The following is a 121,896-nucleotide window of genomic DNA, read 5'->3' as shown; positions in this document are numbered from 1 at the left end:
GGGCAACAGCATATATGCATTAGTACTTATGTACAATGGTTTGAAATATCTCTGAATTTACTTTTCCAATAAAGCTATTAGAATAGTGAAAATAATGTAATGCGAATCAGTCAATTAAAAAATTAAATTTCTATTTAAAGCTTATGTTCCAATATAAGATATAATGGCACAAGTTCTTCTAATAGGATTGTTTTCTACAGCTGTATAAAGCCCTGACAAGATTTGAGCATTGTTTTGAATGTGAATCATCTCTGTCTTGGTGTCTCCAATTTACTTCTACTCAGGAATGTGCAAATGATTTTATACAGCACGATGCTAGTACCGCTCTGTACTATAGTATTTTGTTTTGTAAATAAAAACAACAACAAATCCCTAGTCAGAAATAAACTGACAAAATTTACATTCTTCTCTCTTAAAAAAGTAAATAAAATAACATTATTTAAAATGTGAATTAGCTATAAGACATACAATACAATTACATAGATACATATCAATACAGCACATTCAATTTGCCAAAAATTAATGATTACAAAGCCAATATGGATGCTGCCATATATATATATATATATATATGTATGTACAATGATTATAGCATTCATAATTGCACTATACCTACAACCAGTTTTAAATTACAAGGTGTTTTAAGAGGGAGCAAAAAATAGCAACTCTTCTTGTTATCGTTCTTCTGGATTTGAGAGGGTTAAGGATGAAAAACATCTCATTAGTATTTATTGTTAACTTTGGTAATCAACTAATAAGCCATTCTTTTTTCCACCTCCCATCCACTGCTATGTGGCAGCTGTTTTTGTTTTAAGTGCACTCTAGTGCCAGTTGGCATTATAGATAATCCAATCACATCTGAACCCTATAGAGTTTTCTCGCTAGCAATCGTGCACCTGGTCAAAAAACACCTTTCAACCTAAGCTGCAGAATAAAGGCTCATCAATGTATGCTGCACTTTTGTTTTTAAAAAATTGCACATTTAAATTTCAATAATTATTTTCTCACTGCTTCATTTACATTTATAAATCTCTTCTAAAGAACATTGAGAAAGGCTGTTTTGCATGAAAGCCTATCAAATGCCTGTGAATCAATCAACAATCAACGTTATCCAGAAAAGTTCCTGAATGTGATCTCTCAGCAATGACTTCTTGTAATACAACTGAAGGTGCCTTGACATTATTACAGAAAACAAACTCATGTCATAACTGACAAAATGACAGATCTAAACTGTCTTTGAATTACTAGACTACATGCAGGTGCATGGTACACCTCATAGCATATTCACTTACATGTTGGTTTTGGCATTAGAAAATGGTACATTTTCTAAAAAAAGGGAACATGAGCTGAAATTGTGTGTGTTAATCATTTGGCAGTTGATTCTATCAGGTCAGTCCCCAGCCCATCCATTTGGCATTTCAATCAGTATCTTATGTTTCAAGAGCATTGGTTTTATAAAAAGCCAGATTTGGCAACGTGAATTTTGTACAATAAAAATAATTTTTCTACTGTGGAAAAACAACACTTAGAAAAGCTCTAACTTAAGAAAAAACACCCACACAACCGAGAAAAACACTGTTTCAGGCTGTAGTCACTGGAGAAAATGTAGTGTCTATGACTTTTCTATTTGGCATTTGTGAATAAAAGAAGAGAGAAAAAATGGCACATGGCAATTAAAAAGAGGTTCTAACATATTCCATGTACATCCCAGATTCTCTCTTAATTACTTCATTACTGTCTTCTGTGCACCTTTCTTAACTGTAAAACTGTGGTAAAATTTATTATTCTTAGACAGCTGTAATTCTGTTTTGCAATCCCAATATTCTAGTGTCAGAAGTGAAGACAGAATGAAGACACCCATGTAAAGAATTTAAAAATCACAGTATCAATACTTTTTGATCCTTCAAAGAAAGTACATACTGTAAAATTAAAATTACTGATGACTTAAACTGTAATGATAGTGTTTTCCTAACCAAATCACTCAACAGAAAATATTTCACCCAGGAATGCAACTGGGGGAAAAGAAAGGCGATTGTACCTTTTAAAAGATAAGGGAAGTAGGAAAGGAAGGGGAGAGAAAGGTTTAGGGAAAGAAGAAACCAGCTCAATTTTGCTTCAATAGCAAAAAACTGCTATCGTTTGTAAATGTACGACTGAGAATTTGAAACACATTGAGTCACAAGGTTTTGCCTAAAAAATGAGGAAATGTGCTGTGAATGTACTTCAGCATCTTTTGTTTTTCCTCCATACACTTTAAATAAAATCATAATATTAACTACAAACTCTGTGTATATTCACAGAGTCCAGGCCGGCAATAAATTAGTATTATGCAAATTGTTTTCACAGATTATAATACAGTCCCTCTTGTGTATCTTCAATCACGGAAAGTTGATTTTGGAGGAGCCCCCAGGTACAGTTAGACCAGGTTGTACTCCTTCAGGTTTAACTGTAGGATTGTGTCCTTGACAGCAGCAAAGACGAAGCGGATGTTCTCTGTGTCTGTAGCACATGTGAAGTGAGAGTAGATAATTTTGTCACTGTCTGGATTCAGGTCTACGAACATCTTCAGGATGAACTCTCGTGCTGCCTGTGCATCCCGCTGTGGTCCTGTAAGAAGAGAAATTCAGTTTTCTTAAAGTCAATTTCATATTTCTACTTCTTTAAAAGAAAGTAAGAAAGGCTTAATCTGTGATCCTCATATAAGAGAAGATGGGGAAACTTTTACTAATCAATAGTATCATATACTGGCTGCATTCCTTGTGGTAGGAACTATTAAAAATAAAGATGGAAGGAAATTTCAGAAGTTCACAAAGTCAGCTGCTCTTTCACTGCTGACTATCTTATTTTTTCATCAAGATAAATGACCTGTTTTAAAAGAGGTGATTTATAAATGCACAGAATAAAAAATTAAAAAACCTAGTTATATAATGAAATCTTTAAAAAGTTAGTAGAAATGGTCAATGTTCAGTCTAAACCTACTATATTTATATTATACCTCAGTTATTTTAGCACTGCAAAATTTACTAGTTTTATATGAATATTAGTAGGAAGCATAGTGAAATTATATCCTGAACTGGGTCAGACACTGACATTAATAGAACTTAATTTGCTTTACGTGATAATAAAATACATAGCTGCTCTCCAGCTGAAACTGTTGCCTGCAAAAGGCTCATGTTCTAAGCAATCTGCTGTTATCTAAATAATGTATGTTAATGATCTTATCAGATCTGAATTAAAATTGTAACTCTCAGAACGACAGAGTCAATCTAACCAAACTACATTTTCAGCTTAAAAGATCACAGAAGGTAAAGTAATTACATCCAGCCTGGAACAGTGAGGATTCATTCATGTTCACAGCCAAAAGAGCAGTGGAGAAGCAAGAACATAAGCCACATGCTGTTAAATGTTAAATTTAGATGGCAAAGTGGTTCTAAGTAAGAGACTTAGAAAAGAACTATCATATGAGTTAGTAGCTTTCTTGTCCACTGCTCTCCCTAATCAGCAGTTTTCCATGTCCACGAAGATCTATGTAAGTGTTACATCAATATTTTCCTCTTCTTTTCCTCCTAACTACAGCCTCGTTTTGTGCCTGCCCTCTCTCCCTCTCCCAGCCTGTCAGTCAGTTGTCCAGTACTAGCATGCAAAGCATGTCTTCATGTGATATACTGACCTAGGAGCGTGGCTCAGCCTCCCTTTCAAAGCTCTTACTAATGCACTGTGTATCAGAACTCCTTAATTTAATCTGTCCAATTTGCCACCTTGGCCAGTTCTCATCCCTAGGCTACTTTCTCCCTTCTGAAGGTGAGAAAAGCAATCCAGCTGAAAAATACCTATTTCTGGTACCTTCCTCAGATCTCCCACTTCCCACATCCCCAGTGTACTGGGACAGAAGAGGGGACCACATGGCGACCTCTGCAAGCCACAGACCCCACCCTGCCACCAGAAGTATCAAATCAAACTGTAACTTTGTCTCTGGAGTTAAGTCCTGCAAGATCTGCAGAATCAAAAAAAAAAAGATTCTCAAAGACTTGTAGGTCTTCACTCCTGCATCCGTGATAGCCCATAATGTAGTTTCTACAAACTGTTTCAATTGTCCTCCCCCCGCCCCACCTTTTTTTTTTGTTTGTTTGTTTTTTCCTGGACAAGCATTTTACACACATTTTGCCAGCATTTGAGAGGAAGTAAAATAGCAGACAGTAGGATCTACTCACCCTTGGGATGTTGTCTAGGGAACTTGTTACACAAAGTAAATTCAAAAGAACTACTGTATTTCTATTCAACTGCCAGTTCTGTACATTACTATGAAGCTAAATTTACACTGGCTTAATAAATAATATGATCTGATCCTGCACGATTTTTACTGATCTTTTCCTCTTTAACAGAAAATAAAAAGAACATTTTTCCCATTATTACTTTCCATATTTGAACATGAGAGTTTTAATCTTTTTCTCAGCTTCCCAATCAGCTATTCCTTCCTAGTGGGACAAAATCAATTTTCTTTTTAAAAAATAGGAACATTTAGTTCTTTAGACCTCTTATTATATGAGTTTGATTATTCTCTGTTACCAAGGCCACATCCACTCAGTTACCTCAAAATGCTTAGCTTTTCCCCTCATGAGAACTTCCTGTAAGTATAGACTTAGTAGAAACACTTACATAACCCAGATTTTTTTTATGGACAAACATATTAACTTCACGTAATTAATGTAAAATTAAAACACACTTTAAAAAGGTACAATAAAAGGGTGCAAGGGGTGGTTGCTTGTCTCTCTGAGTGTTACAGAGAGCTTATGACACTTCCCCTTAGGTATTCAATCTTACATGAAAGCAAACATCAAAACATCAAAAATAGAGATATGTATATGTACAACTGAGGAATGTGTTTCTATTTAACTGAGGTATTTCAATTTAAACCCTCACCCTACCTTACAAAAAATGACAGAATGTGGTTCACTACTAGTATGACAATATTAATCTAAAAGTCAACAGTTTCCCAGTAAAGGTTCTGCCATCCGACCCACAAGTCATTACAGTAAAAAAAAAAAAAAAGTCTAAAAAATTCCACAAAAGTTCAACTCCCTTTTACAATTTTTTAGTATTTTTTAAAGGAATATACTGAAGGATCTATCTGCCTAGCATGTGGACAAGGCTAGCACAATTTGCCAGTACTACAGTGTAAAAAGAGCATGAGCTCTGATTATACTTACCATCATACTCTGGAAAATAATCAACTAGATGGGAGTACATAATTTTCTCCTCTAGTAGATCTTTTTTATTTAAGAACAGAATAACTGAAGAGTTCTGGAACCACGGATATGTGATAATTGTCCTAAAGAGTGCTTTGCTTTCTTCCATTCGATTCTAGAATAAAAAAGAGAGCAGAATTTTGGTGGTCATGAGATTTAACTTTTTTTAATAAATTCATGCATTTTCACTGCATTTGGCAAAAGGATCCATTTCCTGTTTTGCACTTTCCTACCAACATATAAGATCCAATTAATTAAATTAAAAGCAATAAGCTAGCAGTAAATTAAATATTCAAGCATTTTTCTTTTGCAAATTCATCTAGATAAGCCTAAGTCTTCTTTAAAACACTAGCCATGAACACGGAAGTTGTAACAGGTATACTTGTGAAGTTTGAATATGCACAGCTACAATCATCCAACACACTGGTGGTTATTGAAATGCAAGTGATTAATGGCAGAGACATATACAACAAGACAACCAATTCACTGAACATTATTTATTTTACATGCCTTTCCCAAATTTTGAATACAGAGTTCAGCAATTCCTACATATCTGCATTTCAAGTAAATTTAAAACCTAAGAATATTTTGTCAACATCAAAGGTTTATTACATAGAATTTAAAAAAAAATGCAAATTGTTAATATTGTTTCTAGCATTGCTGCCAGATGAAGAATTGTTTGCACCTGGTGGACTAATACAATGCTTATTGTTCAGAACCCATTAGCCTATAGAACAATGCAATGCTTATTCTGTGGGAGGAAAAACTGGAAAGCAACCAGCCAGCCCAGTTACACTAACTTTTACCAGTGAACCAGGCAGTCAAGTATGACCTTGGGGTTGGCAAACCACCAGGTACCACAGAGACCCTCAGGACAAAAGAACACATGTGCAGAGGGGAGGGACTACATGTCAAGGATTTTGGGGAAATGTTAGCATATGTATATTTATTCTGGGACAATCAATGAATATATGTACAGTATGTAAACAGAAGATGTCCTGTACTTGGCATGCACAATATTTGGAGGAGCTACTCCCTTGTGCATCTGGCTGAATAAAGAATGACTGCTTCTTAATGCTATACTGGGGCTACTGAGTTTTATTTTTACTGATTTTTGGTAACAACGTCATTGGATAAACTTTAACTTCTTAGCTGCTCCTGAAACCACTTTGCGTTATAGCTGAAATACCAGCAGAGCCTACAGTTATTTCTAACACTCTTTTGCCATTGTACAATAATGTTACAATTTGATTAGCTCTGGACTGTTAGGCTGACTTGACCTGGTTAATACAGAGCCAGAGCAAATATGGTTTGAAACACAGTTTAAAACTTACTCCTTTCATTATTGTTTAAAGCTGCAGCCCCCTGAAAAAGACTGTTTCACCACCACATGGGGCTCCATAGAACAAGAACATAAATTCTGCAGATTCTGCTGTTGCTGAGCCATACAACAATCAGTCAGATTTTACCGTAAGTGTATATTTACTTCCATTAATTTGCATTTTAGAGGTAAACATGAATGGGAACTTGAAAAACCCGATACAAACATAAAACGAAAACAAAAAAAGGAAAACAAAAAACAAATAGTAAACTAATTCAATTTTGTAGTAAAAGTTGATGATTTGGTCTGTTAAACCTTATTGCATGTTGCTGTGGTGCATGAAAAGAAATAGCTGAATTTATATATTGATAATGCAGAGTAATAAAACATTTGCTTTCATGCAGTCAGATCTCATGACTCATACTGATCTCAACAGTGTCAGGATTTCACTCTGAAAGGAAAGAAACACTTAACACAGCTGAGCATAAAACCTAACTCCTTGGACTAATTGTTAATAAGATGGTATTTTCTTCTCAACATTCTATATAGACTTCTTCTCTTAACAAGCCCTTAAGAAAACACAATGGGAACTCCCTAGTAGAGTTATATCTGTTATATGGTCCAACTCAAAAAGTTCAGCTCCATGGCACATGTGCAACTCCAGAAATACCTGTTGGCAAGTATTAGTATCTTCTTCACCAGACTAAACAAGGTCAGGTCTCCCACACTGTCTGCACAGGACATTGACTCTGGGCCCTTCACGCTTTTCCCAACAGATCAGGTGGACATTAAGTTATATTTATAAAGACTTTGCTAATTATTTCAAAGGGAAATCAAAGCAAAATGTGTTAAGGACAGTACACTGACATTTTGATATGTTGTCATTTAGATGTGTAGTCTGCAGATGTTTCATAGGAATTGAAAGAGGCCTAGAGATTTTCAAGTAAATTTTATCTGCCTGTATAAAGAAACACAGGTCTCTAGTTTGCCATAACAGGTTAAAATGCTATAATGGTTTCATTATTTTATTTTACTATGATTGATTGTTTAAGAAAAAAAGTGATTAATTTTTGACTAATCAATCTCTGCCTAACTTTCTATCTTTCATCTCTGTTTATCCAATTACTAAGGGCAATTCAACTTTTACAGATGTCACAGCAAATAAAATCAATTTTTATGCTACAGTTAATTCCTCCAACAACACTGCTTATTATCCTCTAAAATTTGTCTCAAACTGATTTGTTTCTAATGGTAGCTCACTCCTTTTTGCATGTTCACTCTTTTGCTTCATTAAATATACATGCCATAATATTTTTAATCAGTTTGATTAATCACAAGATGATATGGTTGATCGACTGTTCTGAAAACAATTTTTCTTTAACAGGATGCACTATTTTTTGTGCAAAAAATAGTTTCATGTTACAGTATTGCTGCAGATAGAAACTTGAACAAGTAACGTAGAGAAATGTGCAGACAGGTCTGGCTCAAGGCTTTCTCAGCAGCTGATGGCCAATGTCAGCAGTGAAGCCAACCTACAACAGCAACCCCTGTTCAACAGCAGCAACAGCTCATCATAGCCTGCCTGGCTTGGCACATGGAAAATGAGCTGCAGGATTACTGTCTTCACCGCCCCTAAAGATCTGCTGGACAATGTCCCTGCTCAGCTTTTGTCTCTAGTCAATCCCAAATTAAATAAAAACATATCGATATCATCAGCTGTTCCTTTATGTTTCTTGTTAGGATATAGTTAGATGCCAGTGTAAGATTCTCCATCATTCATACAATCTGACAGAGTTGCCACTCCAATGTAAAAACATTATTATGAAACAAAGTAAGAAACACAGCAGACATACTCCAATAATGAATTTGTTAACCATAAACAGGTTACATAATCTTGGACAAAGTTATCCTAGTATTTGAATAAATATCAAGAAAAAACACTGTATTTACTAATGAATCACATGACTGTCAAATTTTATGACTAGAAACATATTTTTATGAAACAAAAATAACATGGCATTTCTTTCTATCATGTATATCATTTTATAAAAAAGATTTTATGCTGTAAAGTTTTTGTATAACATTAAACATTAACATAAATACAAGCAGAAGTATAAGCCATGTTTTCCCACATTTTTATCCAAATAGAAACTTACTCTTCCTTAAGTTTTAATCCATTAAAAAGGAGTATACTTCCTTCCCATTTTATTTTTATATGTACACTTTCAATTTTCCTATTAAAATGATGGAACTCTAGTTTGGATGTAAACACTGAAATTCTCTTTGCTATCTGATGCTCTGGAAAAATGCAATTACTCCTGCAATTAGAAATAACAAAATTGAGATAATTTATAAGCACTCAACTGTCAGATCCTGAAGAATACCTGCAAGAGTGCTAAAAACAGCATTTAAGAGCTGTATCAGCAGATACCAAGCTAAGGGAAAGCAGCATTTCCCAGCTAACAAACAGTGCTTTGACAGAAAACACTTGGTAAAATATTAATCTAAAACAACAGAGAAGCACTAGGGGAGTTTCACCCATTATTGTCTTAATGATTATCTAGAGTGGCATCTAGTGGGCATACTGTAACTCACACACACGGAACGAAAAATGTATTAGTTACTTTTATCTTTAAAAAATTGCTGGCAATTTAAGCAGTGTCTGTTTAAAAAAATCAGAATTTCACGGATTCTGAGGAACTACATTTTGTTGGAATGCAGTAAAAGAAAAGGTGGCAAGGAGGTAAACACACATTTTTCGGTGAACAACTTGCTCTGCGTATGTAGCTTGTGTATGCTGGCCAAAATGCTTATTTGAGTCAGAGGCCATTCAGAGATGATAACTGTAGAAAATGAGACACTGATGCAAGAGAGCTTCAGAAAAAGAAGAGGTTAATATTTCAGAAGGTTAGTGTCACTGTAGTGGATTCTATTATTTTGGTTGACAAAACCTTTTATTATGAATGTTTTTTATGTACAACTCTATATTAACTCGGAATGTCTCCATTATCCAACTAAGACTTACAGCAATTATTTTCATAGAAGCAATGTCAAGCTGTACAGAAAGATCTACAGTGTATTTCTTGGCTAAAAATTTAATGAAGCTGCTACGTAAAAGCTGGGAAATAGTACAGGAAATGAGGGAGCAGGAGGTAAGTGCTGAGTCTTCCACTAGTAAAGAAGTACCATATCAAAATAGGAAGTGCTTTGCATTTTTGCCACCAGTATGAAGTATAACCTTGTAGCTCTACTGCTGTAACTAGTTATCTAAATAAAAACGGTAATGGCTGTACAAGTATTTTGATGAGTAACACAAATGCAGTCAGAGGTCATTTCAAACAGAGCTCAGGAATAATTCCTTTATTTTGTTCACTGTCTTCAATCTTTCTGTAAACTACTAGCCTGAAGAAAACAGCTTCTGGCAGAGGACTTAGAAGACATCTCCGTAGATAAGAACTGTATTTTTAAACCACCTGGAAGAAGAGCTCTCAACTCTGCCACAAACTCAATTTGCAGCACTGCACTTGAAAATACATGGCAATTTTATGTACCCAGCAGAGACATAGATGAAGCAAATGACAGCTGAAATCGTCAAAATAACATGTTCAACAACCATCAAAAAACAAAAATACTGTCCAAAAAAAAGGCCTATAGAGTAGTCATAAAGCATGGTTCAAGTATTGCTGTCAAGTATTTTTTAAATGCAAAAATGGCTCTTAAATTATTTTTCATGAGAAAACATGACAGCCAGATTTGGCTATTTTTTAATATCTACAGGTATTTGAGAAAAATGAGTGAAAATACCATAAAATCATATCATCCCGGAAAAAAGCTCTTTTCTGGAGAAAGGTTCGCCCCCAAAAAAGTGGCAGTCACATCTTTGCCAGTAGCAAATTTACAAGCAGCATTTCTGGCAGTCTCTGTATGCTGGTTCATTATTATCCAACCCACGATTTCCATTAAGAACCACCTACTTCAATCAAAGAGAGAGAGGTTCTGACTCTTCCAAATGCAAATCTTTCCCAGTACTCATAGTTTACATTCAAAAGGGTCTTTATCCACAAGCCAGAAAGAAATATGCATTTGTGTGGACAGGTATGAACAGCTATAATATATCCAGTAAGGAGGTTTGGCACAGGTAGTTAATGTGCTATTTTCCCAAGTTTCCAAATAAACAATCAGTTCTGGAGATTTGATTTCCCATGGGAAAAAATAAACAAATAAGTAAGAAGACTATTTGAGGATTTTAGTTCTAACTGGGAGTTTGTATTATCCCTCTGCCATATGCTCAATTGTTCTGAATTGTTGGCCGCTGATTAAAAACCAGCCAACTGAAGCATTACATTTATTTATGATGCAGAAAGACACAAGTCCTCTGATCTCAGAATTGTTTTCCTTCAGCCTTCATGCTAAGCCATGTATGACTAACCTGTGAATAAGGAACACAGTGCTGGAAGAGAAGTGGAAGCATGCTCAGATGTGAACAGCATGAGAGTTCTGATGAAAAAATGAAATACGTTGTTAAGATAATTGCCTCTTTGAAGAGTAAACATACTCTGTACAGCCTCATGCCATTTCTTATTTTTGCCTACCTCAAAACAAAGTGTGACTGGAACACTGTACCAATTTGTCACCTGTTAATGTATTACACAAATGAACACTACACAAGCTCCGTCTAGGCTCATCTGTTTTCAAGATGTACTTTGGATTCAAAATGTAAGCATGTATGCCTGCATCTCCATACCTGTATAAACACAAATGAGCTAACAGTAAAAATACCTATCCTGGGTTTCATGTAATTATTTTAATGTAATTTTAATAAATTAATTTTAACTGGAGTGTTTTTTAACAAACCAAGCAACATTGATCCTTTCTCTGTGAAGCAAACTACAAACAACAAAATTTTCCATCGAGCAAAAGAACACTGCCTTTATTCAGTTACTTGAACCACAAAACATTGCAGAAAACCACTCTACAAAGTTCGTTCAGTTTCAATTTGTAGTTGAGGCTGAGATACTGAAGCCCTAAATTTCTTAATATCCTGTTCTGATTTCATCTTATAAAATTGCAAGACAGCTCTTCAGTGTAAATTAAGTATTGTGAAGGTAACTACATTAATGCAGAGACCCACTGTCGAATAAAGTCAGGTTCTTCAGTGGTCTTAAAGAAGCTATGGAAAAACTTTATGACATGACTACAAAGATGCTCCCCAAGGAAACAAAGAAAAAACCCTCCTTTCACATGTCATACAACGTTTTTTTTCTAGAATCAAAGAAGAAATTACATTGGAGTGGATCTTTACACAGAAGTCATCAGGTACAACTCCTCGCTCCCAGCAGGAGAAACTTTGGCATTGTATAATTTCACTCATGGCTGTGTTCAGTCAAGCTTTGAACATCTCTCTTCAGGATGGAGATCCTACCTCCCTAAACAAACAATTCTGCTTTCAGCCCTCATACAAGAACACCAAGTCAAAAACAGTTTTATTGACGCCGCAGTATTTACAGACTATTAAGTCACTTTAATGATCCCCTGTTGGTAATGTTTTGGACAAAACATTTTTAAGAGCAGCTTTCTTCCTGGAGTATTTAGGTCCATGCTGCTTCCATAAGAGACTCAAGTCAGATGGTCTCTTCTTCCTTTCATCTATCATGTTCCAGAGATACAGATGTTCTAGGTTGTCTGAGACCCCTTGAATTCCTGAAAGATATGTGCAATGGCTATTGGAAATGTTGCTCCAGCCACCTCCAGACCTACTGGGTCTGTTCACATCTCAATTACAAAATTATGCCTTCTTACTGCTAGTGCCATGTAAACATCTGGTACTGGTAAATGAACCCACTATTTTACATTTCAGAAATAGAAGTCTGTAAATTAAGAATAAAAAGCTGTAAGACAACGGTATGCTGAACACAGAATAAGAGAGCATAAAGTTACAGCAGCAGAATTCTCAACCAGTGTAAGGAGCAGTTTTCACAGCTGACTGCTACACCACTGTATGTAACACTGCAGAGCAATGGAGCAAGTTTAGACAAGTTTCTGAGGAACTCCTTCAGTTCAGAGTGAAGATAATTGTACCTCATGCAAAAATGTATGCATCTAATCTATCTATGTTAGAATATTTCAAAAGGGACTGATCAAGACTGGAATAAAAAAGATTCAATCTGGTTATCATACCAGGTTAGATGATGCACGTCCTTAAAGCAGACAACCATATTGCAAGGAAGTGAAGGTCAGTAAACAAAAGATGGAGAAATCATCTTTATGGCATCTTTTTTTTAATGTGTATTGACCAATATGGCACTTGCCAAGCTCTCAGAAGAGACAGATCCTAGAAAACACCTTAATATGTGCGAAAGCAGAACAGGCAGGAAGTAACGGCAGTACTAGACACAGGCTTGAAGGCACAGAATCATAGAATGGTTTAGGTTGGAAAAGACCTCTAGGATAATGTGTCCAGGATTTCTAAAGCCAAAAAATCAATTTTCCTATTATTGTAAAATCTCAGAATTCTTAAGCCATTCCTGCCTGCTTCATACATTACAATCCTTTCCCACAAGAATGAGCAGATGGTACTTTCAATAAACTTTAATGAAAATTGAGTGACAGTTTGATGATAAAAGGGAAGAGAAGGTGTTCCTGTTTTAAGAGAAATTCCATGGCATTATAATGTTAAAATTACCAATTTTGGCTGCAGCTAAATCAAATGTAATTTCTTAAAACACAGTACAAACTCATAAAAGGGCTTTCAAACAACAGGTTTTTTTAAAAGGTACAGTACTCTACTTAATAACAATCTCCTCTTACCAAGGAGGCTCACAATTTACCTCCAAATCCTGTAAGAATAAAAACATATGCATAATCACCACAGAGCTATACAAACTATATGAAATCCTATATACCTTAAGACTTTTAGTGTACCAATAAATATGTACAAGCTTCAATAAACACTGTTCACTATTTTGCTGTTTCTAAGTACTTAACTAGCTGTGCAAAGATAATGAAAAACACTTTTTAATAGAACTTCATTTTACAGATATACTATTATGTCTCTAGATCTTCCATAACTGCAAGTGGTTATGGTTCTCTTAAAAAACTGGAACTCATTTTGCAAATTAGTGCACTGAGATGATATGCTGAAAGGAGCTACCTCTAACACATATTAAAATGCAGCATATCCTGGAAATCTAGGGGAAAAAAAACTTTATTTAAAAAAAAAAGTTGCTTTTGAACATAAGAAAAAGTTATAAACTGTGCCATATGATAAAACAGCCCATTTCTCCAAATTTGGTGGCATAATTCAGAGCCAGAGCATGACCCACAAGACATAATATATCATAAATCCATTTAACAGAGAGATGACTCCTTCATTTTTTATCTCACCTCTAATCCTACTGGAGTTTTCTGAAAAACTGAAAAGGTCAAACATCTAACAATTTAATTTATAACATGTTGTCCTTTTTCACATCACATCAGACTGATGGAATATTTACTTAATTTACAGTACTATTAATGTAATTAGTATATTATGTCCTCTGGTTCAAATTTTGTCCTCATTTTCAGCAATGAACATAGACGGACTTTCTATTTAATAAGGGCAGAATTTGGAACAGTTAGCTATCTCTCCTTTGCATTTATTAGAAGTACTTAATGACTGTACATCAACTGGAATTTTTGCAGGATGTGTTAAAATATACCATCCTTACTGACTCTTCCTGTTTTGTATTTATGCACCAGAATCAAGTATGTACAATCCAGACGCACACTTAAAAGATATGCCATTGGGTCTGAGTATCTCCTGTTAGAGAAATAATAAGCTAAAATACAGCTGAACAGTCAAGCATGCTTATTTTCAGGACTGAAGCTCCCAACTTTTCAGATATTTGTCATGGGAGTGCAATTTCACAGATGATTTAGAAGGCATCCTGCACATGTCTCTGATTAACAGGCAGTCTGAACTCTGGTCTTATTTTCTGTGTATGTCCCCTTATACAAGTTATATTTCTCAGAACTTTTAACTCTTAACTCCTTCAAGAGCATGAAAATAGAAACAGTTCCCACCTCTACATCACATATATCCAGCAAGAAACACTAACAAAGACTCCCAACTAAGTGTAACCTCATCTGATTTATAATCCAAATGTATTTCTCTTGAATAAGGTAAACAAGGAAAGAAACAGATTTACAACTGACCATCCATCAAGAACTACATTTTGAAATAAAAATTAAGAGTCTTTATTTTCTAATGAGGAAGGTCATATAACCACCATCAGCCCAAACAGAAAATAGTACTTTTTACAGATTTCTATTTACTCATGAAAATTATATTAATGAAAAACTGTATTAACTGAAAAGGATGACACAAATGATTAAACACTACACTTTTCTTTGTAAAAATGTACTACAGGAAATAAGAGCTCAGGCAATATGCAGTGGACTAATTAAGAAAAGAAAGTAGGCCACCTTACAAAAATCATAGTTTAATCAGGCCACGAAAGCAACGAAAAGGAAATAGCAGAACACTGTAAATTGTCAAGTCAGATATTTTAATTTCAATATGAGGCACACAGACCAAGGAATGATTAGATTCTATCCTAGTATCACACTCATGGCATACATCATAAGAAAGTAAAGCATTTACACACACTCCCTTCACTTTGGTGCTAAAATTTCAATACTGTTCCACAATTTGAAGATAAGTATGAAAAGCATCTCTTGGCTGGTTACCAAAGTCTTCATGTTAAATCACTGTCTCCCCTCCTGAGGTTCTCACACCTCACTGAAGAACAAAGAAATCTTTGCAGGTTGAATTTCTTAATTCAAGGTGTCAACAAACACATTTAAAGCCATATTTCTGCCACACCCACATTCATACAAACTGTGTTTTGCTTCATGTGGAATAAACAGACACATTCTTCCATTAATTCTGGAACTGCAATGTTTAGAGATACAGGGGAGAGAAAAAGAAGGGAAGAAGGCAGGGTCCTGGCATACCAACAAAATCTAGGCAGACAGGCTACACATTTGCTGAAAGCCAAAACTTAAGCTGCCCAGATTGGTGCTCAGCTCTAAGAGTGGATCCTTTCCAGCTAAGAGTAACACAGACTTAAGTGTGCTGGAAAGCCTTCTAGGCTATGTATGTATGACTTCAGAATAAAAACTGGTTTGAATTAAAGTCATTAATACATTTTAAACTAAAAGTCAAAAGGGTTCAGAAGTTTTCCTCTGTTGTTAAAAAGAAACATAAATAGTTCAGTAGTGAGGTGTAAAAACCACCTACAAGAAGGTTTTGACTTCCATGAAGCTTATTTTGATAGTTAGAATAGTATTTGAAAATTATCATAAGTAATTTTTCTTTATGCAATTTCCAATAAATTTTGCTTTGATTTGTACAATTAAAATGCTTAGTATTTTGTGTGTTGACTTTGTGGCTACAAAAGAAAAATGCAAACAGAAAAAGACAGAATCAGACATTTCCAGTTTTACTTGAAACCAAGCAAGTCTGACATTCTCTTTTTTAACTACAGGTATCTAGCTTCCAAGAGATGAAGCTGGTGCAGACTACATCATAATTTCTGGAAATTCAGCTTTGAATGACACAGATAATTATACAATTAATGTAACAATAATCTGTTTTATGAAAACACTACAAATATAAAAGTTTCCAGAGCTCCAAGGCTTTTAAAAAAAATTAATCCTAAAGAAAATCCAACATACAAAATGTGATTGTCTGTCCAGGGACACATGTTTTACTTTACGTCAACCACTGTCTTAAACAGTGCAACTTGTATGCAGCCATGAAGATATTGTCAAATGTTCTCCTTTTTCCATCTAGCTTTTAAAGTATGTGCTGAAAGATTGGCACAGGACAGTGCAAATGAGTAAAATTCATAAAAGTTTGATGAGTAACAAAAAGAGCCCTCAGGAGAGACAAAATACCCTCAACATTAAAAAATCGTCCTTAGTCTTCACTCATATCTGCATTCAAAATAATTAATAGTGTGCTTTGAACCCTCGGCCCACCCACTTGCTTACTTTTCTTGTTTTTTTGAAATAAAAACACAATATACACCTTGGGCTTTAAGTCAAAGGAATGGAGTTTACTCCCCAGGGTCTGTTCCTTAGGAATCTAAAAATATTTTCTTTATTTACAGCATCTATTATTGTACCTCTGCTTATAACAGTAACTGAACAAACATTCCTCTGTATTTAACTGTATTCCTTGTCAACACAAAATAGTCACTTCTTTGAATCCTTAATGGAGTGGATCAGCTTAGCCCTACTTGAGGACTGAACCCCTCCTCCCCTTTGACCCCTAAAGTGCTTCTCACTCCTCTGGGTGTCACTTGTGCACGATTGCTTGTACACGCATTTTGAAAACACCTGGGACTGGATTGGTGAAACTTTTTTTTTTAACCCATGGATTTTGCTGACAATTGCTTACCTCATTATCTGACTCCACAAGCACTTGATCATATTCACTAAGAGCTACTAGGAACATGATAGATGTGACATTTTCAAAGCAATGTATCCATTTTCTTCTTTCTGATCGCTGGCCTCCTACATCCACCATTCTGCAAAATTAACAACTACATCAATTCCATGAACACCTTAACAGATAAACACCCAACCACAAACACAACAAAATTCAAGGATTTAGTTAAAAATACAGTTTGGTTTGGTTTCCTTAATGATTTTTTTTCCACTGATATTTAACAGAGTCTGTTTTAAGCAGATAGTTAATCATGCTTGCTTTAAGTCTGATGGGTTTTCTGTATTTGAACTATTGTGAGTCTCAAACCCTTCAGAGTTATGAGATATAAAAGTCTCATGAGCAATGATTTGGCAATGTATGCCCCATGTATTCAGCAACAGACACAAACAAAAATGATGGTGGACCACCTTTTCCCCACACACATATCAGAATCAAAATCCACAACTTGTTAAAGCCGCCCCATTTTAAGTAGAAAAATAGAAAACAGTATGTATCTACTAAATCAAAAATCATGTTTGTGTTTCAGTGAAAACACAGGTGTCTAACTCATAATTACAGTTCCATAGTTTTTTTTTAAACAACTGTACTTGCACTAAAGTAGTGTGATAGCTCTCTAAAAATCAAATGCACAAATGGTAACCTTTTATTCCATAATTTACATGAATAACAAAGACATACAGACGTATTTTCGAATCATTATGCATAGTGAAACTTCCATGTATGTTATTGGAAAGATGAATTGCAGATTTTCTATCAGTAAAAACCACTCTCAGAAATAACAAACCTAATTGCCTTTGCTCTTTCTGACATCTTTAACACGAGCTCCTAAATATATGTGGACAATTAAATGAAGATAAATTGACCAAGCTCAAATTTTAGAAACAGAATAATTGCTTTTTATGTACTTTAAACCAATATCTTTACTTGGCATTGCTAATGAAAAAGGAAACAAAAGAAACCAAGCAAGTGTGTGCAAAACCCTTTTTTCCTACCTGAAAATGACGCTTTGTAAGTCGAATGGATATTCAATGATCCCTGTTGTTGGGACTCGAACTCTGAGTACGTCCTGCTGGGTTGGCAGATAGGTGGAATCTGCTATGCGGTCCAAGTCATTAAGATAGCTATAAACAGGGAGAAACAACAGGAATGCTAGACAGTGACACCATCATCCCACCAAGGAAAAGAGAAGGGAAAACTTGGGAAGGAAATGGGCTGTGGGGTAGGGAGTAGTACAACAGAGGGAAAAAAAAAAAGCATTATCGGCAGAAAAGAGGGGACAAAATATAAAAATGTACTCCATCCCCATTTACACAGGTTCAAGCTAATTCCACAAGAAAGGTAGTATAACTATTATGGGATTTTTTTCCCATACAACTTTGCTTGGCTTTCACGTGTAAATTCACCAAAGCTGTCAATTACATAATTCTAGGAAATTTAGAGACACAGTATTACACAAAGTGTGAAAAATACAAAGTTCCTTGGAACAGGTAATATATTTCTTGATATTCAGTCTGTAGTGACTACATACACACACCTAGATAAACTAACATGAACCTTCCAAAGAACAATGGACTGCAATAGAATAGATAGCAATCTACAGCAGTCTGGTGTTACTGATTGGTAATAGATCATTACCAGTTATAAAATGACAGAAGGATAAAGAGCGCTGTTTTGAGACTAAATTAAAAATGGAAAAGCCCAACCACTGGCAATTACAACACTCTCCAGATCTTGTTACCAGAAGGCAGCACAAACTAATTAGAGTGATCTCTGGCACCTGAAGTCCTGCATTCACACTGAAATTGCTGATTAGGCTGATAAACCTGCAGTACTTGAAACACACTCCAGCTGCCCTGCAAATAACCTAAAATTGCTATTAAAGATTCGGTAACTACGACATAGAACTATTCTGCTTATTGGTTAATGGTGAATTTCAACCATAAAGCACCAGTGTACTGAAGGTTTTAATTAGCTGTCACAAAAAACATCCTCCAAAGAAAGAAGGTACCCATGTGTGTGTCCAGGAGCTGGACGTCTCATGAAGTCAGTGCACCAGGAAGCTTATGCTCTCCCCACAGTGGCAGAAAGACTGCTGCAGGAAACCAAGTTCTTTGACATTTGGGTCGTTCACAGCAGAAAAATAATCTACAGTTAGCCACTGAGAAGACAAACTAATGTCGGGATCTCCTCATTCATTCTAGGGGATGAGAACAATAGTCTTGTAATTTATTAAATTATGATGAAGTGTCACCAACTTCTGAACACGTTCTATTCCCTGCAGAAATTACTGAAGACACTCTTTTAAAATAAACTCACACATAAATAATCTGACTTTTTCTGGATGCTCTGAATTACGTTTTAATAAAATAGTGAGAAGTTATCCTGAGCAATGACAGAAACAAAAAAGTTTAATTTCTACCTTACAGTAAAAATATATAAGAATTTGTTAGCTTTGGGGAAGAGCCAAATTATTACTGGCTAAATTATAAAATTATCAAATTTCCTTCACTACGACTTTATTAATGCAGGAGCAATTCAATAGTAAATACCAATGTGAGAAGGACATATTGAACAGTGTATCTCAGGTAAGCCAGAAGGTACTAGTGTGAAAATATTTTCTGAGAATGCCAATTGCATTCTGGCAGTAAGAAAAGGCTTCAGAGTCTGAGCACTGGATCTGCCCTCAGGGTGTTTTTACACAAAAAGCAGCAGGAACAAGCTCGTCATCAATTTGTTGACAGAAAAGGAAAAAATAACCAAAAAAAAGTGAATGAAATTCATAACTATTACTGTAAGAAAAGACAGACCTTGAACTAGATTTTTATTCTCTCCTATCCACAGAAGAATTAGTTTTATTTTGTGATGAAATTTTGGAAGATAAAGAGGCATTGCCAGTCATTACATGCTACAGTGGTATTCATAAGAGCGAGAGAATTTTAACTGAACAAATTGAGAAGTGCCCCATTTACACAATTGTCTTGTTGCATTCCTTTGGCAAGCTTTTGCTGCAGTCTCCAAGGTGAGCCTGGTTACTGCACCTCTGCACAGTGGACATGTTACTAAGGTATCTGGCAATGCACATCTGGCTGATTTAGTATGGTGATAGAGCAAAGCGATAGATATTATTAAATTGTTACATCTCATTTGTGTTTCTAGAAACCAATAAACGAGGAGATGACGCCTTATGGGGGTTTTTGGTCCGAAGTTTCCAAAACATTACTTTATCCTTAAAAAATACTTACCTTTTCCTTGTCCTCATCCTTTATGCTCAAGTTCTGCTCACTCAGTAACCAGATTCAGGTCACTACCTTTTCACTCTTTTCACCTGCAGCCCCCTACAGAGCCTACAAGGTCCACAGAAGAGTCCTTATGTATGCTTATGGAGTCTTACTTAAATCCCTGGATTTCTTCACTTAACAGATTAAAGACTGTTGGGCCCTCTAAGAACTGTCCTGAATTATACATTCAAACCCAGAATCAAGGAATTAATGTCAAAACCAGCAGAAGTATCTAATAGAAAAAAAAATCAGAAGGATGCACCAAAAAGAAAATCTTTTTGACAATCATAAACATAATTTACAGGCTAACAAAAGCCATTTAGAATACATCCTCCTTTTTTTTTTTTTTGTTTTCCAGTAATATTTAGCCCCAACCACTTCTTCTTCTACCTTAAAACTTAATAAATGAATGTATTATTGCATCAATTTATTTAAATAAAAATACCCCAGGTTTTGTTGTACAACTTGAAGTCTTTTATCATTGCAATTTTAATGCTTTGACCATACAGCAAATTGCCAATGAAATTCTTCCTAGATAGAAAAAAAATGGTTTTAATTTTGATTTGTGGTTTTTCTGTTTGGTGCTGGGTTTTTTTGTTTGTTTGTTTTTGTTGTTGTTGCCATTTTTTTGTTTGGTTTTGTTTTTATTGGAGTTTCTTTACATTTTAGTTTAACAGACATTTCTGCTGAAAAATTACTTGTGCTGGAATTCAGACTGAAATCAAATTTTGCTCTCTTGCTCTGAAGCAAAGGAACAGGTATTTTCTGCTACTGACAGTTCTGCAGACAATTACAGTTCCGGTTACCCCATGAAGATACGTAACTTTGTGTTCTGCTATCAACTTCAGGGGCATTAAGCATGTTTCTGAAAATCAAACTGAAAGCTCTGCCAGCAGCAGCAACACAGAGTTGCCTTCGAGATATTGTAAATTCACTAAAAATGCTGCAAGTTTCTTTTAAAATTTACATAACCTCTAAAATTAAGTAAGAATTTTTTAAAAACTCTATTTTCTTTAAGAACATCTGTCATTGGGATTGACATCAGGGTCTTTCCATTTTACGCACTGTTTTATATCAATTTCTGAAGACTTTTGATATATGACAGACATAAAATGTCTTTTCAGTCAGGTGCAAGCTTCCTAAAATACCAATGAGTGCAAATCAACACACATAAGCTCAATACATTATCATAACTTGTATATTAATTACAAAACATTACATTACATCTCTACATCTATGGTACCACACAGACAAACCCCATGGCATTTTCTCCTTATGAAGAAAAAGAATGGATTTTTGCATTGCATTAAAAGGGTTGGGGTGACAGTCTCATTTATCTGAACAACTAGTTGTTGAGCTAAGTCACTATTTCAAAATGCTGAGGGAATATGTAAGTAAATGCAGCTGACTACATAAAAACAAAAGACAACTACAATAAAATTAATATTTAAAGACATACGAGCAGCACACGCATTTTTCACACACTACTATTCTAACTGTTCCTGTAACATTGAAAATTTATTATTTGGCTTACCACAGCTTTACTGTCACAATAAAGACTTACACTTTCAAATCTTCCTTGTGCCAAAAGAATTGCATATTTAAGACTTTTTTTGCCCTTATGAAATCTGGGGTTTAAAGAAATCCCCTGATTACTATGGAAGTGCAGCATTGCACACATATGTTTTAAACATCCTACAATTTATTAAACTAGTAATTTATTTATTCTTAAATTACTTTATTAGGCGGCAACTTTAAATTAAAACGTCAAAAGTGCTAGCTAATGCCAACTGTCTTCTGCTTTCTACTCTGTTGGTTCCAGACCACTCCAGCTGCTCCTCTGACCATCCCCAGCTGCCAGCTCTTTCACTTGTGCAATTGCATGATAACATGTTTCCATCAAAATTATTTGGAACAGTGAAGAAACACTACTGAAATTGTTCCAATTATGGTTTATTTGATGGATATGTCCTGGGATGTGGCAAGTCCATAAACTCCAGCAGGAAAGCAGTGTGGAGTTATTTCCTCCACTGGCTTATCTGCAACCAGAAGAGAACTTGTGTAGCCATGCTATGCGAAATGTGCTGGGTTTTGAATGCAGATGGATGAGAAGTAAATGAAAATGAAGATGTTTATGGGCTCTTGTACGTATCTACTTACTAGTAAACTCAGAGTGGTTCTAAAGCACTTAGCTAATGCAGCCCTAACTATACTGCCTTCTGGCGCAAACAAATCCTATACACAAACAAAAAATTTAAACACCTAAGAGATATGCACAGTGTGTTTTAGGGGGGATGCCCAACTCAAAGTGAATTAACAAATACTGCAATCAGTCTTACCAACGCACCTAACTCTCCAATGTGTAGTACAACTGGGCTACACATGCACTCTTGAAAACAAACCACAAGACTTGACATAGCTACAAGCTTACCCAAAAGGAGAGTAGCCAATAATTGACCAGACCAGGTATTTTTTGTTTATTAGCTTCAAATTTTAAAGTCATAATAACAATATGGGTGTTGGAAACACCCTGGAAGCCATCTTGAGGGTTAGTCCAGCTGTGAGTAACCACCAGCATTACCACAGGAAATTAGGTTGTACAGGTCGTGTACTAGCAACAGTGCAAGACATTTAGGTCTCAGCGACATTGTACTCAAGTGCTCATTTTCACCATCTACTAAAAAATCTAAGAGTCACACTGTAGCTATATGGCCCCTCATCCAAACAGTATCTACTCAGTTAGGCATTACAGAAAGGAAAGAAAATGGAAAATACATGGTTTCTGAGTATATTTATAATACAGACCAAGTTTCAAAAGTTAATTATATCTGCAATTAGTTTTAATAAAAATGAATTTTAGTGGCTGCTGAGGTAATTTTCCAGGGGGTTGCTACAGTGACAGGCAGAAGGTGCATTACTGAGGCAATGAGTATGTAATGAGCTGCTGGCAGTGGACCTCCCTTGACGTCAGGACAAGTTACCAGCATCTAGCAACACGCCTGTGATCTCCACGCTGACCAGAAGCAGAGGAAGACTTCGTTTCCCAGTCAGCACCAAGAGCAAAGTAATTATTTTTAATGCAATCTTTATGCAAAGTAATTATTTTTACATCACCTATGACAAGGTCCAAGCCTGCAGCCACCTGCAGGGAAGCTGCCAGGCTATGGAAGTGCTAACAGTGCCCTTGAAAGAAAGCACTTGTCAAAGGTATTGTCGGTCCACATTTCCAAATAAGCAGCAGGAGTAGGATTATGGGAGTAGCCTGACTCTGTACTTTCTTACATGTATCTCCCATATAGAAATCAAGCAAGGAAGTGAGACTCCTAAGCTTAATAAGCAGACCACAGCTATTTTAATCAGTAAAGTTCTTTAATAAATTGAGTATGACTCCAGTCACCATGAACAGGTAGCTTAATACTGAGCTTTATTTTCCTAGGGCTACATCACCTCATGAAGACAGACCACCAAAACTTACTTGAATTTAACTTCAGAAATTAAGATCTTGGAGCACTTTCAATATGAGGCAGACACTCAGACACTTCAATGAAAACACCCTCCTCCACCTATGAGCTACTACTTCCCAGCATCTTTGAGGTCAGATTTTTCCAAGTAATCAGATAATAAAGAAGCATTTTCTAAGGAACAAATCCATAGGATGTATTTCTGTAATATTAAACTATGTTCAGTGTACAGCCTAATTGATCAGGTGCAGGCAGTAGGGCATGGGCAGACAAAGGTAGAAAGCGTTCAATCAATTTCTAACATCATTTCCTTTCTGAGGTTAAAAATGAGACTAGTCTGCTCAGCAGTACTAAACTCAGCAGGCAAAACTGATGTAGCAAAGTGCTGAATTAATACTCACTAGCACACTATCAAACCCTGTGCTTAGGAGTCTGAGAGACACTTTTAGCACAGAAATCTCTGGAGAGCAGAATGCCTCTGAAACACACTGCTGAGGAGAAAGGATTTGACTGGCACCATACCAGAAACACTATGTTACAAATCTCTAAATAAAACCAAACGTGTGGAGATAGAAGTAATTATTGACACTGATAGAAAGATCAGTATAAAACCAGTGAAGATGATTTGTTATCATCCAGCCAGCCAATACATCTCTACAGAAAGAATAAGAGTATAGGGAATAGGGAATGGACAAAACTCAAGATTAAGTTTACAAATTCTGTTATTTAACATAAAAGTTTGTTGGTGATTTCAGTGTAACCACAGCTGTAAAAGCAAGCCTTAGCAGCAACATTTCACAAATGCTTTCTCACTGCACTCAATAACAACACAGATTTTGTTATGATAGTAACCATAAACATTTACACCTTTTCAATCCCAAAGTTCTGAGGTTTAATGCAAAAGAAGTCTTTTCCTCAAGATTAAAATAGCTCATGGATATGACCCTCTCCAAATGCTCTGTTTCAAACACAGACAATGGCAGTGCAAGAGAAACTAGAAACCTAAAACAAAGTCTATGACTAAGGATAATTAGACAAGATACTTTGTAAGATTTGATGTGTCTCTGTCCCTTGGAGCCTAGCTATTGTGGAGTGAGGTGGGGATATACTCCACACTATTGCTGGGGTTTTGGGTATGGTTTTCAGATGGGGTTGGAGTTTTTTAGTTGTTCTGCAAAACTTTGAGCCCGTTGATGAGGCCACTCTCCTAAAAAACCCTAGCACTAATTTTGACCACTTGCTGAAAAACAAAAGCCTTTACTTTCTGTATCTTTAAGAAAACATGCAGCTGGCTTGACTTTCAACAGCACATATGCAAAATGCTAAAGCTGCTGTAGCAGGATTTTTCCTGCCTCACAGAGCTGCCAGAATAATTGACACAAGTGCCCTCTGTGCTAAAAGGCACCAGTCCAGTAAATGAAATCAATTTTCAGTGTGTAAAACTAAATGTAAACAAGTACTAGCTCTGTTCTCAGAACTTCTGTAGAGGTTTGCATTTCTAAGACTCTACACCATTAATAAAAAGTTGAGGTAAATTGTCAATTTCCAGAACTATCTCATTTTAATCTATAGTAAATACAATAAAGCTAAGATCAAAGTGAGGTAGGAAGAAGACTACACAGCATTATTTTTATCCATTTCCACCTAAATCCTACCTACCTGTCTTCCTCAACTTCCTACATCACTAAAAGCCAACCTTAGGAAAGGCTAAAAAAGACAAGTCACCAAATAAATGCTCATGCAAATTTTTCTTTTTAGGAAATGTGGTATAAAAATTATACAGTCATTAAGAGCATGTTTGGTACTGCATGAAAAAAGCATCCTGAAAGAAATACACACTGTATACTGCTTTACACAGTCCCACTTCCCTTTCTGAATTTCCCTAGTTCTGTTCCATAACCTCCAGTTTTTCCTATGGGAGGCAGTACTTTGGTAGGCATGTCCCATCTTTCCTCAGGCATTGCTTTTATTTTTGGGACTACATCTAAGGTGTAAGAGAGGATTAGCATGGTTCTACTACTAGTACTTGATCTTTGAATTTCAGACTCTCATTTTTGTTTGCTATTTCTACCTTACTCTAAACCCTAAACCTTACATAAAGCTGTGTAAACTGTGAATACATAAAAGCAGAATCTATGATTCTATGACATAAATTGCCCTCAAGTATAGTTTTAGGACATTTGGGTACATTTTTACAATGAAGGTAAGCAAGAACTAATTAACAGTTTATTAAATAATAATGTACTTATGCATCTTTTAAATTATGACTACATGGTTTTGTCACTGCAATCTAATGACTGCTACACAGATATCCCAGATAGCTGTTCAGAATTTGCTATCCGTTCAGAATTTGCTGTCCATTCAGCTGCACAGCAGGTCCCAATTTTGGACAGCCCCTTCTGAAGGACCCATCATAGTCTAAGAGTGCCCTACACCTTTATGAAATAAAAAAATTATTGCTAAATGCAATGCCAAGAAATGGAGTAAACTGCCTTAGTAAAAACTTAAGATTCATAGGCTGATCTTGCCCTGTGTGTACCTTCTAACATATTGTATTTAACAGGTGCTAATTCCACTGAAATTTACCTGTTTCAGAAGAGTAACACAGAAGGAAGATACTTTTAACCAACAGGTATAAATGAATTGTTTAGCTGAAGTTTTGAAATACTTCAAACTCAAATGGAGTACTGTCATAGAAAAATTACTAGATGACCAAAGCCTTACAATTCCTGCAACAGTTTTACAAAAGGTGTACTTTACTGAGCAGGTGTACTTTACATCACCAGGTTTCACCTCTTTCTTTTCTGTTAAAAATGAGTGATATGCTGTAAATGACCTCAGATTCACACCCTTGAACTCTTATTACATAGTAAAATACGGGATTCTGCATTTCTGTACTAACTGTCCAACAACATCAGCTCACAGCATATGAAAAGTTGTGCAACTGCAGAAACCGAGCTGTTAAAGGTAACAGCAAATGCAGAAACAAAGCCTAAAAGACTATACATGTATAAGAATGCCACAGCATGCATGACTAATGAAGCAGTACATTACATAATAACAAAATGTGCTATAGATATCCACTGGCATGGCTAACACACTAATGGGAAAATTATATTTAATTATCTGAAGGGTTAGAAAATATAGCCATTGAAGGGAAACTAAACAGATACACTCAGCGCTTGTGCAGCAACTAGAAAGTCCTCGGTTGGAGGAACACAGTGGCCAAATATTTCAATTTCATGTGGCCAGAGAAAGACGAAATTAAAAATCTGAGCCAAGCAATGCTCTGGGACACCTTCTAGGTCTTAACACTTTCTGTATTTTGTTCGTGAATGGTACGCCCTTAGTGTCATACTGGCAAAAAATGGTGATGAATCTTCAAATATTCCGATTGCAAGCCAAATTCTCTAACACAGAAGACTATTGCCTCTCCTTTCCTTAGGCTTTGAAAAAGTATATACAATCAAACTGTTGACTGGTAACCTTTTTACATTTGGATTAAGATCTAGGCACCTGGTGAAGCATATTCTGAACAATCTCCTCTCACACAGCTACTACTAAAGGAAATTCTCCATGTTATTACTTTACATCTGTCTTACACTGAGGCAGCATCTTAAAGGGAAGTAATTTTATGGTAATTAAGTGGCTAAGTCACCTGATAATGCGCATGGAAAGCAAGTAACCTCTATATACCTCATGTGCTCTTGGATCTGCTACAGAGAAGTCTAAAAGTTGATTTTAAAACAATATGAACATCCAAACCTTGGAGCATCCAGTGGTCAGTAGAGAATAGAATGTTCTTGTTAAGCCTCTGAGAAGTTCAAATCAACTCTCATAATGCAGGGAATTTTCTTTCTTAGACACTACCCCATCCCTTCTAGTAAACATACACTGGCTGTATTCTTCCAGAGTACAAGCAGTGGGCATGAAAACATCAAAAATTAAGGTAACAATGACAAAGAATGACAAAATAGGTCAAAAGATGGCAGGAAGCGAAAGTAGTATGATATACAGGACATACTAGAAACCTGAAACATAACTTAGAAACATTAAAATATCAGGAAGAAGACTGTGTAGTAAGAGAATAATTTAGGCTATGAAAGACCTCAAACATCGAGTCCAACACTTATCAATCACCACCTCGTCACTTAGATCACAGCACTAAGTCCAACATCCAGTTACTTCTTGAACCAGTCTAAGGATGGTGACGCCACTATTTCTGTGAGCAGTCTGTTTCAATGCCTAACAACTCTTTCCAAGAAGAAATTGTTCTTGATGCTCAGAAAAATGAACCTCAGCTGGTGCAACTTGAGGCTCTGTCCTCTTGTTCTATCTCTTGTTACCTGGAAAAGTGTCTGACCCCCAGCTGGCTACCCCCTTCTTTCAAGGCAGTTGTAGAGAGTGTTAACTTTACACCTGAGCCCTCTTTACTCCAGGCTAAAGACCCCCAGCTCCTTCAGCTGCTCCTCAACAGGACGTGTGCTCCAGACCCTTCCTCAGTTCTGTTCCCATTCTCTGGACATGCTCCAGCCCCTCAGTATCTGCTCTGCAGTAAGGGGGCCACAACTGGGCACGGAATTTGAGGGTGGCCTCAGCAGGGCTGAATGGAGCAGGACAAACCCTTCCACATTTTCTGATATAAGAAATATCTGATGTGGTCCTGCTAACCACACTATTTCTGATTCGAGCCAGGATCCCGCTGGCCTTCTCAGCCACAAGCTGTCCCATGTTCAGCTGCTGTCAACCAGCACCCTGAGGTCATCTTCTGCTGGGCAGCTTTCCAGCTACTCTGCCCCTGCCTGTATCACTGCCTTGGCCTGCTGTGACCCAAGGGCAGGACTCAGCACTTAGCCTTGTTGAAGACTGATGGCAGAAAAAGGCAATATAGGCAGCAGACTGAAAATACTACTACTACAACTACTATTACTACTACTACTGTAAAAACAAAGTGGAAAACTACTGAGAAGATGAGACTTGTGCAAGGGATGAACAAAGAACACATGTGACATTGACACATAGGCTTGCCAAACATTTGCACATATGCTTACAAGAGAGCTGGTGGACAACAAACAATTTGATTCATACATCAAGTCAGCAGACAATGAGCATCAAGGGCTTGTTTCTGCCTTACTACTTTGTAAATCCCAGTAGTAACTTGTAAGCAATTTGTTTCCTTGCTTTGTGACAGGGATACAATGCTAATAAATTTGTTTGGGTGTTTTACTGATAAACACACACGCTCCATTTTTGAAAGAATGTTTATTTTGTGTCTGCTTTTTTTTTTTTTTTGTGTACTTACATACCTGGAAAAAACTCTTACTTGCAAGCATAAGTATACATAGAGGCTTTTCTAAAGACTCATATAAAGTAATTAACAAGTCTAATTTAAAAGATTTTGCAGAAATCCATAGTATGAACTATAATAATGTCTCCAAATCTGCAAAAACTCATGGCAAACTGCAAAAAGTGCTGAGCTTGAGCAATAACCAATCAACTAGCACATGTACCGTTTGCAAGACAATGTACTAGGAAATTTTTTTAATAGCTACTTAATGATTATTCCCTATTATTCTTAATGTTACTCAAAAGATCCACTATGGTGACAATTTAATTAAAAGTAGGTCAAAACTATGGTATTCAGCACAATCTGATCTGAAGCAGCATCAGATCATTATTTCCTACTTAGGAGAGTAATTCTATTTTTAGCCTCTAAGGTAGAGCACACAAAATACATACATTTATTTCAACTTTAAAACCAGTATCTCATCTGTTGTGGAAACAAAGTTAGGACCTACAAATATAAGAAATTCAAAATATGAGAAGAACTCTGCTTCATCTTCTACTTAACTTTGCCAGTCATTTCAGTACAGAAACAATGTGAAAATATATTTTTAGTAGCGTGTGTCTAATATTTTCTTTTCACTGTTTATGCAAATTTTTCTTTTTATGTAATATTATATTTGTTTCCTTGCCACCTAAAACCAAAACACAGGATGGTATGTTTGGGAACAGTGAGAATCTAAACAATACAAGAGAGATGCCATTGTGCTTTGTATCCTCTACACGAAAATACATGTGCAAAAATGATGGGTTGGGAAGGTAACCAGGACAGAGAACTGCACAGGACAACAGAAACCCTATGCATAGGGCAAAGGGAAGTCATGGCTTGGTGATAATATTGTCATGAATCTGAGGAGACTTATGCATCCATAGGTCTTCAACTGCCTAAATTCTACCAGCAAAATCCTAGTGAGTTTGTCTTCACTAAGTTCCTCATAAAGTGCTGTACTAGATAAGGATGCTCAGATTACTGTGCAGATAAATGTCATTCTACACCTGTCATGTCTAATGTCCTGCTACAATGAGCTTAGTGGAAGTTGCATGGTGCACTTTCTTAAGTAAGATCCTTCCATTCTGGTCCACATGCCAAATGGAGACTGGAATTAAATCCCTGGAATCTTTTTTTTTCATAGCTAAGACAAAAATAAATGTAGAACCCATGGATGCTTTTGCCATGGCTTTTATAGCAGACTATGCTGTGTTTCATAGCACTGGTCAACATCAAAAGGCTGTTTCTTTAACAGCAGATGAGAAATTTCACCTGAGCTGTATCTTACATCACTAAACAGTAACTAAGATTCATGGAATAAACCTTCAGGCAGACATCAGATTCCAATGACAAATGACACTGATTTTTAATCAGATTCCAGTTCCAAGAAATTAAAGGCATAACATTTCAGACATTTTTTAGTCACATAGGCATTTTTATTATTGTTGATCTAGAACAAAAAATTTAACATTAAGTGCTTTCCTGATGTCTTTCTGGCAGCCATGTTCTTTGAAGTTTAGACTTTGTTTCCATAATAGAAAGGCAGTTCACTATAAAACAAATCCCTTTGTTTAGTACTGTTTACCTCACCACTAAGACTATAAATGTCAGGGAGGGAAAACGGAAAATCTGAAAAATAGGAGTTCTTGGACATTTCTATTCTTATAAATTGTATGGAAGTCAACTTTGATTGCACTTCCCAGTACTCAATAGTCACACTACATGAAATTATTTTTGCCCATCTTGCATTTGTGATTGTATGTTGGAAGAGAGTAGGTTGAATACGTTTAACAAACCCCCCCCCCCCGAAATTAATCATTCCTAATTAGAATGTTAATTTAAGACTTTGGAATGATCACAGACTGTCATTTCGTGAAGCAAGCGCAGATATAATCCTAAAATAGATGTATGCCACTCCTTAAGTGAATTTAGTACGTGTATATTCAGCTATGTTTGTGCTGCATATGCATAGAAGCATGTACACTGACATACAGTACAATAAGGTAAAAAGTAAAAATTACTTTGTTAGAAACAGAAAGTTATATATAGTTGTTCATCACTACGATGTACTTACTATTTAGTTGAATCTGATAACTGATATTCCCGTCGTCTATCGTAACACTCCTGAATTCCAGGGTCATTCCATAAGCTTCTTATTGCATCTACATACGGGTTCTCAAAACTTGACACCTTCTCTACATCAACTTCTCGAACTAATAGTGCATGAACCTAATTCAAAACAAACAAAACAGTAAAATTTACCTCATTTTCTATGTTGGCAGACAGCTCATATACAATGAACAAGATCAATAATTCTTCACATTAGTCATATCACCAACATGTATGTTCAATTTGAAAAAAAAAAGTATCATGAAGATGCAAATGCAAAAAGATGTGAAGATGCAAAAAGGAGGTAACCTTTAAATTAATATGACAGAGAGTGAAGTTGCTTTCAGGAAAATTGTACCTTTTTAGACTTCTTTCTTTTGGGACACCAATAATTGTTACTAAAACATTGTAACAAAGAAAAAATAAAAATGACAGACTAAACTGAAGGATTCTGTAACTACCCCCAATTTCAAACTGGGCATTAAGATCTGCTAGTTCAACTCAATTGTTCCACAACCAAAATCTAGATGGTGTAGGTGACTGTTCAGTTCAATACACTTTTGACAACAGCAGACAACATTTTCCATGGCCTTCTGGCAATATAACAATTTCCCCTTTATTTACCAGAAATCTTGTAAATACTTATTCATTCTTTTTGGAAAGCCATGTCTCATACATTTAGGATCTTCTTTATGGGTTTCTACAAGAATTTAAAACAAGATTCCAGAATAAGAAAACTGGAATTTTTGAGAATGTTAATCATGACATCTCCACTTGAGGAGATATTGAAATAGCAACCATGTCTTCTCCTTCTTTATTCCTCTCAGAAAACTATGGGTAGGGTTAAAAACTGATCTTGAGCTTCAACCAGTTTTATGCTGGTTTTCCAGACAATTCTTTTTGCCACAATCCATTATATACTTACAAATGTGGTTTTTTTCATCTAGGCTTCATGATCTCAGTCTTCTACTTATTATCTTTGTTCTCTCTAATTTTTATAGTAACGGGAAAATGATGTAATTACCAAGTTACTAGAAGACACCTGATCCTACAGAACCTACTTCAAAAGAGCCGAGAAAGTTCTAGCAATTCAGCACTATTATTAAGAAAAAGCTTCATACTTTCTCTTTTATTTGGTTTGAAGGACTTGGTTTGGAGGTGGCTAGATTTGCACAAGACCAGTCGACATTTCACAGCTGTGAGTTGACATTTCACTACATTTCAGTACTTGCTTTCTTTGGCTATTCATGTGCATTTAAATTAAACTAGGTTTTACCAAAATGCTCAATATTTTTTTTCTGAACTACCACAATGGTTATGACAACAATAGCAGTTAGCTGAGTAAACTGAGTAAATAAAAACGTTTAATGACAAAAATGTATTTCACTTTTATAGGTATAGGAGGAACTAAATCAGTCATCTTTGTTTGGGCTTTTTTTTGGAAATCAGTGTAAGTCTTCTGAATGAAACGTTAGCCAAACCTCTGAGGCAAAACTTCATCAGCCAAAAAGCTTCTGTCTTCTGTAGCCTTTGTATGAAGCAAAAATGCCCAGAGATCCACCCAAATCATTATAAGTCAGAAGACTGGTCTGTCATCTCTCCTGGACAATTCATGATCCCATTGAAAATGAAACCAAAAAGCAGAGCACAGTTTCCAAATGCCCGATTTGTAATAAACATGCCATGAAAGCCTCTTCATAAACATGCTACAGGAAAAGCCACAAGACCTTTCTTCTCTTCACTTTGCTATTTTATTTGTATGTTCGTCTCCTCTGAAAAGCAGGTACCACCTAAGGACCAGAGCAGATAACCATCCCAGAAAGACGATGCTGCTGCAAGCTACTGTAGTCCTGTGACTGAACTGAATTATGAACCAGAAACTGCTATCAAGCCTGAAATTTCTCTAATAAAAACTCTGCAACAGGATTTCAGACGTAGCTGACAGACAGATAAACAAAACCACCAATCGAACAGGAGAAATTAAGAAATAGATCATCTGCTTGCTGCCAAATGTCTGCCAATGGTGGTCTTCTTGTGGGACTCCCCCAAACCTGAATTAGTTTTAATGAACTGACGGACTATAAAAGCAAAGAGCAGTGAAGAACTACTTAAATGTTTCCTTATATATTTTATTTTCATTGCTAAAAACCATTCACTGCATAACTTTGTTTGAGATCAGGTCACCAGACAAAGTAGGTAAAAGAGAACATTATTGACACAGCTGGAATGGAAAACGTAATAAAATAAATACAATAATATCACTTTCCTTAAGCAATGTCTTTGTATTCTGGATCATGCTATATGATACAAAAAATATGAATGAAAGCTAAAGTTTCAATTTCACATATGAAGCAAGTTCAAATTTTCATATTTAGTGAGTTCATTTCCAAGAATAATATGTGCAAAATTATAACATCCAAAAAATTTATGGAAAATCTCAGAAAAGTGATTTGAAGTAGCTTCTGATCCAAAATGTTTATAATTTAACAGATAACTAAACACTTCCCTGCCTATTCTACCATGCGATTTTCTTGTAGTTATAAAGTAGTTTTCTTGTAGTTAATGTTGATGTGACTTTAGGTCTTCATGAATACAAGACCTTTAGGTTCCTGTCTAAAAACCATGCTGTAATTTTCATTAAGAATCACAGAATATCCTGAATTGGAAGGGATCCATGAGGATGATCAAGTCCAACTTCCAGCCTTGTGCAGGACACTCCAACAGTCACACCATGTGACTGAGAGCACTGTCCAAACACTTCTTGAACTCCGTCAGGCTGGTGCTGTGACCCTGGGGAGCTGTTCAGCACCCAGCCACCCTCTGGGTGAAGAACCTTTTCCTGATACCCAGTGTAAAATTCCTGTTGGTGAGTTTCATGATGTTCCCTCAGGTCCTGTCACTAGTCACCACAGAAGTGTCTGCCCCTCCTGCTCTCCTCACAATGAATTTATAACTGCAGTGAGGTCTGTCCTCAGTCTCCTCCAGGCTGAACAGACCTAGCGACTGCAGCCACTCCTCACACAGCTTCCTCTCAAGGCCCTTCACCATCCTCATTGGCCCTCCTTTGGAAACTCTCTAATAGTTTAATACTCTTCTTGTATTCTGGCATCCAAAACTGCACACAGGCCTCGAGGTAAGGCTGTCACAGTGCAGAGCAGAGCAGGACAATCACCATATTCTAAAATGCCAGCTACAGAATGACAATGCCACAGCAACTCTGGACGATCCAAACACTTTCTGGGAGGCTGAATGTAAATGCAACTACAGATGTCTATTGTAACACTTAAAGACTGAGAATGCTGCAGCTGTCAGTCAGTCTGTATGTGCTAGATAGTAATTTACATATAAGGCTGTGAAATCCTCACAAAACCTCTAGAGCAGCATCTTCCTCACTATGGCTCCACTTGCAACACAAACAACTATGAGGGCACAAAGGGAGAAATAAGGGTGTATAATAGCTTCTTTGTTTCTTCATAGTGAAAGGGTTAAATCTCAGTTGGGTGAACTGAAATTCATCAGAATTTCAAAATAACATACACAGAGCCTGTGTAAACTAACCTGTGATGTGGACTCTATGATCACTTTATGGTGTGCCATTACAGGGCTACTCAAACGTTTAAATACTACACAAACATGCAAATGAAAAGTCTATACAACTTGCACTCTAAATATTACACAAGTCTCATGACTTCCCATAATTAAATCGTATTTTAATGACCCTATGACCAAATCGGCTATTTGCAAAACATCTCCAAGAATTAAGGTATGGAATAAGCAGATGTAAACTGTGCAGGTAAACTCTTCCACAAAGGCAAGAAATTGTATGCCATTTCTGAGGAACTTGTCAAAAATCATATATCTCCAGGCTACCTAACATAATTGTAGAATGGTGGGGCATTTTTTCAATTCCATGGAAGTCTTAATTATCCAAGTATTTCCAATGTTTTGTCTGTGCCTGGAATATAAGGCACTTTACCAGGGATATAGCATCATTTCAGATAAACTGGCATTTCGGAGACTTTAGGCTTGAAGTAAATTACAGATATAACTTTGGTTTTAACTTTTTTTCAAAAGCAAAATGAAATGGAAATGTATTCTAATATTTTAAATTATTTTACTACATTTAATTAAAAACATTACAGTAATTTCTAGTCATCTTTTATTCCCTGTGCTGCTCGGATATGAAGAAAAAACAGTTGAAACAAGAAATACCTGTTATTTGAAGAGAGGGAGAACATCTCACTCCCTCTCTCTGCTACACAAGACTAAAACTCCACAGAGATAATGCAATGATCTCCTCAACTGCTGTGACGACACAGGCAAAAGAGAAATTTCACCTTCTGATTTTAAATATTAATTCTCCTTTTATATTTTTCACTGGATCTAGCTGTTCCACCTATAGATATAAACTAAAATATGAAGATTTATTAAACAAAAATGATAGGCTCTTTTATCCTCTTTTAAAAGCTTCATACCTCTAACTCTTCAGGCAGATATCCTCAGGACTTGGCTACTTTCTTTATCAGAAGGTGAGATCATTAAGTACTACAGCTTTTAAACACTATAACTTTGCTTGTTAATGACTGCATTAGGTGTTACACTCTTCAAATACTGGCATGGCTATAAAGCTAAACTGGAAGACGACATCACTCTGCAAAACTGAACAGCAGGTTGCAAAGACCTATCACAAAAAATCATAACTAATATTTACTTTTCTGTGTGTGGCATGTTACATTTGCAATGGATTATAAATTAGGCACTTTCATGCCTCTTTCTGGCACTAAATGTAGCACCTTAGATGAAATTTTCACACACTGCTGCAAAAGTTTTGCAGCTAGTGAATACTTTCCTGATATGTGCTGCAAAAATGTGTCATTTTTGCTGTTGAGGATCCTAGACAGAAACAGCTTTATTCTCTGGAAAACATTTTTGCTTTGTAGAGCTGGGAAAAATTCTATGGCTGACTTTCTGAAATATGTCTGTGGATCAGCCAACTGCCACATCTTTCCACTGCTTTAGTAATTCACCTCTGAAGAGCTGGTTTTGTGTCATTAGGAGACTATGTATTCTGCCCTGAAATAAGTCAAGTCTGCCTAAACATCCTACTTGTTTGTGTTCACTTCTAAAACACTTCAAAAAAAACCCCACACATGCAATTTTATTCTAATTGTAAACAATAGCTTCAATTACAGGATTAACTTATATATATTTAACTGCTTGATTAGGACTGTATGACATTAATACACAAGTTCGACTTGTTTTCCAAGATTTGCTGAATTCCTTTTTAAAAAAACCAGAGCAACAAGTAAAATACAGTCTATGTAAGTAATGACAGATCTAAAATAACTAGCAAAAAGCTGTTTTGCTAAGTTACTACTGGATTTAAAAAGTTGTTGGGGTTGGGTTTCTTTCTTTTTTGCTTATAGAAAGTGCCCACAGCCAAGAGGAGCTGTCCCTGGGCTACTGCTCTGTTTGTGCTTAATACTGCAGTTGTTGGTTTGTTTGCTTTATTATACATATGTTATTCCTAGTATCATATATTTGCCTGAGAGCCCCTTAATTTCAAAATTATAATAATTCATAGAGAGGGGATTTACATTTTCCATTCCAAGGGAGGGTCCTGTCTTCCCTAGCAGACACCTGTCCTTCAAACTGAGACAAAAGTAAACAGTTCCATTTTGTCACTTTTTGACTTGTGTTCCTTCCAAATGTTACTTTTACTGAGAAATTTTCAAAGGTTTTCAGCAGCTGATGAAATTCTGGGATTAACACTTCGGTTCAGATAAATCCTTAAGATTCCCAAGGATACCATGGAATATACCTACTCATGTTCTGACATTTTTAAAAATTAATAGTAGCATTTAAGTTCTAACATTGATAATCTGAAAATAAAACTAAACCAAATATTTTTCTTTTAGACGCAGTCACTAGCAACAAATTACATCCTCAAGTCCTCACAATTAATAACTGACAAGGCCAAATAGGTTTAATTGCTAGAAAAAGGTATTACCTATTTATGAATTTAATTCAAATCTCCAGTGACAGAAACTAACAAAAACCATTTCAGATTTGAACCAGCATAAGCAAGAATTGGCAATAAGCTCTCCTCTCAAAACAGTTTTTGTAGCTAAAGGGAATTATCCAAATTACTGCTCCATCCATAAAAAGATAAAGATAAAAAAATATTTACAAAAACACATTCAAGCACGGAGCTCTAAGCAACCTGGTCTAGTGGAATACGTCCTTGTCCACAGGAGGGGGCTTGAAACTAGATGATCTTTAAAGTCCCTTCCAGGGATTCTATGTATATACAATAATATTTTCAGAAAGATAACAATGCTCTAAGGTTTTTTTTCCCTATTCTTTTTGGGTTTTGGTGTGTTCTTTGCTGTATTTTTTCTCCTGAGGAGAACTCTTAAGCTGAGATCACACCGTTATTGTACTATAATCCTACAAATAGCTACCGTACACACAACACATAACAAAATACTTCTATTTCATAAACAGTTCAGGTTTTTAGACCTTTATAACAGGCTTCACTGTTTTTGAAGAACAGTGCTTGATAAGCCTTGCAAATGGTAAATTTTTCTGCCAAATTTTTGTATAGTGGTTCAGTTGAATTTTTGGAAGAAAATCTGGGAACACGGACATACTGAAACTTTCATTCCATTTGCAAGCAAAATAAATGGCTGTACTTCACAAGCCTCCAAGAATCTGCTACCTCAGTCAATCACAGTACACGACTGAGTGCATTAAAAAAAAATAAAATGGAAGGACAATGTTCCAGTACTAGAATTCTCACTTAAGAAGCGTACCATCAGAACTCCCATGAGCCTCACTCCTCTACTCATTCCTGTGCCTTGGCCCCGCATTACAGACTTTTTTTAAGAGTACAGGCAGTAACAGCCTTGCTTGGTCTCATATATTCTAACACCTCGAAATGAGAAGACGAGCCAGAGGTTGTGGCCAGACAGTTTAGCATCTACTTGCTTACACCAAGAAACTGCAGGAATTGCACTGCATTTCATACTAGAGAAGAACCTATGATGAACCTAGGGCATAGGGAAACGAACAGCAGCTCTTTTTAAGGGAATGTCCTGGTTTTGGCTGGGATAGAGTTAGTTTTCTTCTTAGCAGCAGGTACAGTTTTGGATTTAGTATGACAGTGAAGACACACTGATCTTTTAGTTGCTGTTAAGTATGTTTGGTCTAAGTCAGATTTCCCATGCTCTGTCAGCCAGTAGGTGCACAAGAAACTGGGAGACAGCACAGCCAGGACAGGTGATCTGAGCTATCAAGGGGATATTTCCATACCACAGAATGTCATGGCCAGTATACAAACCAGGAAAAAGTCAGCTGAGGGGCACCAATCACTGCAGGGGAATGGCATCATTCAGCAGGTGCTGAGCAGTTATACTGGGCATGTCTTGTTTCTCTTGGGTTTTGTTCCTTTCTTGCTCTCCTTTTCAGTCCTATTATTCTTATTATGTTTTATTTTGATTCAATTATTAAACTGTTCTTACCTCAGCCCATAAGGTTTAATATTCTTTTTCTGACTCTTCTCCCCACCATGGATGTAGTGATCAAGTGGCTCTGTGGTACTTAGTGCTAGGCTGGGATTAAACTAGGACAAGGACAAACGTAATTGTATCTGTGTTTCAATTCAGGAGAGAAAGTATTATGTGGAAAAATAATCCTCTACACAGTTCATACTAATTAGAATTGTCAGATATGATAAGTTAAAAAAAAAAAAAACACCATATTTTAGTTTAAAAAAGCATTTTTTAGTTTAAAAAAAAGAAAAGCATTTTGCCTCCATATTTTTAAGCCACACTTTTTTATCTTTAAAGGTGCAGAGTGCCCTCTGCTGACTAATACATAACAGCAGAGGCAGTTATTTCAAACTGGTATTTCTAGAAATATCAGAGAACTGGGAGGGTCCCTTTCAAAATAATGAATGATTCCAGCAGGAATTTTCCTCTGTAAAAATTGCAACTAACTTAAATGGTTGCATTTGTGTGCTGTCCAACCAAGAAGATTGTCTTTCTAAACAATTACCTCACTACTTGGAAGTAAACTCTGAAAGTGAGCTTCAGACTTACCCTAGGCATGCAAAGACACATAACACACTATCACCTACTTATTTTGAATGTGTTCATTAATCCCTTGATGTTTAGAGCAATGAGTTGGCAAGACTGAAGTAAGGGGGCAATACGTAATCTCAGATGAAAAGCTGTTGTTTAGAACAGGGTCACATAAGAATGAATTTAGCCCCAAGATGTTAAAGATAGCAACTCAATGTTATTTTCTCTAGAGAAACCACAGACATATTATACCATGGTGATGAGTAACTATTTGAAAAATGCCTTGAGGGAAAACAAAGTTTTATGCCATGTGTGACCTAAAAAAGTGATAGCTTCCTTATAAGTTAGGTACTATCTTCTCCATTCCTAGAAAGAGACTGTATTTGTGCTGGATTGTATCTGATGCCAAGACGAGCTTATTTAAAGGAGGATGGCAAAACACTGCTGACTCCTCTTTCAAGGCTTCAAGGCTTCCAGGCTTCCTCTTTCAAGGTTTCAAGCAAAATACCAGTGTCCTGAAACATGCTGCCAACTTATATCATTAGGAAGGAGGAAGAAAAAGCAATAAAGCACATCTTTCCAATACTGAAAACACAGAAACAAGTTTTCTATTATTAATATCTTGAAAAGCTACACACTTTGCTGCCTGGTGTGTGTAAAATGGATTCATATGTATTTTTCAATTATTAGCTTAGCTTATTAACTATTCAGTATTTATAGGTCACAGTAACCTTTTAAACAACCATTTGGGAAGGCTTATTTATCCATCAAAGCACAATTGGATGAGACTCCCAGGAGAAATAAGGCATGTTCTTTCTAAATGTACCATCAGTCATCACATGAGAGGAAATAGGTTTTTGAAGGGTTATGTTTGCTTCCTTATTAATAACCTACATGGTTTATTTGAAAACCTGTGCTTTCAATAAGAGTGACATCTCTGTGAAGGTAAATAAAAGTGTGGGCTTTTTGAATTAATTTTGATTAAATTGTACTTGGAAGAACCTTGTGGGAGGTGAGTAACACAGAAAAGTCACAAATACAGTCTGTTGAGAAGAACTGCGAGGTTTCTGAATTCAGTCACCTAAGCCTGCTCTTCAATATACTCTGGAGATTCTCCAAGCAACGAGATGAAGATCTACAGGTGAACATAAATCATGAAGTAAACAGTCACATCCAGACAATCACATCACGTCGCCTGGAGTTAACAGGTTCTACTTAGCCACAAATATTTAAATTTATCCTCTTAATTCTGTCCTTTTTTGTTGATTGCTAGTTTCAGAAATGTCCAAGGCAATTTCCCAGAAAATCTTCAAAACAAATTTATCAAGTTAATTTAGCAAAGCTGTTGATGTAGAAAAGACAGGCTGTTTGAATTATATCCTGCTATCCAGAAAGAACATTTATTAATAGGCCTTATCTACCCTGTTCACAAGTATTATCAGAGATGGGCAGCTACTTTGGAAATCAGCATGCAACTACAGCACACACACAAAGAAAACATTTTTCGTAAGAATTACAGCACTAATGCAAATGCTGGTAGTAAGACTGAACTAGATGGTTAACAAAAATAACCTGCAGTTAGTCTTTAGAACAAAATAATTAATTCACCATAAGAAAAAAAATAAAGGATTTTGTTAAAAAGGCTAGCAAAGCACTCTTGCCCTTACTTAGCACCTGATGCTATCATTAAAATTTATTTTCTTCAGTGGGCTTTAAACTCTTTCTCAATATGAAAATAACCCTAATTATTTTTTAGACAGGGTAAATAAGTATTTTGTTTCAGACTTCTGGCATAAAATGAATCACAAATTGGATTAAACATTAATAACATTTAGTTTCCCTGGATAATTATAGTACATTAATTTCATACAATCCCCCACCTACAGAACACATCTCCAACTAGGAACACTTTTGCATTTCTGCAGGTAGGTCAGGACATTATTAATCAAATAAAAGAGAGCATTGCTGGAGGGGAGGAATCAGAAGAAGCTTTATGCTGGTTTTGCAGCCACCCAAGACCTTCTTCAGAAGCTCTGATTGCTGTATCTGCAAAGCACAACAGCCCCACAATCACTCAAATTTGCAATGATGGTCGCTGACCCGACAGCATGCCACAGCCAGCACCCAGCAGTTTGTGCATCTAGGTATGTGACCTCTGATGGCATTCAACAATCTCTGCAACATTACACAGAAAGCAGCAGGAGACTTGTGCAGGACAAAACACTTTTCCGTAATTGCCATCACAAATCCTAACACGGAAATGCTATCAGAGGAGGGTAAAAGTTTAAAAGGCTAGAAAGCTGGAGAATACATGATGAGGACATGGCTCTGCCACTTTCTTTGTATGTTGGTGAGCTTTCCTTCACATTATTATTTTCATGTCATTAATAATTTATATTAAAATGACTGATATAAATGACAGATTTAGTTTAAAAGATCAACACTGAACAGACAGAGAGAGAACACTTAATGATGCATGTTAACTTCACAACTATCCAACATAGCATGGAATGCCCCTTGTGATAAAGTCTGAATTTTATGATCTGAATGCAGTTATATATTGGTTCAGGCATCAAGATAACAAGGTCAAAGGCCTTCTATAGCACTTCTAAGCACTATTCTATAAAAGTATTCTCAATCTGTCGTACCATCAAGACTGGGTTTTAACCAAAATTGACTGGTTGTAGATAATAGCGGATTTACAGTAGCGGAATAATTCACTACACTGGAATGACACTGGTGACATTATTTTTAACTGTATAAAAATCAGTTGATGGAGAGCTAGAAAATTCACAGTACAGTTCTTAGAAAATGATAAACTTTCTCGTATTTGTGTCATGGGGCAAAGGAACCACAGAACTTTTATTTTCCAGAAGATTTCAGTGCTGTTTCCCCTGCATCTTCTTTGTATCAGTGACTTCCTTTTATAGCGTATTTGTTGCTGTAGCTGTTAAACTGCTACATATTGAATTGTTTTAAATTTTAGAATACGGCTTCAAAAACTACAGCAAAAACACCTTAGAAAAAAGATATCAAAATCTGGTGTAAGATTTTTTTCCATGAAGTAATCAGTCCTCTTTCACGAAAAATAGTCTTTTTATTATTTTTCAAAATTCAGCTTTTCACAGTACAGAAAAGACTTCCTTATTTAGGAGACCTATGACAGAGAAAGTTACCAGTATGTCCAGAGGTCTCAGTAATACACTATCAAGAGAAATATTTATCCAAATGTAAATTTGGATCAAGAATCACATTTATCTTTCCTAAAACTAATTACAGAACAGTAAAATCATTCCATTCTATAAAGGTAAAAAGTTAGCATTTTGAGGTCAATAATTCTTTTGCGTTTGGTAGGCCATATTCTCTTCAATTTAAGAAGCAAAAAGCTGGAAGTGTTTCCTCCTGAGGGTCAGCACATGACTCAAGTTTAATGGAGGGAAAAAAATCACATAAAGAACAAAACAGTTTGGACAAGAATAAGAGGCTCTGCCTTGTGCACACTTCTGTCGCTGCTGATCTGCAGAAGCCACCTCAGCCTCCTGCACCACAATATTAAAAGTATTGCATAGTGCTGAGAAGTCCCAAATACTGCCTCGGCTCTGACACTTGGAAAACACATTAGGTGAAGAAAAAATATAACTAGAGTTGTTAAAATGCAGGCTGTTGAGAAGGAAACACAAGTCTAATTAGAATTCAACTCTGACCCAATGAAGACCAAGGATTTGACAAGCAGTGTCATCAAATTGTTTTTATATACATTTGTAGTTGGTGTCTCCATGCTTTTGGAGTTGTATCACTGCCTGTTTTTTTCCCACGTAATTTATTGTCTAACAGGACTCCACAATTCTATCATGCCTCCTTGCAACTCCATTGGTGCAACTGTAAGTAAAGCCTTTAATAAGGTAAAATAAATAAATAAAGTGCTCAGTCATTATCAGCCTTCAAATATACACAACCTTCTTCACCTTTACAACTTACAGGATCAATGGCAACATATTTGTTCTGGCACTAATACTTCCATGTCAAGAAAAAAATGAGAACCTAGAGGATAAAGAAAGGGAATAAACATCAAAATATAGTTTTCCACCTTTTCAGCAGTTTTGCAGCCTCATCTTCTGTCCACTGAAATCTAAAGGCAAATAACTCTTGTAATTCTTACTGAATGAGCACTGCAGAAATCATTATCCCTACAAGAATCTCATAAATTAGGCAAACTCCATCAGGGTTTTACAGAGATCTGTTGTGTTGCTCTCCTTAACCTGTCTTGGATCAGACCATACTGAAAGTCCATAAACCATACATATTTGATGAATGACAATAAGTGGTTTGCACTGCTGTGTTGCCTAATGACAGGTTTTGTATGTTTAAAATGCCTTGCAATCCTTCTGTGAGCATTACTGTGAATTCAGGGGCCTTAACTTAGAGCTAGTCTGCAGCTCCTGAGTGCATTTTCATGTTGCATGTGCCATAAAAAAGCCCACAAGACCAAAATCAACCAACTGATTAAACAAAAAAGCAAACTGAAAATAATGGCAACAAGTAAGAAGAGATGGGAAAGGAAATGACATCTTTAAAGATGGTATCCTGTGGGCAGTGTCAACTCCTACTCTCTTAAAATTATAGGATTGTACTAATAAAAGGAAGACTGTGTACGCTGAAGTCAGGGAAATATTAAAAATACTCCTAGAATATTTAAACTAACGCTGCTATATTGGTCTCCCCCTTTTCATACAGAGATTCAGTGGGTGAGGTAAAGAATTTCTTACTTAATAAGAACACTAGAGAAACATAATTCTACCATATGGCTATAGATTTTTTACTATTATGTTCAAGGTAAAGGCACCACCACATTGCCTTGTTTCATGCTCAATCATCTAAAGCATCTTGTTACAGTTGAAGACAGCTCAGTATTAAATGTTGAAGTGATGTACCAGCAGTACCCACCACACCTACAGAAAAACAACTGTTAAACCTTAGAGACATACCCCCCCCAAAAAACCAGATGATGTAAGTAGTCCTTTTCACCAAGAGCCCTTGTCCATATTAATGCTAGTCTTTCCTCCCAATATGAATAAATAAAGATGTTGAAACAAGCAACAAGCAGAACTCAGAGAAACCAATTTACTCATCCAAGTGTCACAGTGAGAGCCTGTCATGAGCTTGTGATCCATAGACAAATGGCATCAGACAAAGCAGGACACAGCTGCTCCCCCTAAACTCTGTAAAAATGGAGATGCCTAACAGCTTCTAGAGAATAGAAGAAGCTGGGCATGCCCACTTTCATAATTTAATTGTGAATTGCATTTGCAGAATATCAGGGACTGAATTTGACTGTGGACTATATTTGGTAATCCCTAAAGTATGTTGTCTGAGTCAGGCTGCAGAAGAAAAGCTGAAACTGAAGAATCTGGTGAGGTTAATAACCGCAGATAAACCAGGAAGCAGGCTGATAGAAGAAAAGATAATTTATGAATGAAAAGAAATCTCCCTTTTTCCCTTCCTGCTTCCATTGCCTTTAGATCTCATTTCAAAGAAGGCTGACACCAATCCTAAACCCCCAAAAATGACACCATTACAGTTCCCATCTCAACACCTAAACTTTGACAACAATACTGTACATCCTAAATCTTTACTTTTTGTCCTAACCAAATACGTGTAATTAATCCCAAAAAAGAACTTTAAAAGTTGCATGCCACAGAGATGATAAACAGTCCATTCAGCTGATCCTCAAGACAAAAGCATCATCTCTTTGGTTACAGTCATATGCAAATACCACACACATTAATACGACTGCATGAGAAACCAGTAAGTCACTGCGACCTAAAAGAAACTGCAGAAATCTTTTAAACAAAAGTACTACAGGAATGTATTTTACAAAAAGGCAATTCACATCTATACCAATTCTAACAAGTCACTGTGTTAGGTATACTGCAGGTAACAAAATTCTCTGCTCAAGCTACAATATTGTGGTTTGTTCTCCAAATCTAGAACAGACTGATCCTTCTGTGTTTGCATGGATTTTAATTTTTGATTTTCAGGAATCACACACTATTGAAACCACTTACTCTGGACAACATTTCTCTGAATGACCCTATGAATGCTAGGGGTTTTTTGGTATGATCTGTATCATCAGCAAAGCCAGTACTGCAACAGTAACCCTGGAAGAGAAAACAAGGCTTTGGAAGTGCTGAACAGAGACGAACAATACATACATAAGGAGAAGCAGAAGAGCAAAGCTTAATACTGTGAATAAAAGCCAGATACAGCATATGTGCTTCACTACTTTTAAATGATGTGGCTGGAAATAGTTCAAAATTCTTAGCGCAAATGAAAACACGAGCTACATTAAAAACAGTGAATAGAGGAAATAGTGTTTAAAAAGACCTGAGACTGCCATTTCTCAACTCTGCACTAGTTTCTCCAAAAGGCAAAGAGAAAGTAGTTCCAGTGCCTTGAATCAGAACCTAACAGTGAACGGTCTATTGACTTACTGAAAAATGCATATTTATAGACTAAAGAGGGTGAGTAGGAAAAAAACTGAGAAAAAAGAGCCAAGCAAAACCCTTTGACATAAAAATTGTTTTCCTTGGCATCATGTGAAATGGGTGAAAGGGCCTTCTCCATCTTCTAACTAAAATCTATGATTTCACTCTTCTGATCAATACAGAAAAAAAACCCATTGTCTTGAATTAAAACCTGAAATCACACATTCAGAACAGATTGCCTTGCCTGTATCACCCTGAAGATTAATGTCTCAGCTATCACTAACATTACTTAACTGTTAAAAAGAAGACTTTGACATAAAAAACTATGAAGCATATGTAACTGTGTTAATGCAATGGTAAGCCGCTGAGTGAAGACAGACTTCTGGCAACTTTGGAGCCAGATAGTAACCTTCTGAAATCAGAAGCAGACCAACCAGCAAAAGTGAAAGCTGTAGAGGAAAAAACTCACCTAACAAACCACAAACACACTCATGAACTTTTCACTGCATCCTTACCAGTACTGTTCACTTTTTTCACCCAAACCATGCTCCTCTCATTCATTTCCTCAGACAACCTTCCACCAGCAATTACTTCATTTTTATCCCACACTAAGCTCTTAAAACTTAAGAGATATACACAAATAATTGTATACTAATAGCTCTGATTAACAGCTCCGTCTGCAATTTTCAACTCTTGTTTGATGAAGGCCTTGTGGGTAAATGGATAAACTAACCCCCTTTGTGGAAAACACCCACAACAAATAACACATCACTTGTTACTGCACTGCAAAACTAACACTCTTCAATGTTCTGTTGGAGCACAGCTCTGGAGGTAGACATTTATGACTTAACTTCCTTTAAAGACGTTAAACTGTTCTGGGTCCTTTCAGAAAGCTTCTATGGAATCTAGCTTTTATGCTCCTGAACATCAGTTTATCATATTAAAAAGAGAAGATCAACCAAACAAACGAAGAGATACTGTGTAGTGAATCCTACAGGCAAATAACTCCTATAATTCTATATTGAATTCTGTATTGTACATAAAACTGAACATAAAAGCTAGATATTTCAGTTCACTCTTTGGCTGTATGAAAGTTCTTAATGAATCACAAGCTTTACTGGATTCCAAAACTGCATACACTTATCATCCAGTTCTTGAGGAACTGAGTTTAAAATAATTGCTTTGGGTTTTCTCTTTGATATATTATACAGATATATATTTACATCACAACTGTAGCTCCAGATATGTGCTGTTCTAGTTGCAGTTATACTCACTGATTAATTTTAAAATTAATTTAGGCTATTGCTTATGGAACATATTTTGTCTTTTTTAAAAAATCTCTTTGCACGCTTTTAAAAAAATGTCTTTGCACACTTTCCTGAACAGTGAGAAAGACAATACTGGACCCTAATTTTTAATATATCTATTTTAAGAATAAATGATGAGGTTTCTACATTTTTCCTTCCTGCATATGTAAACCCTCAGAAAAACTAAATGAAGTGTAGTCATACTAATACAGTAATTAGTCCCTCATTCAGATCAGGCTGATTACAGAAAAAAACAAACAAAAAGCCAACAGGAAACTGTATTAGAATGAAGACTTGGTTTTTATACAGAACTCCTGCTCATGAGCTCTTGCCCTAGTTTGACCCTTAGTGTGGGACATTTGATATGTTCACAGATGGATGTGTTAATGGAGATTGTTATTATTTTCTCAATTACTTGGCCCAGGAATGAGAGATTGGAAAAGATTTCTGAGTGATTTTTGGTCTCTTGAGAATAAGGTGAGGTACTACAATTTTCAAAGTGCTGGACTTATTTCTCTACAGATCCACATTACAATAAATGTTCATGAAATTGTAGCAAATGAGATAATTTATCACTCATGGGACTGTACATACTACTGAATCAAGATTTTCTGCAAGAAGAATCCACCAGAAAGGAAGAAAGTTTGCAAGTAAAGGTGGCAGATGACACAGATTACCCTTCACTCTGTTTCACTGTGGAAAATCATGAGGAGTGGGTAACCAGGAATAATATCTGGTGTACTACAAGCACCTGCAGCTACCTCCATTGCAGCAATCTTTGCCCACCCAAAGGCAACACAGAAGGAAAGATGCAAAAATGATTGTATGGAACATAAATGAGGTAAACACCAAGAAACTTCTGTGGTGTACATATCCTCAATTTGGATTTACTCATGAGATATCTACTAGAAATGCTGCCTTTTAAAGGCCAACAGCTAAAACGTAGCTTTTTCAGAAATGTAATTGGTCTGCTGACAGATATAAATATTTTACAGCATTTTAATACAGACTGAAATATATTCAAACTGAAACCTATTCAAAATGCATAACCCTTTGCCAAATTTCCTAAGTGTTCTGATTTTTAACATCTATACTACAATAATATCTGAATGAAGACACTTATCACACATCGTTTTCTGTATGCATAATATAAATTCTTTCTAAAGCTGATGGAGGCTAAGACTTGCTGTATATAAATAAATCTCAGTTATTCTGCTTGCAATTCTTTAAGTGAGACATAATGTTATAAGAATATTGCTCCTCTTTCACTAAACAAAGAACGTTATGTATTTTTCCACTTATATTAAAATTTTTGAAAAACTGAAATCTTTAAATGGCAATTAATTGGTTAATTTTATTAAAAGATTACAGCTTAAGTTATAGTTCAATAGAATGGGTTTGATTAGAAGCAAAATATAGTGATTCAAGACAAATTTCCCCCCTTTTTTTTAGCATCAGTATGAGAAACTTAAAACTCTCACTCTTTCTTCCACATGTTATTTATTGAAGAAAATGAAGTAGAAGTGTTCGTAGTCAGGAACTCTAAAAAATTCTGCAACTGAAAGAGGTCCTGCCCCTATATATGCCATATATACCTTTCATGACACATTACACAATAAAGAAAGGAGGTGATTAAGTGAGTTGTTGCTTTCTGTAACAATTCAGCAGTATTTAGATTTGACCACATACCTTACTGAAGTACAACTGAAAAACATCTACTGCTGGATGAGTTGAAGTTTCTCTTGACACTGCTCATTTTTCCAATACTGCTTCTTTTCTTATTAGATAACCCTATTTTGTCAGAATATATTTAAATATTTTCAAGACAGAACATTCTAGCCCTACACCTAAACTGCAAAATGGAGGTTTAAGTCTGGAACCACCTTGCTAGAAAGAAAGTCTTTGGTGGCAAGAGTGACTTCTTTTATCACATTACCAATCACAAGGGACATTGAAGTCACTCTTACGTGGTTTGGATGAAATAAATAGACTAAATATAGTAGTGCTATACTGTTTATATGCATTACAACATCTCTTATGATGGAAACATTAGCACTACATATATTCTAACAATGAAAATAAAATACTAAACAGAAAAATACATTTTTAAATGAAAAGGCTTCTTTTCATTGAGAAGTTGCAAATCTATTGAAACTTGGAATAATCAAAGAAAAATAGTTATCTGCAATTGTTGAACATGGATTGCAACTGGTGTGCATCAGTGTAGATTCACTGAAACCACTGCAGCTCTGCCAGGATTTTCTAATCTTAACCAGCCTCTTACCCAGCACCTTGTATTACATCGTCAATCAAGCACCACCTTTTGATGAATATTACTTCAGGCCAGTAAATAGGAGACGTATCACTGGTTCAAATCCAGAATCTCTTCTGTCAAATGGATTCTAAGTGTTCACAGCCATTCTGGAGATATGAAGTATCTACCATGTATCTGAAGCTAAAAGAGATACTATTACATAAAATGTAAATATTTTCAATTAAGGCAATCTGCTCTGCTATTGACAGCTAGTTTCTGCTGGGTATGAAATATATGCCGAATTAGAGGCTGGTATTCAACACAGTTAATATTTACGTTATTTATGACTAACTTCATGTTAGGTCAAGAAAAAGTATATAATATAATACATAAAAATGGATTCTGGATAACTTCATAAAATGACTAAATTGGAATGTGTAAAAATATAGCTACTCTTAAATTTTAAAAATCCTCTTGGGTGGAATGCTAAGTAGAATACTAAGAAATTTCACAAAAGAGTAACATGACTTCAGCAGAATATGGCATCACAAAGAAAAAACATTTTAGAGACATAAAAATTTAATTTTTTTCAGTGGGAAAACATGAAATATGTAGAAAGGAGCAAAATATAGGAAACTACTTCCTAGTTGTACTAACCTCTTTAAAGTGTAAGGAAATGGGTAAATACAACTGAAATTGTACAACAAAAGTGTATCTGCTTTGTTATAAAATATGGCATCTATTTTTAGAGCTAGAAAATAAGCATAATGTAGGTTTTGCTTCTTATCATTTATCTATAGCAAGAGAAAGTAAAAACGTTGACAAGAGATCACCACTACTTTTGGATCTATAAATTTAGAGGACTACCAGTATAGGCCTCAGAAACAGAAAATCAACAAAATTATATGCTATAAGCAAATAAGGAGAAAATAGTATTTTTAGAAAATAATCTGAAAAGTGAACATGCTATGTCTATATATATTAACTATAATGTGCTTAATACAGCTATAACGACCAGCTAATTTGAACTATAAAGGCTGACATTACTTCAAAACAAGTAAATCCATTCAATTGCACACCAGTCATCCTCTGCAGGGTGCAATTAAGTAGTAAGAATTTAAACCCACTGAAAAAGGCATGAATGGCATCATCTTAAGAAAACACTGCATCCAAAGTCTTTCACACACTTCAAGATCTCCCATATAGAACTCCTTTAAGCATTATTTGTCTCTAAGTTTGTGGGCGAGTGTTATTTCTACAGCCTCATATTTAGTAATATGCATCTTAAAATCACTGGCAGTGGTGTGTCTGTCATACAGTCCCTCAGACAATGATATTTGATCTTCGGTTTTCAGTATCATCAACAGTTGAATTTAAATCAGAATAATTAATTAGGTTATCTAACCTATTTACTATGTATTGTGAGTTATTTCACTAAGAGAACAAGAAATAGCATGCATAGGAGTTTTCTTAGTGCTGGTCTGTTCCAGTTAACATTTTTTCTCTCAAAAGGAAGCAGGAAGGCCCTTCACTACTTCAGAAGAAAAAAATTGGAGATGGATAATGAAAAATTTACAGAACCAAGTTTTCAAACAGACACAGCTTCTCCATAAGCAAGGACAGATATTCTCAATGGGAAGCTAAAGGAAAGAACATTAGTTTGGACTTCTTACAGAACTCCTCTGCACACTTCACAGATTACTCTTTCAGTAGCTTTGTCCTCTTGCATAAGTAATCTAACCCCTTTGAAAAACTCTTAAATAGGAGATACAATTGAAGTGGGAAACATAAACAACCCAAGGAAGTTTCGCTAGTCTCGACTATATACAACAGTATAGAGAAGCTCCGCTAAAAACTCCCATTTAAAGAACAGAACTCCTCCCTATTTTCCTGCAAGCTAGCAAGAAAAATGCTCCCAATGAACAACTTTCTGGCTCCAACCTAAATAATCTGCAAGATCATCAGAAAAGAAAAATAATTTTGAGAGATCAAGTTCTATTTTGTCTTTCAAGTCTGCACGTTCCTGCATGCAGGTCAAGCCTTGACTTAGAGGATGCAACAAATTTGACAGAAGGTTTATGGCTTAAAGAGAAAACAAATAGGCAGTGGGGAGACAGCACTAAAGAGGTGGCTTGAAAAAAACTGCCTGAAAATTTTGAGCACAAAAAGATGCCAATTCTGGCTAGCATGACACAAAATTAGGTGCATCTGACTTCCTTTTTGATTAATCTGTGATTGTTGGGTCTGATGCTCCATCTCTCCCATATCCCTGTCCTCACTCCAATCACCACCTCAGGTCTTCGCCTCCAAACTCATTTGCTAATAACACAAAAGAGTTCCTAGCCTGGACAAGGAGCAGAATGAAACAAAACCCACAAAACACAATCAAAACCAGAAAAGATGCAGAATGGAACAAAGCAAAGAACCACACAAATGCAGCAGTTTCTTTATAATTAAGGCTGAAATAAACTTTCCACTAACTTCACCAACACGAGGTTTCCTTTTAAGTTTTTTACTCACTGTAATCTGACAGACGATTCTTTGGGAGACAGTATGGGTTTGAGAAGAGATGAACTAATTACATTAACATTTATTTTCTTGTAAACATTCAGTGAAGATTTGTAACAACTTAAGAGTTAACGAATTGTCTTTTGTTCTCCTTTGTCAAAAATCATACTCAGCTAGTTTATGAAACCAGAATACAAAACTCCACGTGAAAAACAGGAAAAGAAATAACTAGAATTTTCTAGGATGCCCACGGGCTGCCTTCTAGCCTCTGATCTGTGAGAAAAACAAACTCAGATCCATCCCTCCAGACCCTCCTGTCCAAAAGAGTCAGGTTAATCCATTCAGGATTATCGGGAATGCACTCCTCAAGTACTTTCAGGCATAAAACTCATGTGCATTATGTAAGATTGTGAAGGGAAGATATTTTTTTTCCCCCTGAGGTGCAGTTGCCACATAAATTATGATTCCCAAGGTTCTTGGCAGGGTAGGCGTCCTATGGCTGACATTATATTGCCTCATTAATCCCACAGAGGACCATATGAATCCTATCCATGCCCAGAAAAAAAGGCTCTAAAGGACAAAATGTAGTCACATGTGAACTGAAAATAAATGAAAGGTGAAACAAAGCAAAGTGTAACCATGAAGCATTAGGGACTTTCAGGAAGCAGGCAAGCAGGAAGGCATCTGGAGCAGAAGGATAAATGGGACTGTTTTGGGAGTTACAAGGTAAGTCCCAAACTGTTCTCATCATCAATGAGAATGTTTGTTTAACAAAATTTCTTAATAAATTAGGAGAAAGGAGCTTTGATGTATGAAAACACAAGAAGCCCTTTAAAATATCACTTTTTCCTAATACCTAAAAATTATCTAAAGGAAGAAATATCTAGGGTGTAAGGGTTTTTTTTCTGAACAACAGAGGACTTGGGAATACTAATCCCTTCTTCTGTATGTTAAAAATATGCTCCAGAAAGAGCGATGATGAAATATGATACAATGGACCTACTGCCCTAAGTAAGGACAGAAAACACAAAGATATCTTTATTTCATCAAGATTCTGAAATCAGACAGATTATCTGAGAAAAAGTAAGTTTGCTTATCTGATCCTACAGCAGATCACTCAGAACAGAGAATCTAACCAGGAAAAACGAGGTTATCTAAATGTTCTCACTAAGTAGTTATCAAAACTGCCAAACAGACCCATTTCCCCAGGCCTGTGAAGTTATAGAAGTATTGCTGATCCACTGCAAGTCCTCAAAAGCAAAAGTAACTGGAAGTATTAGTGGTCAGATATGTCTACAGCACAGCTATAAAAACATGTTCAGCACCATGTCACCATTTTGTAATTGCTGCTACAGAATTAGCTCACTTTCAGGAAAAAATGTGTACATTTTGAATTGTACTAGTGATGTTAATTTTTTTTAATATAAGGGGAATCATGTTCTATCATGTGACATCCTGACCAATGTTCTGTTTACTGAGAAAGCAATACCAAAACAAGAAATAACAGAACCAGTTTCCCTATTTATGGCTACTTCTGTAAGTACTCAAAACTTAATTGAAGCTCAGCAAAAAGCAGCATGTGTGCAAATGTACTGAAGTCACATAAATAGGACAGGATTCAATGGCATAAATATTGCTACTTTTGGTTTCCTGCATTACATTTCTTGGCTGAACATGGTCTGCTGTTGAAACTGCAAGTGTTTGCTGTTTCTTTACTATCAAATTTAGATTCTGCAGAAGAGATAAAATCTATTTGTTTTTTTTTCCTGCTCCAAGCAATGACCATTTAAAGCAATGTTTCATTTCTAATTATTTTCAAAATTTGATTCAAATACTTCCCCTATTTTCACATTCATGATAAAAACTGTCTGATGTTGCACTTGGAAATACGTAGCAATTTCAACAGTTATATTCAGTAACTGAAAATAAATTAAGTCAAAGTGAAAAAAGAGATTACAAAGAATATGACTCCTTTGGTGTTTGTTGTATTGAATTGCATCACAATTTCAGAAACATGGAAAAATTGCTACACAACTTAGTGCTTATCACAGTTTCTAGATGTCTATAGCACACATTAGTCTTTCTGAACAGTAAAAAATTAGGCAATCCTATGAAGACTTTCTTTTTACATTTCCAGTTATTTGTTACTTGTTATTCCTGCTGAAGGCAGACACTAAACCTGCATAGTTAAATATGACAGCACAAAAAAAAAGCTTATATAGCATATGAGGTATGATCTAAACAACTTCTGAACACTGGAAAACTGTACATTTTACAATCCTAAAATTAACAGTGAGATTTAATTTAATAGTGGAAGAATAACACCAGGTATAAATTAAATTAAATTAAAGCCCTCATATGGAATGGCAGAAAGGCTAAACTGAATCTAAACTAAGCTAAACTGGTTTTGATGGGCTGTGGGTAGGGAAGAAAATCTAAAGCAATTGATTGATTTTGGTAATTCAGCATATGAAATAGAATAGAGGAACTTGTTAGAAGAACATAGTTTGGAATAATCTAATTCTGGCAGCAGGTGCCAAATTATTTTCTTAACGGAATCCTTCCTTACTGTGGAAGTATATCTTTGGCCATCAATAGAAAAATGAGAGAAAAATGTCTTGATTCCAAAACTATGTACAGATTAACAATTCTTGCTTTAAAGTCTCTAGAAACACCAGGAGTCTGCTGCCAACAGAAGAGAAATATGCAGTAGAGACACCTTGACAGGTCAAAAGCATAACATTAAAGGTCTTCAGAATAACTAGGAGACCCCGGCTGCTGAAACAAAACAAACAAACAAAACACATCCCCTAAAGAGAAAACCGAACAAGAACCCCCACCAAAAAAAAAAAGAGAGGAAAAGAAAAAAAAAACCAAACCAAACCAAACAAAAAACAATCAACCAGCCTCCCCCAAGAACCACACCAGAATCAAATACATTTTGAACCAAAGCTGAGAACTACATTCTGCACCTGCTATTAACATTTTTATTCTCATTCTGAGAAGACTACCAGTAATAAATGGCATGATCATATGTTGCTATACAATTAATAACCACATTTTTCCAGTCTCTACTTTTCTCCTGTATGATTCTTTCCCTTCCATTCTTTTACATATTTTCCATTGCTCCAAGTATTTTCTTCAAAGATCTTGCAAGGCTCTGCCCTAAGAGTTTGTCTTAAACCCCATATTGCCTATAAACACTCCAGCTTCCAAAAGTTTGTCCTGGGGACAAGAAATGGAGGACAACTTCTAGTGACACCCGTGTATAAAGTTACAGTACTGTACAGCACAAGCAAAAAAAACTCCTATGAGATTTCTAGTAACACCCTTCAGTCTCTTTTTCTGTTCTCAAGCAGCATTTCAAAACAGAGCAATACACACTACACTTATTTTCGTAAGACTGAATTGGAGGAGTGAGTTCAGTGCAAACAGCCACTGAATTGTGCAGGGGTTAACAAATTTTGAACTTTTCTCCCAAAGGTTATGCTTTTATTAACATGAACTAATGGGTTTTTTCTCCTCTTATTTCCTGAACATTTACCAGTAAGTTCCTAAGCACTACTAATAATAATGGATGCCCTAATATACGACGATTTTGGTATGAAATTTTCCTGTGTAGCCAACATAGCTTTTTACATCAACTAGAATCTGGTTCTTTATTTTATTATTGCCTTTCTTATACAGCATATGGTGCTGAACACTTTCTCTAAGCTTTTAACTGATATCATCTGGGATGTTAGATTTTTTAAAATTTAATAGTGAAATGAGTTAACATAAACTTATTTTAGCACAGATTAGGGTTAGCATGCTTTATCCAGTTTGTTCATTGCTTTGATCAAAAAGCAATTAAAGCAGCACCGAAAAAGAAATTCCCACAGAAATGTTTATCAAAACATATATAATCACTGACATTGAGCTTAAAACCAGTTTTTCAAATAGTTTGGGACCTTTTCTTTAACAACTGCAGTATGACATTCTCTTTTAAAAATGCACATGAATCTCTGTACTAATAAAGCCAAACATCATAAATCAAAGAGCACTATTAATCAGTTAGTAGAAAAAGATAATCAAAGGACAGAACAGTTCTCCAGATCCACTGAGACAAACCCTACCCTAGTAAGAGATTACATGACAAGCCATCTCATTACAAACACAGCTATGTTACTATAGCCTAACAACTGCCTGGTCACCTGTATGGAACATTTTCTGACCTCTGCCTGTTTGCCATGACTCATGTTGTTGTCAAGCTAGGAGGTAAAAAAACAAAACTGCAGCAGTGAAGCCCTTCAGTGCTGTGTCACACCTGATGCTCACATAGCTCACTGCCTTCTCTTTAGGGCCTCTCACATCAGCATCACAAATACCACAGTCCAGATTCAAAATACTGCTTCTGATTTATACAGGGTTCCCCATTCTCACTGAAATGAGAAGAACCTGGTATCTAAAGGTTTATTTGAATCTAAAACTCAGCACATGTAGAGCTTATAGAAAGGCAGATAGAGTTTATGAACTACGGAGGTAACTGACAAAGCATCTGCCTACTGTGTTTATAGTGAAAGTATGAAGAAGCAAAGCAGTTTCATTGACACTAGCAACACATTAGGCAGACACAGGTGCACTGACTTGATCAGTTCGAAAAGTAATTCAATCAGAGGAACAATGAAATGGCCCCTGCCCCCAAACCCTGAAGGCCACTGTATCTCACAATTTATATAACTACTCATGTAGCAAGGTGAAAACCTGCTTGCTTTAAAGCAACTATCAGCCACTTTTCCTTGATATGCTTGTTTTGTTTCAGTTTTCAAGCCTATTTCATTAATATCTTAAGCTCTGAGTATTACTGCTTTGCTTGTCTTCTCTTTTGTATTTACAGAGACAACGAGCATGACTCACATGCATATTAGAACAGTGCTGTCTTCCTGAGTTACTGGCCAGAAAGCTAAGTTTCTTGTGTTGCTGCTCATAATTTCAACACCAATAGAAAGCACTAACAAGTTTTCTATCAGCCTCATCATTATCACCATTATTATTTTCAGCATCAGAGACACCATTAAAATACTATGCTAATTTTATTCTGCTGCAAGTGCTTAAGGGAAGTTATGACATGCACAACTGTTGTTCTTCTAGACTTGAGTTCCCAAGGAGGAGGAAAACCTACAATGCAGCCTGATTCATTTACCAAGGGAAACATACACACAGAGGCTTTCATAAATAAAAGCTTCCTTCTACCTTGAGCAGGAGCTACAATGTCATCACCTTGTTATCAGTGCAATGCAAAAGGGAGCTCCAGAAATTCCAATGTAGGACCTTTAAGATACATAACAAATAACTAAGAGAATACTACCTTCCCTTCCCCAGCAGATATTCAGTGCGTGTTACCAAGATTTTAAAACAAATAATATTGCAAATTGTAGATTTGTGTTTGGTTGGTTATGTGAGGAGTTTTTGTGGGTTTTTCTCTTTTTTTTAATAATCATGATTTTGTTTAATTCTGGTACATTATGTTTAGTTTCCTTAGTAAGTGGAGTGAAAAGTCTCCAAAGGAAAGAGTCAAATGAACTGACAGATGAATAAGTATGACATGGTATTTATACTAACGACCAAAAAATGTGTGACTTTGCCAGTTAACCAGCAAATTCCTCCATTTACTTCAGCTACTGCCTCAGGAGCAACAAAAGAAAAACCCTCAAACACAACAATATACTGAAATGAAAAAATTTACTCATCATTATAGGATTTACTTCAATCCAGGTCTACAATAAATATTTGTTTCACAGTCAGGAGAGGGAAAAGTAATGAACAAAGCAGGTTGAAAAGAACTAGACAGTGACTCATCAACAACACAACTAACTCTGCATTAAGTAACATCATCTGTTCCTAGTTTGCTTGCCATCAAGCATCTAAACCGAAACCCAAGGAGTTGTGTGTTGCTCCTGGGTAGTGTATTTCTGGAGAAGGATTGCCATAAAGAGTCGCTGTCTATACAGACTGAAAACACCTTTATCCCATTAGTAAGCATCTAATTTTTCGTTTTTTCCTAGCCCCTAATTAAAAAGGAAACAGTATTTCAGCACTTAGATCTTCAGAAGAGGTCTAATATGAATTAGTTCAGGCAGTATGATTTGAGGTGTAATTTTTTTCACCTCCCCCACAGATAGCAGAGCTAAGGGGAAAGAGTGACTATGGCAGCACAAGGACCATGCCACAGATTTATATGATTAAGGAAGAACAGTATTAAATATACCAAGTAAAAAACCCCAAAAAACCACAGAATATTCCACTGACAAAAACAATAGTAACTGAATTTCAGTCACTTACTATTGCAATCTTTCTCTGGATCTTTTCCCATGTTTTTCATTTCAGTAAGGTATTCAGTAATATTAACATTTATTCGTCAGTGTCTTAAAGAAAAGCCTCAGAAAAAAGGAAAACTGTATCTTACAAAACCTGTGTTCATTCTGCTCACCAAATGACCTACTGAAGCACAGTCTAAAGGTTAATTTTAACCGGGTCCTATATAATAAATACAAAGCATAGAAATAAACCTGCAATTCTCTTGAGCAGAAATTTTATTACTGGCAGCACTCTGCATATCACATATTGTAACTTAGCCTTTACACCAAATATAGGAACGATGCAGTATTTCCCTAAGACGGAATCCCGTAAGTCCCACACTTTGGGAGAGGTAGGCAGTCAGCTGGAGACATGCCTTTTGACATTTCAAATACACTGAGCCAAATTATGAAACCTTTGTTCATTTTTATGAAGCCTTTAATGAATAATCTGGTATTAGTCTGAGCAAGAACTTATCACCATGATTAAGAGGACAACCACTGGACTCGTCACAATTAATGGCAAGTTATAAATACCATTGGATAAGATAAAGAAAAATACTTATGGGCCAGATCTAATGCATTTTTTACTAAAACATGTAAAGATTTCTTTGAATACATGTTTAATGTATTTTTTCCAAAAAGTTTTTACATTAAGACTTCCAGTAGACTTGTGAAACGTGCTTGGAAGGATATTTGATGTCAAGAGGGAATACCATGTAGAATGAATAAAAAGAAAAAACCACATTTTTGGTTATAATTTCAACTACATCTTTCATCTTCATTACTTTGCTGAGGAAAATTTGAAGGAAAGCTTTTTACCATCTCTGTGTAATCTGAAATCCGGGTACTATAGTTCCTGAATAGAAGTCTAAATACTGCTTAACTGCCAAGAATAACTCCTCCTACTGATAATCTGTGTAAAATCAGAGGCAAATAGGTTTCTATGAGAAAAAAAGCTCTAGGGTAAATTACCCATTCCTGCTAACTTCCATGCAAAACACATGGCACCCGTTCAGGTTGCTGGTCTGCAGTGGTAGTGGGGTACTGGTTAAATAAATAACGAGAAAGTAACTGTAGATCAGAGATATAAAACTTGGTGTTTCTTGAGCCAAGTATTTTTTTGTACTGGAAAGGGGTTGGTTTGCTAGCCTTGTGTGCCCCACTGTCAGTACAACCAATTTAGCTGCCCCATGGACTACAGATGATCATTGTTCAAGTGCACTATCTGTAGGGCAGTCACATGCTCTACCAACTGCGAACTCACACTGACAAGACAGAGAGGGAGGAAGAAAACACTGCTTAGCTGAGTCAGACTCTGGAGTCTGAGGCTGGCAGTACTATTAAGTGGTATCTTTCAGAAACCTGAGTTCTGCTTTCACTGTTCATCTACTAGGCAGAAATTACTTCTGTTAACAGCATTTGACTAGAAGAGCTGGAATAGGGCAAAAATAAGCTTTGCCTTCCTAATTGTTAGGCCTGACTTCTACCTAGTTGTAAACACCTATCCTTCTGTTTTCATATAATTGAAACAGTGATAGTGGAAAGGTCAAAAAGCAAGTGCATAGATTAAAAAGATCAGAGGTGGCAATGCAAAGAAAAAATCAGAGAGGTGACAGAAGGCATTAACATTTATTTAGTACAAATTGACGATGCACAATCCTGCAATTTCCAAAATTAGGATTCATTTGTTACAACTTCTCACAGCAGAAGACCGATTTACTAACCCTAAAAAAAAGTAAAAAAAAGAGAGTCAATGAAAGCAGAATTAGCAGCTTATGTATCAAAAAGCCCATTCTTCTATTTAGAAAAAGTTAGCACAGTTAGCAACCTATTAAAAAATGCTCTAAAATGGTGCCAGACATGTTTTAACAAGGAGTAGATTTTGGTTTTAACTGTTTAAAAAAACTGTCAGAAGAGGCAGCATTAGTTTTGTCCCATTAAAATAAATTTAATGGAGCTCCTCTTGAACTGTTTGTTGAAGCTAGATTCTCATTTTCCTGCTTGGTACATAGCCAGTATTAAAATAAAAGAATTTCTGAAGGTAATTTATTTATAAATTGCCTTACTTACATTTTAAATGGTAGTTAAATCACCACTGTTTCGTATCCATAATACAGTATTTCACTTCTTAAAAGGAACTTTCCCACCATTAAAAAAAATGAACACTCAAAAGCAGAACAAAACTCCTAACAATGTGCAAAATTTACATTCAGAAACCAATGAAGGGAGAAAAATTTCTTGATGGCCAACAGTTCACGCTTTTAATCTCAAAATAAAGATGAACACATACCATTTTTTTACCAGCAAAAATACTTTCCATCTTGATTTTGCTGTTAAATAGCATCAACCTCTATAAGTTAAAATGCAAATAAATCTTCAACAAATCACGACTGCAAGAAATGAAACCTGGTAGCAAAACTTCAGTTGCTTACTTTAGCTTCAGGTAGATCACTTAATTTAGCCCAGGGAAATAGTCTGTTTCTTGTTTTAATCAAGTGGAAGGCATATTTAATCAACTGCACGATCCTATAAGCCAGTATAAATATATATTAAAAATTACCTCCAAAAGGATCTGGTATGGACTTAGTGACCTTTTCTAGAATGTTCTGTTGTTGCATGTGAGGTCTGAGGTTAAACTCAGAAAATTGGCCAAGCAGTACTTAATTAAGGTGGGGGGGAAGAGGAGGAGATTCGAAAGAAAGAGTTAAGCATAAGATAGTGATAAATCATCCTTATACCGTCCTCATAGCTGGTGCTTTTAGCTTCAGGCACTACTCCAAGTTAAGCTAGAACATCCTTCATGCTGACCTAACTTTCAGCAGCAGGTAGTGGATCTGGCAGACTACTTTATCAAAGTCCATGGTGGTCAAATCACATCTCTGTACATGAATACTGCAGGGGAATGGAGGTAAGTGTGGGGATCCTGAGCCTGAGCATAAGTTACATTTATCCAAAACCACTGCACTCCATTTTCTGAACCATCTTTCAAGACTGTGGAGCATGTATTTCTGTATGCATGTGCAGTTGCCTAAGGCACTGAGCCACCAACATGATTCCAGCATTCAATTCTGCAGTCATACAGGTTTTGAGACAACACCAAACTAGCAATGACTAATACCTTGGTAAAATGATGTCATAAAGGGAGGAAACAGTTTTGTTTCATTTAGAGCTCAGAAAGGGGAAGAAAAGTATGGCAATTGCCATACTCAAACTAGTTTGCTTGACGTTTCCTATCTTTTAATTAACTAACATTAATGTTAACTTAAATGCTGTGGGATACCATCCAAGTTCCATATTTAGGCTCTTAGCTATGCTGCTTGTGGTAAAAGTAACATTTTCAGGGCCTTATAAGCCAGTGAAAGTGACAGGGACAGAAGAAAAAGGATTCCTACAACAGCTCACTGGGCGTGTGAGAGAACTTAAAGATACTGTGTAGCTCACGGTGATCCAAGGCAGCATGTGCCGAGCATGTTACTGCTACTCTCCATTTATGAATCTGTGCTGCAAATTCGATGTGGGTTGATCCTGGGACTGCTCAGAACAAGATTGCTACTGCAAGTAGGGCAAAGCGCAGAGAATCTGGGGCACTGGACAGAATCACAGTTAATGATACTGGAAAGGAGGGAGGAAAAGTTCTGCTTTCGAAGAGCCTCCCCACAACACCTCTGAACACTTTTCCATCACTGGTCTTCATTTTAAGGTCTAGTTATTAGTGTTTCAGGCATAACCACTGATCTCTATAGAGTACAGATCTCCACATAGGATGACGTTGTAAGATGAAAGATAGTAGAGACTTACACTCAGAATGGCAAGATTCCCAGAGAACAAAAGAATTCTTTCAAGGGACATGAGCCTTTCCCTTATACTATAATTGACTGTGCTGAGGAAAAAAATTCTATGAAGTGCAGAGGAGAATATTTAGCTCACTTACTGATTTTATTAATAAATGGTAACCATGATGGCACCTGTAACATACTGTAACAGTGGAGATTTATCATTGTTTCTTTCATTAGACTCATCTGCTGATGTAGTGAAGCATAATAATGAGATGGACATGAATACGTGTCTGAATTTTGCATGCAGTAGGGTTCTGGTTAAGTGTATTTTTACTCAGCCTTTCAAAGTATCTATGAACTCCAATTTCTAAGACAAAATTACTTCCTAGTGAAAGCATTCATTACATTTCTGCTCATCGTAAGGATGAGATAGTTACTGTGTCTTGTTTTACTGTACTGTACAGAAGGGATGCTATGTATTTTGTGCAATGCTGCCAACTGCAGACCCAAAATTATGGCATTGTTTTCTGTTGGATTCCTCAGCCACTTGGAAATACCTATTTTAAACAAGAACTGTAGTAAAATACCCTGGAACTCTGCAGCTGGTATAAATTTATATTTGCAAAGCAGGTGCTGGAAAATGCAACTGTATCAGGAAGCTGCATTTCACAGTCATATCAACTATTTTTCCAACTGTATGAAGCTATGCTAAATACTGATTCACATGATTACTTCCATTACCCTTGCTGCCAGAAAAAACTAAGACTGTCCTGAGAAACTCACTGAATTCTAAAAAGTCTGAATGCTCAAAAGCAGTATGGGAACAGGCTCAAAGCACAGCAGAGTAAGAGTTCTCATTTAGTAACCTCCCTCACACTCTTCGACTGAATACAACAGCACAAAATCTGAGAATACACAAAGTGAAAGAAAAAAACATCCCACAAACCTTAACACAAGGAGACAGATCTAACTGAAAAAAAAAAAAATTAAAACCAGTTGGCTAAGGAAATACTTTACTTGATACCATGCTGAGAAACAACTGTGTCATGTTCAAAGATTAATGACTTAATGAGACCACCTGAACACTGGAAAAGCATTACTAAACAAACTCTCTAAAGGGACTAACCCTTTCTTTACAAAGTAGCATCTTGACAACTCAGCCTACATATCAACTGTATTTCTCTCTTCGCCCATGTCTCTACCAGCCCCTCTCCCTAAGGTATATTTATTTAAATTTCCTCTCATTGCAGCAACTTCATATGAGAAATCTAATTTTCATCCCTTTCCAAGGAGGAAAGAACTCATAAAATCTAATTCTTGTGTAGTTTAGACCAGTAATGAAGGGCACAATCAAAAATTGCATTAAAATCTAGTAAAGCCAGAATTTGATTGCATTTTATGTTGGCAAGGATTCCGTCTGTTTTGGTACATCCAGACATTTACAACACCAGCCCGGGGATGCATTCATAAAAAGTTGTTTTCTGCTGCATATCCTAGCCAGTAGATGATAAACCAAAAAAGACCTGCTGGATCACAGAAATCCATCTCAGTGTGCCTTAAGAAAGTAACTCTGGATAGAACTGACTTCAAAGAAGAAAAACTAAAAACATTACTGTTGCAGGTTCCTTATTTGTCAGATAGGCAAAACACTACCCACATTGCTGATTCATATGGTATCATCAGACAGCAGTGCACAGGAAGCTCTACAGGAAGACCACAAAAGCTGACGAGTGTCCAAAAAGGAACAGATAGGCAGAAACATACCAGTAAGAACATACACACCCCACTGGAATCAGGAAACTACAAAGCTAGTGAGTGAGCAAGCTATAGCTCCTACCAATCATTAATCCTCATAAAACTACTCCTTGAAAAGGTACACTTTTTTTCTGAAAGAGGAAAATTTGGGTAGTTTTTTTACAGCAGGGAGTTGCTATTTAGAACATTTTGCAAGGCAGCGAATGAGTATACCACTATAGCAACAGCAGCCAGGGCAAGTCATTGTTTATCACACAAGAAGGACATGAGCTACTGGGCTTTACTGTCATGCTCCTCTCTGTTTAGGATGGTTTTGTTTATAAAAGCTGCACCAGAAAAATAACTTTTTTTTTAAAACAGAGCATTTCACAATGAGTCTAATAATAATGCCACACAATTTCTTTTCCCTATCAGAAATATCCCAGAGATGAAATTAAAAACTTTCAAGACTCGGCTTGGAAAAATGCTGGCTGGCATTTAGATATTTTTCATAGAATGGGATTTTCAAGCAGTAAATGAACTATACACAACACAATATCATTACAAAAATTCTGAAAGAACTTCTAAGAATACACAAACCTGCAAAAATAAACATATCCCCTCAAAATCACAAAAGAGTTCTTAGAACCTTTCTGACCATACTTTAAATACCACCTGCATGGTCTGTGTTCTCTTTTTCAGGAAAGCTTAACTTATCTCAGTGTGCAGGCTCCTCTGCAACATCTGAGATGCGTCCATTCATGCATTCCTCTATCTTTTCATACACAGTCTTAAACTCCTTCCCTTATGAGCAAGTTTGAATCACACAAGTAACGCCAACTTTAATAAAAATCAATTTCATACTGCGTATGTAACAGTAGACACATGTACTAGGCATATTTTCATGTCTTTTAGTGATGTCTCAATATTCAATACCAGCAACTCCTCTATGGGTCACTATCAAAGTGCCACTTAAATTGTTTTACTGCAAAAGAGTTTTTAAAAGCTCCTAGCAAAGTGGCAAGTGGTTGGAAAAACTCCATCTTTTTCAAAACCAAGACTAAGTATTGAGGTTAATTTCTTCCCCATATTCCTACTGCACAGCTAAATTAAAATATCTATAAACTATTCTTGAAAAATGCCACCACATTTCATTTTCTCCTGTGCCCTTCTTTTATTTGAAGTCTACTGGCTACAGCAGAATTTATAATATCTGATATGTTTTTGCACTGTTTTCAATGGCTTTATTTTCAATCCTTCATCATTACTCTTTCAACTTCTCAAAGGTCAAAGCAGTATTTAAAAGTTAAGAGTGACAGAGAAAGTAAAAGAAAGAAAAATAAGGGAAAAAAAATGAAAGAAAATTCATGAAGTCCTAGGGTTATATTTCAGCTTTAAAGAAACTCTTTTTCAATCCAGACTTTGAATAAAAGCAGCTTTTAAAAATGCATAGGGTCAAAGGAATAATAAAAGCATGTATTAAAAGTGTTGCAAAAATACTCAGAAATCAGTTTTACCCAATTCCAAGGGTTTATGACTGAGGGTAAAACCTATTAGTACACTGTATCTACAAACTGGCTTAGAAGATTAACAACTAAACAGTAAGCCAAATTTTAACTCTGGCTAGTAGGTCATATTAAGAAAAATGGTAAGTCATCATCAGAAATAACCTTAATTGTTACTCTCTAATTGTAACAGCTTTTCCATAGAATCACTTGTCTCAGAAACTCGTATGTACGACAGGCATAATGAAGAGACACATGAGAGTTAGAGAAGTGTTAGGAAGCAGCTCTTCAAGTAACCATCCCTACAATCCACTATTCAGCTTTTTTTGTCATGTTTGAAACTGTTCACAAAAGTGACTTGTTCCTAATGAATTATTTTCTTAACTACCCCGTACCTAAGGTCCACCACAGCAATCTAAACGTTAAACAATCTACAGTCAAGATCTCTATACTTTCTAGCCAAAGACGAAGAATACAACCATAGCCTTGTGATTGTCTGCTTGTTATGTAACTGTTGGGAAAAAATGAACATGTAACATAACTAATATCTTGCTTTGATTTTCCTCTGCCAACCAACACTTCCAGAAGCAAATTCTTGCCCTGGATTCTTGCCTCATTATTCACCTTTATGCAACTAGCCAAAGTGAATACAAAGTCTAAGAGTGGAGTTACATGGGCCCATAGCCTGAAAACAGGTAGGCATGTGATTGAAAGTATGAATATGTAATCACCTCTTCATGTGCAGAGCCTAATTTAACCAGGGGAAAAAAACCAGCAGAATAATCTTTCAGAAAAAGTAGAGGTCCATGGAATGATGTGAATGCCTCTACTGGGTGATGCATCAAACAATACAAACAGAAACAAAAAAAGGGGGTTGGGGGAAGGAAAGAGGGAAGGGTGGGTTATGTTTTGATTTTTTTGTGAATTTTTAAATACTCTTTTGTCAAGCCAAGGCTGAATTTTACTATAAGACAAAACCTGCTTGCATCTCAGACACTGTAATTTTTACCACATAGGAAAAGCACACTGAACAAGGGACTGACAAAATCTGGAGAAAAATATTATTCATTTAATCTGAAGACCCATTGCAATAAACCTTATTTCAAGCATCTTGTGTGTTACTAGGAATTACAGTGTAGAAACAAGTAACTTTTAGTCATTCTACATAGTAAAACCAGAAAACAGGATCTGAATTCCCAAAAAAAGAGCCTACTGTGAGAAGGAAATATTCTCATAAATTTTCAGAGGAAAATACGACAAAAATACTTAAATCTGAAATTAATTTAGAAATAAGTATTAGACAAGCTTAGTCTACGTCCTGTAGATATGAATTAAATAACTAGGAAACTATGATTTTTAAAGATTTCCTCCTTGAAAGTATTTATGTATGATTATGTTTACCAATTATTTTTATAAAACTGTATTATATAAATACCTATATTTATATAATGCCTGTTAATCCTGAAGAAAATCAGACCATTCCAAGAGTGCACAATCTCACTACCTTAAAGTATATGCCAAACTCCTATTATACATAAAAGTTGCCCTGAGTGAATTTCACATCTTCACTGCAAGAGAACACAATTGTGAACATTTCCCTTCAGACACACAATATGCTCTGCAAGCAAAACAATTAAATGATCTGAATAAAATAAAAGTCAGAAAGGAAGGAATAAAAATTAAAATGCCTGAAGCATACTTTCCTGCATTTGGCCCTTTATCCAGTGTGTGAGTAATCACAAAACCTACAAGAATCTGCCAGCATTATTACTACTTGTTAGTTCTCCACTCTAGCAGGAACTGTAAAACAATGGAACTGTAAAGACAAAACATGGCCATCAGGCCTCATGCGAGTGGTTTTGTATATGACTTACTACATCTCATCAGCAAAAGGCAGTTAATCACTTAAAATGTTGTATTTAAAAAAACAAAGAGCGTCATGTAAAATGAAATATTAAAAAAGGAAGGAGGAAATCTTTTTGCTCTGCAAAAAGAGTAGCTAAAATTTAGTTTTCAAATGTATGTTGAAATGCAAGCTGAGAATTTCTTCATTTTGTATCAGTAAACTTAACTGCTATTTTAACAGAGAAAGGAAGAGTATTCATTTACCTATATGTTTATTTTAAGTAAAGTATTCAAAACTCTTCACAGGAGCATTCAATACTGTTTCTCCAACTTACTTCTCATATACCGTCATCCTTCCCACGCATTTGGAAAAATAGCTAGAACTTGGGCTTCTGTTGGGATGAAGTAGGAGACACTTAAGCAGAACATGACAAGATGAAGCAAGTAATTTATTAATCCATTAGAGCAATACAGATAAATGCAAGAGACATCTGCTCTAAACAGAGAGCAAGCAAATGAATGACTAGAAGAACAGAATATAAACTACTACATATATGGGGGGCTTTCTGTCTGCTTGTTAGAATTTTATTAAAATATAAAGAAGGAAAACAGCAGAAAGTAGGATAAAAAGTAAGTACATAAAGAGGTCAAATGTAGGTAAGACTGAGGAGGTGCCAAAAAGAAAGGTGGGGAATGAGAAGAGTAGATGATTGACAAAAAAAAAGAAAGACAGCTGAGGAGAGGCTGCTATCTACTTAAGATTGTCAAAGTCCTCACAAAGGACTCTTTACAAAGCACTCGGGAAAAAACTGCTTGTGGCTTTATTGGAATCCCTAAAGCTCATGGATCAATATGCCCATGGAAAGATACACAGCTACCAGAGAGATGGGCCTTCCCTCATACTACAGCTTCCAGTGAAAATAAAGCAAGCTATCTTCAGTTCCTTTGTCTGAATACATGTAGTTAAAGGACCATGATATTTTAAGTCTTCTATACACTCTTGCATGCAGCTATCTCTGCAGCTATCCATTTCTTGCTAAATGCTTATGAAGCTTCCTGGTATTAGAAACATTTAACTCTTTTATAAGACTTGCTATTTACTGGGTAATTTTACTTTGGTTTTGAGTGCTTGGAGAAACACCTCAGAGAACTTAAATACTAACCAAGCATTACACATTGTTAAATACTAACCAAGAACCATACAGGTTTCTCCATCTGCTTGAAGAGCCGTTTGATTATCCCTGTTCTGAAGCAGTAAGCATTTCATATCACTGTCCCAAGAACACCATTCTTGCTTTTTTGATTAAACAAAACCCCCCTCTAAACTGAAAGACTTACCCTCCCAGTTTGCACACTCCTGCTCTAGATTCAGTCCTTCACACTCTTGTTTCAGGTGAGGTGTCTGTTGTAGGCCCTTTCCTCCAAACTATGTTTGCTCAACTTCAAATTTCACCAGGAGATCTAAACCAGACAAAAACTTATGCAATCTGATTCATTCCTGCTCCTATCGTCCCACTTCTGCCTGTAATTTTATTAGCTTTCTCCAGTGGATCTGTCTGACATAGAAAAAAACCAAGCTAACAAAGCAATTATGGACTTGAAGATAATGCCAGTAAGATTTTGAACTTTGAAAGCATTTCCGATATCTGCTCGTTTTGACTACAAAACATTTCCCAAAGGAAATAGGCACAAATACGGACAAAAATTAATCAGAAAACACTCTTATAAACTTAACAGCAAATGTCTACCACAAAACTTGCTTTTATGTTTCCAGCTTCTTGAAAAACTTTCCTGTAGCCTGTTCTTCAAGGCTACAGTTACTCACATTAGTTTTATTGTTATGAATATTTAAGAAGTCTCACAGGAAATTATGGGAATGGGATTCAAGTAAGGTTTCCTGCCTGTTAATCACCATGGAGTGACGCCTTCCTGATACTGTCTGCTTGAAGAGAGCAGCAACTGGTCTTTTGAAAGTTACATTGAAATTGAATTGTATAGGACAGCAGTGGTATTTGGTGTTAAGCACAGCAGTAGATTCATTTGTCTAAAAAGACAAACTGCAAAAAGCATAAGCCTGTATTTCGCTTTTTAAAAAACGTGCATTTGAACGCCTGTGTTGCATGAGTCAATTTCTACAAACAAAATTTTGCAAAAGACAGGCAATTTTCAGAATTGCTTCTAAACGTTTGAATAAAAACTAACACCTCCCCTTAAAAAGACTTATTACCCTAAAATTCAAAAGCCATACAAGAACTTCACAACTTCTAGAAAAGAAAGAAGTAATGGAAGCACAGTAAAATTTACTCAAAAGGAAACTTAAAAGGAGTCCATAAGCAACCATTTCCTATGACAGACAAATTCCTAAGAGGAGAGATCACGCCCACTCATTATCTTAAACCTCAGAAGAGCTCATATTCTGAAATTTAAACACATAAAAATAAACGTCTTTCATGATATAATGCTCTCCCATCAGTTCTGAGATATTCACTTCGGAACACAGTTACATTTCTCAATTGGCTTTCACTACTCTGATAGTTAATCTTTGAAAACAGTCCAGGTTATTATAATATAAGACAATGCATTTCACTCTCTGCCTCTTTAGTTACATAGATGACTATGAAGACAAACAATCTCACAAGAACTGACTTGGGAAATTTAGAACTTGCCTCCTGCTATGTTGAATATACTAAAATAATCCAACATAAATGTTGTGATGTTGTACATCACACAAAGAACACAGCTGCCTTCTTCACTAACTGTTAGGCAGGTATAAGGGCACTTCAAATTCCAGCAGCATTCAGAGAGTCAAAATACTCCAATTTTAATAAATCACACAGTTAAAGGTATGAAAATTGGTACAGTAAGAGAAAACCATTTATACTGTAGTCCCAATGTCTATTGCAGAACACGAAGAATTTGATGATAAAAGGGTAATTTTTCTTTAGGCCCAATCACACCAATACCAGCTTGACCTGCAATTTTCTAAACTACAGCATACAACAGCAACACTGCTAAAAATATGCTGTTACTCAAACTTCGAGGTATTCTCTCCAGAGATAGGACTTCCTGATAGGAGATTCAAATTAATAGGAAGTGCCCTTCCTGTGTTTTCTAGACTAATGAGTTTGTTTTCAACAGCCTGTAAAAAACTGAAGGAGCAGATTTATCTGTTGACTGGTGTTCAGTGCTTTGAAGTGAAGTGACCTTGTATACAAAGCCAAAGCGCAGTAGACCACAATCATGTCTATTTAGGCACAATGCTGTAGCATGTTTGGTTTTTCCTGTATTCCTGGCAAAATCTTTAAAGGAATTGTCTTGAGAGCCTGGTGACTTTTATTTTACTCTGCAGGTAGCCCTACTAGAAACTGATGGGAATGCTTGTGAAGTAGCTGAGCACAGATGCTTACTTTCAGCAAACTAATCTTTATGCAAAGGAAGTGAACAGTTCTGGCCATAGGTATACAGCTACGGCAAACCGATCTGACTCACTCCGTATAAAAACCATATAAAAACACTATAGAAAGCCAGCACATCTAAAAAATTACTACAGAACGCATACTCTGTATTACAATACAAGGAAAAAAATCCTAATCTATCATTAGGATTTCCAGATATTAAGGAAAAGTAACAGTCAACACCAATTCTGAAGAAAAAATGTGCTATAGGATCAACTAGTGTTTCAGGTCAGTGGGTTTTATGCTTTGCACACAGCAAAAACATGGAGCCAAAAGACTGAAATGCAAATGAAAATACAGTTTTAAAACTAATTAGACATTTGGTTGTGATTTATAGAAGATGAAGGGAAAACAGACAGCTCCAGCATGAAGCTAGACTAGGAAATTTAAGTCAAGAGTCCTACCAATTACAAATTTTTCAATCTTTTTCATGTGCATGAAAGAAAGTTAACATTATTGATTCTGTCAGATGGGATCCTCCTGACTTCCTACTGCATGAAGTCACACTCCTGCAAGACTATTGTTATTGCAACATTACATCACCAAGAAAGTGATGATCATCTGCAATGACTTCAGCAAATGCAAATGAAAAAACAACTCATCATTAATCTGCTAATAAGCTTTACCTTTCCTACTTCTAAGTTAGTTGTCTTAAAACACATACAATTCTAATAATTAGACTTCATATGTTTAGACACAAAAGATTCTAATATTAACCTAAGTTTGCCTCATTTTCTCTTTCCCAATTAATGGATGCTTTTTTCCTATTGTAAATGTTGCTGCCCTTTGATATTTTCTCTTAATGAAAAAAAAATTAGAATAAAAGAACTTTTGGGTAATTTATCAAAGAAAGTATTACTTTCATCCACGACTACCAGATAATCATTACATACTCTTCCACATGATGGAAAAAAGATGAGCCATCCACTTTATCACGGATCTTAAATTCTCCTTTCAACAAAGTTGCTGATAATGGATCAACTGTAAAAATGCAAACAAGTTCACAAGGAACTGTTATCAAACAGTGCCTGCTTGAGCAGGGAGGTTGAACCAGATAACCCACTGTGGTCCCTTCCAATTTGATCCATTCTCTGACTCTGTAATATTGGGAGATATAGACATGTAATTCTGTGGCTTACCATGTATTTTAAGTAAATAGTAACATTTAAGTAAATAGTAACATTTCATTCCTAGTGACTGAATGAGAACAACCAATTGTAGTTACCTTACTATTAAAATCTGAATATTAAAAAAAGATGTTCAAAAGTCAAGGTAGTCAGACATGAACCTTAGAAATATTTTAAATGTACTTTGTCCTTTTAAACTGCAGTAGCAGCATCAATCTCAGAAGACTGACCATTTTAAGGTCTTGTGTAGGAAATTTTAATTTAACAATCTATTGACACACAGATTTCCTTCACCTGTTTTTCTAATAATTTGAATTTTTTCCACTTGTAATGTAATAGCAAACCTTAAGCAGCAAAATTTTGCTACACATCACAAGAATGTTTTAACTGTGCTCTAACCAGACCACAACCTCATAGGAAAGCACAAGAGTTACTGAAGTCAAATGGCAGCTTGCCATTAAACCTCTGTTCTGTGACAATCCCTCCCAGGCATCTTAAGAGAGGTCTCTTGTTTAAAAGCAGATTTGTATTGTAAAAGTAAAGAGAGGCAGAGAACTAAATGCAGGACAGGAAACGCCCTTTTCTTCTGAGCTTTTAGTATCACCTCCGTGATATGCCATTTTTTGAGACCTTCAGTGTATTTCCAAAAATAAAAAAGAGGAAAAACTTCAGCTACAGAAATAACCAAAAATCTCACCTTGTTATTTTCACACTTGTATGGGATTTTGAGGGTATCCATGGCCTTGATCATGGCCTGCATTGCTGTAAATATATTCTGGTACACCAGTTTTGTAAAGCCCCTTTTGTCTTCATCAGAGTAACCTGATCCATGAATGATTCTCATCTGCTTGATAAATGTGCTTTTGCCACTCTCTCCTGTGCCTGCAAGACAAATAAGAAGGATATGCTTTACCCAGTGGACACAAACACGACTTTTTTTGCACAATGCTGACAGCAGGGCTCAACAGTGTCAAGTGGTGCTTGGAAGGTAACTACCAGGATCAGTTCAGGGTCAAACGGTAGCATCAGTAGCAACTGAAGAACTGAATGAAAATTTGCATTTTTATTTAACAACTAAACTAATGAGCAAAATGGCACTCCAAAATACACATACTATGTATGACTTCGTATTTTAGAATTTTTTATTCTTAAAGATGTAATTGTCCAAAACGCTAACTTCCTGAGATATTTCATCACAAAATTCAGAGAGGAAGAAAAAGAATCTTCCTAACTCTCAGAACATTACAGTAATATGGTAGTACGAGCAACTGGTATGTCTGTGATTTGGGTTTTTGGTTTTTTTTGCAGAGTTGTCAGGTTGTTTGGGTTTTTAGTTTTGTTGTATTTGTTGGTTTGGTTTTTTGCTTATTTGTTTGAGGGGGTGTGGTTGCATTGTGGCTTTTTTGTTTTAAGCTAGTATTGGAACAATCAGAGCCCATTAAACTTCTATCTCACAACCATATGAAATCACTGTTTATTAAAATTTGGTTCGTATTTATTAACAAGCAATCATTCTTTCCGTTAAATTTTTTTTCTATGTCTTTTTATACTTTGTACTAAAAGTAATGTATTGATGAAATATGACAATTTGTCAACTTAAAGTTAAGATTTGCTTGCTGGAAACTTCACAAAGGTTACAACACACAACATTTTTCCTTTGCTCCAATTCAACAAGCTCATCTGTGTCTACAAGAGCTTATCTGTATTATCCCTGTGTTTGCTTAAGAGGAGGAGTTGAATCTGCACAGCTACATAAGCCCTGTGTTCACCCAGCTACTCAGCTCTGCAGAAAACAAAATGCATTGCTTAGTGCTGTGTTTTTCAGACTTTCTGCCTGGGCTTTATTTTAACAATTTCTGTAAAGCCTTCATGCCTCGTACCATAAATATTCACGTCCAGGACAAAGGCAGTCTTATAGGCCTCTTAGATAAATGTTATAGGTGTCTTCTCAGAAAAGCGTGTTTTACTTTTAAAGTGCAGTTTATAGCAGTAACCCTTAACTATTTCTGAGATAGCACACAATGCAAAATCTTAAGCCTCTAAAAACTCCTGTCCTTACCACAAGCATAATTTTGAAACCATTACTACCATTTCCTGCACACATATAACAAACTTCTAATGCAGATTTTCTTTATACACACATTCCCAGAAAATCAAACGTGATGTTACATACTACAGAATCAGAATGGTTTGGTTTAGAAGAGACCTTAGAGATCATCTAATCAAAACACACCCTTGCCATAAGCAGGGACATCATCCATTAGACCAGTTTGCTCAGACCCCATCTAACCTGGCCTTGAATACTGCCAGGGGTGGGCACCCACAAGTTCTCTGGGCATGCTGTGCCAGTGCCTCATCACCTTCACATGTAAAGAATTTCTTCCAATATCTAATGTAAACCTGCTCTTTCAGTTTAAAGCCATTTCTCCTTGTCCAATCACTGCATGCCCTCGTAAAAGTCCCTCTCCAGCTTTCCTGTAGGATCCATTTAGGCAAAGAAAGGCTCTGACATCGTCTCCCTAGAAATCAAGACACTGAGTGGTATCAACTTGTGCTTTTTACAGCCTCATCCATTCATTACAGAACAAGTTTAAAAATACATTATGGCAATATATTCTTAAAATTTTACCTATTTACTATAAGAATCAAAAACAACACTGGTAACAGCCTGAACACTTAAGTGGGCCAGTTTCACCTGGTGAAAAGAAGAAAACCTGAAATCACATAAGAAAAAATCTACATATTCTTCTGAAAGGATATGAATGCCTTATGGGCTCTACTAGCCACTGGTTCCACCACCATCATTCTACGAATACCTCTAGCTGACACAAAGCAAGAGCAAAGGTGAAATGGCAGTGTAATGGATCAGCAGAATGGACTGATGGGGGATAAAACAATACCAAGACCAATTTTCTGCTGGCTACCACTGCACATTTAAATTAGTCAAGTCAGTTCTCAGAAGCCAAATGCATACTATCTTCTCATCTGTCAGAAGACAGATTATGTCCTGAGGCCACACAAATGTACCTGAACCTCAATCACAATCAAAATACCACCACCACCACACTCCCTCATCTTTTAAAAAACATAACTTTCAACCTCCCCTCCCTCAGCCCTAATATAATTCCTTGTCTAGTACTTAGGTAAGAACTGAATACTGTGACTAAATAAAACTGCACACTCCTGATTCAAGCACATAGCTTGGTTTGTCATCTGACTTTTAAAACATTTTTCCAGATAAAATCAACCTAATGAATGAAAAAAGACTAACTGTCTTCTAAAAATAATAAAGAAATGTTTGTAATAGTGATGAACTATTCAATCATGGCATCGAGGATTATAAAAATTTGTAAGAGCTTAGCATCTTAAAAACTGAAAATTTCTGCAAACCTCTTCGTTTTTATTCTGGAAATGTTAATAGCAATAAGTATTACTGCATCATCAAGAATTTTACAATCAGAGATCTGAAAGTACTTCTAGCAGTATTATATCTACAAGCAGAATCAGGAAAGAAGTCAGGTTGCTTAAATGTAGAGTAGATCGTTATGCACGCACTTGCACCCACACACATACATATCATGTATGATTTTTTGTATTGATGCTATTTCTCCTGGTACACATCCTGCAAAAATCAAGCTACAGAATGCTGAAATGCAACATTTTTTCCTCTGTGAAACTCATGGAAAAACTTTAGAAATGGTTAATTTTAAATAAGTGACAATGCAGCTACTGGTAGAGAGGTTTCAGAACTTTGTGGTGATTGACAAAGAAGATACAGAAGACTAACTCAAAAGTAAGACAAGTGTAGAAGCCTAGAATAACAAGCCTTTCTTTCATGTGATTGTGCTATACATACTTGTACTTCTTTTTGCATTTCTCTGCATTGAAACTTCAAAATCTCAAGTGTAGTATCTTCAGATCAAATACGAGACTGTTTTTTAACAACGAACATACTACTCTCTAAGCAAAATTCATACTGGCATCTCTTAAACTGAAACACTGCTAAACTACACCTGGGAGGTGTTTTTTCCCCAATTTTGACCTATGAAAAGTCAAGAAAAAGCTGCTATTTTATTGTTTTGTATTTAAATTGAAATTTTGTATTTAAATTACATAGGACTCTCTTTACATATAAGGAAGAAGGAGAAAGCCATTGAAACCCACTACCCTGCTAGTCAGTGTACACACACATTTACTAGGAACTGTCAAAACATCAGTGTGTACATTTGCAGAAAACTAGCTTTCATCCTGGGCCTTGGATGCAGAAAGCAAGCATAGAAGTACCTGGAAAGTGAAGATTCATGGGTCAGAGTGGAATCAACGTCCTACACAGATGAGCAGAACCATACTACAGCCACAGTTTCATCAAACATTTACTCAGATAAAGCAGTCAGTTTTACTCTGCGTCACAGATTTACAGAAAAGGGGAGCAATCAACCTCATCAGATAGTAAGTAGCAGGGTACCTCCTAGGAGGAGTAAGAGCTAGAACAGCAAGAGAGAGGTAATACATGAGAAGAAAACTACTTGATTCCACTTAAAATTATATTTCACTTGGAAGAGTTTTATGTCCTCTATGCGACTAGCTAATTCAGGGATAGAGAAAACAAAAAAATATGGTTTAGTCTGTTGCTGTTCCAGCAATGGAATGCAGCGGATCACATTTCCACTGAAACTGAGTATGGCTAAATGAAAACATAAAACTGTACAGAATTCAGGCGTAGGACCAGCTTGGCTTTGTAGGTGACAAATCAGTTGAAATGTATTATGGAATGCATGAGATCCTGCCAGGAGCTGAAGCAAAGAAGCCAGTCTGTCCTATCACTTTTAGAACAGTGGCTTTCAGGCTCACAGTTGAAGGCTACTGTTGGAAAGGGTATTTGGCTGGTAAGACTGTGCAGCAACACTTCCTGAGGTGGAGGTGAAGTTCTCCAGCTCACCCTGTAACATGCACCTGGACAAGTTCTGGAGCAGAAACTCGAGTATTTCTTCCCCATCAAAAGACGGCAGCCAGGCTAGTGAAACAAGGAGGCTCCCACACAAACAGCTCAGTCCATCTGATGTGGTCATGCACCTAGGCAGACTGTTCTCATTCTGACATCTGAAGAAGAGAAGAATCCTTACCTCTACAACAGCCTTGACCATCACCTCTGTCAACAGTTGCCACAACTGAGCTGACCTGCTTTAAGCTGCTACAGCTATTGCTCTGGCAATCCCTTTTAAGTGAAGACTGCTAGTACGCTATGAACTTTTCTTTCTCTATTGCTTAAGAAGTATTATCTCCATGACATTGTATCACTGTATAAAACCTCTTGAAAGACACCTGAGTACCAACCTACACCTCCAACCAATTTATACTACTATAAGTACCTAATAACCGAAACTGACCATTTTCATCTTGATCATAAAAACACCAAAGGATTTAAGTGACAACTCATCCAGAATAGAATTCAATTCAACAGGTTGAACAGAATTCCTGTAAGGAATTATCAGGCCTGATAATGCATAGAGTAAGCATATTTGTATTTTTTATAAAATGAACAATAGTATCATAGTGCCTTCCCTGTGTGATTATCCAACTCCTTAACTGACATGAACAGATTAAACTTCACAAGAGCTGCTTGATGTTAGGAAACATTTCAATAGCATTTCATTTAGTTGCAGAAAAGCCTATGAAACAGGAAAGCATCTCCAATTTCAAGCAAAAAAAGCCAGAAAAAGAGCTAAAGTGTCCTGAAGTCTGTTCCTACATCATTAGCACCATGTTTTGCAGTTACGCTAAAAACTACAAAAAGTCAAATTAAGTGAGAACCCCAGTGATGGCTTTTTGATACTTAACAATGCACAGGTTTAAGTTAAGAACCACTTAGGAAAAAGTGGGAGAGGGGTGTATATTGTTCTATTGCCAAGTGTTTGCTCCACTGACAGAATATCTGTAATTTAGAATCACAACATAATCATTTTACTTGTTTTGCTTACAAGCCACATTTGCATATTCCACTTGCTTTAAAAAAAAAGTAAGCATATAATCATTTCACCATTCACTAAATTATCTCCTCTGTATCATTTTAGTAATTTATAAACATTTCATTAAGATGACTGTCAATAATCTACATATTATTTCATGAATTACTAATGTAACAACAAAGAAGAGCCTGGCAAGATGAGAAAAGGTTTATCCCAAAAAAGGATGGATAGAATTTTATGAAGTGCATCACGAAGTAGTTAATTACCTCAAATAAGGAACATGCAACATCTACATTCATATAGAGCAATTTGTTTCAAGAATGCTCTTGAATATCTTAAGCATTTATGAAAAACCAAGCAAATGTTATCCATTACAAATATTACCACAGTTGTTCCATCATTTCCTTACCTACACTGTTGAAACTGTATTAACCACCTTCCTTAAAAAAAGGGAAAGAATATCTTTCATTATGTGGACAGCTAGCCTTAGTGCTTTCTACAGCAGAAATTCCTCTTACAAATATAATATGGTTGTTTTTGAGACAATAATAAAGTTAGTCATCCTAGTGTCGCCACAAAACTCAGGGAAACAAAATACCCATCCTTATTGTACAAGTGATATACTCAAAATAGTTCAAGTGACTACTACAATAAAGCTGAAGACAGATACTGAATTACTGAAAAACTGGAAGGAAATGGAAGATAGAATTGAAGCATAAAATTCAGTTGATGTTCTGTTGCTTCTTTATGTTAATTCACGCTTTTTCATGAACTAGAACCTCAAACTCTGTTACAGGAAATGCAGGTAATCAAATACAGCTTTGTGCCAGATTATCAAAACTGCATTGCAAAACTAGTATTATGCAGCTTGGCCCAGCTCAGTATTGAAAGTCAGCATCCTTTTCTCTCCACCTTCAATTGAGAAAAAACCTGAAGCCCAACCAACCAACCAAAAACCCCAAACCAACACGTGCCCCCCCTCACCCCCAAAATCAAAACAATCAGACAAATCAACAACAATGCCTAAGCCCCCAACAAAACAGAACCTCCTCCTTATCTTTAATAGCTATAAACAGATAATTTTCACCATTTTAGAGGTATCTTATTACAGTTTAAGTATAATTCAGAGGCAAGGAAGTGAGAGAAGAGATACTGGGTGCCTTCACACAGGACAACTAATTCCTCAAGAATTCGCACAGCTTTATAAATGGGTTCAAAGCAGGACAGGATCCCACCTTGCGTGACCTTCTCCTCCCTTCTCTTGAAAGGATCCCTCTGATAAACCACAGACTCCCTGAAGAGAATCAACTCTTTACAGTCTGTGCTTAATTTTCCATTTTATACAGTCTGGAGCAAAGATGACAAATTCTGCCTAAAGAATTCATCTGTGCAGGAAAAGTGTCACAATCAAATTTCACCCATAAAAATATTTTCTTGATGCCACTCACAACTCACCCCAACAGCAAAGTGTTTAAAATCAGTCTACTGGCTGCTGTTCTTCCATGGAAATGTTATAAACAAAATCAGAAGCAAACATCAGCATTCATAAAAGAAGGTATACAAACTCTTACCTTCCTTGAACAGAGGAAAGGCAAAACCTGTCTTTAGAAACTTGTGTGTGATTAAGTTCAAATGAATGTTTATATGGGGTTGTTGGAAAGCAGACTCATATAGATTCCAAGCCACAAGCAAGTCAGAATCCATCATTTATTATCTTCTTTGAGATCAATATAGTCCACAACTACCTATAAACTGACATGTATGTTTTCTTTAAGCTATTTATTAAAAGAAAATGGTAATAATATGTTGACCACCACCTGATTTTCTGTGAAAACTACCTTAACTATTAATTGGATAGAGACTGGGTTTAGGGTTTAAATCTTTTCTATTTCCTTAATATTCCACATACAGTTCTTCACTTCTGCACCTAAATTGGACTGAAAATGCTGAGAGAGGCCATACAACCCTACTTGTCCTGCAGGTCTCCAAGAGGATTTTTCAGGAATTTCAGTATGAGATTTAAGTTTCCCTGCATTGCAAGATAAGGCTTGAGTTAACTCTAAACTTTTATTAAGGAAGATACATAAAATTTACTCACCTAATGATTAAGTCTTTTAAGTTTCTTTCACCTTCTGTTACTCAGAGGAATTATGAACAGATAAACACTCCTATTCCTAGCAACTCTTGAGAGACACCATTTCAGGGACAGTATAAACCACCACGATTAATCAAAAGCAAGGGTAAATACTGGTAGCATCCAAAATTGCAATACTTTTTCTTTATTTTTATTATGGATGGAAATACAATTTTTAAACCTCATAAGTTCAGAAAAAGTCTAAGATACCACAACAGAGTTTGACCATCTGTGTTTCCCCCATGCCAAGGGCTAAATTTCTTCTACCCTACAGAAAACTGCAAAAGGTGAATATCTCCCTCTTGAAATGTTCCATCATCAAACATAATTATCATGCACAAGAACACACCAACAAAACAACAGCTGTATTTACCAAGCACACAAAGCCTTACAGTTTGCATGTTCTGCTTTCAAAAGTTATAGTTAGAAATTCTGCAACCTGTTTTCTAATCTGTATTTTAAAGAAGTACTGTAGTATACTGGATGTGCATTTGCATCTATCTGAAATACCAATACAAACCAGTATATTATGTAATTTGTTTGACAATATGTTAGCATTAACTAAGTGCAAAAAAAATAGAAAACACCATTTCTAAAGTTTTTTTTCAATAATATTTACTCTGTTCTATGTTTGTGAGCTCTAATTTTGAAAGCCTGATACAAATTTTTGACCTACCACTCATACAAAAAGGCTCCATATCCAGGAGCTGAAAGTATACAGTACAGCATTTTCTTTCTTAGAATGTGAAAATGCTTACAAGTGAATTGCTTTGCAATATCAAAACTAGTATAAATATGAATTTACTGAAAATAAATTGTATGTATAATAGCACATTTGTTACAATCAAGTATTTATGTCAAGTAACATTCCTGATGGTAAATATTATTATCTGAAATTAATGACTAAGGACAGCAATTGTTTTGTAGTGTTTCGGTACATTTTTTCCTTAAGAATGGTTGGCCGCTCTTGCTTCCAAGAATGATACTCGCTCCAGTTTCAAACTTTAGTGTAGATATCATGAAGCACTCCTTCCAGGGGAAAAACACAAATGAACAGAAAATCCCTTTGTTTTATCACCTTTTTATACGTCCTTCATTCATGCCAAAGAAAGAACATTTTCATATGGATGGATATGATTTAAAAATAAGAAAGAAAAGCAAATCATGCTGGTCCTTCTTACACATGAAGAGAAAATTATTTTTCCCATAAAGCTATTTGAGGTCTTTCTGTGTTAGGTTATTTACTCCTGAGGAAGACATTCAAGCTGTTTCCTTGATCTCTTTTGCTTCTCCTTTTTAGCTGTTGACGCTTCAGAGCTCTCTGTGACCTCTGTACTAGTATGATAACATGACAGCTGTTTCTGAAACCTAATTAGACAAGAGTCAACTCACCAGTATAACTATCAAACTTACTCTAGAAACATAAAGAAACTATATATCAAATGTTGGTATGCAGATACCTGTCAAACAGCTTCCCTGGTCCATTCACAGGAAGCACTAGACACAACACAGACGTTTCTTTCAAGCCTCAAATACACCCCTAGCACTAAAATGATAAAGTAATTTTTGCTTCAGTCTAACTACACACAAACAAGTACAAACAAAGTGCAGGGTCTTGCCAGCAGAGCCCTGAACTGACTGCAGTAAGGATCAGCTGGGGTAATTAATCGTTTTTTTAATACTACATCTTATAAATGTATTATACATTGTGTATCTTTCTGGTTTCCTAGGGGAACACATCTTGAGAGCATCATAAAGGATATACTTTATGGTGTAAGTGAAAGTTTTGCAGAAAGTATTTTTGGCAGAAAGCATTTAGCCCCTTTCTCTCATCATGCACTGTGAAGGCAATACTTCTCCTTCCCCAGGGAGAGTGAAGAGGTGGTGGAAACTGAAACACACGCCCACCTGGTTTCAGGCCCTCTCAGTGAATGTGCATCCATTTCACTCCCACACACCATCAATCCAGTTACTCCATTTGGGACATCATTGTCATTACAGCTGATCACAGCATTAAACTGGAAGGAAGGTGGGGTAGGGGGAGCTCAGGCATTTTATGAGAAACAAAGAAACGTCCTAACAAAAAACAGAATGGGCAGGCAGCTTCAGCAGACATTGGCTGCAGAGAGAGCAAAAAAGGAGGTGAACTGGGGAGCACAAAGGCAAGTCCAGTGCAGACACTGCTTTCAAATAAATCATCAGCTGTGAGTAGCCCTAGGAGGAACTTTTGCCAACCCCTACAAGGCAAAGCTCCTTCTGGCTGGCCTTCACCCCATGGACATACAGGGCTGGGCAGCCCAGGGCTGTTCCTCTTGCAAGCTTCCTTCCACGTGCAAGCTTCTCAGAGGCTATTTAGCAACCATTAGAGAGACTCTGCTCCCAAAAGACCTGTACCTTACTACAGGCAGTGTTCCCCCATCTCTTCAACCCCAAGGCACACACAGAGCCCAGCAGGGCTGACAAACTATAGTGAAAAGCTCTAGCACAGCAGCTATACAGTAGAAACACATGACTCCATTTTTATTTTCATCCCACAAATACTGTGAGAGGCTCAAATGTTTGTGCTTCCCTTGTTCCTACATTTACAGTGTTGTTCACCAACTTTTATGTGTTTCTCAGTGCACACTAGCAGGGGTGTACTCATACTCTGTGAAATCCAGGCAGGCTCCAAGGCCGAGCCTGTTATAAACTCACACAGAGGGAAGCACAGTTCCAGATATTGTGGCACATTTCCTGCAGTTTACGGCAGATCATCCTTAACTTGAGGCTGTTTTTTAACTGCTACTTCCCCTGGAGAGTCACAAGTTTTTGAGGGTTTTTGCTGTCCTCTTGTATTTTATGTCCTCTGAGGCACTGCAAGAAGCTGTACACTAATTAAGCAGCTCCTTCAAAATGAAGCTAGACCCCTTGCACACTTTTTCCTCCTACAAGGAGAGGGGACCTGGGCAAGTCAGCTCATTAGCTGGATAGGAGTGACATAACAGCTATATTATCGTAGCCCTTATTTCAACTACTTCAAAGGTTGTAATAATACTGATAAAGAAAAGACTAAACAAATTATGTTTTAATCACGTTCCTTGTTTATTTTAATATAAATACCACCTATGCACATACTTTTATGCGCATACATACAAAGTGTATGTATGAAGGCTGACGAAGGCTCTAAAGACATAAATATACCACTGGCACTCTGAATTTAAGAAATCAGGTCAAGGGTAGTATTAACACAGAACAATTTTATAATTAAAAAAATTATAATTAGATTCTCTACCCCCCCCCCCCCCCCCAAAAAAAATCCCTGCTTTTTGCTAAGGAAAAAAAAAGTAAATCAAATAGCTAAGTTCTGAGAGGACATCCTTGCTATCTTTACACACTACATCATATAGGTATTTTCACGCTTAGTACATGACAGAAATGCAGTATTCTTTTCAGATGCTGGATGTACTCAAGCAAATAGATGAAAAACTGAAAAAACTAAGCTTGGGGAAAGTGAGGGATGAAAACTACTACTGGGTCATTAAGAACATGGACTGTCAGTCAGTAAGAACAGGGACAAGCAGACAGATTTTATGGTCAAAATATCCAGTTCTGTAAGTTCGCATGTGCATTTTAGCAGCACAGTGTCCTAGCATGCATACCGCTTACAGCTTTGCTTTGGAATGGCTGAACCAATGGACATTTTAATGCTCTGCTTCTCCAGCAGGGAAAGACAAGAGGCAGCACTCTGGAGCATCACACTATCACAGAGACAGCATCCATGGCTGGTGCGACTTCAGACTGCCCAGAGAGGGCCCAGCTCCCATGCCACTGACCTGCTCAAATGAGCAACTTCACCAGCTCAAAGGATGAGTTTCTAGTCACATCTCTGACATGCCAAAACAGACAGCTATAGGACTCTTGATCTCTTCAAGAGAAACTTCTGATCCTCCTTATAATAGCCTTGTTGCTGAAGTTACATATTTATTTAGACCTGATTATGTAATTGGATTATATACCTCTAAAAGTTTTTAGATTTTTTTATTTTTCTTTTATTTACTTTACACATGCACTACAAACAAAGAATGCATAGATTAATAAATAACTACATTTTACTTATAAAGGTAATAAAACCCGTAAGATAATATCAATCAGAACTCAGTTGAAATCATGGATAAGCAACACACTTTTGTGAGTCACAGAAAAGTATAGTTTTGCTGGATTCTCTTATAATATTAGAAGAAATCTCCAGAAATCCATGAACTAGATGGCATCCAACAGTAGTAAGACTACTGCCTTACTCAAACATCAGCTATTCTAGCTAATAGCATGTACCACATAGATGTGGATATGTAACTTAGGAAATGCCACCTCCTTTCTCTTCTAGTCGTCTCATTGCTCTGACCTCTTCTGAAATTACATGTGGCTTTCTGTTTAATTAATTAAAGTCCACATGCTGTTCATTAGCATTTAAGTAAGTTATTTGCATTATAAATCCTGGTTCATCTGAGAGGCAGTTCTAAATTCACTTAATATCCTTAGTAATTAGGCTTTCTATGGCAACGGGTTCTTGTTTTATGAACATTCATGAAATTCTGGTTTTCACTTGTACTTGCATCTGGTTTCAAAATGATTACATTGAATATACTTCTAGCCACTTTCAGTGCTATGGCGAAAGATACTCAAGAGCACAATAACACTAAGAATTTCCTCTTGTTTTTATTTAGTACACCAAAACAGAAATAAATTTAACTGCCAAGGCAAAGAACTGTAACACAACTGCAGTTCACACAGGCACCAGGTGGCAGGGTGAATCTATAAGCCCTTATTTTTCTTTCTAGAGGAAACTTTTATTTCCAGGAAGTAAACATTTATTTAACATGTCATTCCGTTGCACAATAGTCAAATAAGAAGTATTTGAGTCCAAATTTTTATGTTTTAGGCTATTAAAATATTATCTGCCAAGTCAATATTCTGTGTAATTTTTTTTAAATTATAATTTCAGTTCAGCTAAAAAAACCCAGAACAAAACAACCAAGTGCACATCCAGTTGTCACCACAAACCACAGAGCTAACCACTCAAAGCTAAACAAGAATTTATTTACAACAACCACAATCGCATGAAGCTGAAAGGTGATTATATTTGGCACCTCTGTATCTACTACTACTTTCGCAACATTCTTTTTATACCCTTGCAGTAACAACAAAAAAAACCAAAAACAAAACAAAACAACAACAACAAAAAAACCCACTTATTTTGGACACAGGCCTGCAAATATAAGGAGTCCTTGTCCTTGAAGGTGTGGAGAAAACATGATATGAAATTCATTCAATTTCTCCATTCTTTAATTTTTTTTAAATAAAATATAGTCTTTGATCCCTTTTGTATAGGGTTGGACTGTCTGAAAATCTATCATGAAAAGCTCTAGAAAATCCAAGAGAAGATATTAAAAATATTATTTTTGTTATCAGGCTTGTTCTAGGAGAAAGAAAGGGAGGCAGAAAGAAACTACATGCAATAGCTTATATGACTAGAAAATAGCCCACACCTTTTAGCTATTTAAAAAAAATTCCGACGTCTTAACACCCCTATGGCTCTAAAGATTTGAACCTTGTGAAATAGGAGTTGCTTTTATGGAAAGTACAAATGGTGAAAACACTAACATTTCTCAAAACAAGGAGAAGTATTGAGACAAACGCCATTTTCCTACACTAGCATCACAATTTCTAACCAACAGACCCCTCCACACAGCTTTCACTATTGTTCTGCATAATTTGCAAATCACCACCAAGCACACGTCTTGTCCCAAACCCTCCAGCAGCCATCCAGCTTCACCCTGCAGGTTTCTGGACTTTGCAAGCTATGAGTGGAGAGTGGTGTGTGTCAGAAACAATTCCGGCCTGGGACACGATGGTGGGAGCTGCCAGCCAGCTCTCCCCAGTCAGGCACAGCTTGGCCCTTGGGGAGGGAGTACCAGGAAAGAACCCTGCCTCCACTCACTGACTAGAAGCTGACAGGGCAGCTCCCTGTAAAAGTCATGGTGCAGAATTTATTTCTGCAGAGTTTTAAGCTCCCTCCCCAGCCTTCAAGTACAACCAATATGGAACTGTTCGGCTGCGTCACTCTGGTGAGCAAGAAGTGCCTGAAAAAGGACAAGGCTGACACTTCCAGCACCAGCAGCCAAAAACCCTTAGCACATGCTTCCCAACGCTTGTTTCCAAGACAATGAGAAGCCAGAAGACAATGCAATAGCCAGGGAGTTCTGAACTATCCTCCTTTTCTCCTCTAGTCAGTTTTCTGGTTTTGGGATATTCTGTTGACTCCTGCTATCTCATCTGTCATTTAAAAAAAAATGAAAGAAAAAGTCCAGCTGCTTCAATATCTGTCTTAGCCTACAGATCCAAACACCACTGGATGCCTTTGAGCATCAGTAAAAAAAGGTTAACCACTGCACCCTCCCAGGCTGTTGAATAACATGTACACACCTGGTATAATCAATACCTCACACTAATTATCATTTATCTAAAACACTTAAGGAGTGTTTGCCATGAAGAAGCTACAGGCAATTTTCTCTTGTAACATGATCTCCAAAATCATGTAAGCATTCTGAAACTTACTGCATGAGAAAGGATGCTGGTCCTCTAATCTCTGCCACATGGGAACAAATCCCATAAAAGACAATTGAAGTCTTTAATTTGTAGCAGTTCTGGGAAAATGCTATCTACCAAACTCTAGGTTTATCAACTCTGATAAAGCAATTTAGTTGACTAAAATATGCAGTTAAAGACTACTTTCTCACTATGGCTGACAAAGAATAAAGCTATGGAAATGTGTTTCAGACAATAGATCAGTGAATCCCAGATGCCCTGTGTTATTCCCTGATAGAAAGTCTAATGTGAATGTTTCTGCTCAGATAAAAATGAATTATTTTTGATTGTCATCAGAAATGACCTACTTTGTTGGTCAAGCTTTCTCATGTCATTATTTCTAAAGATGAAGAAAAACGAATTTTAAAAGCTTCTGCACAAGTTTTTAGAAACTAGCACTTTTGTCAAGTATTGTGCAACTTCAATTTCTTTCTTTCGCCAACAAGAAACTTGGTAAGTTAGAAAACTAAAAGAAGGTTTCATACACTTTAATAAGAAATTTCCAAACCCTGAAAATCACAAATAAGAGAAAGTTCTGAGTTGTGAGTGTAAAACTGTTCCTACAATCTAAGCTTGCAGCAGAAAACAAGAGAAAATGAATACTATTTGCATAAAACCATGGATTTTTACACTATACAGCTAGCAGTCAATAACTAAATTTCAACTATCTGAACTATAAAAAATTGCAAACCTTGTCGCAGCTAAGAGGACCAAAGGTGTGTTCAGGGTATTTGAAGGGAAAAACCCCCAAACAACCCACCACCTCTCCCTAGCTTTGCAAATGTAACTTTCTTCTATACACCGATTCCTCGGATGTCAGTAGTAAAGAAAAATCAGTCATATTTCAAAGAAATTAAGTTACTGAAGAGTTTGGAAAAAGAAATTAAAGACAGTGATAATGACCCCAGGAAAGATTAATCATACCCCTCCCCCTCTCTTTTCTCCTGTGATCCTTATTAAGGATTTTTTCTGCCACCGTTACTCTTGATGTAGTCCCCATAGATTACTGCAAACTATGGCCTTAATATGAATGAGGGTAAAAAACTGAGAGTAGACATAAAGTATAGTGCATATCCATTTTAACAATTTTGGAAGTATTCTTGAAAAACAAGGAAAATAAAGAGCATCAAATGCTTTCCAAAATTCTTTGCCTATCACCTAACAACCAAAGTACCTAAAAAATTTCCTAGGGTGGGAGAGAGTCTAAGAACAGTTACCACAGTGTGATCAGTTACCACATATTAGCTGCTCCACAGTGGTTTTTGCATGGGTAGCTTCAGTTATGTGCAAATGCCAAGTTTTATCAAACTGATTTGTCAGTCCTTTTTTATTTCAGTAAATCCTGTTGCACTAAATAGCTAATGAGAAGATTAAATACCTTTTAACTCAGTCCTAAAAGGTGGCTTCACCTATGTTACACCATATTACCAAATGAAGAAAAATTTATTTGAAGAATGAAATCTGTAATTTTATAGTAACTATGTTTAAACCAAAGTATCAGATGAAAACACAAGAAGACTTAAATTTTTACTAATTCTCTGATTTTATTCTACTGCAGCTCTGCTGTTACAAGTTGATTATTAACCTGCTTTTTGACTTCTACTTGAGAAATAATTCTTTGGCAAGGTATTTCGTTACATCACACGACTAGGTGTACAAGTAATGATCCCATTCCTTTTCAACACGGAGATGAAACATATATTTACCTGAATGCGAACATTTCAGCACAGTATGGTTACATTTGTTTTGCGTGATGTACCAGTCCAATGAACAGTTCCTTATGAACGTGTTTATGTTACTGTTATTAATTCTTATTACAAAAACAAGCATTTACTTGTTTTACTTACCAAACAATCAAACACAGTAGTTATTAATGACCTGTTTCTTAATTACTTTAAAAGACTACTGACCTAACCAGTAAGCACCAATTAGCACCAATTTCACCACTATATTCCTTGAGGGTTTTTTGCCTTCCTGTAAATCTTACCTGCATGCTAAATTTTACTGAGACTTAGGAAAAAAAAATCTATATACCACTTTTCTACATGAGCTATCCATTTCAAATCAGTTATTAAAACTTTATTTTCATTGTTGCTTTATGATTTTTAAAACAAAATGCAGTATCAAGAATAATCTCAGTGCAGAGAAGGTGCTCCATTCTGACTACATTTGGATTTATTCAAAACTCTGCTTACAGACATTCCATAATCACATACATTCCTTTTGACCCCATACCCTCCACTAGAAGGTGTTGTTAGGCTATCTTCAGTAAAACATGGATACTATGACAACAACGTGGGATGAAGTAAGTGCAGATGCAATGACTTGTACATTATACTGTGTATCGACTTCCAATAACACAAACACGTTTTTTCTCAAACAATACGTGACTCCAGGCAATCTAGTATTTGCTGAACTCCGGAAGGCATGTGAAATTTGAAATAAAAGTTCTATATTTTTATAGCCCTAAATACTGTGGCCTAAAGCCTAAACTAAGTATCTCAAATTCTTCTCTTCCCTTGCACAGGTATTTTCTGAATTACCAAGACTGAAATGCAACCATTTCTATTTCTGTAGAAGAACACTATACAATCTTTATGTTGGAATGCACCTATAGCACTGAGTTTCAGACTGCAACTAGTGGCAACTACTACATACTTCACCAACTTAACTTTTAGGACAAGGAGACAGCTCCTTTATGCCAACTACTGATTACATGGCTGTTGATTCATATGCAATATTGTACATATGATTTAAGATTGTACAATCATAAAACAGACTTATTAAACAAAAATACTGGCTTGACTTTTGGAAGGAAGGATTGTTAACATAATGCTACATGAAAAGATATGTCTTTTTATATATTTTATCAGCAATTTTAGTTAGAACTTAATGCATCATATAATTACACTATGATTTGTTTGCTTGAACTGATCATCTTTCTAATGAAATATGCTTTCCAAAAACCAAATTTATACATTTATTAGTTTGCTGCAAAGCCACGATAGAAAGTTTGTAATTCTCTTTTATTTGTGAAGTTGTATTTCCATGTCCCATCAGCTAGCACACTATTTAGCTCCATATTCAATCCTGCCTTATGAGTTTTTTGACATAATGCGCTTTCTCATTTTGATTTTGTTCAAGAAAAAAAGATTTTTCCTCCTGCCAAGAATAGTCCATGGCAGTGAACTCTAGTCTAAACTCTAGTCTGACCCTCTAGAGGGTCAGGAATTTCTTGCTTTCAGTACCATGTAACATCACCAGGCAGTATTTAACTGCTATAACATTGTGGGTGGCTCCTTTACAAATGCAATTAAGGTTCATTTTTTTAATTTACTGTATTACAGTTTCTGAGACATACTTCCCCAAGACTTCAAACATACTCTATCAACCACCTGATCAGAAACTTCCTGTCTCTTTATTAAATTAAAATTTTCTTTCCCAGTTTTATCGGTAGCCAAAAATATGCTAAGGAATGTGCAAAAGATAATTGTACATCAAGTTGAAGGCATCTAGCTCACTTTAAAGCACGAAAAAGTTCCATATGGAGTAATTTTGTAGACCTAAAACTGACACATAGGAAAGCCAGCATCAAACCTCTCATTATAATGACTCTGTAGTGTAGCTACATAAAATCTATAGGTCAAAATTATTTTAAAGATTGCATGAATATACTTGTACATGCAAAGAGAGACAGAAGGAGACCTATTCTTTTGCTTCCTGACAAAAATACAGCCTGAAGGATTGTATTTTTCTCTGCTCAATTCCTTATTAAGATCAAAAACTACTGTACACATCTGTTTTTCTGATGTTCTGTTGAAGAATATTGGTATGAACTGACAGCAGCTGTTACTATTAGCTGAAACAAAAAGTCAAATCAAACAAAAAGGACTGATAATTTAGATGTTAGAAAAGACTCTGCCTAATCAAAGAACAATCACTTCTCTGATCCATTAATTATGTTGCAATTTAAACTTAATGCAGGGTCTAACATCAAAAGCAAAGCAAGGGGGGAGTGAAATGTCATTAATGGTTCAGACAATTTAGAATAAAAAAGGCTATAAAGAGGACATCTTAATCCAAGTTTTTTCGCATAGTGGACTAATTACTACCGGCACTAAAACACAGAAAAAGAGAATAAGTAGCTCATGTTCTTCATGAAAATCTATTTGATCAGAAGATGTCTCTCAATGTAAATCAACTAACTTGAAAGAATTAATATTTCATTATCTCTCAGCAGTTACAGGGAAACGAAAACTCCTGAGGTGAAATGAGAGTTCCATCACTTTTATGCAAAGTAGCAGCCAATGGCTAAGACCAGATTCTTTTCCATGTATGTAAAATGCTTATTGGGAGATACTCTGGAAACATAAATCTTTTTTCAGTTGAAGTGCCCTTAGCAGCTCTGAAAATCATGTAAGTATAGAATAATTTAGGTTGGGAAAGACCTTGAGGATCACCAAGTTCAACCATTAACCTAACACTGCCAGGTCCGCCACTAAAATACCCTCCAAGGATGCCGAGTTGACTGCTTCCCTGAGCATTCTGTTCAAGTGTTTGACAACCCCTTCCATGAAGAAATTTTTACTGATACCCAATCTAAATCTCCTCCAACACAACTTGAGGCCATTTCCTCTTGTCCTATTAATTTTTAATTGGGAGATTAATCCCCACCTTGCTACGCCCACTTTCAGATAGTTGTAGAGAACCCCTGAGCCTCCCTCTCTCCAAGCTAAACAACTAACCTGTAGATATAGTGAAGCTCCCACCTGAAACCATTTGCCAGTGTCCCTGTGGGTAGACATGTACTGTGTTTAATTCAAAAATGTTCTTCTGAACCTAGCTTAAACATCCTCAGCTGCTTAACTGACTATGCTCTTTCCCATTCCTATCAAAGTACCCCAAGTGAGAACACGGATTTCTTCAGAACAAAACCAGTAAAAATTGAAGTTAAGGACCTCAGCTAATGCATTCTAATTACAAACATTAGGCACTTAGCCCCTAGGATCAGATTAGACCTGGCTAAAGCAAAAAAAACCACTTCACCATGGACATCAGGTTCTCTGCACCTACTGTTTTGCTCTACAGACCCACTCTCATTCACAGTATTTGCTAACTTAGAAATAGCCTTTGTCTGCACTCCTCCACCTATCATCACAGGGATAATAATTATTAACTAATGGAAGTGACAAAGTGACTGATCAGCTAGTGGGTGGGCAGCATTTTGAAAATTTGCAGTGCTATGTAGCTATTCCCTCTTGTTACAAATACTCTTGTACACGTACCATCAAAAAAGACAGCAGAATATAAACAAGAATCAATCTGGAACATCCTTGGTTTCTCTACAATATGACTTTGCTCTACTTGCTGAAGCCACTGTGGTGACAACAGGTTTACTTCACGGAACTTAACAATGATCTGACATGTCCATTCAAAGTACACACATTGATTATAGTTAGGCTGCTGTTCAGTTTAGCAGAAGTTTGTCTCGGGAAATACAAGTCTGTCCATATAGTATAAGCTTTTCTTACCAGTATTTATCAGTCAGGATCCAAAAACCCATGAACAACTAAATGACTCCTCAATACTACTACTACACACAACAGAAGCAACAAGTACCTACTGTTGCTCTCATGCATCTCCTGCTTATTTATTCTTGCTTAATAAAACCAAAGACAATGTAAAGAATCTATTAATAGTATTTTAGAGATTGCCATTTTGTTAATTAATATATTTTACGTTTCATTTTGGCACTGTACTTATGTTTCCAGAGTTCCTTACCTCCCATGCTTTGCAGTATGGCAATAGCCCCAGAGGGGCTCACTTGAGGAACCTACCAGAGCAAGCCTCACATAAAGTGTGAGGACATTTTCTCTGCTTCAAAATACAGCTGATAGGAGAAAATAACCTGTTCTATTTCAAACAGCATTCTGCTTAGCTCAGTCATATAGTACACAGAAGAACTTAATAACCTTCTCTTGTTTTGCCAAATCAGTTCAAACCTGCTGTTTCAGCCTCTCAAGAAAGATATCTTGTTGTCCAAATACATTGCCATGTATTGCACATTCATGTGTTGAAAAGCAGGATGCATCATCAGATGAAGAAAGGAAAGTGGTTATGTTCTCACCCTTGATCAAAAGCTTCTGATCCTGCCAGTTCTAGCTATTTACACACATGTTTACTCATTCACCCAGTTCTCTCGGGGCTTCTATATCAGCTCAAAAGGTCGATAAGTACTTCAGTGATGGCTAGCAGAGGTCACAGTTCTCTCCAGGAAACCTGCAATCTCTCTGAACAGATTCTTCACCTAGACAGTATGGCACGATGAAGACGAACACAAAACAATCAGGTGTCCAAGCACGCCAAAAGTTGCATTTTGAGAAATCAGTAACTAAATAAGTTACATGTACTGCAAATAAATTAATGAATTTCAGTGCCCTTAAACAGATGTTTAGTGTGACAGGACCTTTCATGTACATATTCAAAAATATTAGCCAAAATTACTCCCAAATACCAGTATGAGTACATAGTTTGGACCAAATAAAAGAGAACATTAAAATACATTTCACAGTAAGGTTTTTCAGAAAAAAATGAACTACTGGTGCCATCAAAAACAAAAGCCCCTGATTGTACACGATAAAAAGAATGAAAAGGGACTTCTATAAATAGTCACTTTTTATGGAATTGTAACAAGATGTTCCCAAGATATTTAAATGTGAAGTTTAGTTCAGACATTTAGGCAGTATTGGCTAAGACATGAAAAACTTATTACTCCTGGGCAAGCATTTCCAGTCCAATGTAAACTAAGATCTGCCTCCTTGGTATCTCAGTTTCTTTTCTATCTCAGCTAGTGCACAAACTGGGTGATGTGCTAGAGGGAGAAGCAGCATCACTGATGAAAGTAGCAACTACTGCCTTTCTACTTTCCCTACTTTAAAATTGAGTTTCAGTACGACACTCTTCCAAAGACAAAAGCTATTATGTGAAGGTAAGATAATGATCCACAAAGCCCTGAGTTAAAGCCTAATCATTTAGGAAAGAATCACGCATTATGATCCAAACTGTAATGATTATTTTAAGTGGATTGCAGAAAGCCAGCAAAATTGGCAACATGCTGTCATTCCCTGGTAATTTACAGCATCAGAAACATTACAAAGTAAATGGAAAGAAAAAAATAAAAAAACCTAACCAAACCCAACCCTAGATCAGACTGAATCATGATTTTGTTTGAGAAATCATAGTATGGATTCATTAATTGATCCAGGAATAAAGCTTGGTGTCATTTCCAGTATCATTCTGAAATGTAATTCATAACACTATAATTACAAGGAGATTACTAGGAAGAGCAAGCAGGTCAAGATACTTAGTTACAGAGATACCATTAATTTAAGATAAAGAGTAAATACTCCTAGGTGATTTTTATGTCACATCATAGAATCAGAAAAATAATCTACCTTGCTTTCTGTGGACTTAAAGGGTTGCCTGAAATAGAGAAAAAGATTACTTTGAAAGCAATAAGCTTCACAATTTGCATTATGAGTTGCTCAGGAAGGTTCTCTGCTTCAAAAAAAAACCTCATCAGAGAATCATTTTTCCCCTCTTTGTGAAAGGGGTTTTGTTAACAAGGCGAGTCCAAAGGAAGAATGGCAGGAAGGTTTTTTTCATCTACAATTAATTTACAATTGCGAAACTGTAAATTTAATTTACAATTAATCTTGTAAATTTGTACATTTCATTACAATTCATTTGTACATTTCATTACAATTTCATTTACAACACATTTCACAATTGCAAACCTGAGATATTTCAAGGTACCTACATAACACAGAAGAAGGTTGGATTGTTTTGTTTTCTGGGGTTTGTTTTTTCTAAGGATATGTTCTTTTTTTTTCTTATTTTTGCTTTTGATGGTTCTTGTTTCTAAACATACTTTATTCTGAGAAGGAGTGGGCAAGGGAGACAAATCTTTGTAGGAGGTGAAGGCTTTTGTACACTTAAAGCAAGCTATTAAGAAAGGACAGGGAAAAAGATAATCCAACATTCAAACGGCTTTTACCCTCCTTCCATGTATTGGTTTTCAAAAAGAAAGAAAAGATAATAGTGTATCCCCAAACAGCTGACTCATTACTGGAATTATCTTAGGAGAGCCTGGAAAACAACTTGCCATCATTTGGTTTTACAAGTTAAGATGCAAAGAAATCCTACAGGTTGAGAGCTCCAAAGACAACCAAAATCCATCACCAAACAAACAAATTCCTAATCCTACACAGTGTTATGACAAGAGGAAAATAAACCCAAGAGTCCATTTTTAAAAAATAACATTGAAAATAGCATTTTCAGAAAGTAACAGTAAAGCAACAAGCGCAACTACATACTCATTTGCTAAGGTCCAGCTGTCGTCATGGATTTCAGCACCTAGTTTCCATAGGAGCACTGAGCACCATTCTTTAAAGCAAACAGAGACCTACGGATGGGCCAAGGTTCCAACTCCAGTGCAGCCTGACAAATGTCCCATGTCTCCCTAACTGTACTGAAGGAGATGTTTTACTGTAAGACCATGCCAATATCTCCATTTCTCCCTGCAGCACAGCCAAGGCAGACAGAGCTAAGGTGTGCTTCACAGACTCCCTCACGCTTCACTGTCCCTGATATCACAGCCACTGGTGGACATGAAGACAGCAGATACTTTAAGGTACTGGAGATGTGATGTACCACATCAACAGCAGGGTACAGGCTCACCTACAAACACTAGATAGAAGGAGCAATCTTAAAGAGAGCAATAAGGACTTTGGAATAGGATTGTTAATTTAGAAGCGGGTGCCTCTCTGTATAAAAGCCTCTATCCTAGCCTACCATTCCTAGAAATCCCCGAAGGGATGCCACCAGGCCCTCTAGCAAGTATCCACACACTTAAGAGTAAAGTCCTGTCAGCTTAGACAGTAAAGCTCTGCCAAGAGCCAAGGCAGGTCTTGGTTGCTCTGCCATTCCAGTACTTGGTCTGAGCATGGCATGGCTATAGACTGGCAGTGCCTGCACTTCTTCCTTACTCCCAGTCTTGTCAACCTTGACTGGACAGGCTGGTTATTTTAAAAAGTTATTTGTATGCATTTTAGAATACACATATTTGGTGCAGAGTACATTTGTAGAGAATCACAAGCCACAGCCATCTCTTTCCCTCATGAATGCACACACTGAGACTGAACATTTATCTTTACAAATAATCTTCTGACTTTGCAGCACACTTCAACTAATGATAAGCATTTTGACGGTAGGAGAAAAGACTATTTTTCCTTCTGCTACTTTATCTAGAAATAATTTGTCTTCTGCAGAAGGAATCTGCTGACATCAGAGAGAGCATCTTTTTGAGTACCACGAAAACAACTGAGTTTGTGATCACATCCATGTGTCACTAATAAGGATCTTTTGGTACTGACCTGGGCTTACATGCAGTTAGTATTATGCACCCAGTTTACACGTGGTCTCAGGACATTGCCAAAGTTGGGGGGTTTTGATCCTGCTGTGTGTACTTAGTTTATAATAATGTGTCAAACCCCTAAACCCACAACTACCTTATACAATGATGCATAATGCCGTGACATTACCAGGAGCACTGACACAAGCCCAGAGGCCACTCAGCCTACAATCAACTACTTGAAGCTACAGCCTGTGTCAGTCCTGTAGCTATTCAGAGATCAGCTGAAAGACAGCCCTGTATCAACCCACAGTTCAGGGTAACGAGTTACCTTGCTGTCTTCCCAGACAGATTTAAGCTGCACAGGTGGCTGCTCTGGGAAAAGCATGCTGGCATACTGCCACTGCAAGACTTCTGAGCTGCCAAACTAACATTTTCACTGATTTCTCCTCAGGTAACTGCTCACAGTGGCCCAGGACTACTTACAAAATGATTAGGCATATGCTACAATGCTCCTGGGCAACTGGTGCCAATGCTCAGTCATCCTCACAGTGAAAAAGTGTTTCCTGATGTTCAGAATCTCCTGTGTTTCAGCCTCTGCCCAGTGCCTCTTGCCCTGTCACTGGGCATCACTGAAAAGCGCCTGGCTCTGTCCCCTTTGCAAGTACACTTTGGGTACTTACGTAAGTTAGTAAGATCCCCTCCCTGAGTCTTCTTTTCTCCTGGCTGAACAGTACTAGCTCTCCCAGCATTTCCTTACAGTAATGTATTCAAGTCCCTTCATTACCTTAGACACTCGTTTGAATCCCTCCAGAAGTTCCACACCTATCTCTCTTGTACTGGAGAGCTTAACCTCAGCCTCACTGCCCACCAGGCAAAAGGAAAAGAGGGCTAAGTGCTCTCTCTACTTGATAAGGAAACCTTTTCCCCAGAGTGTTCAGGCTGCATCTGCATCAGTACAGTGCCAAGTCCTGACAGTGCTTCAGCTGTGTTAACGTGTATCTGAAAACTATGTAAGAACTTTCTGAGCTCTACAGGCACACAAGAAAACACAGTCCCACAGGTATTCCCGTATTCCTATGGGCATCAAATTCTCGTTTGTGTAAGATTAAATCAATTCACAAAAGTTTGACACCTAGATGGGGTAAGTAGAAGAAAGTACCCTGTAAGCATCCCAGACTATTCCACCTACAGTTAAGTCCTGGAACATCCAGTTCTTCCTTGATATCAAGAAGTACTCACTTTCTAAGGATAAATCAAATTCCTCTGCAGAAGATGCAGAACTCCTCACAGCAGGTCTCTAGAGCCAGTGCTCTTCAAGATGCAACCTAAAGCTGTCCTCATATTTCACACAAGAGCTAAGCAGCTGCTACTGGCATTCACCAAGCATTGTCCCTTACACAAAAGCTCTGTCTGTACAATCAGTGCTCCCAAGATGGACGAGCCATGACAATTGTGCATGCAGTAAGCAGGAGAAGCCTACAGGTACCAAGGCATAGGCACAGACGGGATTCTTATTACAGTACACTCTATTTGGATGCAAGCAAGACCCTGAAAGTAGCCTAAAGGGATTGCTAGACACTATTTAATAGATATAATGACAGCAATATGGTATATGTGCCTGAAGTACACTCCATCAGACAAATTACTCTGAACCTTGTAAATTATAAATACCTAAACACCCAACATTTTTCATCTCTACACCCAGTTTAAACATTACTGTGCTATACCAGAAGAAAACAGAAAAACCTGGAGGTAAACTCCTGGACAGGAAAAGGATACATGACAGAGTTCTGGGCTGGGGACTAGTCCTTGGATTTCTGTAGAAGATGGAAATTACAGAATTTGGGCAATTTCCATTGTTAGAAGAAGAAGAAGACAATCATTCTGAAATGCAGGTTGACCAGAGAGGTCAGAGTATCCTCGCACTGTTGAAAGCGAGGGCAGGATGGGCAAGGAAGTGCACTTATTTAGCAGAAAAATCAAAGACGGATTAAAATTAAATGAACAACCAAATTAAATTGAGAGGTTGAACTGCTTGTACAAATATTCTAGATAGGCAATAAACCCACAAAATTGCTGATATTTAGATGTCAATTTGAAGAACGAGGTATAACTAAAGAAAAGATTTGCCCAAGTTGAAGTTCAGTGGTTGGCTTTATTTTTTACTTCAGAATTGGCTGGCAACCAGTGATCTTTATATTTTTGTTTTAAATTCCAATATGGAAAAATTGAAACAAAAGCTAATGCCATAGCAGATGACAGTCACAGGTAATGTGACAGAAAAGCAAGTGGGGCTCTTCAAGCATTTTAATGCAAATGGAAAAATTTAATCTCCTAAGGCCATGTAACTGATGCTATAGGTCTCAAGCAAATTACCTTGATATTTCTGCAAGTTTGAAAATTGTGATTCCTAAACCAGAAAAGCACCATACAGAAATGCCTCTTAAGAAAAGGAGCATGTGTCAGAACCACATTCAAAAGTAACTGCAAGAGCACATGATTATGACTGTACACAATTTGCTATGTGTAAACGAAAGTTCAATACCAGTAGTAAAGGCATGTTATAAGCCCATTGTGCTCATGAGAACTCCTTTAGCAAAAACCTGACAGAATTACAAGTGTAAATATCTGGATTTAGATTTAAAACAGGAACAACTGGGAGTCATTTTAGAACATTTTATAAAGTAGCCTAGACAGCCACAATTATACAAAGAAAAAAGAAAAATATAAAACAATAAAACCAGCCTGGATAAGAGAGAAAGTAAAAGAAGCAAACTGAAATAGGTAAGCCAAAAACATGGGAAATCTCCATCATTTTTTAACAGAAAAAACAAAATTATGCAGAGCTCTGAGGCTCTGCATAAGACCTCGCTATCTTTTTTAATGACAAACTGCACTGGTCCCTCATTAAACTGTTGCTGTAGAATACTTAATATTTATTAACACAGAAAAACGCCCACGTAATTTTCTTTTTTTTTTTTAATTTTAGAGAAGCACAGACCACATTTGCAATGACAGAGTGCCCACTGAAGACAAACAACACAGAAGATTTATTCAAGTCAGAATGTCAGACAGAGGGTCCAAAGGTTTTTAGAAGGACCAGCTAGGAAGGCATACTGACTTGAAACTCTTAAACTATCACCGAAAAAAACCCGAAGAGTGAAAAACAGGTGAGGGAAAGAGATTGCATACAGAGACTGATGGAGTTACAGTATTCACATGGTTTGCTGTACAAAATCAGTGGTTTTAAAGAACTAGGCATCTGCTAAGCAACTGATCAAACAACAAACCAACACAGCACTCATTCAGTAACAGTTATTTAAACAGTTAAGTAGTAAACTACTTAGGCAAAAGTCCTCAACAGAAAACTATCTTAAAAAACAGTATCCAAACAATATTAAGACTTAAAAAAACCCTCAAAAATCTTCACCCATGCGATAAAATAAAAACATGAAATCCTTACTGACAGTACTCACAGTACTGTCAAAGTACTGCAATGCAAAAGCTGTGAACTGGTAAACAATGATAATGATATGATGCTGAAAACTATATTAGAATAACCTGTAAAACAGAATGAGGCCAATACTGTGTGACCAAATGCTGTTAAATATAAACTTGGCAAACACTTACTAAACCCACCCTAAAAAGCAATTATTTAGAAAAGCATTTAAGTTACAGCAGTCACCTAACATGAATAGTCTAATGTCATGGTTCAGTACACTGTATACAAGTATACTCCTTGAACACACCTCAACAGTGGCATTCCACCTAGCAGTACTTACACACTTGTAATAAAAAGTATTTTAATAATATTATTAACTTTAATAAAAAGTATATACACATCACTGTTCAATTCTCATGATCTGTACCTCAGTACTGACCTTGAATTGGAAAAAAGTCATAACCAGCTACAAAAACAATTACAGGATCATAAAATCTACTCTACAGTTACAAAGTTAGAACTGAACTATGGAACTATCCAGACTGAGGCTCAAGATAGTGGAGTATTTTCTTTCTTGAAGCTGATAATAAATGTAATGTTCATGATTATGATGAACTTCAAGAAATGCGCAGTGCAGTTATTTTACTTCTTATGCTTTATCTAATGTCAGAAAAAAAATTCCACAACATATAAAGAAAGAGCTTATCAGACAGGTTGCTGGCATTTTGTGCAACCATGTATTTTAGTTCAAAAAGCCACATATCACCCTCTCAAAAGACACACACACATGAAAAAGAAAACCCCATCCATAAATACCCACAAAAAGAAACCTTTCCAAACCCACAAAACAAGCCTGAGTTATTGAGCACAGTGCCATAAACAATTAATGCCACTATATCTAAACTACAGTCTAGATTAGTAAGCTGAAATACTGTTTTAAATAAGACAGTTATACTCAGTCAACAAATAAACATTAGTCTTGCTTATGGCTCTGTTTTGACTACTTCCCCAGAGTTTTGATCCTCTGTGCACATTAAAAAAAAATAAAAAACTCCAAAGAAATGGGAAGGTATTAGGAAATTCCATGTCACTAGCAGAAGTAGCTTGGTATCATGTAAACAAGACAAAACAGACACAAAAGGTGATCACACGTTTCTGCAGCTATAGATTATTCCAGAAAATACTGTCAGTCTTTGAAAATAACTAAAATGTAAAGTAAAAACAGTACAAAGAATTTTCATGGTACTTTCCCCCTGCTTTTTAAGCTATTCTAACAAAAGACTACGTCCTAGCAGCCTAACAAGTCATATAGTCATATATAATAATTTTGCATAATTAACAGTTAAAAAATCACACCATATTTTCTCATTTTAAACAACAAGACCATCTCCTCCTGCTTTACTGGTTTTATATTATTTAATGGAAAAACTCTATAGATGAAAAATGCAATGTAAATACTTAAATCTATCCTTCTCACTTCACTACATGAAACTGTAGACCAAAAAAGTCTGTGAATCAAAACATTCAGACAAAGTATTTTCTGAGAACAACCAAATGAAAACTGCACTAATAAAACTAACATGGTTGTAAATTTACAAAACAAAACAAACAAAAAAAAATAAGCACAAGAATGTCATTACCCAGAGAATGTTTGTGTCATAAATTTCTCCAAGAAAACAATTTAAAGGCATACATACTAACGTCATTGTTCAGCATCAGAGGTTTGCATTTGGTGTAGGAAATACAGCCACAATTAAGCTATTTGCAATAATTGTTTTGTGAAGCCAAACACAGAACAAAATCAAAGTGAATCCAAATTCACTACTATCTTGCCTTGCAGGTAAGAGGAAAAGGTGAATACAACTAAGTAAATAAACCCCAAGAGAACAAAAATTGTTCTGGGCAGAGAATGTTTATGGACTTCTATGAACACCAATGGCATTAAAATCCAAGCTTAAGGGATTTTAAGACAAGCCATTTTACTGATGCTAACTGTGGGGGTGGTGGGGCACTGGCACAGGTTGCCCAGAGAAGCTGTAAGTGCTCCATCCCTGGCAGTGTTCCAGGCCAGGCTGTATGGGGCACTGAGCAACCTGGTCTAGTGCAAGGTCTCTGCCCATGGCAGGAGGTTGGAACTTTAAGCTTGTCTCCTACTCAAACCGTTTTGTGATTCTACGAAGCATGTTGTTAGTCAATTTAATGAAATATAGTAATTCCAGTGAATCTTTGTTCCATTTGTAGAAAACACTCCGTTTTACTTTTAGATGAAAGAAAATTTACTCCCAAATTGTCTGTTCTGTTTTTCTATGAAATAAACTGCTAAAAACAAGAGATAGTCACCTAAATTAAATCCATCTTTGCATCACTCAGTGTAAATGTTTATTATCCCCTTTAATTTATTTACCAATTCAATGCTGAGATAAACAGAGACCAAGAGGAAACTGCATACAGTAAAAAAAAATAAAACCTCATGTTATTTCTTCTCAATACTATCTTCTTACCAAGAAAAACAGAAGCATGTTTAGATGCATTTTGTGCTTTCAGAGGGGGGAAAAAATGTGTATAAAGCATTATTTCTTACAGCTATCAAGTCAGGAAGGTTGGACCACAGCTTTAACTTCAGGAAATCACTTATTATCGCAGCAGTCCAATCATAGCATCACAGAGCAGTTTGGGTTGGAAGGTACCTTCAAATATCATCTATGCCATCCACGACACCAGATTGCTCAAAGACCCTTCCAGCCTGGCCTTGTACATTTCCAAGGATAGGGCATCCACAGCTTCCCTGAGCAGCCTGCTCCAATGTCTCACCCGCCTCCCTGTGAAAGATTTCTTCTGTGAATCCAATCTCAATCTACTCACTTGTGGTTCAAAATCATTGCTCCTCGTCCTCTTACCAACAGACCCAGGTAAAAAGTCTTTCTACAGCTTTCTTATATACGCTCCTGGTATACTGAAAGGCTGCTCCAAAGTTTCTTTGGCATGGTCTTTTCTCCTGCCTGAAAAACCCACACTACCTCAGACTCTCTTCATAGGAGAGGTGCTTCATCTTTCTGATCACTTTTGTGGCTCCTTTCTGAGCTCTTTTCACTCTAAAAGGTTGATGTCTTGCTTGTCTGCTTGTGCTGAGGACTACACAGATGGATGCAGCATTCCAGGTGCCACCAGATAAGAATCACTTCTCTTGACCACTCAGCCAGACTTCTGATGCAGGCCTGGCTTTCCAGGTTCCAAGTGCACACTGCTGTCTCAAGTCCAATTTTTCATTCACCAGTACCTCTAAGTCTTCCTGCCCAGGGCTGCTCTCAATCCATTCATCCTCTGTGCTGTACTGATGTCAAGGGTTGTCCCAACCCACAGGCAACGCACCCAAGACCTTGGACTTGGCCCTGCTGAACCTTGCCACCATTCCAAGAGGCCTACTTTCCTCCCATCAAAGGTACCAACTGCACCTCTCAGATGGCTGTCACCTGGGAATCTGCTGAGGGTGCAACTTCCCACTGCTTATGTCATAATGATGGAATTAAACAGTATGAGTCCTTGATGGACACCACTCATTACTATTTCTACTTGGACATTAAACCATTGACTGTAACTCCTTGGATGCAGCCATCATGTCACTTCTTTATTCACCAAACAGTCTATGCATCCAACTTGCTTCACTCCAATTTAACAGTAAGAATGTTGGCAGGGGACACTGTATAAAAGGCCCTACAGAAGCCTAGGTAGATGACATCTCTCATCTGCCTTTGTCCACTGATACAGTTAATCATAGAAGGCCACAGGATTAGTCAGGCAGTTAGTCCCTTTGTGAAGCCTTGCTGGCTGATTCTATAGAGAGCACCTCCACATCTTCCATATGTTTCAACAAATAATTACAGAATATCTGTTCCATGATCCAAACATTAAATTATCGCCTGAGTTTTGTCTTGAGCTTTAATGCTGCCAATGAGGTTTCCCCTAACTGGGGGGATTAAAAAAAGTTTCCCAAGTGTTTGTCACAGGGTTTTATACTACATCCTTTTGTCATGACATGCAACACCTGTAACTTCCCACATCAAACCTCCCACAAAAAAAAAATCACTTAGAAGAGGACTTAACAGATTGGGAAAATGATAATGAGATAAACAGATTTTGATCTCTAAATCTCTCCTTTAATAACGGGCCAAGTCAGTCAGAGAGCTATTTGGTCAGTCAGAGCCTGCACTCTGGGATTAACTCCTAATCCCATCACTGTTGAAGATGACCAGGTACATACATCTTAACCACCCGTCAAAAAAACGGGCACTCGCAGGACAGGAAAGATTCAAGTGGCATGAAGATTGTTGCTGTGCATGAAAACATTTCTAAGCACCAGGTTCTATTAACACACAAACAAGAAATTACAAGAAGAGAATTTAACAGAGTTATTAAAATATAGGTGTAAGGATATGTCCTTTATTCTTTGGGCTTTTCTCCCCAGCACAACTACATAGCATTTCTCTTTTCAGGTTATTATTATTTTCTTTTTAAAAACAAACAAACAGAAATACAAGTGAGAAATACTATAAGGATCATTATTTTCCCTCTTTAAATATGAACTGAGTTAAAACAAATTTTACAAAGGAGTACTTTGGGATTGTTTTTTGTTTGTTTGTTTTAATTGTTCCTTTTTGCAAACCATCTTTGAAAGGTTTTAACTATTAACATAAATATTTTATTTCAACACCATCCAGACAGCACACTCCAAAAACACAAGCATCAGATCCTCCAAGTACCTGAACAGCTGTGTAAAATTCTATTCAAGATACGTGACTGATGCCTTTATTTTTCAGCATTTAATTTCAACTGCTTTTGCTGCTCTGGTCTGTGAGACTAAGAGGCACTTACAGTGCTTTGCAAATCCATTATCAGAGCGAAATGTAAGTTCCATACTTGATCATCAGCTACCCAAGCTTGATCAGTTCTCAAGAGCATAACTAATGATGCCATCTTTTCCAACTTCTATATGTTTTGTCTTTTTCTGGCCTTCTGAGCTAGCAGCTGCTTCGGAAGTCTTCTGTTTTACTTTCTGGATGACACTGTTCACTCAGAAATGTGGGCTGGAGTACCTTTCAGAATTCTTTTTCAACATTCTCTAATGTAAGCAAGATAAGGAACATTAACATTGAAGACTTAAAAACTCTCCTGTGATGGGTTTACAGAACAAGGAAATAAAAGCAAGTTTGCATAACTCACAGAAATATTCAGTATAAGGATTCTTGACAAGATTATCATTAGAGCAATGAATTAGTCAAAGACAAAGAAGCTTATACAAGTGTCCAGTGAGTTCAGCTATGGTGACAGACACTCCAACAAAACTAGACAGCAAAACTAGATAGTATTTATTCTGTGCCATAAGAATAAATACTAATTAAAATATTTTTTCCTAATGGAAAACTTCAAACTGTACCTAAAATATGTTCACTACATTATACCTTAGCTTAGAAAAATATGATTAAGAATGGGATCTCTTTAGGTTGATTTCATGGCTATACAGTAACTAAATGAGTAATTTCTACCTTGATTTCTGTTTACTTAAAGACTCTTTAACAGGTTGATTTTCTTTCACATCCAGATACAACAAGTTCCTACAAAACAGAAATGTGTGCTCTTACCCTGGGACTTAAAGGTGGCTAATCTTGTCTGCAAACACTATTCTGATCCACATCTGGTGATAGTTACCAAAATCTGAGTTGTATTGTTCATTTAACTTCAAAAAACTTAAGGATCTAACTGCACTTAGCTCTTTAAAGAAGAGAAGACTGGGGGTAGAGGGAAGATATATATTTCAAATTTTAACTGCCCTTTCCACAACTTCCTTTGGGAAAAACAAATCCTCCTTCAATAGACTTTTGGCAGCTGGGACTGAGTACCTAAGTACTTCAACAAGGACCGCAATGGCATTCTCCACAATGGTATTTGATAAAACAAAAAACACATGATTAGTATGAACAGAGTCTTGGGTAGAAATCTTATCCATGTACTCTGAGGTAGACTCAGACTCTGGCAGTAGTCTGAGTCTCATTCATTCCTCTACCTAGTCTCATACATTCCTAACAGATGCTTCTTCCACACACAGGTCATTTAAATTACAAACAGCAAAGCTCCCAAATGAAGCTGTCAATACACAGCTCAGCTGTGCTGAGGCAATAGTGATATCGTCTTTATCTTTTCAATTTACTGAATCACTAGTTGCTTCTACTTTCAAAAACTTTCTAATGTTCTGTTGCTCACTTAAGCAAAACACGTATTTGCACACAACCCGTTTTCCACAGATAAATGAACCAAGACAGTGGGGCTCACCTGAATCATACAGTTCATTACCGTAGTTTGTGAGATGATTCTGCTTTAATGATTGACAAAGAAGGAATCTCGTTCAGGAGTTTATTTTTGTTTCTGGAATAGCCACACCACCTTCTCAAATGCAGAACGAAATGAACAGTACTTTTCTATTGGTATCTGCATCAAGGTTCTGGGATAAAACTGCACTACTGATAAACAGCAAGTAGAATGTACAGATTAGGTAGTTTAATTATTCCATGCCATTTGTCCTTTGAAAACTTACAAAGGAAAAAAATCTGTAGACAATCATGCTTCAGCTTAGTCTCAGGAACAGTACTACTTATTGAGGGAACAATGTACTTTCAGAAAATTTCAGATTTAAACTTTAGTTTAACATGAAGAAACAGTTGTGCCATTCTTGGAACTCTCCCAGTAACTTTCAAACTTGTAACTTCTAAACTTTGGTATCTCTTGGACTTCTCTCATCCAATTTTAACACATCTAACTACTTTGCACAGAATTAATAGTATTTAAAACTTGTGGCATGCTTCCTTCTTTTTGGCCAACACCATATATGTGGCTTCCTAATGCCAATTCTTCCTTTGTTTTCTCCTACTTTCCTGCTCTTTGTTCTTGCCAGGTTTGATAATTACAGTAAATAAAAGTGAATACTGAAAAACACCCATAATTTCATCAGTAACAGCTGTTCATACAGTTGCATTTGTGTACAAGAACAGATTTTCTTCAGTCTTCTACCATTCAGCTTAAGGAAGTTGATAGAAAAAAATATTGTGCTTATAGCATTCTACTCCTGCAACAAAGTGAACCACCACTAATTGGACATTTACCTTACTTTATTTCACATTTCTCTCTGTGATTTGTTTTGCAGAGATTGCAAGGTAGTGCTTTCCCCTATGAAATTGCTGTTACCACCATGCAACAAAAAAATTAATTTGAAGCAACTAAAGGAGCAGAATTATTATTTCTTCATTTTGCAGCACACACTCAAGTGTTTTTCAAAGATTTCTCTGCTCAGCACATATTTTTTCATCCTACATTTATTCAACATTGTCTGTGAGTATAACATACAGATTAGGGGTCCCTTGGCTCTTTGACACATAAATAAAGCTAAATTAGTCTGAATTCTTTAACTGTTCAGCCCTTCCACTAGCTCCTATTAACTCTGGTGGGTGTAGATCAATTATTGGGTTGTAAAAACAAAAGAGCAACAAACCCTTTTTAATGGCTGCATTCAAGGTATCCTTTTGTGGTGCACTAAAAATAAATGTTCAGAAATATTTTCTAAATATATGTTCTTCACATTATCACATTGATAACCAAATGATGATTTGTGTTTTCCTACTCCACAAAAAAAGATGTTCTTATTTATGGACATATCTGTGTATATGAGAATACATCAAGATGTTATACATCCAGAATTAAATTCTTTTTCCTTAGAAACAGCTTCTGCTATATAAGAGACATTTACCTATCTAGCCACAATATGTATTAAGAGGTAAGTTAATTATTTGTTCATTTTACAGTATAAATATGTACTGTGTCAATTACCTAGAATTGTTTGAAAGAGTTCAGCATGAATAGAGCAGACTGATAAAAACACAAGTTAAAAGAAAAATAAGGAAGCTTGTTTCTCCAGCTGAAGAAGTTCTATGAAACAAGAGTCTGCCACTGTTGGCTTAACGGATATATTTCCTCTTCAATGTATCTATCACAAAGCCTGCCTCTTTGTGAATACACCAAGTTTTGCGTGTTCAACATCTAATTCTGCTGACACAGGTTTAAGAAGTAATACATATTCTGAACCTTATGTTCAAAAGCATCTTTTGGCCTAAGACTGACCGCTGTTCACGCCAATTCAAATGGCTTATCATCCATCTACTTTCTGTGCTACAGCCCGGAGAACAGAAGGATACTTGTATCAAGGCACGTCTCTTCACTGACACATTCGCTGTCTACAAGGTAAGAAGCACCTAACTCTTGAAAAAACATGCTTTGCATGTGACACAATATCAACCAATATGCTGCAAAAAAATAGCACTGTCACACACATCTCCAGTACCTAATATGGCCAGGGTTTACAGGCACACAGGCATAGCTGGAATAGCACTTGTAGATTATTTTTTTAGATACTCAAGGCATTGCCCAGTGAGAAAACAGAGTACAATATTAATGTATAGAGTCTACAGGCAGACTACAACCAGGACTGATGGTTTATGGCTACAACCTGTCATACAGGCTCAAATGCTGGTTTCTGAGTCCCTAGAAATTTTACATGGATGGCAGGAAAAAAAACCACATATGGAAGTAAGACCAAAAAATTATATATGTAAGCATATAGCTCTTACTACTTAAAAATTAATATGTACATCCATGCTTAAAATACAAGCATGCAGAACACATTGGCATAGGCAAATATAAAACATTAGAACACCTCTTCATTTTCACCCCTAATTATAAAAACTGTGTTTTTTACAGCAAACAATGGATGGATATTAACAACTATAGGCTCTGGAGGACAATTACAGGGTTTTACAAAGTGTTCAGCAGTAATGACATCCAGAAAAGTTTGAAAAATACAGATTAAAACAAATTTGGAGGAAGACTGAATTTGTTTCAAAGTGTCTCGAAACACTTCAGCCAAGTTGTGCTAGCTGAAACTACTACTATGTAATATACTTCGGAGCATATTTCTGGATTCTGGGTTTCCACAATTACAATTGTAAAAAGATACTTCATACTGTTCTAATATGTTAAAAAAAATCAAATAATTATGTACAAAAACTTACCTAAAATGGTATTTTAATATTTAATCAAAGAGTGTTCATTTTTAAACTAATGCCTAAAATCTTAGCACAAATAAAAGTTTTACACAAACTACTTTGGATTTTAAACTCTTTGATTTCACAAAAAGTAAAAATATATCATGAGCATATTAAAAGAGTATACCAAGCAGTGTGTTCGTCCGTGCGTATGTGTGTGACACAGTAACAACTAGAAGGAACCTAAGTTTCCAAGAAGGCACTTTGTCTTTCACAAGTTAAGGAGGAAAAAAACCTTTTCCTCTGAACCAAAAAGATTAATTTTTTCTTTATGTTTGTTACATACGTGCATTTTTATATGTATGCATCTAATTTTTAAGTAAGTGTAATAATAAAATAATCTAGCACAGACGCACTTGCTTGTGCCTTAAAAGATGGATAAGTGATACCTTTCACTTTGCACTTAGAACTAGTCTGAAGAACATGCACAGCCAGTTGGGTTCAGCTTAAACTACACTACTATTCTCTTTACAAGTCAAAGGATATTCCTTAGTCCCATATTTAAAAACCTTTAATGTGCTTAGGTTTTTCAGATTCATAATACTTAAGAGAGTGGGACTGAGAAAAAAAAAGAAAACCCAAACATGTTTGCTTATGTTTACATAAAATTAAGCAGCACTAGTGATTCTCCCCTAAAAATGAGGGAGAGATTAAATTGGACAGTAAATGTCTATTCAGTATTAAAAAATTAGATGATTTTAAGCATGTTCAGATGGCTTTCAGGTTATCAGCCTCACCATTTTTAATGAATATATTTTCATTTGAAAATGGTTTCATCTGTCTCATAAGCATGTGAATGACCCATACAAACAACAAACTCACCAACTGAGCAATTGCTGAGGAAGAAAACGAAAGTGACTAAAAAAAAAAAACCAACCTGCTCTTAGGTACTTAAGATAAACCCACTTATGAAAGAAGTGTCCCTAAAATTATTTTAGAATTTGAAACTTGAGTCTACACTACACCAAGACACCAAGAATCATTCACCACACGCTCCACTATACAAGATCATTAAGTGTTAATCCGTATGTGCACACACACTTTCAGTCAAACATATGACAGAGGCTGACAAAATAAAAGACAAAAAAGGGCATGCACAGTAAGGATTTCTGTACTGGTTTTATTACCCAGGTATATGGATACGCTGCTAAGTACATACAGCCGAAAGTTCACTGTTCTAGGTCTCTAGTACATCATGCCTCCACTTTCACAAGCCCGTTGGAACTCTTAGCTGGTATTGATGACGAACGCAGAAATTTTTTACAAAGGAACTCTATTGAGTTCTCCTTAATTCTTTCTATAGGTTGGCTTCTCCCCTGTTCTTCTGCAACTCACCACACATTATCTGGTCCAAAGTGATGCCATAACTGGACTCCAGTCTACCACTACCTACCCCAATAGCAATAGGGAGGACCTTGCAAAGCAGCTCAGGTTCTGCATTCCTACATGCAGAAGTGAATCTCTGGATTTCTATTCTAGGTAATATGTATCGGTCTCATTCAGTGAATTTCATACATTTCTGAAAATCTGAAAGAAGCCTCTAGCACTACTGTAAGAAAAATCAAGAATATACAGAAAAAAATCTGGATCTGAGTAACAGGTCAAATGAATGAATTGCCTCTACAGAAGGAAGTGTCTATCATTATTCATACTTAGACATCCATAGTACTAAGCGAGGGCAATCTAATTTATCTTCTTTGTGAATCTTGGAAGATTCACACCATGCACTGGCATAAACCAAAATCAGGCCAAAATCCGACAGAATGTTATTACTGTGAGTGCCGCATCCATGTCCACACCAGTTAGAGATCCCAACCTTCTCCATATCCAGAAGACAACCTTCAGAAAATAGCATAATCATATGGAAGCACTAAAGTATATTCAAACTTTTCCTTTCAACTTGCCTTATCTCACTGAAGAGGCAGCTTACTTCCCCAGTATAAATCTACTATTTCCATATACATGGCCCAAGAAAAAAAATCTTCCCTGTAAACATCCCACGTCCATTTGGAGCATACTCATCCACACACCAGACAGTAGTGCAAAAATACTTAAAAGCCTGTGACTCTAGGCAGGAACTATTACCAGGGAGCAACACAACACAGTGCATCACACTGGACACGGGCAGGCATATTTTAATTTGAAAGGCTTATTTTAACATAAGCCAAATTTATTTCAGATAAATGCCGCCTCTGCATACTTGCAGCTCTACAATAGCAACCTCTACTTTAATTAAGGAGAAATAATACAGTTAATTTTATTTCCTGACCAGTGGGTGGAATCCAACGGTATTAAAGATCCCGTAATCTTCCTGCACACTTCAGGTTACCCCTCAGCTTGGCATGTGCATCTGGGCCTCTGCGGCTCCCTCCCATTTACAGAAACCGATGCGCAAGCTGAGCACAAGCCCCTTATCCTACTTTACCTCAAGAAATAAAAATCACAACCGGTGAGCTAACAACCTTCCCGAAGCTCACGGAACAATGCAGATATCACAGCCGCCACCATCGACCTGCACAACGACTCCCTCTTCCTTAATCTGCTCCGCTACCATCGCTCTCCCACACAGACATTTGCCCCTCGTCCCGCAGCCCCCTCACTCACCCGCCATCCGTTCCCTCTCCATTTTGGAAGGCCGCTTCCCGTTCCACACCGAACCCACCCGCCGACGATGCCCGCGGGCGGGCACACACGCCCCGTTCCCCGCGGCGGGGGCTCGGCCTGCGGCTCCCCACGGCGGGGGCGGCGAGCGCCCAGAGGCACGGCAGGCATTGTCGCTGCCGCCCCGTCCCCGCCGCCGGGTGCCTGCGCCCCGGCACGGACCGCGCCGGCGGCGATGCCCGGGCGGCAGCCCGGCGGCACCTGGGGCGTGCGCGCCGGCCCGAGGCGAGCGGCCCGAGGCCGGCGGAGGAAGCCCCGCACTCACCCAGCAGCAGCAGCTTCAGCTCGCGGCGGGCGTCCCGCTTGTCCCGACGCAGCTGCCGCTCGATCTCGTCGTTGATCCGCCGGGCTTCCTTGGCTTCCTCGCTCAGGCAGCACGCCATGATGGACTCCAGAGTCATTCTTCCTAACTGGTTCAGACACAGCCCCCACCCCCCCTAAACCCGCACGCACACTCGCACACACGCACCCCGCCGCCGCTCCGGCCCCGGGGGGCACAGGCGCTCTCCGAGAGCCCGGGGGCCGCCGCAGGGCAGGCGCGCAGGGAGAGCAGCCTCGATGTCACAGAGGGGCAAGAAGAAAGGCAGGGCCGCTGGCGGCGCGGATCCCCGCTCCCTGCCGCTGACACTCGCCGCTGCCAACTCCTCCTCTCCTCTAAATCATGCACCAAACAACATGGAAACATCCACCGCGGCAGCAGCAGCAGCGCTACCCAGCCAAGCCGCCCCTCGCCCCGCTGCTCCCCTTCCCTCGCCGCCTCCCGCAGCCTGCGCGGTGCCCGAGTGTCCCTGGCGGCTGCCGACACCCCCGCCGCCCTCCGACGCGACCACCCCACCCCCCGTGGAAGCAGTAATGCCCACTAATCCCTCCCCCGCCTCGCACAAGCACACATCTCCCCGCCGCTCCCCGCCCCCGGAGCGGGAGCCCGGCTCCTGCGGGGTGGGCGACACCGCCGCCGCCCGGCAGGAAGAGCTTCCCCGCGGCCGCTCCTCCTTCCCGCCGCCTCGGCCGCTGGCCCTTCCAAGCAGGAGGCGGGGGTGAGGGAAAGCGGAGCTCGGTGTCACGGAGCTCCCGCTGTTCGTTCGGCTCCGCTCGGTTCGGCCCTGCCCGCGTTGCCGATAGAGCAGCGGAAAGGGAAACGAGTGCACTAACAGGGGTCGAGCTCGACCGGCTTTTAAATGGTTGGGCTCCGCGGGCGTGGTGCGGCAGGAATATGGCGGCCCGTCTCCCGCCGCCGCTCCCGCTCTCTCTCCGCCCCGCGGCGCGGTGGGGGCGAGCGGCCGGGGCAGTGAGCCCCCGCCCGCCCCCCAGGGCCGCCCCGCCCGCCCTGCCGCGGCCGAGGAGGGCAGAGGAGGAGGTGCGGGGAGAGACTGAAGGGATTCTCACGCCAAATGGCTGCGAGGAGCTGTGCCTGCCGCGGTTTGTCCTGCCGGGCAGCGCCTTCCCTAACGCCGTGTTTGCTTTCGCTTCCTTTGTTTTTAGTCGTGGGCACACATTTTTATTCGGTTCCCATCCTAGGAGAGATGAGTTGGGTTGGCAGGGACTGGCGGAAAATGTGGCCGGCTGAAAGGAAGGAAGGAGTGAGGAGACGAAAATGCCTTTTCCACCTTTGCCGGAATAGGAAGGCAGAGCGGGACACACGCACACCGTCAGGCACCCGGAAGGTTTAGCGCCCTGACTCCCTGCTGGGAAAGCAAAGCCGTGCGTTCGGCAAGAACGCGCTGGGGCACCCCTCGGAACGCCACCCGTGTGGCCGATACTCGGCTGCGGTGAGTTCTATCCGCCCCTCGCCCCAGCCCCTGCCGGAGGCCCAGTCCCTGGAAAGCTGAACCCACGTAGCGCTCGGTAGCCCCCAGGGTGATGGCATACAATCGAGCAGAATGCACTGATGCACCTTCTAATTCTTGCGAATTCATAAACTCCTCACAAAATTCACACACCTGCACTTCCTTTGGCCACCTCCATTTTAAGCTACTTGTATCTAGGAATGTTGCCAAATCAGCTTTGAATCTGGTGCTAGCCTAGGTAGTGGGTAGAAAGACGCATCACTATCTTCTAGCTCCATGTCTGATACCTCACCAGCACCTGCTGACATCTGTTTTGAAATTCATATGCTCTTTCATAAAAGCTTCCATATGTACTGACAAAATTATTTAAGTAGGGTCTTCCTTAAAGAGTAAGACAATGAGAGAATTAATTTTTTTTTAAAAAAAAAGAGAATAAAACAATCAGGAAAATAATACATTCCATCAATTTTTTTTAGAGCATAAAAAAAATCATTACTTAAAAATTGTATGATTTCCACATAGATCTATATTGTACTACTGTATAAAAATGGTTGATACAACTTGGAATCTTTTTTCTTTATTCCAGTCAATGACTTTTAGTCAAAACCGGGTTCCAGCTATTAAGAATAGATTATATTTCATTCAAAAGATATTCTCTCTTTTAAAACCTGTATGTATATAAGTCTATCTGTGTATTCACCTGCATTGTCTGGTCCCTGATGCATCAAGATTACATGCAATTAAGATTTCTAAAGTTCCAACACTGAATTACAGAGACAACAAGTAACGAAAAAGAAAGGGAGGTTACTTCAAGAAAGTAATTATCCAGGTGTTTGGGATAAATGCTACAGTTTTCTTCTAAATGCCAGAGTCCAAAAGAGTGATGGTGAGTGTATAGTAAAGCTCACAAGAAATACTTACTGGATATTTTGTACATCATGCCCAAAACCACGACAATCATCTCCAGCAATCATATCTTGAAAAAAGGTTAGGCACGGGTCAATGAGTTTCCAACTTTTAGGCAAACTGAATCAATATCCTCTCCAAAACTGAGGGCACGCTGTTCTGATAAAAACTGTAACAGTCTGCAGTAGAAGAAGTTGGACTAAACTTTCTGAACTGTTTTGTATGCTCAGTATAGAAGGCATGAACACAGTATGTACCCTCAAATGCAGAACTGTCATTTAATTTTGCATTTTTAATGAGAAATGAGAAAATGAGAAAAGACACCCCACATACCTGTAATCTGTATGTACCACCTCTATTGATACAACTGGATTCTAAATCTTTACAGAATAAATATCTTCAGATTTTAATGGATGAGCCATCTAGTCCTGAATATGGCATCAGCAGATAGCTATTATACACTGTTTTACTCATTTGCTTCATGACTTAGTGGAAGTCAGAAGAACCCCATTATGAACAATTACATGATAATAAACCTATGAGGAAATTTCTTTCCAGACCTCAATTCCATAATGGTTGGCTTCTGTTTTGAAATGTGAAACATTGTTTATAAATATTTTATCCTAATAACAACTATCAGTAAATGACAGAAATCTTTATTACCCATACAGGTAATTATTATCCATAGATACTATCCATAATGTTACCCAATCCTGGTCAGATCCTTCTGATAAGCACTAATCTCATATTCCTCTATCCAAGTAGTCTCCAGTGCATGGTTCATAGTAACCCATTGCCTGTGAGACGTTTTAGTGTTGCTTACTGCCACAGGAAATTAAAAGTGAGACTGACAGAGGGAGAAAAGATAGTATAAAACACCTTGCATCTTTGGTATTCTTACTCATAAGACAGTAGAGATTTAAAGTGGAAACTACCACTATGTTTTATCATGTCCATAGCATTCTTTGCACTAATCTATCCCAGTTTTCAATTGCTTCCTTCCATATGTCTGAAGATATTTATTGTCACTCTCCTCTGTCTCTTCTGCCTAAGATAGGTTTTCTGTGATGTTTTGGCAGGTTCCAAATGGTATCTGAACTTGGTACTCACATGACAGTAAAACAGAAGATTGTGTATAGCAACATCATAGGATTTTCATAATTAGTAAGCCTCCCGTCTTAACCGATGGGATATCTTGTGAGTGCTTTTTGGTTGCCATTGTGCATTAAGAAGATATTTGCACAGTGCTACGCACAAGTACACCCCAGTCTTGTTTGTGAATGCTTCCAGTAAATTTAGAGACTGTCAGTGCGTCTGACTTGAGCAAATTATCCTTCCAGTATGGCCTCCTAATCAGGTTTTTGTTTCCTGGTTTTGTTTGGGTTGGGTTTGCTTGTTTGTTTGTTTGTTTGTAAGGGGAAAAAAAACCCAAAACAAATAAAATGTATCTGCTGTTCCCCTGCTGTTAAATTAATAATATCCAGTATTTGCAATTTCCTTCAAATGATATCCATTTGTTCCAGTGTGTGTGGTTTTGACAAATTATCTTCTGAATGTTACTTATTTCAATGCAAAAGGTGCCCGCCAAGGTGTTAAGGTACAGGCTAATGAGTAGCGAAGAGTTAACCCCCCTGTTTTAAAATCTGGTTTATGTGGAATTTTAGAAACTTCTTTCCTTCTACCTGTTTGCATGTCGAGCTTCTTATGGATGATGTCTCTCTGAAAAAGCTCAGGTATTTTTCGGAAGGCAGAGAAGCGCGTGTGGCAGCCCCGCCGTGCGCCCCAAGCACAGCGCGGAGCGGGACGCGCACCGGGCGCGCCGCCACAGGAGCCGAGCCAGCGCTGTGTCCATCCACAGCGCTCCCCGCCGGCGCGCAGGGGCTGCCAGCCGCATGATTTGGCTCCTTCACTGCGCGCCGAACTGATCCTGGGGCATTGTGTTGGGTGGGAAATTTTTTGGTCGTTAGGGTTTGTTGCTTGCTTGCTTGCTTGCTTGACTGAGTATTTTCCCAGAGCTTGCTGTTAGTTTAAGGATTTGCATTGTCTTTCACAAAGTTTCGGTTGACCCTTCAATCCTTCTCATGGAAAACGTCTGGTAGGCACAGTGTGATCCAGACCACCACTTCTGTGGGAATAAGCTGCTGGATCACCTGCATGAGCCAGTTGTTCTTGTATTGTTCTGCACAAGTCTGGTGGAACAGGATCATAAATTTCAACCCTGAAAAAAACCAAAAACCCAAAGCAAAGCACAAAATCTCACCACGCTTGACATAGCCACATGACAAATTGCATTAATAAATTGGTAGAGTATGAGCTGATACTACAGTAATATGGCCACTCACTGGAAAGGAATAAAGTCTTTACCATTGGCACCTGCTGTTTCTCTGATTACTTTTGTCCTATTGTATTGCTTTTACCATGAAATGGATGCCAATTATGGATCCAGGCTTATTAGTATTTTTATTATTTGACCATTATATAGGTTAAAATCTTCTCCCAAAATTTCATCAAAGCCTGTGATTAAGTGTTCAGCCCAGGATACAGTATGGGAGATACTAGTCTTCCACCTCCGTGGCATAAATTATAAATTCATATTTTGGCATCATAGAAAAACTATTGTTTCAGTCAAAATACCTTTTATGTGCATTTATTATGTTTGTCACGTTCAAGCACATTTTTCTTTCAGCTTCTTGAATTTTTAACAAGGTGGCTTTTACTCATTATGGGTTTCTTATTTTTTGTGCAAGTCCAAAGTAAGTTATTCATATATATAATCACACATATTTATTAACCTAGAGAGACCTTGTAAAATGTCTAGTTCATTTGCCATCAGTAGGACTTCTCGTGCTCTGCTGGGTTAATGGCATTGTATGTTTGGATTATTTATCTAAGACCTCAAATATTCTATTCTAGCTTTTACTCTTCCCCTACAGTCTACTCTTAGATATATGCTTCCTAATTCTGATTTAAGTTTCATAGCATAGTAAGTCTATAATTTTCAATGGAATTGAACTGCTTTTCATTATCATATACAGTAGAGTCAGACCCTGAGCTCCCTTTAAGATATTTGACATACACATTGTAATCATGTGAATCCTCCAGTTTGTTCAGTGACTATTTCAGAAGTAGTCTAACCATTAGAAAGCATAAACTGATAGGCCCTCATTCCCATTTCAGTTCTCATTGTGTCACAGGACAGGGAAGCAAGAATTCCATATTACCCAGACAGAGGCAGTTTTTTTGGTATTTCATGGAAAAGTATTATTTATCAATCTTTCCATCATCCAAAGAGTGCATCAGCTGAGGTTATTTTCTTGCAATTGAAAGTACGTCACTAGAAGGACCATAGATAACTATCTCATTGCCCATAATTTTATAATGGAAGACTAATCCATAATCAAAGCATTCTTCAATACTTTTCACAATCTTGTACGCAAGTTTAGTATGTAAAGTGAAAAATTATTTTTACAGTGAAGATGAACAGAAAATAAATATCCACATGCATGTAATAGTATTCCATAAAATTATATTTTCAATATGCAATTTATATACAAATTAAATGCAAGAATTTTGAAGCTTTAGGAATTAATTCTCTACTTTGTATATGCTTCATGTCTTGTATTAATATGAGCATCAATGTATTTTGCACATTACTATCAAATCTCCTAATGAAAACTATAAGGAAATGTGTGATGGATAAGTGACATAATGATAAAAGTTATGACCTAGTCAATTGCGTATTCAGATGAGCAATTATATATATATATATATATGTGTATATATACATATATAAAATTTACAAACAATATAACAGAAGTCCATCAGGAGGCTGTTTCAAGTATTTATGGTTTTAAAGTGAATGCAGAGAAGGATCTTAAGACACCAGGTGATCAGTGTTTTCCTCTAAGTGGAAGTTCAGTAATAGAGGAGGTATCTTTCTTTCTTTGTAGGAAAATCTATTAGAAAAGCTTGTGGTACTTAGAAAAAATGGCCCTCATTAAGTCTTATGTAAAACCATCAAAATACTTAACAAAAGTAGTATTTCCATGGAAGTATTTAAAGTTACAGAGAAAACTGAGTTGGAAGATAGAAAAATAATTGGCTTCCATTTAATACTTCAGGAAATATCAAGCAGGAATTCAAGGCACTCAGTTACATACTGAAGTAAAAATGTAGGTTGAATTGTAAGCCTCATTTTTTAACTAGAGTTACAGTTACATAACTTTAGTTATACCTATAACCTCAGTTTATATAATTATAAACTCAGATGGCCACATAATATGTTTCCTGAACCAGTATGGAATAACTTGTGAACTTGAATTTGGGCAGAAATGGAACAAATTCTCATGCCAGAGATACACAGCTAATAGTAGCACTGCAGTGATTGCTGTTATTAGTCAAAGTCTTCTGAAGTTAACATGGAATTTAGATAGTGCTCTATACTCTTAAGGAAGATTGGTGAATCTATAATAATATTTCAGGGAATTACAGAACTTCATTAGTAGAGAAAAGGATAACATTTGTTTCATTTGTCCCAAGAGACAGAGAATAGAGACTTTTCAACACTTAAAAAATGCTGCTTTGGGCATATATAGAGAATTGGATAGAGTGCTAAGATTGTTTAAATACCAATTTGGATAAAAACCCATGTATTATCCTGGTATGGGTATAATTGTGAAGCGGGTTTTCAGGGTACTGTATTTCTATGGGACTGCTTACTTACCTGGTTGTATTTTGAATTGTAGGTTTGCATTGCCTTACATAGAATCTAAATAAAAATCCTCTGAAATTTTGGTTTTGTTTTGATGGTTTTATATTTAAGGAGAAGGAAGATAATTTTTTTACTCCAGAATAAAGAGTGTTTAACAGAACTAAAACTTTGAAGAGACTGGGAAATTTTCAGAAGGAACAGTGGTTAAATTTTAGCTTGCATATTGAGAGTAATTGTATCTGTATTTTGAATTACATAGGATATTCAAACCTCTTATATTTATGAGGGAAAACTTTTGTCATTAATACCTGCTTCTGCTAAGAAATTGGTCATAAATCTGAGACTTACAAGGAAAAAAAAAAAAGCTTTGAGCTCCCCCTACTGTTATTTCCATCCAAAAAGATGGAAAACCTGAATTTTGTTTTGATGGGGAAAAATGTCAGTCAGATAGAAGAGAAATTTAACAATACAGAAGTACCATTTTAAGTTTCTGGTAATGTGCTATTAACAGTGGAGAGAACTAGAGTGTTTAAATTGTTTTCCAAGCTGTTTTCCAGTACTCTCAAGGCTTTTGGCATTCATAGCATAATGTGCATGAGAATGTATACCTTCACATACAATAATTTTCCAGGTTTTCCATGCAAAGATATGATTTATTGTTTATGTATGCATACACTTAATCTTGTTCCCTTTACATGAATTTGGTGGATCATAGAACTTATTAAATATCAGCACATTCATATGAGTGAGTAATTTAATTTACTTTTCCAGATAGCTTTCAAAAAGCTGTCATTTATTCACGTAAGTGATTCGGGAACTCCCACTGCAATTTATAATAAATAGCTGCTTGTAAATCTATTTTCTTAGTTCCTCTACGTTATTACCATTGCAAGTAACAAAGAGTACTTTAAGAATTAGAATTCTGACCCACATACTGATTGACATTACAAATACTTTTCACTGAAAGTGTCTCATCCCATAGTGGCCAGATTTGTCTATAACATGTAATTTCTGAGTTCAAGATGATCAGCAGTACTCATGATCAAAGCACTTTTATCTGTTTATTAGTATTTCTTTGTTAAATAAGACTTACTTTTTTTTTTCCAGTCAAAAAAGCCTGTCTTTGCACATATGCTGATCTTTATTTGGAGTTCTGTGCTCTCATTATTTTAAGAGCTGAAAAATACTAATGTACTTATTATTTCAAGTGTTGTTATACCCATTCTCATAAAGAGTTTCTGCTAGTCACTTTAGGTAACCTTAAGGTAGTAGTATTGTAACAATCACTTTTCCTCCTCCCATCTGGATTTTCAGCATGATTAAATATTGTTATATTTGGAATTACAGTCCCAAGAGCACAAGCCTGAACTTTCTCTATGGGCAGGATTTTCCAGGCCTTATTGTCACATATCCAACGCCACTCCTGAGTGGTTGAACTAGTCTCCATGATGCCAATTCCATTTTTCCTCACAGTTCTTGGTCTTATTCTTTCCATGAATCTGGTCTTACGGCAGTATGAAGCAAGATTGGCCTTTTCTGTGGCATTTTACAACTGCACAGGCAACTGTATAATTCCCATGCTCTATTAGGCTGCTCAGGGGTATAGGAAGCAGAAGAGTCTTACTGATTTGTTCCTACCTTTCACTAGGGTTTGCTTCCATTAAAATGCCAATCAGTGTCCAGTTACTACTCCCATCTAAAGGTGGCAGTTGAGTAGAAATCCAGTAATTGTTCTTATTAAGAGCTTTGAATACATTTTGGACTAAAGTCCCATGTAAATCGTGGGGCCAACCCTGACTCACAGTTTCATCAGCAAAACAATTTCCCAGCTGGGGACTTGCTTTCCATTTTTTATGACCTCTGCAATGCATAATAGCTACCTCTGAATGCTTCCAAATACTCTGCAGGAGAGTGAGGATCTGTTCAGCACACTTAATTTCATTACCTTGAGCAGTTAGTAGCCCTCTCTCCTTCCAAATGGCTCCATGGGCATGGACAACACTAAAGGCATATTTGGCGTCAGTCCATATATTCACCTTCTTATCCTCACTCAGTTCTAGAGCTCTTGTCAGTGCAATGAGTTCAGCCTTCTGTGATGATACATCTGATGGCAAAGTCTTTGCCTCAAACACCTTATCCATGGTTGTCACTGCATAGCCTGTCATTTGCTTACCCTTTCTCATGAAGCTACTTCCATCTGTATACAGTTTGCAGTCTGGAGTCTCCAGAGGCAGGTCCTTCAGGTCTGGTCTGCTGGAATAGGCCTCTTCTATTGTCTGTAAACAGTCATGCTCCAGCATGTTGTAAATTAATATATATGACAAAAACATTGCAGGATTTACAACAAATGTTTTGGAGTAACATCATCTCATTCCAATAACACAGAGTGATAATTAAACGTTCTGCTAGAAGATAGTCAGGGTTCCCCCTTTTGTTCCAGTACAGTGATCACTGCGTGGGGCACATACTCAAATTTGTGCTGCCCGAAGGTGAATTTACAGGTCTCTCGTGTCAGGATGACAGTAGCTACCACAGCTTTCAAACATCCAGGCCACCCTTGACTAACATTGTCTGGCTGTTTTGAAAAGTAATCCCCAGCCCTTCGCTGATCTCCAAGGTGCTGCATCCCCAGAGCAACATTCAGTTGCTCATATGCAAAGAGTTCAAAAGGCTTAGTTAAGTCCAGCAGCCCCAGAGCTGGGGCTGACATCAAGGAATGTTTCAGCTGTTTCAGTGCAGCCCTTGCATTCTCTGTGCACATGATGGTTCCCTTCTCAGCTGTCTTAAGGACTCCATACAGAGGTTTTACCAGTTGTCCATAATTTTATATCCATAAGTGGTACCAACCCACCATTCCCAGGAAGGCTTGCATTTCTGTGGTAGTGTGTGGCTCTGGAAGACAGCTGATGACTTCTTTCTGTTCTCTGCTGAGTTTCGATGCCCACAGATTTCTAGCCCAAAGACTACCGTTTCCCTGACAACATGTGCTTTCTCTTTTGAGACTCTATACCCACTTAGTCCCAAAAAGTACAATAGACTTACAGTGAGTTGGATGCAGTCACCTCGCGTTCCAGCTGCAATTCAGATATCATCAACATAGTAAAGAATAACCTCTCCTGGTTCTTGTCTCCTCCACTCCTCCAGTTCCTTTGCAAGTTGGCTTCCAAATACTGTTGGGCTGTTTTTGAATCCCTGAGGTAGAACTGTCCAGGTGAGCTGGGTTTTCCTCCCTGCTCGGGATTATCTCACTCTAAAGCAGAGATCTTGGCTATTCTTACACAGGAATACAGAAAAAGGCATCCTTGAGATCTAAAACAGTGAACCACCCAAATTCATCTGCCAGCATGGTCAAAATAATGTAGAGGTTTGCTACAATTGGGTATATATCTTATGTTACTTTGTTAATTTCTCTTAAATCCTGCACTAATCAATAACTGTTACAATCAC

At 37.0% G+C, this 121,896-nt stretch overlaps 1 protein-coding gene across 1 annotated transcript; it reads right to left on the bottom strand.

Moving 5' to 3' along the window:
- Window positions 1–284: 284 nt before the first annotated feature.
- On the bottom strand, window positions 285–111,662 carry LOC106864967 (guanine nucleotide-binding protein G(q) subunit alpha). The gene is made up of 7 exons (XM_014894802.2): window positions 111,311–111,662; window positions 72,358–72,542; window positions 31,208–31,362; window positions 18,055–18,183; window positions 17,012–17,141; window positions 5,208–5,361; window positions 285–2,607 (listed from the first exon to the last, which is right to left on the bottom strand). Exons 1-7 carry the CDS (start codon window positions 111,444–111,446, stop codon window positions 2,417–2,419), a joined length of 1,080 nt encoding a protein of 359 aa, XP_014750288.1. The 5' UTR covers window positions 111,447–111,662; the 3' UTR covers window positions 285–2,416.
- Between the last annotated feature and the right edge of the window lie 10,234 nt (window positions 111,663–121,896).

This window comes from Sturnus vulgaris, chromosome Z, assembly GCF_052056855.1.
Source record: "Sturnus vulgaris isolate bStuVul1 chromosome Z, bStuVul1.hap1, whole genome shotgun sequence".
NCBI classification, from domain to species: Eukaryota; Metazoa; Chordata; class Aves; order Passeriformes; family Sturnidae; genus Sturnus; species Sturnus vulgaris.
Note: the sequence above shows the minus strand (reverse complement) of the source record. Positions and strands in the feature narration are given on the sequence as shown.

What these genes read in the sequence shown, in the direction of transcription:
- LOC106864967 (XM_014894802.2), bottom strand. Translation starts at nt 111,446, where the DNA reads ATGACTCTGGAGTCCATCATGGCGTGCTGCCTGAGCGAGGAAGCCAAG. An exon ending in ACAAGTGTGAAAATAACAAG is followed by an intron (nt 31,363 to 72,357) that starts GTGAGATTTTTG and finishes GTTTTGAATTAG; the next exon opens with GTTCATGCACTATTAGTTCG. An exon ending in TTATTTTCCAGAGTATGATG is followed by an intron (nt 2,608 to 5,207) that starts GTAAGTATAATC and finishes CTCTTCTTACAG; the next exon opens with GACCACAGCGGGATGCACAG.